At 39.3% G+C, this 138275-nt stretch overlaps 1 protein-coding gene across 1 annotated transcript; it reads right to left on the bottom strand.

The window, feature by feature from the left end:
* Nucleotides 1-35956: 35956 nt before the first annotated feature.
* LOC128640456 (chymotrypsin-like protease CTRL-1) lies at nucleotides 35957-81604 on the bottom strand. The gene is made up of 7 exons (XM_053692935.1): nucleotides 81501-81604; nucleotides 69367-69470; nucleotides 52503-52582; nucleotides 51533-51614; nucleotides 49101-49281; nucleotides 46472-46605; nucleotides 35957-36207 (listed from the first exon to the last, which is right to left on the bottom strand). Exons 1-7 carry the CDS (start codon nucleotides 81550-81552, stop codon nucleotides 36046-36048), a joined length of 795 nt encoding a protein of 264 aa, XP_053548910.1. The 5' UTR covers nucleotides 81553-81604; the 3' UTR covers nucleotides 35957-36045.
* Between the last annotated feature and the right edge of the window lie 56671 nt (nucleotides 81605-138275).

The raw sequence follows: 138275 nt of genomic DNA, 5'->3' as shown, positions 1-138275 counted from the left end.
GGTATTTGAAATATTATTAAATAATATATAGAAGTATATTTGTCTTTATTTAATAAGTCTGTGGATGTGCACATTGTTTGTAGAACAAAGGATTGTTTCTAAGAGATCTCCCACACTCAATATGCTAAATTATGCAATTGTATAACAACAAGGAACAGCTGTGTGGCTACTAACACTGGAATATACAAGATGTTAAACATACGTCTGGGGTTAGGATAACATAGAGAAAACAAATGGCTCACAATAAAATTTTAAAACAGCTATGTTATAGGCAAGTAAAATACATTTCAGCATTATAAGAAAATATATATATATTTTTAATGGATATGTGACAGTCTTTTATATGATAATAAATATAAACGCATTGTATTAGATAATTGCTGCATGGGATATGTATATAGGAAATAAATTCAGAATTAGTATAGATTAAATGACCATTCTAATAATCCCATATTTGAAGTGCATATATATAACATACATTTTCTATTTTTCAGATGGATCGTAGAGAACACAATGCAGACAGAACTATTGGAAATATAAAAATAGGCTGTTATTTCTATAGAAATGCCAGGATACTGATAAAATTATAATGCATTTTAAGCTAATAATTAGCAGTAATAAATTGCCTTAAAATAATAAAATGTTAATAATATAAAACATGTTTCATATCAAAAGGATCAGGAAATTGATCTGATGCTGCTTCACCTATAATTAATATTGGGAGAGATTAATACAAGAAATTATGGCGGTTATTACATAGTTTAAAGAAATATTTCACTGTCTAAAAATGTTGGTTAAATGAATTTGTATGTATTGTCATGCTGCATTGTTTTGTGCTGTCTGTTTGTAATGCTGCCACCCAGTGTTATGATGCGAGAATTGCAGCCATGAGATGATTGGTTGTTGCAGGGATGCATCTCCTTGGCAACACATTCCCAAATAAACCAATCCATGTTCAGTTGCAAAGAACCAATCCGAGACTAGGCTCCGTGGGCATTTCCAATACTCACCAATGACTGATAATAATCAAAAAAGGGGAGGGGTGAAATCAGATGATTTAAACCCCAGCATAGAGACTGATAAGGAGGTTGCTGGCTAATCCTGAAAGAATAACTACTGTGGTTATTATTAAAGCACAAAACTACTGTTGGACTCCATATGCAATACCCCCAATTTTGAATTTCTGAGGTGAAATTGGATCTGTTGAGAAACATTGGAAACTGGATTGCTGTTTATTTGGTAATGTATACAAGGTTTTTGGTAAGATAAGTTATATGTATAGTCACTACAGTAAAATTACAATTGGAAGATTGGAAAGAACAAATTGGGCTTTTAAATTGTATTGCATAACCTTGAATAGCTCTTAGCCTGCCTATTTGTATGCAAGCATTTTAAGTAAACATTTACTATTGCTGTATGTAGCAGAGTTAAGGAAATAGTGCATATTTCAAGTTAGCATTTTATAGCCTATGTATTGTTAAACTAATCCCAATCTTAAATTGTTTATCTATGCAAACATATAATAATAATTCAGAAGTGTATATTGTATTTTAAATTGGTAGTCACAGCCTATGTATTGTTGTTTAAATTTGTATCTGATTGGCTAAGTAACTCATCTGTGAAAGTTCTGATGTTTTAAATCAATATTGTAATAGAATTGTATTGCTTGGAAGCAAAAGGTTTTAGTATCATTGTAATATTTTAAATGCAGCTCTGAATGAAAGGTTGGTTTTAAAGATACATTTTTCTGGCTTTGTAAGAAGGATAGCATATCTTAATAGTTGGTTTTAACGCATATAAATTTATTTCATATTCCTTTTATTACAAATATATTTCAAAAATGTTCATGAATATTAACTAAATAAAAGAATTCAGATATTTATATTAATTTTGTTGTCTTAGTAGAAGTATATTGATTGTGGGTTCAGTCTAAAGAAAGATTGTTAAATATATTCCCTGCCATATACTCACACATTGTTTGGAGAATACTGCTAAGATTCTTATAAATATACTGACATAATATATGGAGGCACATTGCATGAGATTTATTAATATTCATCATATTTGATATAATATATTTGTAGTAAATAGAAATTATTATAAAAGAGAGAAAAAGTTTCATATTTCGATATAAATATTTTGAAGATATAATTTTTGAAAGGTTGAAATATTGATTTTGATATTTCGAGATTGATATTAATATCTTGAAATATTATTAAAGATTAATTTTTGAAAAATTAATAAAAATATTAATTTTTCATATTTAAAAATTAATCAAAAATATAAATTTTTCATATTTTCAAAGTTAATCAAAAATATTAATTTTTCATATTTCGAAATATTAATTTTTCATATTTCAAAATTAATACTATTTTTTTTTATATAAAAATTTTTTTCTCACTTTTAATTGGCAAAAATTGTATTAGCGTTTTAATTTAACTAAATACTAAACCAATATAATAATGTCTGTAGCCAGAAGCGACTCATTTAATTCTGTACATAGCGTTGAAAATGGTCCCATAACAATACCCATTACTAAAGGTCAGGTCCTTAAGAAAGATATCTTAAGTTACATTAAAGGGAAGTTTAATATTGCGGGTGAATTAAATGATTTTATGGATATGCTTGAAACTAGAGCTAAAAATATTACCGTTAATAATAATATGTGGAATGAAGAGAATGAATTCTTCCAAGAATTATTAATGATTAATCAATGCAAAACTCCCAAAAAGCGAGAGGAACTAATACTAAAATCTTGGCCCCTTTTAATATACATTATTGACGAAATGTCGTTTTGTGTCATAGACAAACGATTGCAAATACAGGAGCTAGAAAATAGTATTAGTTCCTCACGCAGACGCGAAGAGGATTTAAAAATAGCCAAAAATAAAATGGATGAATTTGCCCAAAACCTAACCGCCTTAGATAAGCATAATATAGACTTACTTGCACAGATACAAGATTTAAATAAACAGCTTGCGCAAAGCCAGAGAGAATTAAGCGATTTAAAAAGGTCATATCGCCATAATGAAAACCCTTATATTAACAGTGAGAATAATGAAGATAATGCTAACTCCTTTAGCGAACGCGTCAGGGACGAGGTACAAAAATATATGGAACAGTATAGACAAATGTATAAATGGGATAGGGAGGCTAGTAAGGCCTAGAAATTGTATCTTTACCTTAAGCTATAAAGCGACGCCCAGGTGAAAAAAACCTTTTATGAAGGAAAAAATATATGATGTGCAGGCCCTTAAAATAATTATATATTTATATTAATAAGGGAGATTCTATAGCAACCGCAATTAGATTGCTATCTACATAGACAGGGATTTCAGCACATCTTTTTAGATAAGCTGCTGAACAAATGTCCAGCTCCGCTTAATAGCGGTAAGTGAATACTGCTTCCATTTGCCACCCACCTGTAAGCCATCTCGAGAGTATAACTAATAAACAAAATAATATAATTAGAACTCATGAACCAATGAAACAGGGAAGCGTTGGTTGAGAAATGTCTAAGCACAGATTAGGCTGTACAAATTTATTATATATAGTCACATGAAACAGCACGATAAATATTCCAACTGTGAGCTAGCTGTACTGACAACACCTCCACTAGTGGGTGGTTACGTACAGAGCGTAAAATCAGCCACCATAGTGAGCCGTGAGGATCTATGTCAGTATGTAGCCTGTATAAACAACTCAAAATCATGAACAAAATCACATAGACAATAAATCTATATGTTTGGGAACATCTCCCAGTATTGTGCACAATACTTTAACCACCAGTAATTGACAGGTTAATTCCAATCGTTATAATATGAAGCAGTTTAGACTGTAAAGGGTAATACAACAACTCCAGTAACAGCGGACACCACCAATATGATTAGAGGTATCAGGCGTCATGTTATAATGAATCTGGATCTATGTGTATATAACCCAAATTACAGGCTGATTGGACTTTGCATAAAATTATGGGTATGTTAACAATGGTTGTATTTTACCAGGCTATCAAAAGCAAGTAAAGGCTATGGGGATAAGGATTAACAACTCCAGTATTCAGCGGGCACCACCAATATAAAAAAGGTAACAGGTGTCATGAATGTTAATTTCCCTGGATCTATGTTAATGCTCCCCCAAAGCCATTCAATATTATCTGTCACAGTAGGATAGCAAATGCACAGAACGGTTTCATGCAAGTAAATAATCAAGCAGTGTATATGTAACACCCATAGGCAGTTTTCAAAATGTCCCACAAAATAAATCCGTGTTTATACACAGTACATCCAGACACCTTCCGGTATATGAAGAGTAGTGGACTTAGGTGTCAAAGGTAAGACATTGAACTTGTAATACAACCGTATGTTCTGCTTTAGATGATTAGATATCCCAGCCTTGTTTCAATGTGAGCTGAATCAGCTTGCTTCATTCTCCGTGATCCAGGATTTTAAACAGCGTGGACGCTACAGCAATCTGTCCAACAGACACGTCCACATCCACTTCCCACGTCACTGCTGACGCGCGTTTCACCCCCAACGTGACTGCCAGTAATCACAGGGGTTTCCTCAGGGCAAAAGTGGATGCCGATTCTAAAGGCAGCGGCGTTTTAAGTTTCTGCCTATGGGTGTTACATATACACTGCTTGATTATTTACTTGCATGAAACCGTTCTGTGCATTTGCTATCCTACTGTGACAGATAATATTGAATGGCTTTGGGGGAGCGTTAACATAGATCCAGGGAAATTAACATTCATGACACCTGTTACCTTTTTTATATTGGTGGTGCCCGCTGAATACTGGAGTTGTTAATCCTTATCCCCATAGCCTTTACTTGCTTTTGATAGCCTGGTAAAATACAACCATTGTTAACATACCCATAATTTTATGCAAAGTCCAATCAGCCTGTAATTTGGGTTATATACACATAGATCCAGATTCATTATAACATGACGCCTGATACCTCTAATCATATTGGTGGTGTCCGCTGTTACTGGAGTTGTTGTATTACCCTTTACAGTCTAAACTGCTTCATATTATAACGATTGGAATTAACCTGTCAATTACTGGTGGTTAAAGTATTGTGCACAATACTGGGAGATGTTCCCAAACATATGGATTTATTGTCTATGTGATTTTGTTCATGATTTTGAGTTGTTTATACAGGCTACATACTGACATAGATCCTCACGGCTCACTATGGTGGCTGATTTTACTCTCTGTACGTAACCACCCACTAGTGGAGGTGTTGTCAGTACAGCTAGCTCACAGTTGGAATATTTATCGTGCTGTTTCATGTGACTATATATAATAAATTTGTACAGCCTAATCTGTGCTTAGACATTTCTCAACCAACGCTTCCCTGTTTCATTGGTTCATGAGTTCTAATTATATTATTTTGTTTATTAGTTATACTCTCGACATGGCTTACAGGTGGGTGGCAAATGGAAGCAGTATTCACTTACCGCTATTAAGCGGAGCTGGACATTTGTTCAGCAGCTTATCTAAAAAGATGTGCTGAAATCCCTGTCTATGTAGATAGCAATCTAATTGTGGTTGCTATAGAATCTCCCTTATTAATATAAATATAGTATAGAAAAATGACCCCTAATGGGTCAGAAATAGATTTCCCAAATAGGCAGTCACCTCATGATATAAATCTAGAGGACTGCTGTAACGCAGCTGGTGCGGGGGAGGGAAACTCTAACAGAGAATCCCAAAGTAAGTTAGATAAAGTATATGATTCCCATAAAATAATCGTACAACGTGCAGTACCTATATTCTCCAATAAGGGAAAAACATCCGTAATTGATCATTTAGAGGCTTTTGAAAATGCGTTAGCTATAATGAATGTTACAAGTGAGAAATTGAAAATTGAATTTCTGCCTTGGGTATTTGACAGTAAACATCACACATTCTTTGCTTCACTAAAGGATATGAATATTCATTCCTGGAATGGGATAAAACGACAATGCAGAAAAGAATTCGGGCAATATCGCACTAAAACTGCCGCGAAAATAGCGGTATATGGTTTAAAGTGTAGTGCGAATCAGAGTCCAATCGAATTCCTTTCTGAATTGAAAAATGTGTACAGTATGGCTGAAGATAATCCCAGATTTGATGGCTCAGAATTTGTAAATTTATTTTTTGAAGCATTGCCTACACCCATCAAAATTAACTTAGCTAGAGATTTTGATGAGGACTGCTCATTGGAATGGCTGATCAAAGAGAGTACAAAATTATACTCTATTCAGCAGTCCAGTGAGCAGGGGGTTAAAAAGGAATCAAAACCCAAAATTGTGGCAGAAACTAGGGTGTCACCTAAACCCCTCAATTTGGAGTCTAAAAAGAAGACCTATGCGGAGGTGGCCAGTCAAAACAGGCCATCTCCACAGAGGTTTAACTCTGCCCCCTCCCCTACACAGGTTGAGGCGCAGGGAGACTATAACCAAAGTGGGGGACATAATCAGGTGAATAATTACTCACAAAGAGAATACTCACCAAATAATTGGTATCCGTGCAAGGGTAGATACAATAGACGGCAAAGATATTCTCAGGGTAACCAGACACCCCAGGTATATAATGCTCCCCAAAGTACTAACACTGAACAAGCTGAACCCCAGGGACAACCACGCCAGAATAGAAATAGCGGCCCTGATTCTGAGGGAACCCAATGGTCCAGGAATCATTATTATGGGGCACCAAGAGATAGGCCCAGGGGTAGAGGTAACTTGTACAATCAGGTAGATATGCTGTTTACCCAGTTTAATCGGTTGAGCGAACAATTCGCTAATATGAGTCAACTTTCTACGGCTCAGCAACCGAACAATACTTTTTTAGGAGTACAGCCAGTGGTCAGCAGTGGACCACAGGCACAGTCATAAATACTGCAGCATCACATGAGGGGGAGGGGAGAGATATACAAAATGTAATAATAAATATCAATGATACTAATCATGTTCTCTCCCCACAGACCGAAAACGGACGATTTAGCCGTGATGACAAGCAACCTCATCCGGGAAAAATTAACAAATCCTTTCCTTTGCAGCACTCTCTTAACCTTATTTCCACAGATGCAGTACACAAGAATCCAACCGACCCTATCATAGAGGAGACCGGTAGGTATGAAACTTCTTCTGCATCAGAAAGCATGGCGAACTCAGGTAACACGTGGAGAAGCCCACAGATGTATGATAACGCCAACTTTATGTGTGAAATGGTAGAAAATGCAGGAAGGTATTATGTATTAGTTGAACTGCAAGATTCAGTCTCCAACCCTATCATGGGATTAATTGACACCAGATCCCAGGCAACTATCTTATCCCACAGGTACTACACACAGCTAAATGAGCTAACACCCCACAAACCTAAAATAAAAGAATTTGACGGTTCTCTAATAGGTGTTTGGGGTGACTCCCTAAAAGTCTACGGTACTGCCTGGTTAAAATTTAAATTGGGGAACAGGGTCATAAGACACCCTGTCATTATAGTGGATCTGCCAACTGATCGTTTAATTATTGGTAGTAATCTCCTGAAGCGATTAAGCACCATAATTAATTGCATAAATAATGTAATTTGGTCACAAGTTAAACGGCCTATCAATTATGAAAAATCTGGTATACCTCGCACCCGACATAACTGTCACGTGGTGGAAGAGAAACCAGATGCTGTGGAGATTCATTTCAGGAATAACTCTGTACCTGAAATCACTATTCTACAAATAGATGATCAGACTCCTTTTAGTGGCTCTGATGGTAATACTTTTAAAATATCGCCTGGAAAGATAGCGAATATTTCCCTAGATGGCGATGTATTAACCATATCACTCCACAAGGGGGATCATAAAATCCCTAAGGGGGGGAGGCCACGCTCAATACCTCACAGGGATTGAGAGAGTTAAAGAGGATCTATTTATCCCTATACAAGTACATGACCTTGGTAAAACCAAGTATGCTAAAATAAACTTAAAACAGGAAGCTAGCTATATAAGCGAAGGTTTATTAGCGCAAGTAGCTGAACCTAAAGTGATTAAATATCTTTCTCCCCAAGACCACTGTGTCAACGGCCTGGATGACAGGTCTGAAAGCTATAACATCACAGCTAAGTGCTTATTATCTATCTCTATTGGTAATAAGTCAGTGAAGCACCTGTTTTTAGTTTTAAATACTCCCCATAATCAAATATACATTGGCAATGATATCTTACATAGATATGCCATACAAATCGATTTGATTAACTCTTGCCTCTGGAGCAGGTTAAAAGGGGACCCTGAAGTATTTCAGGATGAAAATGCAGCCCTGAAGTCAAACCAGCAATTGCCATATGCTGTGAATATGCAGGTATCTAGCGATGTTATAATTCCTGCTGGGGCTGATAAATTTCTTTTACCCTTACAGGTAAAGAGAGGTCAGAAATTAAAAACTTCTGAAACACTGATTTGCCTCTCCCATAGAAAACAAAATCTGGGTGTCACAGTAACCTACACTCCTATGGTGAATATTGGAACTATTCCAATACATATTATTGTACCTAACATGACCCCACAGGATATAACATTATCCAAGGGAACTACCATAGGATATGCACTGGAATCAAGTTATTACACTTTTGGATTCCAGAATAATGTAATTGGGCTAATACCTGAAGGATACTTAACTGAAGAACAATTAATAGAACAATCCTTTGCATCTATGCCAGAGGGTCTATTTAATATTCAGTCAATTTATCCCTTCAGCTCGGAGGAAGGCATCTGTAAAATTGAAGAAGCCTCTCTAGTGTTTGATCAGCCAATCAAACAGCAAGATTACCCCAATACCCAGAGTCATAGGAGCAAAATAAACCATAATCAAGGGGATCTCACTTCTAGGTTGGAAGAAGCCTATGAAATAGGACAGCCTGAAATCTTTCCAGGATTTAAGCAAATAGTCGAAGAGCAAATATCCTTAGCTAATGGCTGTTCCAGCGATGATGAACGCCAAAAGCTGCGAGAACTCCTGATGGAGTACAAGGATATTTTTGCTAAGGATTCTTACGACTGTGGTACTACAGACTTGCACATTGCAAGGATACAAACAGATCCCGATGCACCACCTGTATTTGTCAAACAATACAGACTTCCCGTAGCCTCATATGATTCTCTTGCAGAGATCATAAGGAATTTGGAAGAAAGAGGTATTATCAAACAGGTGCACAGCTCATATAATAATACTATTCTAGGTGTTCTCAAGCCCAATGGACAATGGCGTTTGTGTGCTGATTTAAGACAGCTAAACAAACGAGTGTACATGTCTGGCTGGCCTGTGCCATATATTGACCAATGCCTAGCACAAATGCAGGGATCCAAAATATTCACTGCCATTGATTGTGCACAGGGATATTGGACCATCAAGAGGACCATGAGGAGGACCAGTATAAGCTGGCATTCTCCTTCCAAAAGGTTCAATATGCATTCCAGAGACTTCCATTTGGATACATAAATTCTGGACATGAATTTGCTGTATTCATGCATAAGGCTATGCCTGATGCACTGGAAAGGGGGACCCTATCTTATGTTGATGATGTTTTAATCAAAAGCACAGACTTTGAAAAACACGTCGCAGAGCTTAAACACGTCCTCAGCCAACTTAAAAGGGCAGGTGTCAAATTATCCCTACAAAAAGCTCAATGGTGCCGCACTCGTGTAAACTTCTTGGGACATGAAGTTACTTCTGAAGGATTAAATCCCCAGAAGAAAAAGGTGGAAGCTATAGTGAATTCTAAAAACCCAACTAACTTAAAGGAATTGAGATCATTCCTGGGTATGACAAATTATTCTCGCAAATTCATTGATAATTATGCGGAATTAGCTAAACCACTACTACTTCTTCTAAAGAAAGATGTGAAATGGCACTGGAGTGAGTCTCAAGAGACAGCCATCAGAGAGCTGAAGAGAAAACTCACTCAAGCACCTTGCTTAGCGTACCCTGAAGGTGGTAAACCTTTCTTCTTAGAGACAGGTTACACAGATATAAGAATGAGTGCAGTTTTATACCAAAAGCATGACAATTTGAACAAAGCCATTGCTTATGCGAGCAAAAATCTATCCCCAGTAGAAATAAAGTTTAACGATTGCGAAAAAGCCCTCTTATCTACTGTATGGGCTCTACAAAATTTCTGCAGCTATATACAGGGCGAGAAAATTATTGTAGAAACGGCCCACCAGCCTTTGCTATATTTGCAAAGTGAGAGAATAAGAGATGGGAATTTGTCTAATAGCCGCATAACAGCGTGGACTCTTTCCTTACAAGGCTGGCCCTTAGAAATTCGCTACAAGCAGAATAAAAAGAATCCAGTCGCACAAGGGCTTGCTGAGCTCCACGACTGTACTGCTAGAGATCCTGGGGAAGAATTATCAGAAGATGATTTTCTGGAGGAACAATTGCTTTCCCCATATAAAATATACAATGAGGACCATTGTCAAACATTACCTTGGGTGTATGTTGATGGTTGTTCTTACCATACCACTATCGATAATGAGCGCAGATTATTCGCTGGCATTGGTATAACTGGGGCAAATGGATTCCCAAATATATCTATAGGTTTCAACATTGGACCAAGATCCAGTCAAGTTGCAGAACTAACTGCTGTTTTCAAAACAATTGAAATGGCTATTGAACATGGTATTCATGAATTTGTGATCATAACTGACTCAAATTATGTGCGCGACAGTTTTGTTGAATACCTGCCAACTTGGAAAAGGAATGGCATGCAGAAAAGCAATAACAAACCAGTCAAGCATGGCAAATTGTTCTGCGAGATTGATAATCTGGTGGTATCCAATGATTTAACCATACACTGGAAAAAGACCAAGGGTCATTCCAGGGTTCTAGGTCCAGATAAGGAAGGCAATGACCTTGCGGATTCATTAGCCAAACAAGGAGCCATAACTGGAGAACTCCTTAATATTGACCACTTAATGGGTGCAATTCAGGTACAAGCCATTACCAGAAACCAGGCAAAACAGCAGAGTGAGCCTAACTTGGTACAATGGAGTCAGGATTCTCCTAGTGAGGACCTGATCACTAGTCAAAAAGAAGACCCCATTGTAGACATCTTCTATAAACACATAGAAGATCCTGAAAGCAACCCCATCTCAAAAGATGATTGTATTGGCAAAGAAGATCTTAGAATCTTAATAAAATCTAGATCACAATTCAAGTGTCAGGATGGTTTGTTAATTAGAACCTCCAAAACTGGCATCCAGCAGTGGGTAGTACCCACCAAGTTCAGAGGTCTAATGCTTCAACATGCCCATGATGCTCCCACATCTGGTCATCGTGGTGCCAAACTCACGTATGAAATATTACGTGATTACGCTTTTTGGCCACACATGTTGAAAGATGTTCAAACCTACTTCAAGGGTGTTTAATCTGCCCACAGTTCCAACCCACTGCACCAACGCATAGAGCACCATTGCAGAAAAGGGGGATGGTAATGCCATGGTCAGATATACAAATTGATTTTATTGGTCCGGTAACAAGGTCATCAAGAGGTAACAAGTACATTTAACAGTGACATGCCTGTTCACTAAATGGGTAGAGTGCATTAGTGCACCTACCAACAGTGCTGAAACATGTGCAGCATTGCTCATCAACCACGTGTTTTCCAGATTTGGTTTGCCCCAAAGAATCGAATCAGATCGGGGAACCCACTTCACTAGCGAAGTGATGACCAAAATGGGGAAAATACTAGGAGATAAAAGAAAGCTCCATATTGCTTATAGAGCTGCCTCAAGTGGTGGTGTAGAGCGTTACAACCAGTCCATTGTTAAAATCCTCAAAAAGTTTGTGAGTGAAACGGGTAAAGACTGGGATGTAAAACTACCTCTAGTCTTAATGGCATTAAGAGCAACTCCAAGTAGTGCGACCAAGATGTCACCTTTTGAACTGATGACTGGTAGAAGAATGGTTCTACCTCAGCATCTGATGTACCGTACATCAGACCAAAACTTGATAAACGCTGCCAATACACATCAATATGTGGAGAACCTAAGAAAACACCTGCAATATGCCTTTGCATTTGTTCAAAGGAATTTAGAAAGAGCTGCAACTGCCACTAAAACCTATTATGATCTCAAAACGTCCAAAAAGGAATATGACATAAATGATAAAGTTTATCTTTATAACTTTGGAAGAGATCAGGCTAGGGAGAAGAAATTTCTTCCCTCATGGAAAGGTCCTTTTGTCATTACTGACAAAATATCTCCAGTGGCCTATAAAATAAGGATCCCCAAAAATGAAAGTTTCATAGATAAATGGGTCCATATCAATTAATTGCGGGCATGTCATCCCAGATCCCAACTACAAGTCATAGAGGGAGAATGAAATGTCATATCCCCAAATGCACTAAAGACCTACTGTAGTTTAAAGATTACAAAACAACAAAAGATATTTTGGTGCACATCCAACCACTTAAGTCCACTCTTTCATGGCATATGAGTATATGTTTCTGTCTGCCAAATATACTTACATAGCTTCTAATAAGATTGGGATAAACATCTCACAATAATATGAGCTTATATTTGTGCTGCAAAAACAAATATACTTCTATCTGCTAAATATATTTACATAGTTCAAATAAAATTGAGATTAACATCTTGCAATAGTATTGACTTATATTTATGCTGCAAAAAAATTTTTTTTATTTTTTTTGCTTTTTAAAAAATGCCTTTAAATGAAATGGGATCTTAGTCACACAATATGATCATATTCTGCTAAGCCAGTCTACCACTTACAAGGTGTCCCACATCAGACCGGTCCTATACTAACCAGTTTCCACACTGCAGCAAGTCATGTCTACACAGTGTGAAGCTTTCTAGCTTATTGAGTATATTTATCAGGAACACACCTGGGCTGGGTGGCGTGCAGTAAACAAAGGGGAGGGATTTGGTCAGCTCCCTATTTAAGAAATACAACAGAGGGTTTTTTTTGGTTACGCACACCACAAAAGGACTGTTTAATCTTAACACACATATTGTGGGAGTGCTACCAAAGTGACCAAAATAATTACAAAACAACAAAAGATATTTTGGTGCACATCCAACCACTTAAGTCCACTCTTTCATGGCATATGAGTATATGCTTCTGTCTGCCAAATATACTTACATAGCTTCTAATAAGATTGGGATAAACATCTCACAATAATATGAGCTTATATTTGTGCTGCAAAAACAAATATACTTCTATCTGCTAAATATATTTACATAGTTCAAATAAAATTGAGATTAACATCTTGCAATAGTATTGACTTATATTTATGCTGCAAAATTTTTTTTATTTTTTTTTGCTTTTTAAAAAATGCCTTTAAATGAAATGGGATCTTAGTCACACAATATGATCATATTCTGCTAAGCCAGTCTACCACTTACAAGGTGTCCCACATCAGACCGGTCCTATACTAACCAGTTTCCACACTGCAGCAAGTCATGTCTACACAGTGTGAAGCTTTCTAGCTTATTGAGTATATTTATTAGGAACACACCTGGGCTGGGTGGCGTGCAGTAAACAAAGGGGAGGGATTTGGTCAGCTCCCTATTTAAGAAATACAACAGAGGGGAGTCCTTTTGTGGTGTGCGTAACCAAAAAAAACCCTCTGTTGTATTTCTTAAATAGGGAGCTGACCAAATCCCTCCCCTTTGTTTACTGCACGCCACCCAGCCCAGGTGTGTTCCTGATAAATATACTCAATAAGCTAGAAAGCTTCACACTGTGTAGACATGACTTGCTGCAGTGTGGAAACTGGTTAGTATAGGACCGGTCTGATGTGGGACACCTTGTAAGTGGTAGACTGGCTTAGCAGAATATGATCATATTGTGTGACTAAGATCCCATTTCATTTAAAGGCATTTTTTAAAAAGCAAAAAAAAAAAAAAAATTTTTTTGCAGCATAAATATAAGTCAATACTATTGCAAGATGTTAATCTCAATTTTATTTGAACTATGTAAATATATTTAGCAGATAGAAGTATATTTGTTTTTGCAGCACAAATATAAGCTCATATTATTGTGAGATGTTTATCCCAATCTTATTAGAAGCTATGTAAGTATATTTGGCAGACAGAAGCATATACTCATATGCCATGAAAGAGTGGACTTAAGTGGTTGGATGTGCACCAAAATATCTTTTGTTGTTTTGTAATTATTTTGGTCACTTTGCTAGCACTCCCACAATATGTGTGTTAAGATTAAACAGTCCTTTTGTGGTGTGCGTAACCAAAAAACCCCTCTGTTGTATTTCTTAAATAGGGAGCTGACCAAATCCCTCCCCTTTGTTTACTGCACGCCACCCAGCCCAGGTGTGTTCCTGATAAATATACTCAATAAGCTAGAAAGCTTCACACTGTGTAGACATGACTTGCTGCAGTGTGGAAACTGGTTAGTATAGGACCGGTCTGATGTGGGACACCTTGTAAGTGGTAGACTGGCTTAGCAGAATATGATCATATTGTGTGACTAAGATCCCATTTCATTTAAAGGCATTTTTTAAAAAGCAAAAAAAAAAAAAAAATTTTGCAGCATAAATATAAGTCAATACTATTGCAAGATGTTAATCTCAATTTTATTTGAACTATGTAAATATATTTAGCAGATAGAAGTATATTTGTTTTTGCAGCACAAATATAAGCTCATATTATTGTGAGATGTTTATCCCAATCTTATTAGAAGCTATGTAAGTATATTTGGCAGACAGAAGCATATACTCATATGCCATGAAAGAGTGGACTTAAGTGGTTGGATGTGCACCAAAATATCTTTTGTTGTTTTGTAATTATTTTGGTCACTTTGGTAGCACTCCCACAATATGTGTGTTAAGATTAAACAGTCCTTTTGTGGTGTGCGTAACCAAAAAACCCCTCTGTTGTATGTAGTTTAAAGATGCCTAGCTGATAAACATGAAGGCTCAAAATTAACAGACTATCTACATAGAAGACTGTCTATGATGTGTACGGTCAACATCCTCACCAAATACCACTAACTTTGATCCAATTCAAATACATGTGTCCTACATATTTTTGAATTTGAAAGGGGGATTTATGTCAAGGTATTTGAACTATTATTAAATAATATATAGAAGTATATTTGTCTTTATTTAATAAGTCTGTGGATGTGCACATTGTTTGTAGAACAAAGGATTGTTTCTAAGACATCTCCCACACTCAGGCCTAGATTTGGAGTTCGGCGGTAAAAGGGCTGTTAACGCTCCGCGGGCTTTTTTCTGGCCGCACCATAAAATTAACTCTGGTATCGAGAGTTCAAACAAATGCTGCGTTAGGCTCCAAAAAAGGAGCGTAGAGCATTTTTACCGCAAAAGCAACTCTCGATACCAGAGTTGCTTACGGACGCGGCCGGCCTCAAAAACGTGCTCGTGCACGATTCCCCCATAGGAAACAATGGGGCTGTTTGAGCTGAAAAAAAACCTAACACCTGCAAAAAAGCAGCGTTCAGCTCCTAACGCAGCCCCATTGTTTGCTATGGGGAAACACTTCCTACGTCTGCACCTAACACTCTAACATGTACCCCGAGTCTAAACACCCCTAGCCTTACACTTATTAACCCCTAATCTGCCGCCCCCGCTATCGCTGACCCCTGCATATTTTTTTAAACCCCTAATCTGCCGCTCCGTAAACCGCCGCCACCTACGTTATCCCTATGTACCCCTAATCTGCTACCCCTAACACCGCCGACCCCTATATTATATTTATTAACCCCTAACCTGCCCCCCACAACGTCGCCGACACCTGCCTACACTTATTAACCCCTAATCTGCCGAGCGGACCTGAGCGCTACTATAATAAAGTTATTAACCCCTAATCCGCCTCACTAACCCTATCATAAATAGTATTAACCCCTAATCTGCCCTCCCTAACATCACCGACACCTAACTTCAATTATTAACCCCTAATCTTCCGATTGGAGCTCACCGCTATTCTAATAAATGGATTAACCCCTAAAGCTAAGTCTAACCCTAACACTAACACCCCCCTAAGTTAAATATAATATTTATCTAACGAAATAAATTAACTCTTATTAAATAACTTATTCCTATTTAAAGCTAAATACTTACCTGTAAAATAAATCCTAATATAGCTACAATATAAATTATAATTATATTATAGCTATTTTAGGATTAATATTTATTTTACAGGCAACTTTGTAATTATTTTAACCAGGTACAATAGCTATTAAATAGTTAAGAACTATTTAATAGTTACCTAGTTAAAATAATAACAAATTTACCTGTAAAATAAATCCTAACCTAAGTTATAATTAAACCTAACACTACCCTATCAATAAAATAATTAAATAAACTACCTACAATTACCTACAATTAACCTAACACTACACTATCAATAAATTAATTAAACACAATTCCTACAAATAAATACAATTAAATAAACTAGCTAAAGTACAAAAAATAAAAAAGAACTAAGTTACAGAAAATAAAAAAATATTTACAAACATAAGAAAAATATTACAACAATTTTAAACTAATTACACCTACTCTAAGCCCCCTAATAAAATAACAAAGCCCCCCAAAATAAAAAATTCCCTACCCTATTCTAAATTAAAAAAGTTACAAGCTCTTTTACCTTACCAGCCCTGAACAGGGCCCTTTGCAGGGCATGCCCCAAGGATTTCAGCTCTTTTGCCTGTAAAAAAAAACATACCATACCCCCCCCAACATTACAACCCACCACCCACATACCCCTAATCTAACCCAAACCCCCCTTAAATAAACCTAACACTAAGCCCCTGAAGATCTTCCTACCTTGTCTTCACCATCCAGGTATCACCGATCCGTCCTGGCTCCAAGATCTTCATCCAACCCAAGCGGGGGTTGGCGATCCATAATCCGGTCCAGAAGAGGCTCCAAAGTCTTCCTCCTATCCGGCAAGAAGAGGACATCCGGACCGGCAAACATCTTCTCCAAGCGGCATCTTCGATCTTCTTCCATCCGGAGCGAAGCGGCAGGATCCTGAAGACCTCCAGCGCGGAACATCCATCCGGACCGACGACTGAACGACGAATGACTGTTCCTTTAAGGGACGTCATCCAAGATGGCGTCCCTCGAATTCCGATTGGCTGATAGGATTCTATCAGCCAATCGGAATTAAGGTAGGAATTTTCTGATTGGCTGATGGAATCAGCCAATCAGAATCAAGTTCAATCCGATTGGCTGATCCAATCAGCCAATCAGATTGAGCTCGCATTCTATTGGCTGTTCCGATCAGCCAATAGAATGCGAGCTCAATCTGATTGGCTGATTGGATCGGCCAATCGGATTGAACTAGATTCTGATTGGCTGATTCCATCAGCCAATCAGAAAATTCCTACCTTAATTCCGATTGGCTGATAGAATCCTATCAGCCAATCGGAATTCGAGGGACGCCATCTTGGATGACGTCCCTTAAAGGAACAGTCATTCGTCGTTCAGTCGTCGGTCCGGATGGATGTTCCGCGCTGGAGGTCTTCAGGATCCTGCCGCTTCGCTCCGGATGGAAGAAGATCGAAGATGCCGCTTGGAGAAGATGTTTGCCGGTCCGGATGTCCTCTTCTTGCCGGATAGGAGGAAGACTTTGGAGCCTCTTCTGGACCGGATTATGGATCGCCAACCCCCGCTTGGGTTGGATGAAGATCTTGGAGCCAGGACGGATCGGTGATACCTGGATGGTGAAGACAAGGTAGGAAGATCTTCAGGGGCTTAGTGTTAGGTTTATTTAAGGGGGGTTTGGGTTAGATTAGGGGTATGTGGGTGGTGGGTTGTAATGTTGGGGGGGGGGTATTGTATGTTTTTTTTTACAGGCAAAAGAGCTGAAATTCTTGGGGCATGCCCCGCAAAGGGCCCTGTTCAGGGCTGGTAAGGTAAAAGAGCTTGTAACTTTTTTAATTTAGAATAGGGTAGGGAATTTTTTATTTTGGGGGGCTTTGTTATTTTATTAGGGGGCTTAGAGTAGGTGTAATTAGTTTAAAATTGTTGTAATATTTTTCTTATGTTTGTAAATATTTTTTTATTTTCTGTAACTTAGTTCTTTTTTATTTTTTGTACTTTAGCTAGTTTATTTAATTGTATTTATTTGTAGGAATTGTGTTTAATTAATTTATTGATAGTGTAGTGTTAGGTTAATTGTAGGTAATTGTAGGTAGTTTATTTAATTATTTTATTGATAGGGTAGTGTTAGGTTTAATTATAACTTAGGTTAGGATTTATTTTACAGGTAAATTTGTTATTATTTTAACTAGGTAACTATTAAATAGTTCTTAACTATTTAATAGCTATTGTACCTGGTTAAAATAATTACAAAGTTGCCTGTAAAATAAATATTAATCCTAAAATAGCTATAATATAATTATAATTTATATTGTAGCTATATTAGGATTTATTTTACAGGTAAGTATTTAGCTTTAAATAGGAATAATTTATTTAATAAGAGTTAATTTATTTCGTTAGATAAAAATTATATTTAACTTAGGGGGGTGTTAGTGTTAGGGTTAGACTTAGCTTTAGGGGTTAATACATTTATTAGAATAGCGGTGAGCTCCGGTCGGCAGATTAGGGGTTAATAATTGAAGTTAGGTGTCGGCGATGTTAGGGAGGGCAGATTAGGGGTTAATACTATTTATGATAGGGTTAGTGAGGCGGATTAGGGGTTAATACATTTATTATAGTAGCGCTCAGGTCCGCTCGGCAGATTAGGGGTTAATAAATGTAGGCAGGTGTCGGCGACGTTGAGGGGGGCAGATTAGGGGTTAATAAATATAATATAGGGGTCGGCGATGTTAGGGCAGCAGATTAGGGGTACATAGGGATAACGTAGGTGGCGGTGATTTGCGGTCGGAAGATTAGGGGTTAATTATTTTAAGTAGCTGGCGGCGACGTTGTGGGGGGCAAGTTAGGGGTTAATAAATGTAATACAGGGGTCGGCGGGGTTAGGGGCAGCAGATTAGGGGTACATAAGTATAACGTAGGTGGCGGTCGGCAGATTAGGGGTTAAAAATTTTAATCGAGTGGCGGCGGTGTGGGGGGACCTCGGTTTAGGGGTACATAGGTAGTTTATGGGTGTTAGTGTACTTTAGGGTACAGTAGTTAAGAGCTTTATAAACCGGCGTTAGCCAGAAAGCTCTTAACTCCTGCTATTTTCAGGCGGCTGGAATCTTGTCGTTAGAGCTCTAACGCTCACTTCAGAAACGACTCTAAATACCAGCGTTAGAAAGATCCCATTGAAAATATAGGCTACGCAAATGGCGTAGGGGGATCTGCGGTATGGAAAAGTCGCGGCTGAAAAGTGAGCGTTAGACCCTTTAATCACTGACTCCAAATACCAGTGGGCGGCCAAAACCAGCGTTAGGAGCCTCTAACGCTGGTTTTGACGGCTACCGCCGAACTCCAAATCTAGGCCTCAGTATGCTAAATTATGCAATTGTATAACCACAAGGAACTGAAAATTAACACAGTTTCAGAAACCACCTGTGTGATTGCCTGGGAACCAATGTTAAAAGACAGCATTCTGATACCTAGATCAGGATACATGCCTATATTTGGGCTTCCTCCAATGGAGATGCCGATCCGTCTGAAGAGATGTGAAAGATGCAAACATTCTTCAAAAGGGACTGATAATTCGCAAAGATTTGTTGAGTGGCTCATGCTGTGTGGCTACTAACACTGGAATATACAAGATGTTAAACATACATCTGGGGTTAGGATAATATAGAGAAAGCAAATGGCTCACAATAAAATTTTAAAACAACTATGTTATAGGCAAGTAAAATACGTTTCAGCATTATAAGAAAATATATATATATTTTTAATGGATATGTGACGGTCTTTTATATGATAATAAATATAAACGCATTGTATTAATAGATAATTGCTGCATGGGATATGTATATAGGAAATAAATTCAGAATTAGTATAGATTAAATGACCATTCTAATAATCCCATATTTGAAGTGCATATATCTAACATAAATTTTCTATTTTTCAGATGGATCGTAGAGAACACAATGCAGACAGAACTATTGGAAATATAAAAATAGGCTGTTATTTCTATAGAAATGCCAGGATACTGATAAAATTATAATGCATTTTAAGCTAATAATTAGCAGTATTAAATTGCCTTAAAATAATAAAATGTTAATAATATAAAACATGATGTTTCATATCAAAACAATCAGGAAATTGATCTGATGCTGCTTCACCTATAATTAATATTGGGAGAGATTAATACAAGAAATTATGGCAGTTATTACATAGTTTAAAGAAATATTTCACTGTCTAAAAATGTTGGTTAAATGAATTTGTATGTATTGTCATGCTGCATTGTTTTGTGCTGTCTGTTTGGAATGCTGCCACCCAGTGTTATGATGCGAGAATTGCAGCCATGAGATGATTGGTTGTTGCAGGGATGCATCTCCTTGGCAACACATTCCCAAATAAACCAATCCATGTTCAGTTGCAAAGAACCAATCCGAGACAAGGCTCCGTGGGCATTTCCAATACTCACTAATGACTGATAATAATCAAAAAAGGGCAGGGGTGAAATCAGATGATTTAAACCCCAGCATTGAGACTGATAAGGAGGTTGCTGGCTAATCCTGAAAGAATAACTACTGTGGTTATTATTAAAGCACACAACTACTGTTGGACTCCATATGCAATACCCCCAATTTTGAATTTCTGAGGTGAAATTGGATCTGTTGAGAAACATTGGAAACTGGATTGCTGTTTATTTGGTAATGTATACAAGGTTTTTGGTAAGATAAGTTATATGTATAGTCACTACAGTAAAATTACAATTGGAAGATTGGAAAGAACAAATTGGGCTTTTAAATTGTATTGCATAACCTTGAATAGCTCTTAGCCTGCCTATTTGTATGCAAGCATTTAAAGTAAACATTTACTATTGCTGTATGTAGCAGAGTTAAGGAAATAGTGCATATTTCAAGTTAGCCTTTCATAGCCTATGTATTGTTAAACTAATCCCAATCTTAAATTGTTTATCTATGCAAACATATAATAATAATTCAGAAGTGTATATTGTATTTTAAATTGGTAGTCACAGCCTATGTATTGTTGTTTAAATTTGTATCTGATTGGCTAAGTAACTCATCTGTGAAAGTTCTGATGTTTTAAATCAATATTGTAATAGAATTGTATTGCTTGGAAGCGAAAGGTTTTAGTATCATTGTAATATTTTAAATGCAGCTCTGAATGAAAGGTTGAAAGATACATTTTTCTGGCTTTGTAAGACGGATAGCATATCTTAATAGTTGGTTTTAACGCATATAAATTTATTTCATATTCCTTTTATTACAAATATATTTAAAAAATGTTCATGAATATTAACGAAATAAAAGAATTCAGATATTTATATTAATTTTGTTGTCTTAGTAGAAGTATATTGATTGTGGGTTCAGTCTAAAGAAAGATTGTTAAATATATCCCCTGCCATATACTCACACATTGTTTGGAGAATACTGCTAAGATTCTTATAAATATACTGACATATATACACATATTAATACATACATACAACCGCAATTCCAAAAAAGTTGGGACAGTATGGAAAATGCAAAAAAACAAACACAAAGAGTCATTTGAAAATACAATTTACCCTGTACTATACTGAAAACACATTATTAATACATTATTTGATGTTTTACTTTGTGAATTTAATGTATTTTTGAAAATATTCACTCATTTTAAATCTGATGACTGCAACACGTTCCAAAAAAGTTGGGACAAGGGCAATTTAGGATCAATAGGGCTGTGACAAGTTGAAATAAGAAGTTGATGTGAAACAGGTGAGGCAATTATGTAATTATAGTATATAAGGAGCCTCCAAAAAAGGCCTAGTCCTTTAAGAGCAAGGATGCGTCGAGGCTCGCCAATCTGCCAACAGAAACGTCTGCAAATAATCCAACACTATGAGAACAACATTCCCCAAAGACAAATAAGTAGGATTTTGTCATTTCACCTTCTACAGTGCACAATATAATTAAAAGATTTAAGGAATCCAGTCAAATTCTCGGTGCATAAAGGGTGAGGCTGAAAACCACTGCTGAAAGCCCATGATCTCCGATCCCTCAGACGTAACTGTCTCAAAATGAGTCTGTAATGGATATCCTGACATGGGCTCAGGAATACTTTGGTAAACCTTTGTCAGTCAACACCATTCGCTGCTGCATCCACAGATGCAAGTTAAGACTTTACTATGCAAAGCAGAAGCCATACAGAAACACTGTCCAGAAGTTCTGCCGACTTCTCTGGCTCGGTCTTATCTGAGATGGACAGTAGCACAGTGGAATCGTGTTTTGTAATCCGATGAGTCAGTATTTCAAATCGTTTTTGGAAAAAACAGCTGTCATGTTCTCCGGGCCAAAGAGGAAAAGGGACCATACAAGCTGTTTTCAGCGTCAGGTCCAAAAGCCAGCGTCTGTCATGGTATGGGGGTGTGTCAGTGCCCATGGCATGGGTAACTTGTAAATCTGTGAAGGCATCATTAATGCAGAAAGATATGTATATATTTTGGAGCAAGATATGCTGCCATCCAGATGTCGTATTTTCCACGAACGTCCCTGCATTTTCCAGCAGGACAACGCCAAACCACATTCTGCCCAGATTACAAGTGCATGGTTGCTTAAGCAGAGAGTGTGGGTGCTAGCATAGCCTGCCTGCAGTCCTGACCTGTCTCCGATTGAGAATGTGTGGCGCATTATGAATAAGTCAATGAAGGCCCCGTACAGTTGCGCACCTGAAGACACGCATAATGGATGAATGGAGGAATTTTGCTTGTTAAACTTGACCAACTGGTGTCTTCAGTGCCCAAACACTTTAATAAATGTTATTTAAAGAAAAGGTGATGTTACACAGTGGTAAACAGTCGACTGTCCCAACTTTTCTTGAGTGTGTTGCAGTCATCACATTTTAAATGAGTGTATATTTTCGAAAATACATTAAATTCACAAAGTAAAACATCAAATAATGTGTTAATAATGTGTTTTAAATATAGTACAGGGTGAATTGAATTTTTAGATGACTATTTTTGTTTTGTTTTTTGCATTTTCCATACTGTAACAACTTTTTCAGAATTGGGGTTGTATATAGACATATTATTTCCATACATATACATACAGTATTTAGAAATGTATATGTATGTATATCTTTAGATATATATATATATATATATATATATATATATATATATATATATATATATATATATATAATTATATATATCCTCTTTGTGTATCTGTACACCCAATTCCGGTGTGTCTTCAACCAGGGTGCAAAGTCAAATTATCAATAGTAATGTCAAGCAGGGACTGCACTCACTGTATTTAGATAAATTAGCTATTATTTATTAAGTGGTAACGTTTCGGGGTTCGCAGACCCCTTCCTCAGACCAGACAGTATGCAAGTGGTATCAGTGTAACTTAAATATGCAAAGCCCCACCCATCAGATAAAAAAAATGCGCCAACATTGTGTTGCCACGGCAACCCCACAGTTGCCCGGTTACTAGCATGAACAAACATAAAATTAACAGTGAATTCCCAAAACATAAATGTGCTCAGTGCAAGTATATACAGTATATAAATGCCATTCAACTTATCACAATTTATAATAAGCATCAATAAAAGTTTCTATAAGATAGTCCATATTGTATATTGTATTTCTGTAGTTATAATGTGAGGCAGACATATAATAAATTGTTCATGGTAAGAACAGAAACATAAATCCTAAAGCAAAAGATTCTCATAAATGGTCAATCCATTTGCATAAATTATATAGCAAATGTGTTATATAGGTTTCCACTATAGCAACAAATTTACAACAGGGCAAAATACATTATCATATGTTTGTTAGATTGGTTTTGGTTAAAATGGCTATATCAAAAATCGTTCAGAAAAAAACTGCTTCAGAGTAAATGCAATCAAATTGCTTGGTGTTACTTATGATAACCTTGCTTGAAAGTATTATTCTTACTTGTATTTAGGGATCATTCTGTGTTTGTGTATTCACAGTTCAATAAGCAGGTACGTCAAAACTATCCACTGCTAGGCAACAACAAAAAAACTATTCACAACAGTATAACCCGTATCTGGTTTGAGCGCAATTCTAAGTATGACGATGCGCCTGTTGTGGCCCGCCCCTTGCACATGGCTAATTTGCATATTTAGTGACATATCATGCCTATTGCGATCAGGTTCAAACAGTCTATGATGAGCGCTATTCATAAATAAAGTATCTTGTCACTGCGGATCACTTAGTTAAACATGTGTCAAAGTTACTCATAGATGCTTTCATCAATTTAATCAATACTGAGACAAAAAATATATAACACTGCAATCCTGTTATATCCAAAGAGGCTTAAGTTATATACCATACATGTCCACATATACTCAATCATGTATGCTGCGCAAAGTAAAAAAGTTTGCATAGCATTAATAGTTAAGATCCAATGCTATTATCGGTCTGGTGTAGGAACCATAGGAGCCAAGCTTGATGTATGCAAAGGATTAATAACTATATATAGTACCTTATTACATATTATCAGTCATTTGGCTAGGCAATGTATTTACTACGCATTATCCCATGGGTGCATAGAATTATTAGCTGAGATCTAGTACATTTTTAATCTAGTGTAGGAGCCATAGTGGTATAGTTTATATCATATATATATATATATATATATATATATATATACACACATCTCCAAAACAGAACTGGAATAATTATCAAAGGAGAATATGATTCAATCATTTTCACAAGAGAGTATTATTCAATCTATAAGGTGAAAGTGGACAACAATAGTGACAATATCTGTTTGCCAAGCCCTCCTTAGGGGGTAGAATCAGACCTCATATATCATAATCATTGGGCCGATCAATAACAAGTGGCAATCAGAGATTTATAAAACAAACGGATATATTATATACCTTGTGTCAGATCCTGTTGGGATCTACAAAAAGACCTCATATGCCAAAATCATTGGTCAATTGTCTCACAAGTGACAATCATGGTTAAGTGTTTAATATGGCCAATGTCCATAGTTATCATATTCGTTTGTTCCAAGATAATGTATAGTTCAATTTATATCCCAATAGCAGTATTAACCATACAAATCCCATTGGCAGTATTTAGCAGTGTCATTACAAATTTCATCCTCATATATGGTAGGCTCTTTAATCAACCCTTGGTTATTATGATATTAATACATTTCAATGTCTTGTCCATTATTATACCAGCCACTTTAGTACTATGGAAAAGATTATAACCAAACCCCTGGTAGACCCCACTATAACAGGGAGTCCGCCTGGGTATGGTACCTCAACAGAAGGATTTGTAGCATTAAAGTCATTTGGTGGTACTCACCTAAAGATATTGGGTTTCTCATAGAAAGCAGTGCCAGTCATTAGGAGTTTTGTCTCTATCTCCCCCATGTTTCAGAGTGGGGACATGGTCAATTAAAATAAATTGTAAGTCAGTTACCTTGTGATTTGCCAGTAAAAAATGTCTAGCCACTGGTTGATCCGAGGTGCCCTTATCAAGTGCAGTGCGGATTGCAGATCTGTGATTTGCCATCCGTAGGCAGGCATTATGGTGTATTTCTGGGTAGTGTGCGGGTGTCTAAAGAACTTGAAGGGGATCATTCCATTGCAGATTGTGCATCCAGTGCACCTACAACAACCTGTTTTTATTATCTTTAACCATTGCTTTTTTTTGGTAGCAGTGATTAGGATCAGTAAGCATCAGTAGATCTCTAAGGCTTCTGGCACGTTTAAATCCCATGATTGGTGGATCCATATGTCTGAATAGTAGCGTAGTATCTGATTCAAGAATCTCCCATCTTTTGCGGATGGTATCAGCCAGTTCCTTCTTCTCCTTGTTGAATGTAGTGGTAAAGATCATCCTATTTTTGGTATTATCTTTGGTCCTAGGTTCCACATCATCCTTCTTGGCAGTTATCTCCTGTATCACTTCATTGATTAGATTTTCTTGGTAGCCACGTTGTAGGAACTTGTTTGCCATCCTCTCCAGTTGCTGTTCACGGTTGTGGCCTCAGTATTGTTCCTCATTACCCATACCATTTGCGATTTGATAATCACCTTGCGGGTGTGTGGTGGATGGTTGCTAGTGGCCTCAAGTAGGGAATTTCTGTCTGTCGGTTTTGTATATAGTGTTGTATATAGTTTACACTGTTTCTTATAGATTCGTAGATCAAGGAAGTCAGTATATTCACTATCTTGTTTCATCTCAAACTTAATCGGGGACTCAAAATGATTGAGATGCTCAACCCATAACACCAATGACTCCTCATGTCCTTGCCAAATAAGGAATACATCATTTATGTACCTTCTGTAACTCTTGATGTTCTCATGGTTATACATATATATGTATGAGAATCTTTTGCTTTAGGATTTATGTTTCTGTCCTTACTGTGAACAAGTTATTATATGTCTGACTAACATTATAACTAAGTGGGATATTACCTGCAGACATACAATATAAAATATAGACTATCTTATAGAAACTTTTATTGATGCTGATTATAAATTGTGATAAGTTGAATGGCATTTATATACTGTATATACTTGCACTGAGCACATTTATGTTTTGGGAATTCAATGTTAATTTTATGTTTGTTCATGCTTGTAACCGGGCAACTGTGGGATTGCTGTGGCAACACAATTTTTGTGCAATTTTTTGAACTGATTGATGGGTGGGGCTTAGCATATTTAAGTTACAATGTTACCACTTGCACACTGTCTGGTCTGAGGAAGGGGTCTGCGAACCCTGAAACGTTACCACTTAATAAATAAGAACTGATTTATCTAAATCCAGTGAGTGCAGTCGCTGCTTGACATTGATATATATATATATATATATATATATATATACATATACAGGTGGCCCTCGTTTTACAACGGTTCAATTTACACCGTTTCAGAATAACAACCTTTTATCCAGTCATGTGACTGCTATTGAGAAGCAGTGCATTTATTAAAATAGCCAGTAGGTGTCGCTGTCTGCTTGTGTGGCAGCAAAGCCAAGCAAGCTGAAATTAATTAGTTTAACCAGACGTGAGCTATCGAGCAGATTTCAAAGGAACAAGATATTCCTGTCTATAAATCAGTCCAGATTGGAATGCATAGAACGAACTGTTTGCATAAAAATGCAAGTGAAGTCTGTGTTGTGATTATTTTATTAGGTTTATAATGCTGTTTAGCATTTAAAGTCTTCATTTCAAAGCTTTAAAAATAATGTATTAGGTGTTACTTATGACAATTTTGAGAGGGGCCTGGAACCTATCTCCCTCACTTCCCATTGACTTACATTATAAACTGGGTTTCAATTTACAACGGTTTCGATTTACAACCATTCCTCTGGAACCTAACCCCGGCGTAAACTGAGGGCTACCTGTACATATATGTCTATGTATGAATACATATGTAAATGTGCACAAACAGTTATTTCTCTGTGGGTTGAATTCAGCCCCCCCCCCTTTTTTTCCTGTCATGTTTTTGTCTGCTTATGTTTTTGTATATATAATTTTTATATATTTTTTTTTATATATAATTTTTTATATATTTTTTTATGTATATGTTTTTATCATGTTTTGCTACACTAACACTGTCTTAGTTTGGTCACATAAGATTTTGGGTTCCAATTCTTTTGAGCTCCATTACTTAGCTTTACCTATGTATTTTTATTTGGTGTGTCTGTTTTGATTTGTCCTGTTACTTCGATGCATATTCCTTAGGTTACACCATTGGGAGTATAGGTGATAGAAGCTTTACCACTGGGTTCAATTTAAACTATATTATTAAACTATAACATTCACTTGTATTAATTATAACATTTACTTATAGCAATTAAAGTTTGGGTCTTGGGACGATATGTTGTAATTTGTTTCTATTTTTATTATGCAATAGTTCTTATTGGTCCCAGCTCTGTAACAAGTAGTCTTATGCTACATGTTGTATTTTTTCTTGTATTATTTTTTTCTTGTATTTTTTTCTTGTATGAATATTCTTGTAATACAACAATGGTGTTTTATTTCTAATGAAGCTGTGGCTTTAAAATAACTGTGCGTCAAATTCTAGTTATGCGATAGGCTCACGCCCCTTTTTTTGGCTCTTAGGAACTTGCCCAATTGCGGAGAAGCCGGACGACGTTATGTTTACTTGAGACACGAGGGAAGTATCCTAAGTACTGATTGGTTGATATTTGTGTTGACAATTTATTCCCCTGACAATGGCTTGTTGTTTGATTTAACGCTAGCGATTTTGAATTGAGGATCGCGATGGTGATCATTTGTGTTCTGTGAGTACGTGAGATCCAGGCACTGAGGTACTTACATCAATTAGTTTATTTTCAGTTGGGACACTGTTATTGTGAGATCTAGCTCTACACACTTGGTGGTTGTTTGAATAACATATCCCTTACAGAGCACCAGCAGGTGGGGAGGGGGGTGTTTATCCTCCAATGGGAACACATTGTTTTCGGCAGTAGCGAAGGTGAGGGTGTTGGGTCTTTTACAGTTTATTCTTTAGTTTGGTTGTTTCATTGATTTACATGAGCTCAAAAGATGGGATCCTTTGTCTAGTACCACATTTTTTATGTTGATATATAAGATTATTTATGACTTTGTTTAGTCTCATTAACACATGTTTTTTGCACATGCTGTCTTTTCATTGGCAGATTGGTTGGGGAGGGCCTCACGGGCCCATTTAAGTTTTGTTTGTATCATATTGGATTGTCAGAGGAAGGAGTTTGTTTACTTCACACACTTGAAATAAAATTCTACTATTTAAGTTATTGCTGACTAAAGACCAGTAAGTGCTTCTCTGTTGTGCTTGGACTGTGTTCTATTAATATAGCACCATTGGCAGTTGTGGAACATTTGGTGGGAGTGCATATACAACGCTATTTTTTATATATTTATATGCGTATATATGTATTTACAGACATATATATACACGTATACTTACATAAATACATATGTATACATATATGGACATTTATATATATATATATATATATATATATATATATATAAATATATACATATACATGTTTAGACATATATGTCTTTATATGTATACATATGTATTTATATGTCTATATATGTATTTACAGACATATATACACATATCTAGAAAATCTAGAAAATAAATACATACCAGAGAGCTTCTATTAAAACCACATGTTTATTTATATCTTTTAAAAACATTTGCGGCAACAATGTATCCAGGCAACGTCATAGGAGTCAGCTGACGCGTTTCGGCAAATCTCCGTAGTCAAAGCTGTATGACCCATACTGCACACCCCTGGAAATTTAAAATGCACTTTACAATCCTATTGGTTGTACAAATATGACACTGCCATTACAATTTACAAAACAGCATTATTTTCCATTTTACAAATTGCTTTACATTTATGCCTAAGTTATATATCATACATTTCATTTTGAGATCAAGGTTACATATATTCCACAATAACACATTTTCTTCTCTAACTCTGTAAATCGACTTGACTTCCTAGTTTAGAACTTTTAGCATCACTCTATTTCTAACTTCTTTCCTACTTTTTTCCCCACGTAACGGGTTAAAGATACCCTCTTTTGCGTTCTCTCTCTTTTATATAGTTTTATTCACTTGCTCCAATTTGTGTTCTTATTGCTGACTATTATAATTCAAAGATCTTACTCGCTTAATTCCAGATCTATCATTTAAAGATACTGATATTCTCTCATTCACCACTGACAATACTTTTTCAGTTTTCCTTTTACTCTTCTTATGATATCCTATTCTTACTTGTGTTTTCCCACACATTCATGGTATAGACTCATTCTATCACTGCCAAAAATGTATTACATTGAATTCTGAATTCAATCCTTTTGGTATTCTGGTTTGCAATTTAAACATCCAAAAGACCTCCTGTTTTGCCGGATATAATTAATGTCTCCCCCTCTTTTGGGGGATCGTACTTTTTGAATAATTGTCCACCTAAGGGAATTGTGCTTTTTTGATTGTTTTTTGGTAAAATGTTCTATAGGTGGTGTAGTCATGATTCCTGCTTTTATATTTGTGACATGTTCTCTTATTCTACTTCTTACCTCTCAGGTCGTTAACCCTACATATTGAATATTGCATTCCTGACATGTCAATAAATATATACAATTCGTAGCTCTACAGTTTAAACACTCCCTGTGATCAAAGGATTTTCCCGTGGCCTCACATTTAAATTGATTTCCAGGGGTTAAATATTCACATGCTTTACACATATGGTTACTGCATGGAAACACACCCACGCATGTTAGCCACAAGCTAATCCTTCTTTCACTCTGTTGTAGCTTGGTTGGGGCAACTTTGTTACCTAAAATCTTTGCCTTCCTATATGAGAATCTACACCCTTCACTAGAAGGTCATCAGTAAAGAAAGGTTACTTCTTATAATGTTGCATACTGCATGATATTGATCACAGTAATCTGTAACAAAGCTCACACATTTAAAGTGTTTGTTGTCTGTTCTTGTTTTTGGCTTGTTTGACAACAGAACCTCCCTCTCTACACTTCGTATTTGTATGTTCATATTCTGTACCATAGATGCACAGTATCCTCTCTCATTGAGTCTTTCTTCAAGATCCCTGGCTTGTTTATTATATTCTTCTTTTTTAGTACAGTTACGTCTCAGCCTGACAAATTGCCCTTTGGCTATTGCTTTAAATATTCCTCTAGGATGACAGCTCTTTGTATGTAGGACTGTATTTCCTGATATGGGTTTCCTATAGATGGTACTTTTGTACTTCCTCACTCTCTGTTCCTGATATTTAAATGTCAAGGAATTCTATGCTCCTTCTTTCAAAATGGTATGTAAAGCTATGTAAACCTATGTTGTTGATCTTTAATTTTTCTACAAATTTTTCTGCAGACCTTTTATCTCCATCCCATTTTATTAACAGGTCATCTATAAACCTTCTGAAAAATTGTATTTGTTTAATTTGGCCCCTACTATCTCCAAAAATGTGGAACAGCTCCCACCAACCCATGAATAGGTTGGTGTAAGAGGGGGCAAATTTGGCCCCCATAGCTGTTCCACACTTCTGGAGATAGTAACTGCCTTAAAATAAAAAATAATTATGTGTTAGCAAGAATTTGTAACCCTCAACACAAATTTGATACATGTAGCACTGAAATCACCAGTTCTCTTAATGAAAAACTCTATTGCTTTTACACCCATTTCGTGTTGAATAGATGTATATAGGGCTTTAACATCTATAGTTAGCCATCCATAGCCCTCCTTCTATTGAAAATCTGTCAATAGGTTTAGGAGATCTTTAGTATCCTTTAAGTGACTGTGTAAAGTACTATAGGCTGTAAGATTGCATCCAGCCATTGTGTCAATCTTTCTGTTATGGAGCCTATACCACATAGGGCTCAATTTATCAAAGCTGAGGCGGACAGGGGAGCATATACACGCCCCTGTTGGCCTCAGCTCGTCTCTAGCGGGGCGTATTTCCCTGGAGGAAATTACCATTGCACACGAGCGCCATTGCCACCTGCCCACACACAGCCAATCACGCGCGGCTGTGCGCGGGCAGGAGCTGTCAATCTCCTTGGTCTGACTAGACCGCAGAGATTGAATTTTGCCACCTTAGAGGTGGCGAAGAGTTTAGGAAAGCAGCGGTCATCATTGTTAAATATGGCAAGCAGGTTCTTGTGAGAACTTGCAGCCGTAAGGGATTTGTGCACCTTTGGTAGATGGTTAAATATGGGAACTATTGGATGTTCCACTATTAAATATTCTGCTGTTTCTTGATTGAACAAGCCCATCTCTCTACCATCATCTACCAAATGTCTCAAATCCCTCTTGAATATATTTGTGGGATAGCTGTAAAGTTTAGTGTATTGTGAATCGTCTTCCAATTGTCTTAAAGCCTCATTTACAAACCATGCCCTGTACATGACTACAATTGATCCTCCCTTATCTGCATTTCTGATATTTTTATTGGAGCTTAGGCTCTGTAGTGCCAATCTTTCTTTGTAAGTTAGATTTTTATTTCCTTTATTTGTGTTATACAGCTCTGTTAATTCTTTCTCTATTCTTCTTTTGAAAGTGACTAGGATGGAGCCTCTTTCATGTATGGGGTAAAACTTTGATTGTTTTTTTAACCTTGGTACGGCTCTTCCTTTTTCAATATCACCCTGTCTATTGTATGCACTTTCCGAAAGTAAGTCCTCCATTGACACAATGTCACATGTTTCCATAACGGATAATGTGTCTATGGTTGGTTCTTGTGTTCTCTGGGTACCTGTTTCGTAAGTTGCATTCTCCCTATTTTCTGAGAAATGTTTTTTTAAAATATAAGATTCCTGATCAAACCATTTACATCTATTAGTGTTTAGAATAATTTAAATGAAGAGGATGGTGACAGAACTCTATGTTCCTCTATTGTAAGTGGATGTTTAGAGAGGTTAATAACACTTTTTACTTGTATTTTGTTTGTACAAATGCTCTCCCTCTTCATAGCTGGTATCTCGCTTGTGGAGGGTCATAATTGGGTCTGTTCCACCCTTGTGTGATTTTTTTCTCTCTCTATTTCTGCGTGTCCCCCTCTGCCCCAACCTCCCCCCCCCCCCCCCCCCCTGGAGGCATGGGAAAAACCTGTTCAACATCTCTTTCATCTAATGCCCTATCTGATAGATTTGGGGTAGAGTCAGTATATTTGCTTGTTTTATCTTCACCCGTTTTTTTTCATAATGGACACAGTGGGGGGTGCATTTGCTTTCGGTCTTACCACATCATAATTAGAGCTACGTCCCTCTGTTGGAACCAACCTATTCTCTTCTTCCCCTGATGCTGAATCTTCACCCCAGGACTCCCCCTCACTCTCTGAAAATGTTACTCTTTTATCACAGATAAAAGTGCTATTGTGGAATATATGTAACCTTGATCTCGAAATGAAATGTACGATATATAACTTAGGCATAAATTTAAAGCAATTTGTAAAATGGAAAATAATGCTGTTTTGTACATTGTAATGGCAGCGTCATATTTGTACAGCCAATAGGATTGCAAAGTACATTTTAAATTTCATGGGGTGTGCAGTATGGGTCATACAGCTTTGACTATGGTGATTTGCAGAAATGCGTCAGCTGACCCCTATGACGCTGCCATAGGCACCGGTGTGTGTGCTGATTGTGATGTTGAGGATACATTGTTGCCAAAAACGTTTTTAAAGGATACAAATAAACATGTGGTTTTAATAGAAGCTCCCCGGGTATGTATTTATTTTCTGGATGTGATTGTGCCTGACACCCGGGTAGAGCTGCTACCAAGGAGGCGATACGAACGGATCCCGTGAGAAACTGAGCGCATAGAGCCGTAAGGACAGGAGGAAGCAAGGTATAGTGCTACCAAGGAGGGAAGGAGCGGCGGTAAGAACTTTTGAAAATGTATGTCTCACTAAGATGATTGAAGTATTTCTGCATTGCAAACCGTAAAGGGCCCTCCCTGTGGACCGGAGCCGTTTTGATATATATATTTAACCGTAACTTACCTGTTTTCTTGCCTGTACGTCTGGGATCCTCTACACTGTGTAACATGCTTTATGCAATATAAAAAGGAAAAACGATGTACCAAAATAGCATAACAGCCTGAAGTTAAGGGTTATAGCTTGTTGTAAAATATATACACATATAAATACATAAGTATACGTACTTGAAAACAAGAGAAATCTCAATGTATCCTTCCTGGTAAAATATTTTATAAATAAATAAATAAATACATATACATATTTTGACATGTATATGTATGTATCTTATCTTTATGCTAAAGTCCTTTTTTTCTAACACCTGAGATCACATATCTTTGTATCTGAGTGTCATGTATTTTTTATGTGTTTTGTGACTTTGTTTTTTAGCGAAAGTTAACCACAGCTTTGAGGACGCGCTAACCTGACGTGTGTTAACTTAAATTGCACTCAAGCGATTGTGTTTACTTTCAACTTGTAATATGAGCACAATTTTTAACTTGCGCACTAACTAAAGGGAAAACCCGATATCCCTTGCACGCAAATGATAGCACTCCACTCGTAATCTGGCCGTAAGGGGTCGATTTATGAAGCAGCGGATGCTGCTTCCAACCCTCATTGCTTCAGGTCCGCCTGAAGCGGAAGTTAAGAAGCAGCAGTCATAAGACCACTGCTCCTTAACTAGTCCGCCACCTCTGAGGCTGCGGACAGCAATCAACCCGCTCAGATACGATCGGGTTGATTGACACCCCCTGCTAGCAGAAGATTGGCTGCAAATGTGCAGGGGGCGGTATTGCACAAGCATTTCACAAGAAATGCTTGTGCAATGATAAATTCCGACAGCGTATCATGTCCGTCGGCACATTAGTAAATCGCCCCTTAGTGTTTAATGTTCCTGTAAAGTCTATGGAGGTTTTTGTAGATAAATAATTTGATAAGTTTTTCTAAACAAATGTTTTCAACCCTTTTGTGTATCACTCCTGCAAAAGGATTAAACATATAGTTAAACTTCACCCCAGAACAGCATTGCATTACTGGGACCAAAAGGTTGACTGGGGGGGGGGGTAGGGGGGCAATTGCCTCCCAGACACCTGTTGGTGGTAGAATAAGGGCTGGTGCAGTTGCAGTTCCAGCAGTTTATTTTTCATAGGTGTGGCAATGGACAGCACATTAAGTTACCATATAAGGGCATTACAGCACATTTAAATTGCGCACAATCCAATCATCTTTTAACTTTCTGTACTTACACCGCCTCACTTATTGTCAAAGTTGTGCCTGCTCAGCCCAGTGCCCAATTTATTTTGCACCTTGGCAGTTTCTTGCTGCCTATATCCTCCAAAAGCCCTGTTAGCTGCCCAGCATGGGTGCTGCAGAAAGGGCCATATGATAACCAAGGAGCTGCCCTGCTACCAATGCACAGTAGCAGAAAGTAATCTGGAATCCCATAAAAGTAAACAGCCAAACTTTATTATTTCTTATGTGTTTTGCTTCAGCTGTTTTTTTCCTATAAAATATATTCCACTATACCTGAGCCACTGGGTTGCACATGCCCCCTAGGCCAAAAATGCCAGTCCTCCACTGAGGGCATAGCTCTAAACATCTGATGAGCCAATGACAAGAAGTATATGTGTGTAGCCACCAATTCACAGTGAGCTCCCAGTAGGGTGTTGTTGCTCCTGAGCCTATCAAGGTTTGCTTTTCAACAAATAATGTTAAGATAGTGAAGTAAAATTACTAAAAGTAAAGTAAATTGAAATGTCTCCTAAATTTGCATGTTCCTTCTGAATCATGAAAGTTTAAAGTTGACTGTCATGTCCCTATAATGTTATGACAGAAACAGAGAGGAATCAGTTTAATAGACTGGTAAAAATTCACAAAAAGATCTCCACTTTTTTCTGTTCTCCCACCCATCCTGACTTCACCGGTGCTTATTTAATTCTATGCACATAATTCATTAAAACTCACATCTCTCTCCATTCTCTTTGACCGCTCCAGTGTCAGGTGTAACTGGAGAGGCCAGTGAAACTACAGAGGTAGGAGAGAGCTTTTACTGACTTTTGTCCACTAAGTTAAAGGCTGAAATGGAGTCTTTTAGAGAAATCAAGTGAATGTAGAAATATTATCCAGTGAAGAAGATAGTAACCGAAGAGATTGGGTAGATTTGGTACCCCTGATGTTTTGGAACTACATTTCCCATGGTGCTACATCTTGGGTGCCAAAGTTAGCCATCACTGGGATAGACTATTTGTCAGATTATAAATGCTATTTAGTCAGGTGATTTGTGAATGTAAACATTGCTACCAAGTAACTTTGCTTCCGGAAGAAAATACAACTTCTCACTCTCCCACAATCTCCCAATTATCTTTTAAATAAAACAATGCACATTTCATATGTAATCAGTTTATTTACTGAACTGAGAACTGAATAAAACCAGGGTTGTTTTATGAGGGAAATGTTATCATTGGTTAATTCTTTAATTCCGGGCCACAGTTTGGTCAATCCAGCTTCTGAGGTGCGTGACACGGGCATACATTGCTGGAGCGTACACATTGCAGTTACTAGTTCCCCAGGAGACAATGCCAATGAGAGTCCATGCAGATCCCTTTTGACAAACCAATGGTCCTCCAGAATCACCCTGCAGATAAATATAAATGCTGTAAATCCCCCTGCAGATAAAAATATATGCTGTAAATTCCCCTGCAGATAAATATAAATGCTGTAAATCCCCCTGCAGATAATATAAATGCTGTGAATCACCCTGCAGATAAATATAAATGCTGTGAATCACCCTGCAGATAAATATAAATGCTGTAAATCCCCCTACAGATACATATAAATGCTGTAAATCCGCCTGCAGGTACATATAATTGCTGTAAATCACCCTGCAGACAAATATAAATGCTGTAAATCCCCCTGCAGATAAAATAAATGCTGTGAATCACCCTGCAGATAAATTAAATGCTGTGAATCACCCTGCAGATAAATATAAATGTTGTAAATCCCCCCCTACAGGTAAATATAAATGCGGTAAATCACCCTGTAAATGAATTTAAATGTTAAAAATAATTCTGCAGATAAATATAAATGCTGTGAATCACCCTGCAGATAAATATAAATGCTGTGAATCACTGTACAGATAAATATAAATGCTGTAAATCACCCTGCAGATAAATATAAATGATGTAAATCGCCGTGCAGATAAATATAAATGCTGTAAATAACCCTGCAGATAATATAAATGCTGTAAATCACCATAGATAATATAAATGCTGTAAATCCCCATGCAGATAATTATAAATGATGTGAATCACCCTGCAGATGAATATACTGTAAATGCTGTGAATCACTCTGCACATGAATATAAATGCTGTGAATCACTCTGCAGATGAATATAAATGCAGTGAATCCCCCTGCAGTTAAATATAAATGCTGTGAATCACCCTTAAGATAAATATAAATGCTGTAAATCCCCCTGCAGATAAATATAAATGCTGTAAATCACCCTGTCGATAAATATAAATGCTGTGAATTACCCTGCCGTGAAATATAAATACTGTGAATCACTGTGCATATAAATATAAATGCTGTAAATCACCCTGCAGATAAATATATATGATGTAAATCACCCTGCAGATAATATAAATGCTGTAAATCACCCTGTAGATAATATAAATGCTGTAAATCCCCCTGCAGATAAATATAAATGCTGTAAATCACCCTGCCGATAATATAAATGCTGTAAATTCCCCCTGCAGATAAATATAAATGCTGTAAATCACCCTGTAAATAATATAAATGCTGTAAACCCCCCTGCAGATAAATATAAATGCTGTGAATCAAACTGCCGTGAAATATAAATACTGTGAATCACTGTGCAGATAAATATAAATGCTGTAAATCACCCTGCAGATGAATATAAATGATGCAAATCACCCTGCAGATAATATAAATGCTGTAAATCACCCTGTAGATAATATAAATGCTGTAAATCCCCCTGCAGATAAATATAAATGCTGTAAATCACCCTGCCGATAATATAAATGCTGTAAACCCCCCTGCAGATAAATATAAATGCTGTAAATCACCCTGTAGATAATATAAATGCTGTAAACCCCCTGCAGATAAATATAAATGCTGTAAATCACCCTGTAGATAATATCAATGCTGTAAATCCCCCTGTAGATAATATCAATGCTGTGAATTACCCTGCAGATAAATATAAATGCTGTAAATCACCCTGCAGATAAATATAAATGTTGTAAATCACCTTGCAGATAATATAAATGCTGTAACTCCCCTCCCTGCAGATAAATATAAATGCTGTAAATCACCCTGCAGATAATATAAATGCTGTGAATCACATGCAGATAAATATAAATGCTGTAAATCCCACTGCAGATGAATATAAATGCTATGAATCCCCCTGCAGATAAATATAAATGCTGTAAATCACCCTGTAGATAATATAAATGCTGTGAATCACCCTGCAGATAAATTTAAATGCTGTAAATCACCCTGCCGATTATATAAATGCTATAAATCCCCCTGCAGATAAATATAAATGCTGTGAATCACCCTGCAGATGAATATAAATGCTGTGAATCACCTGCAGATAAATCTAAATGCTGTGAATCCCCCTGCAGATAATATAAATGCTATGAATCCCCCTGCAGATAAATATAAATGCTGTAAATCCCACTGCAGATAATTATAAATGCTGCGAATCACCCTGCAGATGAATATAAATGCTGTGAATCACTCTGCAGATGAATATAAATGCTGTGAATCACTCTGCAGATGAATATAAATGCTGTGAATCACTCTGCAGATAAATATAAATGCTTTAAATCCCCTGCATATAAATATAAATGCTGTAACTCACCGTGTAAATGAATTTAAATGTTGTAAATAACCCTGCAGATAAATATAAATGCTGTGAATCCCTCTGCAGATAATATAAATGTTGTAAATCCCACTGCAGATAATTATAAATGCTGTGAATCACCCTGCAGATGAATATACTGTAAATGCTGTGAATCACTCTGCAGATGAATATAAATGCTGTGAATCACTCTGCAGATGAATATAAATGCTGTGAATCCCCCTGCAGATAAATATAAATGCTGTGAATCACCCTGCAGATGAATATAAATGCTGTGAATCCCCCTGCAGATAAATATAAATGCTGTAAATCACCCTGTAGATAATATAAATGCTGTGAATCACCCTGCAGATAAATATAAATGCTGTAAATCCCCCTGCCGATAATATAAATGCTATAAATCCCCCTGCAGATAAATATAAATGCTGTGAATCACCCTGCAGATGAATATAAATGCTGTGAATCACCTGCAGATAAATCTAAATGCTGTGAATCCCCCTGCAGATAATGTAAATGCTGTGAATCCCCCTGCAGATAAATATAAATGCTGTAAATCCCCCTGCAGATAATGTAAATGCTGTGAATCACCCTGCAGATAAATATAAATGCTATAAATCCCCCTGCAGATAATTATAAATGCTGCGAATCACCCTGCAGATGAATATAAATGCTGTGAATCACTCTGCAGATGAATATAAATGCTGTGAATCACTCTGCAGATAAATATAAATGCTGTAAATCCCCTGCATATAAATATAAATGCTGTAACTCACCGTGTAAATGAATTTAAATGTTGTAAATAACCCTGCAGATAAATATAAATGCTGTGAATCCCTCTGCAGATAATATAAATGTTGTAAATCCCACTGCAGATAATTATAAATGATGTGAATCACCCTGCAGATGAATATACTGTAAATGCTGTGAATCACTCTGCAGATGAATATAAATGCTGTGAATCACTCTGCAGATGAATATAAATGCTGTGAATCCCCCTGCAGATAAATATAAATGCTGTGAATCACCCTGCAGATGAATATAAATGCTGTGAATCACATGCAGATAAATATAAATGCTGTAAATCCCACTGCAGATGAATATAAATGCTGTGAATCACCCTGCAGATGAATATAAATGCTGTTAATCCCCCTGCAGATAAATATAAATGCTGTAAATCACCCTGTAGATAATATAAATGCTGTGAATCACCCTGCAGATAAATATAAATGCTATAAATCCCCCTGCAGATAAATATAAATGCTGTGAATCACCCTGCAGATGAATATAAATGCTGTGAATCACCTGCAGATAAATCTAAATGCTGTGAATCCCCCTGCAGATAATGTAAATGCTGTGAATCACCCTGCAGATGAATATACTGTAAATGCTGTGAATCACTCTGCAGATGAATATAAATGCTGTAAATCCCCCTGCAGACAAATATAAATGCTGTAAATCCCCCTGCAGATAAAATAAATGCTGTGAATCACCCTGCAGATAAATTAAATGCTGTGAATCACCCTGCAGATAAATATAAATGTTGTAAATCCCCCCCTACAGGTAAATATAAATGCGGTAAATCACCCTGTAAATGAATTTAAATGTTAAAAATAATTCTGCAGATAAATATAAATGCTGTGAATCACCCTGCAGATAAATATAAATGCTGTGAATCACTGTACAGATAAATATAAATGCTGTAAATCACCCTGCAGATAAATATAAATGATGTAAATCGCCGTGCAGATAAATATAAATGCTGTAAATAACCCTGCAGATAATATAAATGCTGTAAATCACCATAGATAATATAAATGCTGTAAATCCCCATGCAGATAATTATAAATGATGTGAATCACCCTGCAGATGAATATACTGTAAATGCTGTGAATCACTCTGCACATGAATATAAATGCTGTGAATCACTCTGCAGATGAATATAAATGCAGTGAATCCCCCTGCAGTTAAATATAAATGCTGTGAATCACCCTTAAGATAAATATAAATGCTGTAAATCCCCCTGCAGATAAATATAAATGCTGTAAATCACCCTGTCGATAAATATAAATGCTGTGAATTACCCTGCCGTGAAATATAAATACTGTGAATCACTGTGCATATAAATATAAATGCTGTAAATCACCCTGCAGATAAATATATATGATGTAAATCACCCTGCAGATAATATAAATGCTGTAAATCACCCTGTAGATAATATAAATGCTGTAAATCCCCCTGCAGATAAATATAAATGCTGTAAATCACCCTGCCGATAATATAAATGCTGTAAATTCCCCCTGCAGATAAATATAAATGCTGTAAATCACCCTGTAAATAATATAAATGCTGTAAACCCCCCTGCAGATAAATATAAATGCTGTGAATCAAACTGCCGTGAAATATAAATACTGTGAATCACTGTGCAGATAAATATAAATGCTGTAAATCACCCTGCAGATGAATATAAATGATGCAAATCACCCTGCAGATAATATAAATGCTGTAAATCACCCTGTAGATAATATAAATGCTGTAAATCCCCCTGCAGATAAATATAAATGCTGTAAATCACCCTGCCGATAATATAAATGCTGTAAACCCCCCTGCAGATAAATATAAATGCTGTAAATCACCCTGTAGATAATATAAATGCTGTAAACCCCCTGCAGATAAATATAAATGCTGTAAATCACCCTGTAGATAATATCAATGCTGTAAATCCCCCTGTAGATAATATCAATGCTGTGAATTACCCTGCAGATAAATATAAATGCTGTAAATCACCCTGCAGATAAATATAAATGTTGTAAATCACCTTGCAGATAATATAAATGCTGTAACTCCCCTCCCTGCAGATAAATATAAATGCTGTAAATCACCCTGCAGATAATATAAATGCTGTGAATCACATGCAGATAAATATAAATGCTGTAAATCCCACTGCAGATGAATATAAATGCTATGAATCCCCCTGCAGATAAATATAAATGCTGTAAATCACCCTGTAGATAATATAAATGCTGTGAATCACCCTGCAGATAAATTTAAATGCTGTAAATCACCCTGCCGATTATATAAATGCTATAAATCCCCCTGCAGATAAATATAAATGCTGTGAATCACCCTGCAGATGAATATAAATGCTGTGAATCACCTGCAGATAAATCTAAATGCTGTGAATCCCCCTGCAGATAATATAAATGCTATGAATCCCCCTGCAGATAAATATAAATGCTGTAAATCCCACTGCAGATAATTATAAATGCTGCGAATCACCCTGCAGATGAATATAAATGCTGTGAATCACTCTGCAGATGAATATAAATGCTGTGAATCACTCTGCAGATGAATATAAATGCTGTGAATCACTCTGCAGATAAATATAAATGCTTTAAATCCCCTGCATATAAATATAAATGCTGTAACTCACCGTGTAAATGAATTTAAATGTTGTAAATAACCCTGCAGATAAATATAAATGCTGTGAATCCCTCTGCAGATAATATAAATGTTGTAAATCCCACTGCAGATAATTATAAATGCTGTGAATCACCCTGCAGATGAATATACTGTAAATGCTGTGAATCACTCTGCAGATGAATATAAATGCTGTGAATCACTCTGCAGATGAATATAAATGCTGTGAATCCCCCTGCAGATAAATATAAATGCTGTGAATCACCCTGCAGATGAATATAAATGCTGTGAATCCCCCTGCAGATAAATATAAATGCTGTAAATCACCCTGTAGATAATATAAATGCTGTGAATCACCCTGCAGATAAATATAAATGCTGTAAATCCCCCTGCCGATAATATAAATGCTATAAATCCCCCTGCAGATAAATATAAATGCTGTGAATCACCCTGCAGATGAATATAAATGCTGTGAATCACCTGCAGATAAATCTAAATGCTGTGAATCCCCCTGCAGATAATATAAATGCTGTGAATCCCCCTGCAGATAAATATAAATGCTGTAAATCCCCCTGCAGATAATGTAAATGCTGTGAATCACCCTGCAGATAAATATAAATGCTATAAATCCCCCTGCAGATAATTATAAATGCTGCGAATCACCCTGCAGATGAATATAAATGCTGTGAATCACTCTGCAGATGAATATAAATGCTGTGAATCACTCTGCAGATAAATATAAATGCTGTAAATCCCCTGCATATAAATATAAATGCTGTAACTCACCGTGTAAATGAATTTAAATGTTGTAAATAACCCTGCAGATAAATATAAATGCTGTGAATCCCTCTGCAGATAATATAAATGTTGTAAATCCCACTGCAGATAATTATAAATGATGTGAATCACCCTGCAGATGAATATACTGTAAATGCTGTGAATCACTCTGCAGATGAATATAAATGCTGTGAATCACTCTGCAGATGAATATAAATGCTGTGAATCCCCCTGCAGATAAATATAAATGCTGTGAATCACCCTGCAGATGAATATAAATGCTGTGAATCACATGCAGATAAATATAAATGCTGTAAATCCCACTGCAGATGAATATAAATGCTGTGAATCACCCTGCAGATGAATATAAATGCTGTTAATCCCCCTGCAGATAAATATAAATGCTGTAAATCACCCTGTAGATAATATAAATGCTGTGAATCACCCTGCAGATAAATATAAATGCTATAAATCCCCCTGCAGATAAATATAAATGCTGTGAATCACCCTGCAGATGAATATAAATGCTGTGAATCACCTGCAGATAAATCTAAATGCTGTGAATCCCCCTGCAGATAATGTAAATGCTGTGAATCACCCTGCAGATGAATATACTGTAAATGCTGTGAATCACTCTGCAGATGAATATAAATGCTGTAAATCCCCCTGCAGATAAATATAAATGCTGTAAATCCCCCTGCAGATAAATATAAATGCTATAAATCCCCCTGCAGATGAATATAAATGCTGTAAATCCCCGTACGGATAAATATTTACCTTTTTTAAAAGCATGAAAACAAATGCATGATATTGCATGGCTACCCATACAAACAAACAAATAGGGATGTATGTGAGGTTAGATATTAACCTACCCTATACCATATCAATGTCTGACTGTGACTGTACATTGTTTTTAAATGAATATTGTGTCTAGAACATTTGCAATGAAATCATTTGGACAGTTTAGTTAACAATAAAGATAAACATAAACACTTTTTTGTAAGATTGTTCTCTCTCTACCTGACTAGGCCTGTTTGTCTCTCTTTCTTTAACTGTAAAATGCTTTGGACCCCTTTTTTTAACTATCTGCTATTTAATGCTGCAACAAAAACATAAAGGGGCATGAACCCAAAAAATTTCTTTCAGGATTCAGATAAAGCAAATAATTAACAAAAAAAAGAATGTTACATTTTTTTTTACTTTTCTTATCAAATTTGCTTCACTCTCATTTATTATTGCACAAGCATTTCTAGTGAAATGCTTGTGCAATGCTGCCCCCTGCACATTCGCGGCCGCTAGCAGGGGTTGTCAATCATCCAGATCGGGACGATTGCTTACGACCGCTACTTCTTAACTCCTGATTCCAGCAAGCCTGAAGAAGAAGCAGCCTTGACTGCCTGATAAATTAGCCCCTCTGCCTGAACCATTAAGGAAAAAAGTTGTGTTTTGCAAAATGAGTCCGTTTTAGTCTGGCAAGATTAGTCATTGAACAGTTGGTTGAATGTGTGTTATACATATAGGGCTAGATTGCAAGTGGAGCACTAATCTGGTTATTGCTACCGCAAGCTCGCTGTAGCAATTAGCACTTATAAAATGAACCAGAGATCAGATCTTTTATAAATGTGCCCCGAACGCCCCCAAAATACAGTGGTGTGTATTTTATTAAAAAAAATACCAATTGTAGCATTTTTATGGGGGTGTTAGTTAAAAAGAAAACTGCACAGAAAAGTTTCTTTACATTGCGGTCTATGGGAACTCTGTGTTCCCAGTAAATATATATGTACAGTATATGCTTTTATATATATATATATATATATATATATATATATATATATATATATATATTTATATTTATGTGTTAATATGTCTATATACACATATTAACCCATAAATATATATGTATATATTTGCGTTCACATTGCACCTAACTCGTAATACAAGGTCGCGTTCACATTGCACCTAACTTGTAATACCAGCGCACATTAACGTGCGCTTTTATTACTCAGCTGAGCACAAATATCGCTTTAGCGTAAGGAAAATATTTTGCACTCAACTCGTAATGTGGTCCCAAGTTCCTTATGTAGTTCAAAATATAATGAATGGTTATAACTGACCTATGGCAACCCTATGGGTTTTTTTGTTTGTTCATGTGCATGTAAAAAAAAACAACAGTTTTTATATAAGTAAATGTGCCTGTATGCATCAAGAATTTGGATTGTGAACAGGAAAACAGCATTGGCACATATGTCCTGATTTTTTAGGGGTCTGTCCCACTGTCCAGGGTTGCTAGTCATCTGTCCCGCATTGCCCCATGCATTAAACATTTTTTTTTCTTATTCTATTGGGCCCATACTCAGAAGCACCTGGCTTTTCTCTCCCAGAGTTATATACCTATTAGATTGCCTGTGGAAAAGGAATGGTGTGTGGGTTAAGCAGGAGTAAGAAGGCTGTATACACTCTGACCTCAGGTAATGGTGACCTCTAACCTCTGGTAGTGATGACATCTAACCCCTGATGATAATACTAGCATGCCTTCAGTTTTATACGATGAGCAGTGCTAACACCAGGGTAACAAACAGTGGCAGCCTCAGACTGCCAGCTAATCTGCTTGCCAACCCCAGGACCCCATACAATGAATTACAGATACCCATATATGATGTAGTGTGTGTGTGTGTGAATCTGTATGTATTAGTGTGTATCTGCATGTATAAGTGTATGCTATGTAGTGTGTGGATGTGTGTGTGTGTATCTGTATGCATAAGTGTATACTATGTACTGTGCGTGTACCTGCATGTGTAAGTATATACTATGCAGTATGTGTGTGTGTATCTACATGTATAAGTGTAAGCTAGCTATGTAGTGTGTGTGTGTGTATCTGCATGTATAAGTGTATGCTATGTAGTGTGTGTGTGTGTATCTACATGTGTAAGTGTATACTATGTAGTGTGTGTGTATCTGCATGTGTAAGTGTATGCTATGTAGTGTGTGTGTATCTGCTTGTGTAAGTGTATACTATGTAGTGTGTGTGTGTATCTACACGTGTAAGTGTATGCTATGTAGTGTGTGTGGATCTGCATGTGTAAGTGTATACTATGTAGTGTGTGTGTGTATCTGCATGTGTAAGTGTATACTATGTAGTGTGTGTGTGTGGATCTGCATGTGTAAGTGTATACTATGTAGTGTGTGTGTGTATCTGCATGTGTAAGTGTATACTATGTAGTGTGTGTGTGTGTGTGTGTATCTACATGTGTAAGTGTATACTATGTAGTGTGTGTGTGTGTATCTACATGTGTAAGTGTATACTATGTAGTGTGTGTGTGTGTGTGTGTGTGTGTGTGTATCTACATGTGTAAGTGTATGCTATGTAGTGTGTGTGTATCTGCATGTGTAAGTGTATGCTATGTAGTGTATTATGTGCATTTTTGCTGACTTTAAAGGCCAGAATCTAGAATATTAATGGGGAATGCAGAGATCAGTTTTAAAGAATTTATTATTAAATGTCCAATTAAGATAAAAAATATTTAGCACTGTCTTTGCAAGGGCTAAATAAATACAGAGCTCACATAGCTATACCAGTAGTTTGAGCTTGTGTTTGATTTGCTGCCTAAGAGTATTTAAAGATATGACTTTATTTAGAATTTTATTTAGATTACTTTGTTTTTTTAAGCCCCGTCCCTGCTCCTGCCCACCACATTTCAATTTGGAAATGTTGGGAGGTATGTAATTATCAATATTTATCAAATAGATTGTGATCACCTGCTATGTGTTTTACCCCTGCAAAGTAGTAAATGCTCTAATAGCACTTTCCAATCCTGCAAGTTACCTGGCAAGAAGAGACTCCAGAAGCTCCTGCACAGATCATAGTTTCTGTGATCTGACTTCCCCAGTACTGCTTGCACTGGTTTACGGTTACCAATGGAAGCGCGACTTGCTGCAGCCTTGCAGGTGTTGTATTACCTGAATTGGGGGAAAATACACAGTATGATATAGTTAGCTTAGTCTTTCTGAAATCACTGTGTTAAGCATTTAACTATAAAACCAGAGAGAACCTGAACTTAATCATATTCTTTAATGTCATAAGACACCAGAAGCTTATTTATCGTATCATATTATTATATATAGTTGATTATATCTAATAATCATGGAATTAAAGGAACATGAAACCCACAATTCTTCTTTCATGGTTCAGTTCATGCAATTTCAAACTACTATTTAATTTACTTCTATTATCAAATTTTCTTTGTTATATTGGTATATTTTGTTGAAAAGCAGAGATAGCTCAGGAGAGTGCACATGTTTGGAGCACTATATAGCAGCAGTTTTGCAAGAAGCTTATCCATTTGCATGAGCACTATATGGCAGCACTATTTCCTGCCATATAGTGCTCCAGATGCCTACCTAGGTAGCTCTTCAACAAAGAATACCATGGGAACGAAGTAAATTTAAAAATAGTAAAGTAAATTGGAAACTTTTTAAATGGTTTGCTGTCTGAATCACAAAATAACATTTTGTGGGTTTCATATCCCTTTAAGAGGATTTGTGTTAACTTGTTTTAAATTGTATTACTAATATTATTTCTGCAATAAAATATAAATACTCTTTTACACTGGAAAGCAGTATATAATGGTTGCACTACACCAATATATTGTTATTATATACCTATTTTGTGAGAGATGCGTTTGCTAACCTTAATTGTGTCTGTGGACAAATGTAAAAGCAAGATTTGCTTTAATAAATCTTTTTCTTAACTTTTAGAGAAACAGCATTTATAGCTAATCTTACAAATCTTACATTTTTTTTTGCATTTTCTTATCTTCTTTGCAGTATGGAAACGTTCATAAAAAAGGACTCTAGTTCAATTTGTAAGAATTAATCAAATGTTTTTTCACAAGGTTTTCAAATCCGAGGCCATTCCAGTTCATAAGAAGACCTATTTTTTCCACTGTTTTATATTGATTTCTTTCAAGTTCATATTGAGAATACTCGCTAGAGATACTTTGCTTTGAGTATTCCAATCTATCAGAAAACACTTTTGTATAGTGTTCCATGATTTTTGGATCTATATAATTAAAAAGCGTACATTTACATTTTGTTTCATTTTTTGCAAAGCTTTTTGTAATGTTTAAAGTGACAGAAACACTTTGAAATTGAAATATAAAATGCTTGAATATGCAGTTTTACTATAATGTCATTAATTATTATGGAACATTATTTGTAAATTGGAACTTTCATTATAGATTCAAAGAGCAAATTTTAACTATTTCAAATACAAGAGTAAACCAAAATGACCAAGCTCTAATACATTTTATGCCATGTACATGGAATAACAAGTCATTGAGAACACAATAAGGGGAAAATACAGTATAGTGACCCTTTAAGGCACCCATCATCATGTCAAGAAAGCACCAGACAGTCCAGAAGAAAGGAACAAACAGCAAGCCTCAGAATGATTGGAGGAAAATTAAAACCAGAACTCCCGGGCTTTATTTTTCTCTTCATAACCTTATTTTACCAGCATCATCACCTGGGAGGTGTCCTGGATCTCTGAGTCCATTAGTACTGAAGTTGTCTCTCAGGACTTCTTCATTATGTTGTCTAGGACCTCCATTTGGGCAAATGCTCTTTATTTAAATCCACATTTTATTTTGCAACAAACTCATTTTTACCATAGTTCTTAAATGTTGGCCAATTATTTTTTAAGTGATGACAAAAATAGGTAGTTATTCTGCTCCTGCTTCATCAACTCTACTTTTAGGCCCAGTAAAAACCTAGGAACCATAGTGACAACCCTATATAAATATCTTGCAGAAAAACAAAATCTGAACAAATGGAAATGACCATTCATTATTTTAGCTCCCCTAAATCTCAAAAGTGCCTGAATGGGCAAGGTAGTGACATTTTTTATCTGTCCAGGAGTTCTACTATCAAGGAGAAAGGTAAAGAAAAGAGAGCTAAATAAAAAGTTCCTCACCAGTACAATGTGCCCTTTATAATTAGCTTTATGCCCACATTTTTGCATCTCTACAATATATGGTCTAGAGCAGTGTTTCCCAAACCCAGTACTCGGGACCCTTACTCAGGCCAGATATTCATTATATCTTAACTAGAGCACAGGTGAAATATTAAGCTGATGGTTGTGCTGATTGTTTCACCTGTGCTCTAGTTAAGATATAATGAATATCTGGCCTGAGTAAGGGTCCTGAGGACTGGGTTTGGGAAACACCCCTGGCGTATAGGCTAATGCTATATTTAAATGAATACCTTTCCAGCAAATTGCAAAATGTAAGTTTTCCATTTACTTCTAATACCAACTGGCACCACCTGAGAGCAACAATTATAGCCGCGTCACTTAGTAAGTACTCTGTGTGTGTAGTTCCTTTTCAGTCGTATCAGCTTTACCAAGCAAAGAAAGTGTGAGATCTAGTGTCCTCCACTTATAATCAGGTACATACTTGCTCCACTTGTGCGTCCCCACCCAGTAGTAACACAAACTATTCCACTTGGCAGAACATCGCTTGAAGCAGCCAGGCACACAGGAGATACAATGGAGTTCAGGGTTGCAAGAGTGGAGAGCTTTAGTAATGTTATATCGTTGTTGAATGTGTTACGATTCCAGTTCGGATGAGTTATGGCCTGGAAGACATCAACCACATTAGGAATTTATGACAACAGCTCAAGTGAGTGAAAATTTACAGGGAAATTCTTGTGTTTAAAAATTATTGTTAATAAATTCTGTTCTTTTAATATGTATTTAACTCTTTCAAAAGAGTAAATATGTAGTCAAAGTTGAACTGCTACATTCCCATTTTGCTTCAGATGATAATACAGCCAGTGAGCACAAATTTGTAAAAGTATTTGTAGAATAAAATAAAAAATTTTTTTTTAAAAAAGAACAAAACCCCCCACTTTATTTTTAAACTGGTGTGGCCTCTTGAATAAAGCAATTATTTTATTTATATGGTTTTCATTTGTTTATACGAATGATAGGCTAACTGTGATTGCAATGTTCACAGTCATGTTCTTAGTAAATGTACCTAGTTAGACTAAGAAATGGTTTTTGAATAACCATTATACACCATGTTTCTTTGAAACTAAATATGTGCATAAAATACAAATAGTTTAAACATTTTAAAAGCGTAAATTTTGGTCCCCATTCCAGTATATTCTAACTTGACATTTGAAAACATCTGCAGCTAGTGTAATTTTCGTCTTTTATTCCAAATCATTAGACAAAAAAACATCAAATTTGTAAAATGTTAGGTGACATACGCAATATTGGGTATCTTTATGGAAATGCACAAATATATATTCTCATATGGTGTTATTGTGGGATTTTAGTTGAAGTTTATGGTGCTTTCACTGACCTAGGGCTCCATGTACTAAGCAGTCAGCGAGCTACCCGCAACAAATCTCGCGTCAAAACTCGCAAACTGATATGTACAAAGTCGTCAACTATGTTCAAACTCGCATCTTTAAAATTGCGAGAGTACTTATCCGCCAAACCTCGCTACCTCTCCATTTTTCACTGTAATTAGACACATTTGACCACCAACTCGCCAAAAACGAATGTACTAAAAAATCTATTTGTCCGCTCGCTACAATTTCCGCTCCCACCTCGTTATTTTTGCCTCGCCACCTTTTAGGTGGCGGGCAAGGTACAAAACAATAGGAAAGTCAATCTAGACGCCAGTCTAGACATATATAAAAGGCAGTAATATCAGCATTGTACAGCATAACTGGCGTCTAATTTGTCTCTCATTTCCATGTACATAAATTGCGCCAAATTTGTCGACTGTAATTAAAGAGTAATCTATATTTTAAATTTGTATTGTATAGTTGTCAATCTTTATAATTATTTTTATATTAATATTTATATATTATCAGATCCAGATGAAGCCATATCCAAATTGTAAATAAATATTACAAAAATAACGCTCTGTTATCACTCTTCAAAAAATTTTGAACAATAATAAAGTTGTTTAGATAAGTTGAACTTTTATAGGAGCAAAATTCTATTCCCGCGACTACTATGATGTTCGTGACACCTTGCATGTCACGTGTTAATAATTGGCCAGACAATTCAACTGAAAGTTAAGTACATCAGCTTAGTCGCGGCGAGCGAGGCGTCAAATTTATCAATAATCCGCCACTGCTCGCGGCGGGCTAGACTTGTCTATTTATTGGGGGATTATTAGTACATAGTGACAGCGGACACCATTTCGCCCGCGGCGAGTAACGGCGAGTTTATCCGCGTCTAAAATGACGGATGAATTGACGGCTTAGTACATGGAACCCCTAACTAGAAATTAGTTATAACTAGCCACATCATCTACAAAATGATATGCTGTTGTATTTTATATATTTGCTGTAGTTTATCCCAGACATGTCACAGCACGTCTAGCAGAGGTGTGAAAAAAAATGTAAGCACCTATTTTTTTACTGCAACAATATGCGCATGGGGTCCCTTTAAATAAATCAGCTGCAGGATTATGAAGCGGCAGAGACATCTTGGTGATTATGTAGTGTGCCATAAAATCTCTAGTATTTGCCGATAAAATGAAGGGGATTGGTACTGCTCAGGTTGTACAATTGTTTCAAAATATCTTTTAAAGGGACATAAACACTGAGATGTTAGTATAAAATGTTTAATTGTGTGACAAATAACTGTGTAATATACTGTCATACTTGATTAGCTTATTACAAAGCTACATGAAACTCTTGCAGTTACATGATGTGTATGTCCCTTTAAGTAATATTAGTAACTAAAATCATTTTAGAACAATAAAATGAGTTGGTGTTCAAGGTTGAGATTAGTTGTTTCTGGGCTCTAAGCCAGTCATTTGCCCTGTTTCTTCTGTAGTTGCACCTGTGATTGCCAACTTACCTTAGCAATATATTTAACTTGGATAGGTTCTGAATTAGAGTTACGGTCATATTCTCCCAAAACGACCAAATGACGACTGGGACTGCATTGTATCAACAACAGCAAAAAGCAAATTAGCATCTGAACACCTAAAAAATATTTACTGCTACATAATGTGACAGACAAATGATCAAGCTAAACAAAAGATTAAGACATATATTGCCCAATATTTATATTTATGGATATAAATTTATATATATATATTAAAAAAAACTAGTCACCCACAACTTATGAAACAACTACCACTATGATCTCTTCAGTAAATTAAAATCTTAACCAACATAATTAAGTTTTATTTAAATAAACCTTTTAATTTCCATGAGACACCTATTATTCTGTTTCACCCGTATGTGCTAATTCTCCCCTACAGAAAATGCCTTTCTCTAAATAGTATTCCATCGTACCCAAGAGATGCTCCCATGAGCCCACCCAGCACAACCCATGCAAGACCCTCACCCCAACCATGGCACAGCCAGTGCCACCCAACCTTATATATATATATAAGTCTGATGTGATGAGATTACATAATGTGATTCTCTGGAGACGTAGGGTTCCAGGACACGTTGAAAACCATATAACTGATATCTCTAATGAGAATGGGAATTCCATACAGGTGGCGCAATTTGGGACCTGCCCTCGAAGCAGCGGTTAGAAAAGGATATGACAGAGAGTACAGGAATTAGATTATAGGTGAAGCAGAAGTGTTTGGAGAGCATATGGAGATGAGTTGTGACGTAGACTATTTTATTTTATGGACACACATGACTGAGGAGCTCAAATCACCTTGTGACTAATAGTTTATTATTAACTGCTACTGTTACTAAAGTTATTTTTTTATTACTATTATTACTTGTTATTTACACTGGATAATACGATATTACACAATTTTGTAAACAAGTAATGATTTAGGCAATTAATATATTAGCCTTACCTGACATTGCAGTGTGCCGCCGTGACTACCCAATATTGATTAATGAGTGAACCACCGCAAAAGTGAAACCCAGATCCATCCTGAGAAGCAATAGAAAAAAAATGTTTTATTTTTTGCAACACAGGACTAAAATGGGTACTAAATTAGTAATAAGCTTGCAAGCTCATCTTAAATCATTGTACATGCATAGGATAGGTTCAAGTAACTGATGCAAGCTCTAATGGTATTATCACAGCTAATAATTGTGTATTAATAGATTACGGTGATAAAGTCTGTATTCCATGTAGGGGGGCAACTAACGATTATTTTCATAATCTATTAATTGGACGATTATGTTTTCAATTAATCTGATACATTATTTTTTTTATATATATATATAAAATAAAATCCACAAATTGAGTGTTACAAATAAAATCTTCAGACTAGGGGGCCTATTTATCAAGTGTCGGGTGTTCATGTCCGCCCGACATCGATAAATGCCGACAGCATTATCATTGCACAGGCATTTTGATATCATTGCACCGCCCCCTGCACATTTGCGGCCAATCGACCGCTAGCAGGGGGTGTCAATCATTCCGATTGTATCTGATCAGGATGATTGCTGTCCGCCACCTCAGAGGGCCAGAAGGCTCGCACAGAATAAGCAGCATCGACTGATTCATAAATCGGGCCCTAAAACTTTACATTAACACAACACAATTTTTATGCAGCTGAACACATTTTAGGGCCGATTATCAAAAATTCTCCATCTGATAGACAAATTATACTACATACTTCACAGGGGCTGAACTCTGAATTCCCAAGAGAAAATGGCCGTAACCTGGAAGTCCCAGAGAGATGAAAGATATCTTCCATAAAGCTCTCTAATCAGATGAGACGATCTAAAAGGACACTCCAGCGCTTCAAGATCTCTCGCAAGATTCTAGAAAGGCATTCGCTGCATTTCTGTATATGAAGGAGAAACAAGCCCAGTGCAATATAGCACTGCATGACATGACAATTCAATTAGATTTACATACTAGTTTAGACTTGTGCCCTTTAAAGGGACACTGAACCCAATTTTTTTCTTTTGTGATTCAGATAGAGCATGAAATTTTAAGAAAGGTTCTAATTTACTCCTATTATCAAATTTTCTTCATTCTCTTGGTATCTTTATTTGAAATGCAAGAATGTAAGTTTAGATGCCGGCCCATTTTTGGTGAACAATCTGGGTTGTTCTTGCTGATTGGTGGATAAATTCATCCACCAATAAAAAAGTGCTGTCCAGAGTACTGAACCAAAAAAACAGCTTAGCTGCCTTCTTTTTCAAATAAAGATAGCAAGAGAACGAAGAAAAATTGATAATAGGAGTAAATTAGAAAGTTGATTAAAATTGCATTCTCTATCTGAATCACGAAAGACAAAATTTGGGTTCAGTGTCCCTTTAAGTTTTATCATAAATTGTATGTGTTACTAATTGCATTGCGCTTAGTTAACATTAAACATTGTCAAAGGACACAAAAACATCAAAATAACACCAATAAACTTTTTAAAGGGACATGAAATCCATTTGTTTCTTTCATGATTCAGATACAGCATACAATTTTAAACAACTTTTTTTTAAATTAATTCTATTATTACATTTTCTTCATTCTGCTTGTTTCCTTTGTTGAAGGAAAAGCAATGCACTACTGGGAGCTAGCTGAACACATCAAGCGAGGTAATGACAAGAGGCATATGTGCAGCCCCCAATCAGCAGCTAGCTCCCAACAGTGCATTGCTGCTCCTGAGCCTACCTATGTATGCTTTTTTTTCAATTATAAATGTTTCTATTTAATGTCCCTTTAATTATGTGTAGTGAAAATCCTTTGTAATGTGCATTCATTATTTATTACTAAACTGTATTTTCTTTACTGCATCCAGAGATTCAGAAATTGCAACATTCTATACAGGGATCACTTGATCAGTGCAGACGCTCCTTTATATCTATATTAAGCTGGCAACAACAAAGACAAGATAAATATACTCAAAAGGCTTTTCTAGGAGTGTGTATCTGGACTGCAAACAGTGCAACTTGTGCTATCAAAATAACCGTTTTAACCCCTTAACAGATGATCTACCCTATTTGTTGGCTGTCGTTTTCACCCTAAGGAGTTAAATATCTTGTCTCTCCCCGACAGTAGCAAGACCCAGCTATTGCCGAATGCCTCATGCAGTGAGCCGTAGTAAAAAGATGTCTCACTGCTTTCGGGGATACCCACGCTATCACAGGCCTGAAAACCCCTTAAAAGGATAGGAAAGTCAAAATTAAAATTTCATGATTCAAATAGAGCATGCAATTTTAAGACAATTTTAAATTAACTACTATTTTCAAATGTGCTTTGTTGGTATCCCTTGTTGAAAAAGAATACACTAGTGGGAGCTAGCTGCTGATTGGTGCCCACACACATTTGTGTCTCTTGTGTTTGGCTAACTAGTTCTTTCAGCAAAAGGATAACAAGAGAATGAAGCAAATTTGATAATAGAAGTAAAATGGAAAGTTGTTAAAAATGTTATGTTCTATCCAAATCATGAAAGAAACTATTATGGTTTCCTGTCCCTTTAAAGTGAATGTCAATGTTGATGCTAAAGGGCCCGGTTTTTAAAAATTCAATTAAAAACAGGGGCACTTTAATTCATCAAAATTTACATTTCACTCGCTGTGAAAAAAAACGTACCTTTTAATCTTCACAGCAGCTCCAGCTTCCTCCGGTCGTCTGGCGTCAGAAATGATGGATAGGTCATCCTCCAATCACGGCTTCACCCGAGGGAATCAGTGTCTGATTCAATGCCTTGATTGGAGGAAGACGGATTCCTCATTTTAGACCCAGGAAGAGGCTTTGCAATGGGTGGAGGAGGTTGGAGCTGCTGTGAAGATTAAAAGGTAAGTTTTTTTTTTTCTCAACAGGAGTGAAATGTAAATTTTGATTAATTAAAGTGCCCCTGTTTTAATCAAATTTTTAAAAACCGGGCACTTTAGCATCAAAATTTACATTCACTTTAAGGACACTGGTACACAGTATGTCTGTGTTGTTAGGTGCTAAATGCTTTTAAAATGTGGAGTTTGATAAAAATCTTGCAAAGGGTTTTCTATAGATACACTTTGTATGTTTTTTTTAGTTTGCTTTCCAGTAATCACAATCCTAAAACGCTTCTGCTTTTAATACCCCTAAGTTAATAATTATCTGCATCACTGATCTCCCGATTTTGTATTCCAGAAACCAAATGTGCACAATTAACGACAAACATAATGTTGTGGGTTTACATCACAGGACACCTGTTAGTAGTGTGTAGTGAACAGGTGACGTGCAATTAACCTGCTGTGCTCCATAGGGACACGTGTGTAAATAGGGTTGCCACCTCGGCCATGTCTTCCTTATGAGTTACACATGCTGCAGGGTGTGCAGGGAGGAACATGTATTGTGTTGTTTATCAGCACTATTCATGTGATGTCCAGAGGCACAATACATGTTCCGCCCTGCTTACCCTGCAGAATGTGTAACTCATAAGCATCCAGGAAAACATGGCTGAGGTGGCAAACCTATGTGTAAGTCTCTCTAACGGATATGAACAGAGGCATTATCAGTATAGTGGGTGTGTGTATTTGTAGGGTTTGGAAAATCTTAATCTTTTTATTGGAGGCACCGCACAAACAAGGCTCCCCCATCCCTAATTAATTTAAGTAAAACAAGCATTTCATAAAATCCACACAAAATAGACCATTATTGGCCCATTAACAAACAAATTAAATTGACATTTTAATCCATTACAATACCCTTAAAGGGACAATATGCACACATTTTCATATAACTGCACATAATAGACACTACTATAAGAAGAATATGCACAGATACTGATATAAAAATCCAGTATAAAACCATTCAATAACGTACTCAGGGCGGAGCTAGCTTCCAAAGCGGATGGTCGTGTCTTTACAGAGCTCCCGGCTCTAGATTTATTTATAGGGGCTTATCTGCCTTATTTTGCAATTTAAGGTTACCTAGTGACGGACCCCAATCATATGAACTTTTCAAGAACGAGTTCGGGAGTGTACAAACGCTCTATATCATTGGTTTTGATCCAGCTCTAAGGCAAAATACATAGCGCTTTGGACATCTGAGTAATCTAAGATGGCGCCGGCTTCGTGGGATAAAGAAATCATGGCCTTGTTGGATGCCCACTTTTCAAGTCTAATGCAAGTACTTGTAAGAGCGATTAAACAGGAATTGCCTGCTGACACTCACCTGGGCCACCAAGAGACTTTGCAGAGCTCTTATGAGGATAATGTCCACTTTTGCATTGCACCTGGTTTACAAGAGGCTGGTCACGCCAGAACAGCTGTCATACCGGAAGAAAGGGGCTTACCGATGCAGAGCACTCAGTTACCGGACGTTGCGGCTGCCATTGCAGGTGTTACTGCAACCCAACATGCTCTGCAGTACACCCAACCACTAACGCCTGCTGGGCATTTACATTGTGGAGATCCCCTCCTCTTACCTACCTTCCCCTTGGTCCGGGAGGCGTGCGGCATTGCAATGTCACTGAGTTGTGAGGTTTCTCTCTCGTCTCTGTACCGAGGTCCCAGCCAGCAGCTGATGGGGAGGGAGGCGTACTCTGTCTGACTTCGGTTGCGGATCATCTTTATCAGCTGGCCCCTATACATGGCTGGAGCCGATCTGGAATCGGCTAAATATGGGACATACACTCTGTTCCACTGATAGATTCATCTTTTCACATATGGAATTCCCATGAGCGACTCAGGTCACATACCACTTCAAATGTAGGCACCACGCTGGATTATTTTAATTTTTTTAAACTTCTTTTTATTGAGAAAAAGGTAGTACATACAGAATGAGAGCTCATGTACAACATACGGATATTGTCAATATACTCAAGAGAGAGAGTTACAAGGCACAATTTCAAAATGGCAGCATTGTATTGACATGTGTTACAAAAATCTTGGGAAACTGAGACTAACGTAAGAAATATATAGCTTTGTAGCTCTCATTCTAGTTAAAATTGAGAGGTAGGCCGAGTAAGTTCTACAGCATATGTCGTGAAACATTACCAGATCCCTATTAAAGATGTAGGTTAAATACCCCCTCTCACAGTTTTAGACTGGCTTTCTCATTTTTTTTTTTGTTTTCAAAATAAAGCTTTATTGGCGAAATGTGAAAAATACAAGGAATTAATTTGCTTACATTGCAAAGTCAGTTGTACAAAATTTCAAACACCTGTACAGTTAAGGTTTGATCATGCCATTTCGCAGATGAGAATTAGATCAATTCAAACAGCCTTCGAAAAAACTTCGTCAGAAACAACAGAAACGTATACTGACCATATAACAATAACGTCTATCATAAGCTGTTTAGTGATACAAATTAGAAATACATAGAGGATATCAGAAAGAAGGAAGATTATAGTTTCTCGAGTACAGATCACATGGTATTTATCGATTTTCAGCAGTTTACTTATAACACACTGCTGCCTATAATACAGTACTCCTAAAGAAGAAGGTAGATATCTAGAGAGGTGGAATAAGTGGGTAAGGGTTGCAGGGTGCAGAGATGAGGGAGGAAGAGAAAGAGAAAGAAAAAAAAAAAAAAAAAAAAAAAAAAAGAAAGAAAAAAACAACTGTGTACCAGCTCAGACCATTGCAACACCTCTTTAGTTTATAATCCTCTTCCCTCCCAGATCATAAGCATCATCTCATGTGTATCTAGTTTTCCTATTTTAAGGTAGTGGTATCTTTCAAGTCTCAGCAGGTCTGCCACTTTGGTCCTCCACTCTTGAACACTGGGGGTGGTTTGTTTTTTCCAATACGTAGGGATCAAGCTTTTTGCTCCATTGAGCATCACCAGAAGGAGCCTATACTTATCTTCCCTCGTGATCTTAGGTAGCTGATGATATAGTAAATAACTTGGATTAGGTGGGATGATCACCTCGAGGACCCTGCTCATTTCGGCCATTATGTCATTCCAATAAGGTGTTAGTAAGGGACAGGTCCACCAAATATGTAGTAAGGTGCCATTTTCTCCGCATCCTCTCCAGCATCCCCCATTTGTGTGGGGGTATATGTGTTTTAGCCTCTGTGGGGTCAGATACCACCTGCTCATCAGTTTGTATTGTGTTTCTTGAACCCTAGCTGAAATTGAAGCTTTCTTTGTTTTGTCAAATATTTTGTTCCATTCCTTAGGTCCTATATCTAAGCCTAGTTCATTTTGCCAAGTCTGTGTGAAGCCGGGAAGATAGTCTTCTCCGCCTTGCTGTAGTAATCTGTAAATCTGAGAGATCAAATGAGAAGGGGGCGTGGTCATTGTGCACAGAGTTTCAAAGTAAGTTCTTCGTCTAGTCAGATCTGACTTAGCTTTATGGGAGGTGAAGTAATGCAGAATCTGTGTCACTGTGAACCATGAGGTAAATGCCTCTCTGTTCCACTCAATTAGTTCTTCTTGTGACTTCAATTTGTCCCGAGTGAGTATGTTATATATTGCTGCTTCACTTAGACTATACGTCTTGTTCGGGAGATTGAGTCTGGGCAGAAATTCCATCTCAGGATTTTCATTGAGGGATGTAATCGGTGAGGGTAGCGTCGAGACGTGATTGGCTTTTTTAAGTAGTTTATCCCATATCGAGAATACCTCCTCGATCATTGGATATAAACTGATCACTGGGGGTCTGTCATTAGTAGGGGTCCACGCGAGAGCTCCCACGTTGCCCCTCTTTAGAATTACACCATCTATCTGTACCCATGCCTTTTGGGCCGAGTTGTGACACCACTCTACTAATCGCTGGAGGGATATAGCTGTGTGGTACATTCTTAAATCTGGGATACCTAGTCCGCCTCTATTCCGTGGTAGGAAAGTAGTTTTCCTGTTGATTCTCGGTTTCAGATCTCTCCAAATATAGGACTCCAGAGCAGACTGTATCTGATGAATAATGTGTGAGGCCATCGATAAGGGGATGGTTTGCATGACATATAGCACCCGTGGTAACACATTCATCTTGACCACCCCTATGCGCCCCAGCCAAGAGATGGTTTTATTTCTCCAGGACGAAAGGTCCTTAAGGATTTCGTCTCTGATATTTTTGTAGTTCATGTCCACTATCTCTTTTATGTTTGAAGTTAAATGGATGCCAAGATATTTCAGTTTGCCCTGCGCAATTTTTATCGGGCATGAGCCTTCCAACTCCTGAAAATCAGGGTGTGGGATCGTAACATTCATAATCTCTGATTTGGTGGGGTTCAAAAGGAAGTTTGATACGGTGCCAAAGAGTGTGAACTCTTCTAGGGCCGCCGTTAGGGATCTCTTCACATCCGATATCATAAGTAAGACATCATCCGCATACATGGCGAGCTTATGTTCTTCGCCTCCCACTGGAATACCGTGTACCTCTGGGTTTGCCCTGATCCTACTCGCTAATATCTCAATTGTCAACGCGAATAAGAGGGGGGACAGGGGACAACCCTGTCTAGTCCCGTTGCGAATTGTAAAGGCGCCAGAAAGCACTCCATTCACCCTAACTCTAGCGTTCGGAGAAGAGTATAAGGACATGATTCTGTTTATAAATTTGGAGCCCAGGCCGAATTTCTCTAAAGTGTGTCGCATAAACACCCAGCTGACCCGGTCAAACGCTTTTTCTGCGTCTGTAGAGACCAGGGCCAGCGGGGTTGAGGTGATGTGAGCATGTGTAATAATCTGAAGGACCTTAAGGGTATTATCCCTTGCCTCACGTTTTGGGATAAAGCCCACTTGGTCAGTAGAGATCAACTGCGGGAGGTATTTATTGAGACGATTGGCTATAACTTTCGCGAGAATCTTGATATCTGAATTTAGCAATGAGATAGGGCGGAAGTTCTCTGGTTTATTGTCAGGTTTGTTGGGTTTAGGGATGACTGTAATATGTGCTTCGAGCATGGAATGGGGCAAAACCGGGGAATCAGACAATTGATTAAAAAGACTCTGCAGTTCTGATGCCAATATATCACCAAATGTTTTATAATATTTGGTTCCAAATCCATCCGGGCCTGGGCTCTTCCCGGTTGCCAGATCTTTAATGGCTTGTTTGATTTCTGACAGCGTGAACGGAGACTCCAACGCTTCAGAATCTTGTTCAGAAAGCTGAGGGATCTTTACTCCCTCTAGGTATTCCAGAATCTGTTGTGATTCTCGAGAGCGGAGGAGGGGCTCGTCTCCCACATTAGGCATTCTCTGTATGTTATACAGGCTATCATAGTAGGATCCAAAGATCTCAGCGATTGACTTGCCATCCTCTCTCGATTCCCCGTCTGGGTGTATCATACTATATACATAGTGTTTGGTTTTTTTCCTCGCTATTGCTCTGGCCAGTAAGCGTCCAGCTTTATCTCCCTGTTCGTAAAACTGTTGCCTTAAAATTAAGGCCGCTTTTTGATAGTCTACTTGAAGGAACTTCATAAGTTCCGACCTCTCCTGAGCCAGAGTCTTGGTCAATGCGATATCAGTTGGCTTTCTTTTATGTGCTTGTTCCGCTATTTCCACTGCATCAAGCAATCTGCGGTATTTCTCCCTCCTTCCCCTGACTAGTCTAGCCTTTTGTTTGAGAAAGAGGCCTCTGATTGTACATTTATGAGCTTCCCAGATCACAGTGGTCTGGGAATCCGAATCTCTATGTATGTGGAAGTATTCTTTTAGGGCCCCTTCAACTTCTAGTTTAAATACTGGATCTTCTAGGAGAAGGTCGTCCATCTTCCAAATATAAGGTGTGGCCGGTACATTAGACCATAATACGGTACAAGTAACCGGGGCATGATCTGACCATGTAATGGGAAGTATGTTACTATTGGTGGAGAGTGTGAGTCCGATAGTGTCTGTTAACCAGTAATCTATTCTGGAGTATTTTCTGTGTGGATGGGAGTAGAATGAGTAGTTATTGGTTGTGGGGTGGTGTATTCGCCAAATGTCGTGTAGTGCTGCGTCCTTAATAGTAGTCAGTAATCGTTTAAGCGATTTATGGGGGCGCTGGAGAGTCCATCGGAGGTGTCGAGGGTTGGATCTAGGGAGATGTTTAAGTCCCCACCCAAGAATAGGATCCCAGATTGGATCTCAAGTATTTTGTGGATTACTTTCTGAAAGAAGACCTGCTGAGATTGATTTGGGCAGTAAACATTAGCTAAAGTTAGAGGCCTGTTGTATAGTGAACCTGTGAGAATCAAGTATCTACCTTCTGGGTCTCTGTATATTTGTGCAAGTTTGAAAGGTATATCTGCACTAAAAAGGACACCTACCCCATTTTTTTTCTGGGGGCCTGAGGCAAAAAAGGCAAGTGGATATTGTCGGCTAAACCAGCGGGGTTCATGACCTATTGCAAAATGTGTCTCTTGGAGGTAGATGATGTTACCTCCCTGTCTATGTAAGTCTCTCATTACCATAGAGCGTTTAGCTGGGCTGTTCAGGCCTTTTGCATTTATAGAAATTAATTCTATGGGACGAGATACTATTCCTAAGCGCTGGTTCGCCATTTTTCCTTATTCTTTTCAAAAGGGAGAAAAAAAAAAAAAAAAAAAAAAAAAAAGAGGGGGGGGTAGAGGAATAGGATAAGGGGGGAGGTATAGAGAACAGAGAGGGTAGAGGGAGAGCAAGAGAGAATAATAGATGAAAGTTAGAAGGGTGAACACGTAAAATCTAATCTGATAATGTAAAGAAACCAATCTGTTAAAAAAGAACAGATAACAACAATAAACAGTAAAAGCAGGGGTAGTGTTCCCCGCCTACTTACACAACATATATATTACTTAGAAAAGATAAACAACAGTAATAAGTGCATTTAGTGATAGCATTTTCACGACCTACCCACTATATCTCTATGTGTGCGCTCCTGTGTTGAATCTCACATCGGATGTCAGGGGGGGACCTAACATGAAATCAGTAGTCTATGTGTTGAAGAGGTCCTTGTCTATTCTATACCTTGGTAGTTTAGGTGATTGTTTTTAGATGTTCTCTAATCTAGTGGTCAACCATGTTGTTCTTGTTTAACTGTGCGTTTATTATGTGCTTTCTACTTCGAGTAGGCAAAGGAGTCTCTTAGGATTGGTCGAGAGGTATCTAAGTAAAGGGAGGCCCAATTTTTGTAGCACCTCTGCTCTCATCTGATTTGATGTAGGAGCACTATAGGATTATTATACTATGATGTCATCTCCCTCTGCCCTAGTTTGTTAATTTAGGGAGTTAAGATGCATTATCCCCTTTTCCAACAACTCCTAATAATTATTTAGTTAAGCACAATTGTTACTCCACATACCTAGAAAGAGACTTAGTTTAGGGACTTCCTGTGATTGCTCTAGAAGGGTCTTACTGTATGACCTATACTTTGTAACTCAATGTGTTTTCATTGACAGATTAATTTATATAAGCCTCATGCTAGCTGGTGTGTTCCAAATAGGTTTTGAGTACTGATCTGTCTGAGTCAAGTGTTCCGTGTTCCACTCAAACCTTGCTAGTATACGGGGGTGATGTGATTGTAGTTCTAGATTTTAGCTTTGAGGCGTGAGGCAGTGACAGGTAATAATTCAAACATGTGTAGATGTTACAAGACATTGTTAGCACAAGAACCACATACATTTATCTAGTACAAGTAACAGTATAATTCTTTGAGTTGACCACACGGGTTGTGGTCAGTCTACTCCTGGGACAGACCCTAGTACCTCTGTTCCTCACTGGTTTGTCTTATGGACTTGATATAATTATTATTATAAATATAATCCACTCTTATCTCTAGAACCGTGAGCAACAGAATACAATTATCCATACATGTGCAGTTATAACATAACATCCTAAGTATAGGGAATACATGCATTCATCTATCATTATTACTATTATAGTTCTAAGTATTGACCACATTGGTTATAATCAGTCAAGTCTTGATGTAACTGAAGACACCATAAAATCTTAACTTATCTGAGACGATTCTCATTGTCCAGGATGTTGCAGCCCAAGTTCAGGACTGGTGCTAAAATGGGTAGGTCACAGCATGAAGGTGTTAAATAAAAAGAATGTTCCTTATAATCCTACTGCGGATTGCTACAAGCCACTGGGTTCTCCATCTGCTGGGCCCTCTGGGGCCATTGGAGCCTTCACAGGAAGTCTTATGTTAAGATCCAGTGCCTGGTTGAAGGAAGGGAGGTCAGCTGGGCTCTTGAGGACATGTGTGACATTATTTTTTGTGACCATGAGGCTGGTGGGAAATCCCCATCTGTATGGGATTCTATTAGCTTTCAGGACTGAGGTAACAAATCTGAGATCTCTCCTCTTTTGAAGAGTAGTTGGGCTTAGATCTGAATACACTTGTAGCTCCACTCCTCTAAATTCTATATGTTGCTTATTTCTAGCCAGTTTAAGCACCTCTTCTTTTTCTTTAAAGGAGAGCAATTTTAAAATGATATCTCTAGGTGGGGCCCGACCAGGGGGTTTAGGGCGCAGCGCCCTATGAGCTCTTTCAATCTGGATCTCAGGGCCTACAATATCGTTTCTAAGATATTTGACGAAGTCTTGGATATATTCTTGAATAGCAGGGGGATCAATTGATTCTGGAACTCCTCGCAGTCTGAGGTTATTCCTCCTACTGCGATTCTCAAGATCTTCAATTCTATCTAATAGCGTGTGTACAGTGCTCTCTTGTGCTTGTAAAAAGCTGGCTTGATGTTGTAGGTCAGAGTTAAGTGCCTCATGTTTTTCCTCTACTTGAGTTACTCTACGGTCAACAGCTGAAATGTCTTGTTTAAGTTCATGAAACATAGATTTGAATTCCCTCATGGCCTCTTTTATGTCTGCTTTGGAAGATAGAAGCTTTATATCCTCTTTAGTCACACAGTTTTGATGGGTAGACAGTGTTTCAGAGTTATGAATCTGTGCTGTTACTCCTTTCTGGTGTGTCTCAGGCCTCCCTAAGGGGGTCACAGGATCATTTGCTATTAAAAAGTTATCCATCACTGTAGTTTGGGAATTCTTAGGCAGTCTGGTTTGTCTTCTATTAGACATTACATAGGCACCCTCAAGCTGAGCTTTATGCGTCTAGATTAAAGTGACAGACCCAGCAGTAGGTGATTACAAACAGGGATATCGCTGTGAATTAGCAGTGTTGGATTATATGCTGCCTGTATGTTGCTATAAGTGGTTGTGTTTCTTTCTTCAGATCTAAGGCACTAGAGTTGTTGGAGAGATTTGTTGGATAGGCCCTGTTTTGTGCTGTATCTGATTTATCTGATATTCTAAGTGCGTAGTGCGCTTATCAATTCTGCGGCCTACTCGGGGATGGCTACGACAGTTCCACTGTTCCCCTGTGATTAGCCTCCATAACAGGGACCATGCAGATAATTCCGTTAAGGGTATTAGAGTTCAGTACCTTATTGGTAGAAGACAGTGGTCCTTTCTACTGCGTGGCCCCTCACAACGGTCTGGCAAAGCGATCTTGCTTGGGCCCGTTCTGCTCTCAGACTATGGCTCCGTCACGGTTGTTGCTCGGGGTCACTGTGGAGGAGGCTGGTGTCCGGTGAGTGTAACTTCTCGATCGTGGTTTGTATTTAGGCTCGTTTAACTCTGCCGTTAGATCACACGCTGCATGTGTACAGCGCCTAGGCTCACCTCCGCCGAGGACCGCTCCGGGGCTGCGACAGCACCGTTCTGTTCCGGTGCTATATTGCTCCGTTCTTGGACCGTTACTAATTCGGTAGGCCCAGAGCTGCACAGGGGTGTCTGAGTGTATCCACTTCCTCCGTAAATGTTCAGGCCCAGCAATGGCGGTGCCGCGATCAAATGCGGCTAAGCAGTGTATGGAGTAGCCACAAAGTTGTTAAAGGTATCTCCATGTAGAGAAACAGCATTAGGATGAAAGAAAATGCTAATTTCTGGTTAAAGTTATAAAGTTTATGCACTTATTTTAGTGTAAGCTCGGCAGGGACATCAGAGCTTTTTTAGAAAGCAGCCATGTTCAGCTATGGCCAGGCTCCGCCCCCCACGCTGGATTATTTTAACTGTTTCTAATATAGCAGTCTTTATTATCACACCCTGATGGGAAAGCAGGGCACAAATTAAGCCGCTGATTTCACTTCATCTTCAGAGACACTATCTTATCTGAGGGCTATTAGCCGGACACAAAAGGTCTTCTACATTACATGATATAACATTTATCTAAGTTTGCTATTCCGTGTTTCTAGCTGCAAGTCATTTCTCTTCTAGTGTATGCCCTGCTGAGTTATGTCTCCTGGGAAAGAAGATGCTTAAGGTTTTTTGATTATGTGGCTGTGCCGCCGGCGGCCGAGGTGGCGCAGTCGTGAGTCTAGATCTCCCGGGTGACTGTAGTTTAATATACTATATTATGATTGTTATTGAAACTGTATGCCTGAGACATTTTGTAATGCCCTTTTTCCCATTCGGCATAAGTGTAATCCTCTCAAAACTAATGGTGTGTGTCTATATTTATGTAAAACAACAAGGATAGCCCTTGACTGCTTATATTTGGTATGTTATTAGTCATGTTGCATAGTTTAGGTGTGTGCGATCTACCCTCATCCCCTTTTCATACATTCTCATAAACTTAAGCCCGGTTTGTCCCGTCAAGTTCTCACTGTAAACTTTTATTATAATTGGTTTCCTCCATCCTATCATAAGGTACACACTCATACTATAGACCACTTTAGCTGGCTTACATAATTATTATCACCTATTATTTCATCTACATTATCTACCATGCCTAAATGACCCCCCCCCATTTCCATATAATGTGCCTCCCTGTTTGGAAGGGCTACTTAAGCGGTCTATCTTACTTGTACCGCAACCTTAAATTGACTTCCCTTTATTTCATTTATGCTGTAACATAAGTTATATATGTCAATTCTATTGCAAAGCTGGTTATGCATGGCTACAGAATGTTTCCCCTAAGTTTTACAAGTATTGATGTAGTTTTTCTTGGATTCATTTATCCTGTATTACAAGTTGTAGATATTTATAGAATGTTTCAAGATGGCAGGGGACTCCTTACCTCTCTCTGTTATAAAAGTAGTCATGCATATCTGTAGAATGTTTTAAAGCAAAACTAAATCTGAAAATGTGAGGTGTTTATCCTGTATGGATTTTTTCTGTGATACAACGGCTATGGCTATATCCCTAAATGTATATCAGATATGATTTTGCTTTTTGTTCTTTTCTGTATTGGTATACCTCTTGTAACATAGCATGTATGTTGTAGTCTGTTCTCAACCTCAATAAAATATTTATAAAAAAAAAAAAAAAAAAACTTACTTAGAAGCTTCCAGTTTAGCACAGTCTATGGGGTTAGGCTGGAACACCCACTAAAAGTGGCAGGAACAGGCAGACACTCCACCCCCCCCCCTCACAACTCCCCTGCCTATGAAAAGACCCATTACAAAACCAGGAGTCTATAGACATCAGTATACATCTAAAATGTTGGGGCTTGGTTAGGAGCTATTATATTTAAAAGAAGCAAAACTATTAATTTTTACAAATACACTCTCAGATGGGCTATATAAATGGATCATCTACAAAACATTTATACAAAGAAAAATCTTGTGTACAATCAATGTTCCTTTAATCAGGCTAGGATTAAATGGAAAAACCCCAACCATACAGAACAGTGTTTTTGAACTCCATAGCTCAGGGCCTTGTTTCTCAACCGCAGTTCTCAAGTACCTCTAACAGTCCAGGTTTTTATTATAGCTGAACTAGTGCACAGGTGAAATAATCAGCTTATGGTTGAGTGCGAGTTAGTGTTACTGACCAGCCTATTACTTCACCTGTGCACTGGTTAAGCTATAATGAAAACCCGGCCTGTTGGGGGTACTTGAGGATCGAGGTTGAGAAACACTGCCTCAGGGCACACTACTAGGCCAGATTTTCATGATATCTGAACTAGATCACAGGTGAAATAATCAGCTGATCAGTAACTACAGTCTCGAACCTGTTCCCACCCATCAACTCATTATTTCACCTGTGCTCTATTTTAGATTTAATAAAAATCCAGCCCATTAAAGTGCCCTGAGGACAAGAATTGAAAATCACCTTGGAATGCCCATGGCCAGCTCCTTGTTTGCGTCAGTGAGGCTTCTGAGGCAGTTCTCAATTCTATTCTATCCAGACTACATCCTACAAACGGTTAGGTATGTTTGTCAGATGCTGTCATGCACAGTAGAGACTGCACAAGGACAAACATACCTAGCCGTTTGTATCCTGACAGCAGAGAGGGAGGCGAAAGCGGCGTGTCAGGTGCGTAGCCGGGTGTGATGAGGGGTGTGCGTTCGGGCGTGTCCGGGTGGGGTGCCGCAATGGGCGTGGCAGGGAAGGGTGCCGTAATGGGGGCGTGGTTGGGCAGGGTCATGAGATAGAGCGCTAAAGGGTTTTCGAGAGAGAGAGCCAGAGAGGGGAAGAGAGAGAGCCAAAATGGGGAGAGAGAGAGCAAAAGAGAGGGAGAGAGAGCCAAAGAGGTGGGAGAGAGAGCAAAAGAGGGCGAAGAGAGAGCAAAAGAGAGTGGAGAGAAAGAGCAAAAGAAAGGGGGGAGAAAGCCAAAGAGGGGGGTAGAGAGAACAAAAGAGAGGGGGGAGAGAGCGCAAAAGAAAGGGGGAGAGAGCGCAAAAGAAAGGGGGAGAGAGCCAAAGAGGGGGGAGAGAGCCCAAAAGAAAAGGGAAGAGAGCCCAAAAGAGGTGGGAGAGAGAGCAAAAGAGGTGGGAGAGAGAGCAAAAGAGGTGGGAGAGAGAGCAAAAGAGGTGGGAGAGAGAGCAAAAGAGGTGGGAGAGAGAGCAAAAGAGGTGGGAGAGAGAGCAAAAGAGGTGGGAGAGAGAGCAAAAGAGGTGGGAGAGAGAGCAAAAGAGGTGGAAGAGAGCCAAAGAGAGGGGGGAAGAGAGCCAAAGAGGGGGGGGAGGGAGAGCAAAAGAAAGGGGGGAGAGAGCAAAAGAGAGGGGGGAGAGAGAACAAAAGAGAGGGGGGAGAGAGAACAAAAGAGAGGGGGGAGAGAGAACAAAAGAGAGGGGGGAGAGAGAACAAAAGAGAGGGGGGAGAGAGAACAAAAGAGAGGGGGGGAGAGAGAACAAAAGAGAGGGGGGAGAGAGCCAAAGAGGGTGGAGAGAGAGCCAAAGAGAGGGGGAAGAGAGCAAAAGAGAGGGGGGAGAGAGCAAAAGAGAGGGGGGAGAGAGCAAAAGAGAGGGGGAGAGAGAGCAAAAGAGGGGGAGAGAGAGATAGCAAAAGAGGGGGGGGGGAGAGAGCAAAAAAGAGGGGGGAGAGATAGCAAAAGAGAGGGGAGAGAGAGAGCACAAAAGAGAGGGGGAGAGAGAGCCAAAGAGGGGGGAGAGAGAGAGCAAAAGAAAGGGGGAGAGAGAGTAAAAGAAAGGGGGGGGGGGAGAGAGAGAGCAAAAGAAAGGGGGGAGAGAGCCAAATAGGGGGGATAGAGAACAAAAGAGAGGGGGGAGAGAGTGCAAAAGAAAGGGGGGAGAGAACAAAAGAGGGGGGAGAGAGAGCAAAAGAGAGGGGGGAGAGAGCAAAAGAGAAGGGAGAGAGAGCAAAAGAGAGGGGGAGAGAAAGAAAAATAGAGGGGGGGAGAGAGAGAGCGCAAAAGAGAGGGGGGAGAGAGAGCGCAAAAGAGAGGGGGGAGAGAGAGAGTGCAAAAGAGGGGGAGAGAGAGCAAGGGATCGGACCGCTGTACTGCAAAAAATGGCCCGTGTACACGGGCTTTAGGAATAGTTACATAATAAAACAGAAATGCAAATATGCTACAAACATTTCCATAACTTGTTTAGCAAGCGGCTGCGTGTTTTCATTCTAAGGTTTGCGGTTGTAAATTCACTTAGATGTTGGTACTTTACCTGCAGGGAGACTTGCCAAGGCCAGGATCCAGGCACAGCATTCTCTCCGTTAACAATTCTGTTATAATTACTGATAGAGGGTTTAATAGATGGAATCCCACATCCTAGAGATTAGATCAGATATGTGATAATTTAATTACGCATTAAAATGTAGGGAAAGGATAGATAGATAGATAGATAGATAGATAGATTTTTTATACCACTAGTTTGAATATTGTGCATAGTTCTGGAGACCATATCCCCAGAAAGAATATAAAGTAGAAACTGCTCAAAGGGTGGCTTCTAAAATGGTACATGTTCCAAAAAAGAAAACATACTCATGTCCTTAATATTTATGGTTTAGATGAGAAAAGAGAGAGAGGTTATTTGACAGAAACTTTTAAGAATATGAAAGGGACACTAAACCCATTTTTTTTTTCTTTCATGATTCAGATAGAGCATGCAATTTTAAGCAACTTTTTAATTTACTCCTATTAAAAAAATGTCTTCGTTCTTTTGCTATCTTTATTTAAAAAGCAGCAATGTAAATCTTAAGAGCCGGCCCATTCTTGGTTAGAACCTGGGTTATGCTTGATTATTGGTTTGCTAATTATAGCCACCAATAAGCAAGCGCTATCTAGGGTGCTGAACCTAAAACGGGCTGGCTCCTAAGCTTTAAATTCCTTCTTTTTAAATAAAGATAGTGAACAAAGAAAAATTGATAGTAGGAGTAAATTAGAAAGTTGCTTAAAACTGAATGCTCTATCTGAATCATGAAAAAAAATGGGTTTAGTGTCACTTTAACCCCTTCATGACCAGAGCACTTTTCCATTTGTTGACCGTCTGGGACCAAGGCTATTTTTGCATTTCTGCTGTGTTTGTGTTTAGCTGTAATTTTCCTCTTACTCATTTACTGTACCCACACATATTATATACTGTTTTTCTCACCATTAAATGGACTTTCTAAAGATAACATAATTTGTATCATATCTTATAATTTACTATTAAAAAAATTATAAAATATGATGAAAAAATGGGAAAAAAACACACTTTTTCTAACTTTGACCCCCAAAATCTGTTACACATCTACAACCACCAAAAAAACTCCTATGCTAAATAGTTTCTAAATTTTGTCCTGAGTTTAGAAATACCCAATGTTTACATGTTCTTTGCTTTTTTTGTAAGTTATAGGGCAATAAATACAAGTAGCACTTTGCTATTTCCAAACCATTTGTTTCCCAAAATTAGCGATAGTTACATTGGAACACTGATATTTGTCAGGAATCCCTGAATATCCCTTGACATGTATATATTTTTTAGTAGACAACCCAAGTATTGATCTAGGCCCATTTTGGTATATTTCATGCCACCATTTCACCGCCAAATGTGATCAAATAAAAAAAAAAAATTAACTTTTTCACAAACTTTAGGTTTCTTACTGAAATTATTTACAAACAGCTTGTGCAATTATGGCACAAATGGTTGTAAATGCTTCTCTGGGATCTCCTTTGTTCAGAAAAAGCAGACATATATGGCTTTGGCATTTTTTTTTGTAATTAGAAGGCCGCAAAATGCCGCTGCGCACCACTCTTGTATTATGCCCAGCAGTGAAGGGGTTAATTAGGTAACTTGTAGGGAGCTTGTAGGGTTAATTTTAGTGTAGAGATTAGCCTGCCACCTGACACATTCCGCCCTCTGATCCCTCCCAAACAGCTATCTTCCCTCCCCCACACCACAATTGTCCCCGCCATCTTAAAGGGACATTATACACTCATTTTTTCTTTGCATAAATGTTTTGTAGATAATCTATTTATATAGCCCATAAAGTTTTTTTTTTTTAATTAATGTATAGTTTTGCTTATTTTTAAATAACATTGCTCTGATTTTCAGACTCCTAACCAAGCCCCAAAGTTTTTTGTGAATACGCTCGACTACCTACTCCAGCTTGCTCCTGTTTGTGTAAAGGGTCTTTTCATATGCAAAAGAAGGGGGAGGGGGGGAGTGTCTTATTTCCCACTTGCAGTGGGCTTTCCAGCTACCTTTTCAACAGAGCCAAAGTGACAGCTTCTAAGTAAGTTTTTAAACAGTTTTATACTGGATTTTTATATCAGTATCTGTGCATATTATTCTTTATAGTAGTGTCTATTACATCCAGTTATATGAAAATGAGTGTATACTGTCCCTTTAAGTACTGGCAGAAAGTCTGCCAGTGCTAAAATAAAAGGCTTTTTCTTCTTCTTTTTAAATATTTATTTAGCTGTGATGGACCTCCCCCAACCTCCCTGATCTCCCTCGAACAGCTCTCTAACCCTCCCCCCGCTACCTATTTGCCACCATCTTGGGTACTGCCAGTACCCAGTTTGCCCCCCCCCCCAAAAAAAAAGTATTTTTCTTTTTTTTTTATAAAATAATATTTTTTTCTGTAGTATAGCTGCCCCCCCCCCCTCAATACCTCCCGCCCTCTGCCCCTCCCAGATCCTTCTATCTCCCTCCTTTCCATTCAGATACATTGCACATACAGGAACCGGATGCCGGGTAGCGTTGGGCCGCCCACCCGCCTCCCTGCTAATGCTCCCACCCACCAACGATCTGCACCATCGCTACCGGTGCAGAGAGGGTCACAGAGTGGCTCTCTCTGCATTGGTGTGTAAAAAAATTGTACTGCAGGATGCCTCAATATCGAGGCATCACTGCAATACCATAAAAGCGGCTGGAAGTGATTAGGATCGATTCCACCACTTGAAACCCCAGAGGATGTACAAGGAACGTCCTTGGTCATGAAGGGTATTTTTTTGTAGGACGTTTCTGGCATGTCCTCGGTCGTGAAGGGGTTAAGGCAGCAATTTAATAAAACAGGATGATGAAGGTATATTTAGAGCCATAGCAAGGAGGTATCACAAGATGAAGTAAGATTCAGGATAATTTGCAGAAGCACTTCTTTACAGAATGAGTGGTAGATACATGGGCCTCTATTTAACAAGTTCCATATGGAGCTTGATGGCCCCTGTTTCTGGCGAGTCTTCAGACTTGCCAGAAACAGCAGTTATGAAGCAGCGGTCACAAAGACCGCTGCTCCATAACCTATCCGCCTGCTCTGAGCAGGCGGACAGACATCGCATAAGGCTATTGTGAGAATTAGTTAAACTAATATTTGGGGCTTCTGGTTCTTATCTGCTGTCAGAATCTGTGTCTATGCTTTCTAAATAATTCATTCATATTAGATATTAATAATCTATTCATAATTAAGTAGATTATTGTTGAAGCAAAAGGACTGCAGCTATATACTTTCTGTTGGTTTCTTGTTTGACATTTGACCCCTTGCCATGAGGTTATACAGAGAGGTATGCTCTCTAGAGTGTGTATACATGTCTTGAGAAGCCACCTGTAGAGCGACCTTAAAGGCTGTTAGACACTGCAAGCGGAGCGGTGCGCAGTGTGTAGATGCCGCTGTGCGCGCTCAGTGTGTCCTGCCTTTTCATCTCTGAGCACTCTGCTGCGTCAGGCAGCGTAGATGAGCGCTCAGAGATGAAATATTTGAACTTCAGAAGCAATGCGACGCGGTGCGAAGCAGCTGCTTCGCCTCGCGCCGCATCGCTTGCAGTGTGTCACAGCCTTTAGAGTGCAGTAACTTCAGCCACTCAGTGGTAAAACTCTATGGTAAACTATGCTAGGGAGTTGAAACATTTGAACTTCAGAAGCGATGTGACGTGGCGCAAATCAGCTGCTTTGCCAAACTCCGCATCGCTTGCAGTGTGTCACAGCCTTTACAGCTAGAAGCACTGTTTAATAAAGAAGACTATCTAAACAGAAATTGCATTTATCTTTGCATGAGAAACATGGAGTAAAAAGGGCTCCTGCTAGAATTTAAGATTGTATGCGCGAGCAGGAGCTGTCAATCTCCCTGTTCGGATGAGACCGAGGAGATTGAAATGATCCACCTAAGAGGTGGAGAAGAGTCTAGGAGCAGCGGTCTGTCACCATGTCTAGGCCCTGCTAAAGTTAAAAACAAATGTATGCACTGATTTTTATATAGCTTATGTTTTCCCTTAAATATCACTGTTATATACAAATAAAATAACTTTATTCCCCTTACCATGAAATTCCAGCTGTCTATCAGATTTAAAGGGATAGTAAAGTCCAAATTAAACTTTCATGGTTCAGATAGGGCATGTAATAGTAAACAACTTTCTATTTTAAAAAGATTTAAAAGTAACAAGGGGTGGAGGCGGCGCCAAAAGAGGCGATCTAGCACTTTGAAATAAATTTCTAAAAACCTGGGTAGGTATCGAATCTAAATAGTCTAATAATAACTATATATGTTATACATATCCCCAATAGATCAGAATGAATACAATTGGACCTTATGATTAAAATAATTCAATATGTATTTCTCTAGACTAACCCAAACCACTTTTTATCAGATTTTGAACTTCTTAGGAAATTCTTAAAAAATGCAAGGTGCTGCAGGTTTCAATATCAAATAACAAATTTTTATTACACAAAATCCAGATAATTCTAGAAGAATTCAGAGTATTCAAATAAGTATAAAATCACTTAAATACTGTAACACCGGTGTCCATTAATCTAAAAAATAAAAAATAAATGAGAATTAAAATTACTAATGTCCTTAAAAGACTTTCGAGCAAACTTTAAACAAATAATTGTAACGCTCTAATCAGAAAAAGGTTCTAGAACAGTTTCCAACCACTATGTATAGCTGTTAGCAAAAAAACAGTATTTGGAACTCTGTGCATTAATATTCAATGTTGACTGTGAATAAAAAAGCCTTAAATAAAGCTATTGCGTTGTTATAAAAACAACCAGACTGATTAACAATTGCAGTAACTTCTTATGGCAGTAACACAGTTCTTTATATATAAAAGCGCTATTGGGAGTCTGTTTGCAGCAATGTTAGTGTGATCATATAAGTGCTGTTTTATAACATTCTTCCGTGAGGGCTTTAGAATCTCTTAGGTAGTAATGGCTGTAATAGCTTCCACAGGTGTAAATTAGTGCTTCAGTGTTTCAACGGTAATCAGTGAGTCTTTTGAAAACACATTCAGAGTACCTTTAATAAGTGCTGGTAATCTTCTCTTGGTATCCTTAGTGTGCACACTAGTAGAAGAAACGGTTGATCTGTACTCCTACCGTATAGCCAGGTCCTCCAAGTCTTACTGGCGTGACGGTTCTGGGAGTGAATGTGTCTCTGTAGTCTTTTTCCTTTCTGCAGGGCTGGATAATAGACAAGTCTACGCGTTTCAGCTCACCAGGGAGCCTTTGTCAAGATGCCTACAGCCAGCTGATTCCGTTTATTTAAAGGGAGTTCTGTTAACCCTTTCTTGGTTCTCAAATAATTGTTTGTTCAAAATGTCCTTAATACTAACTTTCTACTTGTCACTGTATCGTTCTCAAGACTCAGTGAAAAATTTTACTCATAATTTACTTCTAGTATATTAAAAAATATATAATAACCACTAGCAGATGATTAAATATTCTCAAAATCTCATCAAACTAGCTTAAATTGTATTAACCCCAAGCACCTTACATTCTTTAATTTAGATGTCAGGCTCTATAGTTTAAAATTTAAATACTAAAACATATAACAGGAATAACAATTTAAAAGAACAGGTCACCTTGATATTCAATAATAGTTGACCAAAAAACGAATTTTTTTTTTTTTTATATATTAGGTTAATATAAATATTCTCAAACCATCCTAGGTTTGAACTCTCAACCTTTGTGGTGGGAAATCTACACCATATCCATTATGCTACTATTGAGGATATGCTTACTCCATTCATATTCTAGTACTTAACTTATTTCCTCTTCTTATTATACTTTAAAAGATTTTAACAATTCTCCATATTTCTCATTTGTATTCGAACTCCCAAACTCTTTATCCATTATGCTACCATTGTAACTTTACTTCCTATGTTCATATTATAGTATTTGACTTATTTCCTCTTTTTATTACTTTTGAAAATTAAAGATTTATCACATATTCTTACTAGTATTCGAACCCTGGTACCTTATACTTATAAGATTGTAGCCTTACTCATTGAGCTAATCAACTAGTCTCCCTTCCTTAATTATTTTTTATAACTTTACTTTTTTTTTTTTTTTAAATGTGTCATAGTTAAATTCTATCTTTGGATGTGTGCTTTGTACATTTTATATAAAGGAATTCAGATCCATTTCACTGTTAAGTCCCTTAGGGTGGAGTGTTCCAAAATTAAAAATAAATTCTGCTTCATGTTTTAACAATTTCAACCCTATATTACCTCTTCTCCCATCTGATATTACTTTTTTAACTCCCCAAAATTTTAAGGCATCAGTGTTACCACTATGGACCTCTTTAAAATGTTTGTACAAAATGGTATCTTCCCTCAGATGTTCTATTGCTAGAATGTGTTCCCGTATACGGTCTTTTAACTTTCGTCCCGTTTGTCCAAAATACCTTAAATTATAACTACATTGTAACATATAAATAATATTCATATCCGTGCATCTAATAATATCCGTTATTTTAGTTAGTCTTCCATCTTTAGCTGATTTTATCTGTTTTAATTTTGTGCTATGTTTGCAGGATTTGCACTGGTGACACAGAAAAAAACCTTCAATTTTTTCTCCTTTAAGGGTTTTGTATCCTTTATTGCACAGTTGTTTTCCATGTTTAAATTCGCTGGGTGCTAATATCGATTTAAGGTTCTTCGCCTTTTTATAGATGAATCTTGGGTTCATTCCTATGCTAGGCCCTATTAATGGGTCTTTCAATAACAAATGCCAGTGTTTTTTAATTATTCCTTGGAATTGTTTGTGATTAGCCGAATACGTTGTTATTAATGGTATATCTAGTTTTCCTTTCTCCTCTTCCTTTCTTGTCTTATCTTTTTTCTTTAGCAATTCTTCTCTATCTATACTCAAATCCTGCAAACATAGCACAAAATTAAAACAGATAAAATCAGCTAAAGATAGAAGACTAACTAAATTAACGGATATTATTAGATGCACGGATATGAATATTATTTATATGTTACAATGTAGTTGTAATTTAAGGTATTTTGGACAAACGGGACGAAAGTTAAAAGACCGTATACGGGAACACATTCTAGCAATAGAACATCTGAGGGAAGATACCATTTTGTACAAACATTTTAAAGAGGTCCATAGTGGTAACACTGATGCCTTAAAATTTTGGGGAGTTAAAAAAGTAATATCAGATGGGAGAAGAGGTAATATAGTGTTGAAATTGTTAAAACATGGATATGGAGTAGATTTCCCACCACAAAGGTTGAGAGTTCGAACCTAGGATGGTTTGAGAATATTTATATTAACCTAATATATAAAAAATTTTTTTTCGTTTTTTGGTCAACTATTATTGAATATCAAGGTGACCTGTTCTTTTAAATTGTTATTCCTTATATGTTTTAGTATTTAAATTTTAAACTATAGAGCCTGACATCTAAATTAAAGAATGTAAGGTGCTTGGGGTTAATACGATTTAAGCTAGTTTGATGAGATTTTGAGAATATTTAATCATCTGCTAGTGGTTATTATATATTTTTTAATATATTAGAAGTAAATTATGAGTAACATTTTTCACTGAGTCTTGAGAACGATACAGTGACAAGTAGAAAGTTAGTATTAAGGACATTTTGAACAAACAATTATTTGAGAACCAAGAAAGGGTTAACAGAACTCCCTTTAAATAAACGGAATCAGCTGGCTGTAGGCATCTTGACAAAGGCTCCCTGGTGAGCTGAAACGCGTAGACTTGTCTATTATCCAGCCCTGCAGAAAGGAAAAAGACTACAGAGACACATTCACTCCCAGAACCGTCACGCCAGTAAGACTTGGAGGACCTGGCTATACGGTAGGAGTACAGATCAACCGTTTCTTCTACTAGTGTGCACACTAAGGATACCAAGAGAAGATTACCAGCACTTATTAAAGGTACTCTGAATGTGTTTTCAAAAGACTCACTGATTACCGTTGAAACACTGAAGCACTAATTTACACCTGTGGAAGCTATTACAGCCATTACTACCTAAGAGATTCTAAAGCCCTCACGGAAGAATGTTATAAAACAGCACTTATATGATCACACTAACATTGCTGCAAACAGACTCCCAATAGCGCTTTTATATATAAAGAACTGTGTTACTGCCATAAGAAGTTACTGCAATTGTTAACCAGTCTGGTTGTTTTTATAACAACACAATAGCTTTATTTAAGGCTTTTTTATTCACAGTCAACATTGAATATTAATGCACAGAGTTCCAAATACTGTTTTTTTGCTAACAGCTATACATAGTGGTTGGAAACTGTTCTAGAACCTTTTTCTGATTAGAGCGTTACAATTATTTGTTTAAAGTTTGCTCGAAAGTCTTTTAAGGACATTAGTAATTTTAATTCTCATTTATTTTTTATTTTTTAGATTAATGGACACCGGTGTCACAGTATTTAAGTGATTTTATACTTATTTGAATACTCTGAATTCTTCTAGAATTATCTGGATTTTGTGTAATAAAAATTTGTTATTTGATATTGAAACCTGCAGCACCTTGCATTTTTTAAGAATTTCCTAAGAAGTTCAAAATCTGATAAAAAGTGGTTTGGGTTAGTCTAGAGAAATACATATTGAATTATTTTAATCATAAGGTCCAATTGTATTCATTCTGATCTATTGGGGATATGTATAACATATATAGTTATTATTAGACTATTTAGATTCGATACCTACCCAGGTTTTTAGAAATTTATTTCAAAGTGCTAGATCGCCTCTTTTGGCGCCGCCTCCACCCCTTGTTACTTTTAAATCTTTTTAAATCAATTGCACAATTTTGAGAGGTGCAATTAGGAGGTAGGCAAGTCTGGTTATTCTACCATTGGTCTACACTAACCTTGAAAGTAGCTTGAACTTTCTATTTTACTTATATCATCAAATTTGCTTTGTTCTCTTGTTATTTTTAGTTGAAAGCTAAACCTAGGTAGGGCCATATTCTAATTTTTTAGCCCTTGAAGGCCGCCTCTTATCTGAATGCATATGACAGTTTTTCACAGCTAGAGGGCGTTAGTTCATGTGTTTCATATAGATAACATTGCCAGCTTTAATTGCCTGAAATGCAAGTCTGTCAAAAGAGCTGAGATAAGGAGGCAGTCTGCAGATGCTTAGATACAAGGCAATTACAAAGGTAAAATGTATATTTAGATAACAGTTGGTTATGCAAAGCTGGGGAATAGTAAATAAAGGGATTATCTATCTTTTCAAACAATAACATTTTTGATGTTTACTATCCCTTTAACAAAATAAAATTCCTTATTTAGCATCAAAAGGGATATAACACAATTATCCATTCATAATTTTTATAAAGTAAATTTGTTTAAATAAGTATTGGTCATTAAAATATAAAATCAGTGTTGTTAGAAAAACACTATTGTACTTGTCTCGTATGATGACATTTGACCAGTTAGAATTCAGACATTTGTATATAAATGTATCATTCTCTATAAATCTACTTGCTGTAAAGAACAAAGGGAAATCAGTTTGGTAAATGTTGTTTTAGGTCTGAAAAGTGTTTCTCATAAAGCCAATGTTTAATATTTTGCATTGTTTGCATTAAAACAGAATGACTTGATATGTAATTTAAAGTTAAAGGGACAGTAAACTTAAAAATAATGTCATATAGTTCTGCACATAGTGCAGCATTATATAACATTATCTTAGCGGAAGCTTTCAAAATCAAAAGCTTTGAGAGATTTTTGCTATCAAACTTGTACTTACCTGGTCTCCTATCCAGGCTCTTCTGATTGGGTTTTGGTTTTCAAAAGCGCTTCGCAGGCGCATGGTCTAATCACAGCGCGCTCGATTGTGCCATTGTACTGAATGTAGCTCGCTCCCGCTCTGGTAGCGAGCTATATTCAGTTCAATGGCGCGATCGGGCGCGCTGTGAATAGACAGTGCGCCCGCGAAGCTCTTTTGAAAACCAAGACCCAATCAGAAGAGCCTGGAGAGGAGACCAGGTAAGTACAAGTTTGATAGCAAAAATCTCTCAAAGCTTTTGATTTTGAAAGCTTCCGCTAAGATAATGTTATATAATGCTGCACTATGTGCAGAACTATATGACATTATTTTTAAGTTTACTGTCCCTTTAAATCGTACATTTTGAAAGAATTGACCATTGTTTAAAGGGGAATTGTAATATCTACAAAAATATAAATTAAAAATAGCTGCATTGAAATTACAATCCTTTTTTTATATCCTCATGGACTGCACCAATAAAGTTTTGGGAGTTGTCTTTATCATCCAGTTAACAATACATCTTACGGTGCTCACAAACATGTACTTTTCAAAATCAACTGTTTTAGCTTTTTAATAGTTGTTTTTGTTTTTTTGTTGTTGTTTTTTTATTTTAATGTTCCTTAAAGTCCAGGGACTTTTTAAGTTTAATTTTACAAAGCCTTGACCTCTTATTGTTCAGTTAATACTGAATTGCTTTATATTTAAATCACATCAGATGTATTTAAAATAAATAAAAAAGGTGTTAAAATGATGTGGCATTTTATTCACAGGTCAATTAGTGTTATATAATGTTACTTGTATTATTCAGCATTTAAGTATTGTTATGCATAATATGTAAAAAAAAAAATTCTATTTTGTTCTCATTTTCAAGTGTTTGCCCCTTCATATCACACAAATATCTAGTTGTGCTGCTACTGCTTCACTGAGGAATTTCAGAAAAGATCTCTAATGTGGAGTGTATAACTAGACCCAGGTATGTTTTAGATGAAAAGACAAGGGGCTAGATAATGAGTGGAGCGCTATTTAGTGCTCCCGCTTGCGCATTAACTGCCCTAGAAGTAAGCTTTTTGCGCGCATCGGGTAGCACACGTAAAACAAGTTGAAAGAAATAAGTTATCGTTTGCGTGCTAACCTGATGTACGCAAACATGCGTGATAAACCCGATATCACTTGTGTGCAACTGTTAATGCACCACTTGTAATCTAGCCCTAGGTATTTTATCATAATGTTCTTCAATGTACTCAAACATTTACACTTTGTTGCCATCTGGTCATTTTCTAATAAGGGGTAATTGAATTATATATTCTTAGTAAATGATTTACCTATAGACACAAAATATTGTTTGAAGAATCCATCACATGATTTGCAAGATGAAATGGATATAAGTAGAACAGAGTTTAAATTTAGAATATTTTTCTAGCAATAGTGTTATAAGATTTTTGCATTTAAATCTTAAAGGGACACTAAACCCCAAAATATTATTTCATGATTCAGGTAGAGAATAGAATTTTAAATAACTTTCCAAATTACTTCTATTATCTCATTTGCTTCATTCTTTAGATATCCTTTGTTGAAGAAATAGCAATGCACATGGGTGAGCCAATCACACGAGGCCTCTATGTGCATCTACCAATCAGCAGCTACTGAGCATATCTAGATATGCTTTTCAGCAAAGCATATCAAGAGAATGAAGCAAATTAGATAATAGAAGTAAATTCTAAAGTTGTTTAAAATGCCATGCTCTTTCTAAATCATGAAAGAAAAAAATGTGGGTTTCATGTCCCTTTAATGGGTTACATGGGTATATAAACAGCATTATAAAATTGTAATATTTAGAATTAAATTTCTTAGTAAATAAATCATGTTAGATTACAAAAGTGTTTTCTGATGTTGATTTTGCAAGCCACACATATACACACACACACTAGGGAAATTGTACAAATTAACTGTAACGTTTGTACAAAATGCTGCATCCTTGCATAGGTTATCATCACAATTTAATCTTCCATTGTGTCTAAAAAAAGATATTTTGATCACCTATACATATACTAAATAAAGGAAAGAGAAAAATAGAGGAAGAAAAACAAACTTGTAGATTCTATCCCTTGTGACTTGCAATAGAATAATACTGTATGTCAGACATTCAATTTGTCAAAAAAAAAAGAATTTTGAATAAAAACAAAGTCAGACATTCAATTTGTCAAAAAAAAAATGAATTTTGTAGAATAAATTAAAAACATCTAATTATTTTTCTCCTTTACAAAACAAATGTAATTAGAGTGGAAATAAATAAATTATTGTACTATAAAATTAAATAAAGAATGATTATTTTGTATAATGCAGTATATCTTACCGTATCCACTATGAATTAGGGCTAAGCCTATGAAAAGCCACAGAAAACCCATGTTGATTTTTTTAGCTGGCAGAATGCCGTTGTCTTGCAGACCCTAATTCCATTTCTTTTATAGTTCCCAACAGGTTCCTAAGCTGTTACAGTGACCTTCACTGTGATATAATTATACACATTTATTCACAAACTCTTCCCCACACCACGTGCTCCTAGACCTTGAGCTGATAAAGTCCTTGTTACATGTTTTTGTCATTATTGAGCTTTATTTATTAAAGGGACATTAAACACTAAATAAATGCTACAATGAATGATGCATTCAAAGAAAAGATTAGTCTGAGAATAGCATGTAGATGTATTTTTAAAAGGTTAATTAACTGTTTATTGACAAAATAAGTGGAACATTTTAGTGTCTATAAAACAATGGGAGCTGCCATGTTGTAACTTAATTTACCTTCTCTGCTGTGGCCAATTAGGGACAGTTATAAATAGGTCACTAGAGTGGGCAGCCAATGGTTGTGTGGAATATAACAGTGTTCTACATTTTCTAACAGGAACTGAAAAGCTCACAATTTCAGAATGGAATTACAGGAAAAGGGTACAAAAGAAATAATGAAAGTATATTGCAGAGGTTTTTTTCTATATATATTATTTATCATTTTATATTACTATCTCAAAGTGTTTAATGTCCCTTTAATAACAAGTAATATACCATTAAACCAAATAATCTAGGCAAAACTTCCACATCAATTTATATTGTTATCACCTGGTTTATATAGGATATGTAATGTATTATTATTATTTAGAAACACCGACAAATCTGATTACTCGACTTTTCTAAAACTATTAGTGATATTATGGGTTAACATTGCTTGAATACAATCAATATCATTTCTCTTTTTGCTCAAATTCAGGTTTTTTTTCAATTAAGCGATAGTCTTGGGCACTCTAAAATCTGCATATTAGATAGCGCAGGTGCACTTAGTCCCTCACATAATAGACTTCTGTTTTGATGCATGTTTTTTACCCTCTGAATTTACTGCCTCTCCTTGGCCCATTTAAAAAAATTTAAATCATGGTTTGTTACGTGTTTTTCACCGGTTGATTTCACTGTCTTTTTACCTGCTCAAATCCTGTTCACAGGTTTACTGCTGGTTTACTTGTATCTATACCTCTGATCTTCGTCTAAATTTTACTGTGCTCACCTGGGCCTCGCTTATCTCTTAGTCTGCAATCAACTAATTAATAAACTCAACTAGCTGCAGAGGCCTATAATTTTAAAGAGACAGCCTACTTGATTTTTTTATTACTTAAAAAGATAACACCTTTACTACCCATTCCCCATCTTTGCATTAACAACATTGTTATATTAATACACTTATAATCTCTAAGACTGCCTTTTTCTAAGCCCCTGCAGACTGTCCCTTATCTCAGTGCTTTTCTTTAGCTCTTTACAATCTTGCAATAAAGTCAGACAGTGCTAGTTCCTGCCTGCCATATAGATGACATTGTGCTCACTCTCGTGGTGAATCATAATGGCTTCCCAAGAACCAGCACTAATTGGCTAAAATGCAGATTGTAAAAAGCTAAAAAAAATATCACTGAAATAAGGGGCAGTCTGCAGAGGCTTATATACAGGTGATCATAAAGGTAAAAAGTGTATTAATATAACTATGTTGGCTGTGCAAAACTGGGGAAAAGGTAATAAAGGGATTAGTTATCGTTTTAAACAATAACAATTTTCAGGTAGACTGTGCCTTTAAGATCAGCTAGGGGACAGCACTTGCAGGGAACTCCATCTCTCTAATCAAACATCTTTTAAGTGATAGCACTAAGATTTATACAAGAACTGAAGAAGATTTGAATTACCCCTTGATATCACCGTTTTCTGGATTTACGGTTCTGATATGTTTTCTGGCCTGCTTTTGCTTGTTATAACCTCATTTCTACTTTAAAGACAGGCTCACTCATTCTTACTTTTCCCTTCTCCACACAAATTTATTATAGACCCTTCTCTCCTTTCTTGTCCCTACCTCAGCTCTCATGCGCTACTTTTTGTTTTAAAATGTTTACCACTAAACTGCACCATCTCACATAAATACTCGAACTGCTACAAATCTCCTTCTCACCTACTCTTTCTCTTAAACTTGCTGCTTTTAGCATTGGGGACATCTCTCCTAATCCTGGACCCTCCTTCATTCTCACCCTTACCCAGTTATGCACACCTTACAGAAACTATAATAAAATAAATAGATTTAACCTCACTTCTATCCCATGCCTCCCAAAAGTACATACTCCATTCACTTGTGCACTATGGAACTCTCGCTCTATATGCAACAAACTTACCTCTGCCCATGACCGAGCTCATCTCCCACTCCCTTAATCTCTTGGCCCTCACTGAAACCTGGTTCTCAGACACAGCCTCCCCTGCCACCCTGCACTTCAGCCATACACTCAGGCCTGGCAACAAGCAAGGAGGCTGTGTTGGCATCCTTCTCCCTCTGTACTTTTTAATACCTACCCTCATTTCTTCCCTCACGTTTTCTTCCTTTGAAGCCCATACATTTTGTTTATTTTCACCCCTATCTGTTTGAGTTGGTGTCATTTTTCGCCACCATGGGTCACCCAATCTTTTCTTTGACCACTTCACCTCATGGCTACCTTACTTCCTCTACTGTGACTTACCTGCCCTCATTCTTTGTGATTTCAAAACTCCTTGAGTTCACTTCATCATTTTCCCTCTCCCAGTAAACTAATTCTCCCACCCAAAAAAATGGCCATTTAATTAACCTAATCTTCAGCTACCATTGTTCTTTTTTTTGGTTTACTTACTACCTATTCCCACTCTCTGACCACCACATGCAGCATCACTACATCGACTGCACACCCATCACCTAACCCTTCAAATGGACCCCATAGAATTGTACACATCATAACACAGAACTACTCTCTCACACTCTAAACCCCCTTCTACCTGCAATATCCTCCCTTTCTTGCTTACTACTCTCTCACGCTCTGAACCCCCTTATTCCTGCAATATCCTCCCTTTCTTGCCCTGAGGAATATATGTCTCTGTATAATTCCATTCCAACCTCTTCCCTTGCCTATACATCCATAGCGTGCACCCCCAGCCATGTCACACACATCTGGCACTCTACATGCAAAAAATGCACCCACACTGCAGAACAGCACTGGAGGAAATCTCACTACTTGCATTACAAATTTATGCTTCACTCCTATTTCTCTGCCCTCAACCTTTCCAAGCAAAAATACTTTGCAACTATCATTCATCTATGTCCTACACTCTTAAGTGCCTTTTCTCCTCTTTGAATACCCTCCTGTGCCCTCCCTCTTCTCCCACTGATACTTCTTTCACAGCACAAGACTTTTCAGTACATTTCAAAACTAAAATGAACTCCTCCAACATGAATTAACCTCCTACCAAACTTTCAAACTCAGTCCACCCAAAAACTCAGCTTATTCACTCCTGTTACAAAGGAGGTGGTTTCTACTCTACTTTCATCTTCCCATCTTAGTACCTGTCCCCTTGATCCTATGCCCTCACAACTGCTATCGTCTCTTTCCCTTACTCTTACACCCATTCTCACACACACACATTCAACCTCTCCCTTAAATCTTGTAAATTTCCATCATCCCTTAAACATGCTCTAATTACACCTATTCTTAAAAAAGTCACTTGATCCAGCATCCCCTTGCAACTATCTCTCAATCTCTCTTCTTCCCCTCTCCTCTAAACTTCTTGAGCGTATTGTTTATAAACGATTATCACACTTTCTCTCATCTAACCATCTTCTTGACCATTTGCAATCTGGCTTCTGCCCCCAACACTCTACCGAAACTGCCATCACCACAGGGACAAATGACCTGCTTACTGCCAAGCCTAAAAAAGTCACTACTGCATGGCAATCCTATTAGACCTCTCTGCAGTCTTTGACACTGTTGAACATCCACTGCTGTGGCAAACTCTTCAATCCTTGGGTTTTGTGACACAACTTTAATGTGGCTCTCTTCCTACCATTCTAGCCGTACTTTCAGTGCATCCTTCTCTAGCTCTTCCTCCTCCCCTCTACCCCTCTCTGTTGGGGTTCCTCAAGGCTCAGTTCTATGACATATCCCACAGAAATATACAATCATACAATAAGCATTGTAAATAAACATTATAAAATCCACAATAAAATTAATACGTCACTACTATAAAAGAAAAACGCTAAATAAAAATTGACTAGAAACTACTAAAACCGAATGGAAACTACTACTATAAATGACTTTGTGCTGCAAGTATTCCAATTGATGGGTCCAAAAAGTCTCATGTTGTCTTAACTAATCTGTTTGGTTTGCTTGATTGTACCCAATCTATTAGCCTTATTTTGAGTTGTCAGGGGAAACAGTATGTGCCGTTCTAAAGTGTGCTCCTAATCTGGTGCGTATACTTCTCTTTGTACAGCCCATATAGATACAACTGTAGGCACATGTCAGTATGTATACAACATGAATGGTGCCGCAGTTAAATCTATACTTAATATTATACTCTTTACGTACTATTATAATTGAAAAAGGTGTTGCCCAATTCCAAGCCTAAGGAGTGCTATGCTGACTTTACTTTTTAGCTCTGTTTTAATAAAGGACACTTGAATCAATTACCCAGCAGCACCACATCAATTATTCTAAATGTATTTGTTTGAATTTTGATCTTTTATTTGAGACCGATTGTTTATTCAGAATTGGATTGAGGAGCTAAGCTCTGTTGTATTTTTGTGTTTAGTTCTTAGAAGCCATACCTACAGTATCGGAGAGCTAGGCAAACTAGACGTAACCTCCACAGTATATGATTTTTAGTTTTTTATTTGTTTGTGACAATAAACTTCAAGTTTTTTTAATTGGAGAAGTGCCGGCTACCTTTGTTTTGTAGAGGCAAACTAGCCTAGATTGCCTAAATAGTACCAAGTAAGGTCAGCTAAATTTATGATTGAATTGGTTTTTTTCTATACCCACTATTATAAGTCTTGGTTTTGCATAACCAAGGAAATTTTCTCTCTGTATTTTTAAGAAGATGTTTTACTGTGACAAGTCATATTAAAATGTAGCTGTTTCAGTGTGAACCAGTATATATCTGAGAGTTCATATTATCATATTATTCTGGACTGTTACTCTTTGTGACTATATTTATATGTGATTTTTTTCACTGTATACATTCTTTATTGCATTACTTTCTTTGATCTTGTATTTGGCACCTGTAGAATTATTTTAATAGTTTTCAGCTGGACAAACATGCTGTAGCGCATAAGAGTTACCTTCCAACCAAATACCATGAAGACTGGTTAAGTTATTTTGGCTGTACCCTTGTCTAAACATTCTCTGTGATATTTTAAGTTTTAAGCAGGGGCGGAACTATCAGTGGTGCAGAGATCGCAGTTGCGACCGGGCCCGGCAGGTCCAACCCTGGGGGGGGGGGGGCCCTCAGCACAACAAAACTTTTTTTCAAACTTTTTACTTTTCAGTATTTTTTTTTCAGTGACTGCGTGCCTGCATAATTGTAACAGTTTTAAATCAGAGCGTTGCCGCATGTTACCATGGCAATGCTCTGAAACATTTGCTGGCTGCTGACTGAGCGGGAAAGAAGGAGGCTGCGACTCTGCGAGGCAGGAGATGTCAGAATGCAGCCAGTAACCCAGAGTACAGGTCAGCTGCTTGTTCTGTTGTGGCCTGTGTTAAAAGTAATTTTTCTCCTTAGCTGTGGTAGCTGTAGATTCTCCTCTCAAACTGGCTAACTCCCCTGTCAAACGGAGCCGTTAAGACAGCAGTGGGGGTTGGGCTGATCATGCCTGATAGCATAGAGATTAGAGAAGACAACGAAGAAAGGTTTGTAACCCTGTTTATTTGCAACTTGCAGTGTTTTTAGGCTGCTGGTTTTATGGCTGTCACACACACTTGACTTGATATTACCATGACGTTCAAGGAATGAATACAAAGGAATGTTATGTTAACATTTTATGACTAGCACAACCAGAGGTGTAACTAGAAACCACAGGGCCCAGGTGCAAGAATCTAAGAAGGGCCCCCCCACCCCCCCTACCCCACCCAAAAAAAAAAATAAGAATTTGATACATTTTTTTTTATTTTTTAACCCAGAAAAAAATGTGATTCAGATTACATGTCTGCAAAATGAGGTACCCTGTGCCCACAGTCTGTGAGATGGTCTGACCCCCTATTACTGTATATATTGACACTGTTTTACCCACCAGTACTGTATAAAAGTGAGTCAGTGACACAGTCTGTAATCTGCCGGTGAGGTGGCTGGCCTGACCCTACCCGCCCCAATACTTTATAAAGTGACCACAGTAGTCTGTGACATGGTCCAGCCCCCCCCGTACTGTATATAGTGATACTGTATAGTGACACTGTTTACCCCTGCCCCCCCTCATGCTGTAGTAACAAGGTCTGTAATTTGGTGGTTCCACAAAATATACACACACATACATGCATGCATAAATACACACAGTCACATACATACATACACACACATAAACACCAATGGGTAAAACAGAAAGACTAACCCCTGTTATGCACATGTAGCTATTACAGGATTCTTGCACAGTCACATGATGTCACAGGCCATCATGTAAAATACACTGGTCCATTAAACACTCAGTGCTGCATGCCAATCAATAACAGAACAGAAAAAGGTGCTAAGGCAGACAAGGCCCCTGGGAGTGTCAGGTTAAATGCACCACCTGTGATCCTCAAATGGTGCATAAAAAAAATGGTCCTGCTGGCAAAGAAGCTCTGAAATCCTAATCAGTACTGGAAAAGCAACACATGGCATGCACAGACAGAGCCACACTTTCTTATTCAGTAACAATAGGAGTTGTTTTTGCAGCTTGTTGGCAACCAGAAGTGACCAGATGTTTTTTTTCTATAATTCCTGGCTAATTACCAACTCAAGACTGCCAATTATCTTATGATCACAGAGTTTAATCAAGGTGCATAAATAGTACATGCCATGAAAAACCTTTTAACTCTGTATTGTGTGGTCTATTTGGAGTGTCCAACCATACTATGGGCTAGATTATGAGTGGAGCGCAAATATGCTCTCCCGTGAGTGCTTTATCTGCGTTCAACTTTTTTTACCATCCCACGCCCAGTTGCACACTTATTACAGGTCGCAAGTAAAACATATGTGCTCTCATGGTCGCATCCTCATGCAGAAAAAAAACAGCCGCCAGCTCACGCAAACATTAGAGCAGAATTGCAATGAGATATATACAGTATATATATATATATATATATATATATATATATATATATATATATATATATATATATATATATATATTTATATCTGTATTTATATGTGTATATATGTCTGTAAATACATATGTTTAGAAATACATGCATGTATATTTATATATATATATATACATATACAGTATTTATACATACGTTCATATGGATCCCTATGTAAAAGCACCATTTTTTTTCTAACACCTGATATCTCATATTACTCTTTGTGCAGCTGTTTTTTTATAATGGGCTGGCGCCTCCATTTGAATTCATAAAGGCCCCCATAATATGATTATTAATATCACCTTAAGGGGTAAATGTTGTATTTATTTCCAGGCTAGATAACACAACCTTATTCACCAATTTACACACCAATAAAGACACAACACTCAATATTGGGAGAAAAAACCTTATCTCCCAATGGGGAAGGGGGTGCTCTATTAATCTAAATAAATAAATAACGTTTAACTCTTAAACTACTACTAGCTGGCAAGATTTTCCTGTCCTAACAAACCAACCTATAAGGGGTGCGGCCGCCCTGTGGGAATGAGGACACTGACCCTACCTGTCAGCTCAAGGAAGATCGTGCAGAGGGCTGACCTATCCCTAGGGTCCTATACACCCACTTGTACCTCCTTTCTATAATTGCTTGTGTAAAACGTCAAATTGTTGCCGCACCCCTTTCCGTCCACCCAGGAGATGCATGATGCCATGCATCCCACCTACTGCCTGGGTTGAGAGTTCTCCAGCACTGATAAGTCAATGGTTCCTCAGCCAAAAGACTGTTAGTCCCAAAGGAAGACCTCATGCTACCAATTAAGGCCCCTGGGCTTACAAAGGTCTGAATGATTATTCAGCTCCCTGCCAAAGGAAAGGGACTATGTCCACGCACCAACACTCTATCCTCTAGTCATGTAACTCCTGCATAGGAAAGAAAACCACAACAAAATGGGGAAGGCTGGGGGGAAGACAAAAAACAGGTTAGTGGCTTATTTCCTGTCTGTAGTTCTTAAAACTACCTCTTTTGCCCCTCCTCCTCACACACATGCTGCCTTGCCAGCACCATATTCTTAACCCTCTCCTATCTACTTTCTCCCAAAATAAATTACCTCTTATCTCAAAATAAATTACCTTGTTGCGTCCCTAAAACGGTCCTTAATTTTCCTAAGTGGTTACATGTTTTATTTATTTCCAGGTTAGATAACACTTAACCTTATCCACCAATTTACCCACCAATAAAAACACAACACTCAAGATTGGGGAAAAAAAAACATCCCCAATGGGGGGAGTGGTTGCTTTATTAATATAAATAAATAATTTTTAACTCTTAAACTAATTCTAGCTGGCAAGATGTTCCTGTTCTAACAAGCCAACTTATAAGGGGTGCAGCCATCTTGTGGGAATGAGGATACCCTACCTGTCAGCTCAAGGAAGATTGTGCAGAGGGCCGACCTATCCCTAGCCCCTCTGCGACTAGGGTCCTATACGCCTTCTTGTACCTCACTTCTATAATTGCTTGTTTAAAACGTCATATTATTGCTGCACCCCTTTCCGCCAATCTAAAGAGTACTACTTTTGCTGCCATTAAACACAAAATGACACTAACATTTCCTAAAAACAAATCCATTCCCTTGTCAGAAAGATGTACTTGGTATCTCCTAAATAAGCCTGCATAGTCAATTCTGATGTTATCATGCAAAACCACATTTCCTCCTGAAGCCATTCTTCTCATATCCCTGTTGAGTTTCCTTTTTACACGGAAACCTGCTTTCTGGTGGTCATATGTCTCCAGATATTCCTCAATATAATATTGGACGAAATAATGTTAGCTCCTTGAAACTGTGTCATGAGCCATCTGACATCAGATATCATAACACTCGCCAAATCTCCCATCAGCATCATCCCCACATCATTACCCCCTAGAGGAAAGAGAATGATGTGTGGCCTCCCGCATCTTCTCCTGGCTTCAGCCACCTGCTCTGGTATATTAGCCCACAGCTTTCCCCTCTTGCCTATCCATCATGTTGACCTTCTTTGAAGGCAGTCCCAGCTGCAGGCCTCCTGGCTGCGATCCATCCTGAATGGCCACCCAATGAATATATGAGTGGCCCAAAATCGAGACTCTTTTGCTCCCTGCTGCCTGACCTGCAAATAACAGTAACAAACCATAAGGTCCTGGCTTCCAACCAAGAACATAACAATAACCACTAAAGAAACACACAAAACAAACTAACAGATACCACCTAAGAAAAAAAACTCTAAAATTCCTAACATTGCTTTAATTTGTTCCTCCGAACACACAGACATGGCCACGTCTGTGGCCATCCCAATGTTGAAAGAGTAGGGGGGGCACCAATGCTGGATCCCAGCCTAGACTATCCACCACCTTTCTAAGTATTGTCCTGAACTGGAACTGGGATAAAAATGACCCGTCCCCATGTGCCAATAAAAAAACAACAACTTTGGGCTGTATCCTTATGAATTTTCTGCACAGCGCTACTGGACAGATAGATGGCTCCACCTGTGAAAGCAAATTGAGCCATCTATCCCTCCCTACCTGATCTAGCTACATAAACAAACACTACCTGGCATTCAAACCTCACATGACTCCTTTATAAACCTAAACCTGGGGTTACCTTAGATATTACTACCAATTCGCTGATTCGTACTTCATAACCTGAGTCACAAATTTCTTCAAGTTGTCCCACTAGCTGCAATAACCTATTCCTGGTGTTTGGCTCTCTCACATCTTTCTGTCTCTACCCTAACCTTCGAACTACCTTCAAGGCCGCCCTAGCTAAAAAGCTCCTAGTCACGTCCCCATTCATTTGAGGAAAAACTGTATGCGTGCCAAGTCCTAGGTACCAGCGAACCTCTAAGCAGCCTTAGTGTAGCTCCCCAGAACCCACCACCTATCAGACATATGTTGGACAAATGTTACCCCTTTTTTGTGCACCTGGCGCCAACTCCTAGAACTTTATCCACTGAAATCTTGAGAGAGCATCGGCTACCACGTTGTGAACCCTTGGGACGTGTCTAGTGCTTAACTCGATGTTATGACGCAGGCACCTAAGCACTAGTTGTCTATGGACATTCACAATGGGTGGAGAACTCATGGAAAGCCTATTAATGGCATTAAACAACCCTCTGATTATCACACCAAAACACTACTGTCCTGTTCTGTAACCGACCCCACTACAATTCAATATCTGCTAGGTTAGGAAATAGCTCAAAAAGTGTGAGATTATTGACCACATCTATGCTCCGCCACTCAGAAGGCCAAGCAACTGCGCACCAAGAACCATTAAAGTATGCTCCAAAGCCAGGGCTACCGGCGGCATCCATGAATAGATGCATTGCCTGATTGGAAACTGGGGAAGCCCTCCATATGCTAACTCTGTTAAAATCCCTCAAGAAAAGTAGCCATACTAGCTTGATAAGTTTACATTTTTGGGCAGACATTTTGGGCCCATGGTTCATATCTACCATCAAAATCAGTGATACTATGTTTCTATCTAGCAGCAGCCTTTACAGTGCACATCATCAATGTGGCTTCATACATCTGCAACATCCATTAAACATGCTGCACTAATGTCAGGGTGCCAGGAATCAGACTGAGACGAGAAGTGCAAAAATAATCACACCTTTATTCATAGCAAAAAATAAAAAAAAGTCCACAAGTCAAATAACAAGCCAGGAGTCAAAAACAGAGCTGGTAGTAAGACGAGCCGAGTCAGGAGCCAAAGCGAATAGTCAGACGAGCCAGAATCAGGAACAAGGAAAACAGCAGAGACAGGAACAAGCCAGGGAACAGGAACCAGGAAGGACGTCAGGCAGCCAGGTAATACACAGGAACTCTCACAAACAGGTCTGAGACAACGCAAAGGCAAAGCATACTGAACAGAGGCCCTTTAAATAATAAGTGATGACATCACAATTCTGAGACTGCATCCTGTCTCACATGAATGATGCACACTAGTCTGGCCATAAAAGGAAGTGTAGGAAATGAGCAGCATCCCCCACAATGCACCATAGTCAGGAAGAGAGATGAGTAAAATGGCTGCCAGCAGCACATGGCAAACAACAGGGAAAAAACCCTGACAGTACCCTCCCCTCAATGACCCCTCCTCCGTGGGAGGACAAAAGGCTTATTGGGGAAACGGGCATGGAAGGCATGGAGGAGGGCGGGAGCATGAACATCAGAGGAGGGAACCCAAGAACGCTCCTCCGGACCATAGCCCCTCCAGTGAACCAAATACTGTACACGGCCCCTGGACATACGAGAGTCAATAATGCTGCTGACCTGATACTCCTCATGGTTGTCAACAAAGATAGGACGGGGATGAGGCAACACAGTGGTAAACCGATTACAAACCAATGGTTTCAAGAGGGAGACATGAAAAACATTGGAGATGCGCATAGCAGGAGGAAGGTCAAGAGCGCAGGCCACAGGATTAACCCATCGGAGTATTCGAAAAGGAGCAACATAACAGGGAGCCAATTTATTGGAAGGCACACGAAGGTTCAAGTTGCGGGAGGACAGCCAAACTCTCTCACCAACCTGGTAGGAAGGTGAGGGCAGACGCCTACGATCAGCCTGGAACTTTTGGCACTGCATAGAACGATGAAGGCAATCCTGAATCTGCACCCACGTGGAAGGGAGTTGCCGGAGATGCTCCTCCAAAGCCGGAATACCCTGAGACATGAATGAATCGGGCAACAAGGATGGTTGAACTTCAAACCCATAATTCGCCATGAACGGGGATAACTTGGAGGAAGCATTAATAGCACTATTACGAGCAAACTCTGCCCAAGGTAACAGTTCAGACCAATTATTGTGGTGATCTGAGACATAGCAATGGAGGAACTTTTCCAGAGCTTGATTAGACCGTTCCGCAGCCCCATTGGATTGAGGGTTATATGCCGAGGAGAAGGAAAGCTGGATCCCCATTTGAACACAAAAGGAACGCCAAAATCTGGAGACAAACTGGCTACCCCAGTCCGACACTATCTCCTTGGGTAACCCATGTAAACAGAAGACCTCCCGGGCAAAAATCGAAGCAAGCTCCTGAGTGGTAGGCATCTTCATCAAGGGAATGCAATGTGACATTTTAGAAAAACGGTCAACCACCATAAGGATAACAGTATTGCCATTGGAAACAGGGAGCTCGACAATGAAGTCCATGGAAAGATGTGTCCAAGGACGCTCACCATTAGCAATAGGTTGAAGATGACGTCGAGGAGTCTTATTCTGTGCACAAACTGAGCAGGAGGCAACATACGCAGCAATATCAGAACGAAGACCTGGCCACCAGAATTGTCGAGTGACAGACCAAATCATTTGGTTCTTGCTTGGGTGACCTGCGGCTTTAGGATAGTGGTAAGTGTGCAAAAGTTTAATTTGAAGATTCTCAGGAACAAGACACTTACCACTAGGTTTCTCAGGAGGTGCATTGGTTTGTGCAGCAAGGATGTCCTCCCCCAAGGGAGAAGTCAAATTAGTACGTATGGTAGCCAAAATATGGTCAGGAGGTATAACAGGAGTAGGTACAGACTCCTACTTGGACAGAGGTGAAAATTGTCGAGAGAGGGCATCAGTCTTAACATTCTTACTACCAGGCAGGTAGGAGACCACATAATTAAACTGAGACAAAGATAGCGCCCATCTGGCCTGTCGGGGCGACAAACATTTTGCTTCAGATAGATAAGTTAAATTATTGTGGTCAGTAAGAATGAGCACTGGCACGCTAGTACCCTCGAGAAGATGCCTCAATTCCTTGAGTGCCAAAAAATTATGGCCAGTAATTCCCTGTCGCCAATTTCATAATTTCACTCCGCTGAAGACAATTTCTTAGAGAAGAAACCACACGGATGCAAGGAACCGTCAGGCGTAGGACGTTGAGACAAGAGGGCACCTACTCCAGTCTCAGAGGCATCGACCTCAAGAACGAAAGGCAGGACAGGGTTAGGGTGAGCCAGAACTGGAGCGGCAGCAAAGGCAGTCTTAAGACTATCAAAGGCCTTAATGGCAGTAGGTGACCAATGGAGTGGATCATTCTCTTTATGGGTCATGTCTGTGATAGGTTTGACCAAGGAAGTAAAGTTTTTAATAAACTTTCTATAGTAATTGGCGAACCCCAAAAAACGTTGAATAGACCGCAGACCAACTGGGCGAGGCCACTGCAGAACTGCAGATAATTTGTCAGGATCCATGGAGAACCCTGCAACGGAGATAACGTAACCTAGGAAGCTTACTTGAGTCTGATGGAACTCACATTTCTCGAGTTTACCAAACAGGCCGTTCTCACATAGTCTCTGAAAAACCTGTGTAACATCAAAACGATGAGCCTCAAGTGTGGTAGCGTGTATGAGGATGTTGTCTAAGTACACCACAAGACACTGTTGCAACATATCTCATAGGACATCATTAATAAATTCCTGAAAAACAGTAGGAGCATTACATAGTCCAAAGGCCATTACAAGATACTCATAATGCCCACTCCTGGTGTTAAATGCTGTTTTCCATTCGTGACCCTCCTTAATCCTAACGAGATTGTACGCTCCTCACAAATCAAGTTTAGTAAAGACCGCAGCTCCCTTGAGGCGGTCAAAGAGTTCCTTAATGAGCTGGATAGGGTAAGCATTCTTAATGGTAAGACGATTAAGACCCCTATAATCGGTACATGGTCTTAACTCGCCACCCTTTTTCTTCACAAAGAAGAAGCCAGCCCCTGCAGGAGAGCAGGATTTGCGGATGATTCCCCACGACAGAGCATCGGCAACATACTCCTCCATAGCACAATTCTCTGCAACAGACAGAGGGTACACCTGGCCCTGAGGAGGAATGGCTCCGGGATGCAGGTCTATGGCACAATCGTAAGATCGGTGAGGAGGCAACGTACTGGTACGCACCTTGTCAAATACGTCTAAGAACTCTCGGTACTCCTCTGGCAATTGAGATACCGAAGAAGTGCACAAGACTTTAACTGGTTTCCGAAGACAAGTGGAAATACATTGCGGGGACCACGACAAATTTCGGACCTGCGCCAGTCGAGACTGGGATTGTGCTTTTGGAGCCAGGGATAACCCAGAACAACCGGAAAATGCAGAGAGTTTATCACCTGGAACTGGAGGGTTTCAAAATGGAGAGCCCCAACAGCCATGGACAACGGAGCAGTTTCGTGAGTAACGAGTGCGGGCTGAAGGGGCCTTCCATCAACGGCCTCAATAGCAAGTGGAACGGACCGCGGCAAAACAGGAATGGAGTGCTTTGATACAAAAGCACTGTAAATGAAATAGCCCGCAGCACCGGAGTCAACAAGAGCCTGACTGACTATGGAGGAGTCCACCCAGGAAAGGACAACCGTGACAAAAGGTTTCTCCTTAAGCGGTTCCGGGGATGAGGATAAACCACCCAAGGTCTGCCCCCGACAGGACCTTAGGTCTGAGTGTTTCCCGGCCGTGTAGGACAAGACTTCAAAAGGTGGCCCTGTAACCCACAATAGAGGCAGAACCCCTCCCTCCTCCTAAAAGCCCTCTCCGCCGCGGAGAGACGCGTGAATCCCAACTGCATTGGCTCAGCAGTACCTGGTGACTCGGGACCAGGAGGCATGGGAGGAGAGGGAGGCATGGGTGGGAACGAACACGTAGGAGACAACGGAACAGGAGGCTTCCGCAAGCGCTCCTTGAAAGAGGGCCTCTCTCTGAGTCTAATGTCAATTAGGATAAAAAAAGACACCAATGCCTCGAGATCCTCTGGTAAATCTCTGGCAGCAACTTCGTCTTTAATCGCATCAGAGAGCCCATAAAAGAAGCGGCAACAAGGACTTCATTGTTCCAACCTACCTCTGCGGCAAGCGTACGGAACTCAATAGCATACTGAGCAACAGATCTTGTACCTTACTGAATGGACATGAGTCATTTAGCAGCAGAGGAGGAGCGAGCCGGAACATCAAATACCCTTCGAAAGGAGGCCACAAATTCAGGGTAATTTGAAATCACAGGTTTATTAGTCTCCCACAAGGGATTAGCCCAGGCAAAAGCTAATAAAAAGTCCACAAGTCAAATAACAAGCCAGGAGTCAAAACCAGAGCTGGTAGTCAGACGAGCCGAGTCAGGAGCCAAAGCGAATAGTCAGACGAGCCGGAATCAGGAACAAGGAAAACAGCAGAGACAGGAACAAGCCAGGGAACAGGAACCAGGACGTCAGGCAGCCAGGTAATACACAGGAACTCTCACATACAGGTCTGAGACAACGCAAAGGCAAAGCATACTGAACAGAGGCCCTTTAAATAATAAGTGATGACATCACATTTCTGAGACTGGATCCTGTCTCACATGGATGATGCACACCAGTCTGGCCATAAAAGGAAGTGTAGGAAATGAGCAGCATCCCCCACAATGCACCATAGTCAGGATGAGAGGTGAGTAAAATGGCTGCCAGCAGCACATGGTAAACGACAGGGAAATAACCCTGACAACTAATCATTCCACTTGTTCCTTTGTTTAATTAACATCAGATCAAACTCCCCGCTATCAGAAACCTTACCCACCACAAGCATTCAAACAAAATGCTCCACCACCCATGTGATCCCTTCATCAGGAATCCCCCATCACAAAGCCAGCTTTAAGGCTCCCTTTAAGAGCACAACCTAAGTGATCCCTCACTGAAAATGATTCCCACTAATTGCACCCTAAATCTATAACTATTTAATGAGGAGTGTGAAACCAATGGTATCACTTGCACTAAAAGACCCCTCACTGTGACCTTCCCACCACAAGCATACTCACAGCTTGACATTCATTTAAGACTTAACCCCTTAATGACCACAGCACTTTTCCATTTTCTGTCCGTTTGGGACCAAGGATATTTTTACATTTTTGCGGTGTTTGTGTTTAGCTGTAATTTTCCTCTTACTCATTTACTGTACCCACACATATTCTCACCATTAAATGGACTTTCAAAAGATACCATTATTTTCATCATATCTTATAATTTGCTATAAAAAAAATACAAAATATGATGAAAACATGGGGGGAAAAAAACACACTTTTTCTAACTTGACCCCCCAAAATCTGTTACACATCTACAACCACCAAAAAAACGTCCATGCTAAATAGTTTCTAAATTTTGTCCTGAGTTTAGAAATACCCAATGATTACATGTTCTTTGCTTTTTTGCAAGTTATAGGGCAATAAATACAAGTCGCACTTTGCTATTTCCAAACCACTTTTTTTCAAAATTAGCGCTAGTTACATTGGAACACTGATATCTCAGGAATCCCTGAATATCCCTTGACATGTATATATATATTTTTTAGAAGACATCCAAAAGTATTGATCTAGGCCCATTTTGGTATATTTCATGCCACCATTTCACCACCAAATGCGATCAAATAAAAAAAATTGTTCACTTTTTCACAAATTTTTTCACAAACTTTAGGTTTCTCACTGAAATTATTTACAAACAACTTATGCAATTATGGCATAAATGGTTGCAAATGCTTCTCTGGGATCCCATTTGTTCACAAATAGCAGACATATATGGCTTTGGCTTTGCTTTTTGGCAATTAGAAGGCTGCTAAATGCCACTGCTCACCACACGTGTATTATGCCCAGCAGTGAAGGGGTTAATTAGGGAGAATGTAGGGAGCTTCTTGGGTTAATTTTAGCTTTAGTGTATTGTAGTGTAGTAGACAACCCCAAGTATTGATCTAGGCCCATTTTGGTATATTTCATGCCACCATTTCACCGCCAAATGCGATCAAATTAAAAAAAAACATTACATTTTTCACAATTTTAGGTTTCTCACTCAAATTATTTACAAACAGCTTGTGCAATTATGGCACAAATGGTTGTAAATGCTTCTCTGGGATCCCCTTTGTTCAGAAATAGCAGACATATATGACTTTGGCATTGCTTTTTGGTAATTAGAAGGCTGTTAAATGCTGCTGTGCACCACACGTGTATTATGCCCAGCAGTGAAGGGGTTCATTAGGGAGTTTGTAGGGTTAATTTTAGCTTTAGTGTAGTGTATAAGACAACCCAAAGTATTTATCTAGGCCCATTTTGGTATATTTCATGCCACCATTTCACCACCAAAAGCGATCAAATATAAAAAAAAGTTCACTTTTTCACAAACTTTTTCACAAACTTTAGGTTTCTCACTGAAATTATTTACAAACAGCTTGTGCAATTATGGCACAAATCATTGTAAATGATTCTCTGGGATCCCCTTTGTTCAGAAATAGCAGACATATATGAATTTGGCGTTGCTTTTTGGTAATTAGAAGGCCGCTAAATGCTGCTGTGCATCACACATGTATTATGGCTAGCAGTGAAGGGGTTAATTAGGTAGTTTGTAGGGAGTTTGCAGGGTTAATTTTAGCTTTAGTGTAGAGATCAGCCCCCCACCTGACACATCACACCCCCTTATCCCTCCCAAACAGCTCCCTTCCCTTGCCCACCCCATAATTGTCCCCGCCATCTTAAGTACTGGCAGAAAGTTTGCCAGTACTAAAATAAAAGGTATCTGAATTTTTTAATTTTTTTTAGCATATTTACATATGCTGCTGTGTAGGATCCCCCCTTAGCCCCCAACCTCCCTAATCCCCCCAAAACAGCTCTCTAACCCTCCCCCTCTGCCATATTGGGGGCCATTGGGTACTGGCAGCTGTCTGCCAGTACCCAGTTTGCAAAAAAAATGTGTTTTATTTATTTATTTTTCTTCTGTAGTGTAGCTAACCCCCCCCCACAGACCAACCCCCACTCCCTGACTGATCTTTTTTTTTACAATCTATGCCCCCCTTTTTCCAACTTTTAACACAAATTTTTCTTTAGTGTAGCGGTTCCCACCCGCTCCCTCCCCGTGCTCGCGCCCGCCCCCCGCCTTTCCATGCCCGCCCCCGGCCATGACCGCCCACGATCCCGCCCCCCTCCACATCAACAAGGCCCATCGATGGCCGCCACCCGCCTCCCACAACGGCTCCCACCAACGATACCGGCCATAGATGTCCGGTGCAGAGAGGGCCACAGAGTGGCTCTCTCTGCATCGGATGGCTAAAAAGGGTTATTAAAGGATTGTCAGGGTGCCAGGAATCAGACTGAGACAAGAAGTGCACAAATAATACCAACTTTATTAATAACAAAAAATAATAAAAAAAGTCCACAAGTCAAATAGCAAGCCAGGAGTGAAAACCAGAGCTGGTAGTCAGACGAGCCAAGTCAGGAGCTAAAGTGAATAGTCAGACGAGCCGAATCAGGAGCCAAAGCAAGTAGTCAGATGAGCCATAATCAGGAACAAGAAAAACAGCAGAGTCAGAAAAAAGCCAGGGATCAGGAACCAGGAAGAACGTCAGACAGCCAGGTAGTACACAGGAACTCTCACAAACAGGTCTGAGACAACGCAAAGGCAAAGCATACTGAACAGAGGCCCTTTAAATAATAAGTGATGACATCACAATTCTGAGACTGCATCCTGATGATGCACACCAGTCTGGCCATAAAAGGAAGTACAGGAAATGAGCAGCATCCCCCCACAATGCACCATAGTCAGCAAGAGAGGTGAGTAAAATGGCTGCCAGCAGCACATGTCAAACAAAACAGGGAAAAAACCCTGACAGTACCCTCCCATCAATGACCCCTCCCCCACGGAAGGAAAAAAGGCTTATTGGGGAAACGGGCATGGAAGGCACGGAGGAGGGCGGGAGCATGAACATCAGAGGAGGGAACCCAAGAACGATCCTCTGGACCGTAGCCCCTCCAGTGAACCAAATATTGTACACAGCCCCTGGACATACGAGAGTCAATAATGCTGCTGACCTCATACTCCTCATGGTTGTCAACAAAGATAGGATGGGGACGAGGCAACACAGTGGCAAACCGATTACAAACCAATGGTTTCAAGAGGGAGACATGAAAAACATTGGAGATGCGCATTGCAGGAGGAAGGTCAAGAGCGTAGTCCACAGGATTGACCCGTTGGAGTATTCAAAAAGGACCAACATAACGGGGAGCCAGTTTATTGGAAGGCACATGAACGTTCAAGTTGCGGGAGGACAGCCAGACTCTCTCACCAACCTGGTAGGAAGGCGCGCGGGCAGACACCTACAGTCAGCCTGGAACTTTTGGCGCTTCATAGAACGATGAATGCAATCCTGAATCTGCACCCACGTGGAACGGAGTTGCCGGAGATGCTCCTCCAAAGCCGGAATACCCTGAGACATGAATGAATCGGGCAACAAGGATGGTTGAAACCCATAATTCGCCATGAACGGGGATAATTTGGAGGAAGCATTAATAGCACTATTACGAGCAAACTCTGCCCAAGGTAACAGTTCAGACCAATTATTGTGGTGATCTGAGACATAGAAACGGAGGAACTGTTCCAGAGCTTGATTAGACCGTTCCGCAGCCCCATTAGATTGAGGGTGATATGCCGAGGAGAAGGAAAGCTGGATCCCCATTTGAGCACAAAAGGAACGCCAAAATCTGGAGACAAACTGGCTACCCCAGCCCGACACTATCTCCTTGGGCAACCCATGTAAATGGAAGACCTTCCGGGCAAAAATTGAAGCAAGCTCTTGAGCGATAGGCAACTTCTTCAAGAGAATGCAATGTGACATTTTAGAAAAACGGTCAACCACCATAAGAATAACAGTATTGCCATTGGAAACAGGGAGCTCGACAATGATGTCCATGGAAAGATGTGTCCAAGGACGCTCACCATTAGCAATAGGTTGAAGAAGACCCACAGGAAGATGTTGAGGAGTCTTATTCTGTGCACAAACTGAGCAGGAGGCAACATACGCAGCAACATCAGAATTGTCGAGTGACAGACCAAATCATTTGGTTCTTGCCTGGGTGACCTGCATTTGGTTCTTGCCTGGGAGAAGTCAAATTAGTACGTATGGTAGCTAAAATATGGTCAGGAGGTATAACAGGAGTAGGTACAGACTCCTCCTTGGACAGAGACGAAACTTGTCGAGAGAGGGCATCAGCCCTAACATTCTTACTACCAGGCAGGTAGGAGACCACATAATTAAATTGAGACAAAAATAGCGCCCATCTGGCCTGTCTGGGCGACAAACGTTTTGCTTCAGATAGATAAGTTAAATTCTTGTGGTCAGTAAGAATGAGCACTGGCACGCTAGTACCCTCGAGAAGATGCCTCCATTCCATGAGTGCCAAAATTATGGCCAGTAATTCCCTGTCGCTATTTCATTTCATAATTGCACTCCGCTGGAGACAATTTCTTAGAGAAGAAACCACACGGATGCAAGGAACCGTCAGGCATAGGACGTTGAGACAAGAGGGCACCTACTCCAGTCTCAGATGCATCGACCTTAAGAATTAAAGGCAGGACAGGGTTAGGATGAGCCAGAACTGGAGCGGCAGCAAAGGCAGTCTTAAGACTATCAAAAGCCTTAATGGCAGTAGGTGACCAATGGAGTGGATCATTCTCTTTACGGGTCATGTCTGTGATAGGTTTGACCAAGGAATAAAAGTTTTTAATAAACTTTCTATAGTAATTGGCGAACACCAAAAAATGTTGAATAGACCGAAGACCAACTGGGCGAGGCCACTGCAGAACTGCAGATAACTTGTCAGGATCCATGGAGAACCCTGCAACGGAGATAACATAACCTAGGAAGCTTACTTGAGTCTGATGGAACTCACATTTCTCGAGTTTACAAAACAGGCCGTTCTCACGTAGTCTCTGAAGAACCAATGTAACATCAGAACGATGAGCCTCAAGTGTGGGTGACTGTATGAGGATGTCGTCTAAGTACACCACAACACACTGTTGCAACATATCTCATAGGACATCATTAATAAATTCCTGGAAAACAGCAGGAGCATTACATAGGCCAAAGGGCATTACAAGATTCTCATAATGCCCACTCCTGGTGTTAAACGCTGTTTTCCATTCCTGGCCCTCCTTGATCCTAACGAGATTGTACGCTCCGCTCAAATCAAGTTTAGTAAAGACCGTAGCTCCCTTGAGGCGGTCAAAGAGTTCCGTAATTAGCGGAATAGGTTAAGCATTCTTAACCTATTCCGGAATAGGTTAAGACCCCTATAATCGATGCATGGTCTTAACCCTTTTTCTTCACAAAGAAGAAGCCAGCCCCTGCAGGAGAGCAGCATTTGTGGATGATTCCCCACGAGCATCGGCAACATACTCCTCCATAGCACAATTCTCTGCAACAGACAGAGGGTAAACCCGGCCCAAAGGAGGAATGGCTCCGGGTTGCAGGTCTATGGCACAATCGTAAGACCTGTAAGGAGGCAACGTACTCTCGGTATTCCTCTGGCAATTGAGATACTGAAGAAGTGCACAAGACTTTAAATGGTTTCTGAAGACAAGTGGAAATACACTGCAGGGACCACGACAAAATTTCGGACCTGCAGTGTATTCAGTGCTTTTGGAGTCAGGGATAACCCAGAACAACCAGAAAATGTGGAGAGTTTATCACCTGGAACTGGAGGGTTTCAAAATGGAGAGCCCCAACAGCCATGGACAACGGAGCAGTTTCGTGAGTAACGAGTGTGGGCTGAAAGGGCCTGCCATCAATGACCTCAATAGCAAGCGGAATGGACCGAGGCAAAACAGGAATGGAGTGCTTTGATACAAAAGCACTGTCAATGAAATAGCCCGCAGCACCGGAGTCAACAAGAGCCTGACTGACTATGGAGGAGTCCACCCAGGTAAGGACAACCTTGACCAAAGGTTTCTCCTTAAGTGGTTCCGGGGACGAGGATAAACCACCCAAGGACTGCCCCGACAGGACCTTAGGTGTGAGCGTTTCCCGGCCGTGTAGGACAAGACTTCAAAAGGTGGCCCTGTGACCCACAATAGAGGCAGAGCCCCTCCCTCCTCCAAAAGGCCCTCTCCGCCGTGGAGAGACGCATGAATCCCAACTGCATCAGCTCAGCGGTACCTGGTGACTTGGGACCAGGAGGCATGAGAGGAGAGGGAGGCATGGGTGGGAACGAACACGTAGGAGACAACGGAACAGGAGGCTTCCGCAAGCGCTCCTTGAAAGAGGGCCTCTCTCTGAGTCTGATGTCAATTAGGATCAAAAAAGACATCAATGCCTCGAGATCCTCTGGTAAATCTCTGGCAGCAACTTCGTCTTTAATCGCATCAGAGAGCCCATGAAAGAAGGCGGCAACAAGGGCTTCATTGTTCCAACCAACCTCTGCGGCAAGCGTACGGAATAGCATACTGAGCAACAGATCTTGTACCTTACTGAATGGACATGAGTCGTTTAGCAGCAGAGGAGGAGTGAGCCAGAACATCAAATACCCTTCAAAAGGAGGCCACAAATTCAGGGTAATTTGAAATCAAGGTTTATTAGTCTCCCACAAGGGATTAGCCGAGGCAAGAGCTGCGTCAGAGAGTAACGAGATGAGAAATCCCACCTTAGCTCTGTCAGAGGGAAACGCCTGAGGTAACATCTCAAAGTAAATGCCCACCTGGTTCAAAAACCCTCTGCACTGAATAGGATCGCCTCCATATCACTGAGGTAGAGGTGCAGAACCGGACATGCTCCTGGTAGGACTAGGTGCAGCAGCGAAAACAGGAGCAGCCATAACTTGTAGGACTCTTTGGTCCAAATGTGCACTGCGAGTCAGCAGGATTTGCAGGGCTAGTGTAAATTGATCCAAGCGGTGATCCTGTTCATCCATCCTGGAAATGATGGCAGGTAAAGGTGGATTATTAGCACCATCAGGATTCATGGCCTTTGCGTAATGTCAGGGTGCCAGGAATCAGACTGAGACGAGAAGTACAAAAATAATCACACCTTTATTAATAACAAAAAATAATAAAAAGTCCACAAGTCAAATAACAAGCCATGAGTCAAAACCAGAGCTGGTAGTCAGACGAGCCGAGTCAGGAGCCAAAGCGAATAGTCAGATGAGCCGAATCAGGAGCCAAAGCGAGTAGTCAGACGAGCCGTAATCAGGAACAAGGAAAACAGCAGAGTCAGGAACAAGCCAGGGATCAGGAACCAGGAAGGACGTCAGACAGCCAGGTAATACAAAGGAACTCTCACAAACAGGTCTGAGACAACACAAAGGCAAAGCATACTGAACAGAGGCCCTTTAAATAATAAGTGATGACATCCCAATTCTGAGACTGCATCCTGTCTCACACAGATGATGCACACCAGTCTGGCCATAAAAGGAAGTGTAGGAAATGAGCAGCATCCCCCACAATGCACCATAGTCAGCAAGAGAGGTGAGTAAAATGGCTGCCAGCAAGACATGGCAAATTAAAACAGGGAAAAAACCCTGACAAGGATGCCTCGATATCGAGGCATCACTGCAATAACCGGAAAACAGCTGGAAGTGAGCAGGATCGCTTCCAGATGCTTTCCAGACCGAAGACGTACAGGGTACGTCCTTGGTCGTTAACTGTATTTATTTTTGAGGACATACCCTGCACGTCCTCGGTCATTAAGGGGTTCAAGGGACGCTGAACCCAAATTTGTTTCTTTTGTGATTCAGATAGTGCATGACATTTTAAAAAACTTTCTAATTTACTCCTATTATCAATTTTTCTTCGTTCTCTTGCTTTCTTTATTTGAAAAAGAAGGCATCTAAGCTATTTTTTTGGTTCAGAACCATGGAAAGCACTTGTTTATTGGTAGGTGAATTTACCCACCAATCAGCAAGAACAAAACAGTGTGTTCACCAAAAATGGACCGGCATTGAAACTTACATTCTTGCATTTCAAATAAAGATACCAAGAGAATGAAAAGAATTTGATAATAGGAGAAAATTAGAAAGTTGCTTAAAATCGCATGCTCTATCTGAATCACGATAGAATTTTTTTTTTTGGGTTCAGTGTCCCTTTAATTAATGTCTACTCTACTTCATCACCAAAACAGGGTTCTTCTGTCTTTTGTCCTGATTGTAGCTTTGGAGACTTAAAGGAACATACAAGGTAAGTACGTTAGGTAAATTCTATGATCTCTAACATATTTGTCATGTATACCTTTTACACATTCATATACCATTTGTTTAAACAGGTAAAAACCCCAGCAATTCTTGTCAATCCCTAAGAAGAATGCAGATTCAGATAATGTTTGGCTTGCTTGCGATTACAAATGTGCACACTGTAGGTTATAAGTGCAAGCATTTTAAGGCAATGGAAAGTGCTTTTCACATTGATCATGGTTTTAAATGACTACTGGCCTAGATGCTATGTCTGTCCCTACTGATAGCATTATTCCTGACACTATCAGGTTCAGATTAACTGTGATCAGACTCTCACTAACAATTAGTCAACAGACCATCTCATCCACTGCAATACCCCTGATAACAACCAGGACCCCCTACATGACTCTATTCTTGGAAGTAAGCCCTCAGAATCCAAGGGACTTATTTATGTGACCCCCCCCCCCCACATACGCCCACATATCACTGCCTCAACTCGTAAAGGCCCCCTAAAAATACTAAAGGCTTTTCTAAAGTATAAAAAATAATAATAAAACACAAATGTCTAAATTCATTAAAAGGGACACTAAGATCAAAAATAATATTTCATAATTCAGATAGAGCATTCAATTATAAACAAGTTTTCAATCCCCTTCCATTATCTAAATGTGCACAATCTTTTTATATAAGTATATGCATTTTGTGATTGGCTGATGGATGTCACAGGATGCAGAGGGAGACGAAATAGGGCTACTTTTGACATTTGTAAGAAAGAAATCTACTGCTCATTTGAAATTAAAACTAAATGTTATGCATTGTATTTTTATTATGCATTTACTGATTATGTTATTCTACTTTGTTTATTGGTGCTTTAAGTTTAAATGCATCCTCTATCTAGGGTTGCCAGCTGTCCTCCACAAAAATACTGGACAATATGTTGGTGACAATGGTAATTGGGATCTCACAATACCCCCCCCCCCCCAAAAAAAAAAGCTACTTTACCACCATGTATATTTTCACAACTGAACAGTCATTTTACTCCTTAGCTGCCAGTTGCATATAAATCAATAATTGCCAGTAATATACATAAGCAGAAGTGATTTGAGCCCATTGATTGCCCCTCTTTTCTTTCTGCTCCATATTTGTAATGTGCTGAGGCATATTAAGCCTTTTACAATTTGCTAACACACAGGGGCATATGTATCAAGCTCCGAATGGAGCTTGATGTCCCGTGTTTCTGGCGAGCCTGCAGGCTCGCCAGAAACAGCAGTTATGAAGCAGCGGTCACAAAGACCGCTGCTCCATAACCTGTCCGGCTGCTCTGAGCAGGCGGACAAACATCGCCGGAAATCAACCCAATCGAGTACGATCGGGTTGATTGACACCCCCCTGCTGGCGGCCTATTGGCCGTGAGTCTGCAGGGGGCGGCGTTGCACCGCCGTATTCAGCAAAGTCTGGCGGACCTGATCCGCACTGTCGGATCAGGTCCGCCAGACTTTAATAAATATGCCCCACAGAGTCCAGTATATTTGTGAAGATTTTACTGGACAGCCTGTTAAAATACTGGACTGCTGAATTTGAATACAGGACACCTGGCAACCTCTATCTTCAATATCTTCCAGTCAGCAGCAACAAGCATTCCTCTTCATCCACAAGCTCACCCTTTCTGATTGGATACTTTTTTTTAAAGCTATTTAAGAGGTTTAATCAACAAAGGAAAAATGCCTTCCACAGAATGCCAAAAAATGATAATATATTTTTTAGATGTAACAGAGAAAAAAAAAAATCATACAATATCCCTTTACTTAAATGGCAAAGGAAGCTTAAAAAGGTTTGTATCATAAATACTTGTGGATATGATCTATCTATAAAATATTCTTAATGTTTACACCTCTTAAAGGGACACTAAAGTCATAATTAAACTTTTATGATTCATATCGAGGCACTGGTTTTCAAAGCTGTCTTCAGGCCTCCCCAACAGGCCAGGTTTTCTCGATAACCTTGGATGAGAGAAGGTAAAATAACCAGGTTTACTAATCAGCTGATTATTACACCTGTGCTCTAGTTCAGATATCTTTAAAATGTGGCCTGTTAGGGAGGTCTAAGGACAGGTTTGAAAACCATAGAGATAGAACATATAGTTTTAAGAGACTTTCTAATTTACTCATATTATTATTATATTATTACATTTTGCACAGTCTTTTTTATATACACACTTTATAAGGCACCAGCTCCTACTAAGCATGTGCACAAATTCACAGGGTATATGTATACTAGTCTGTGATTGGTTGATGGCTGTCACATGAGACAAGGAGCCGGCAAATGGAGGGGAAAAAAATCAGAGTGTTATTGTCTTTTAATTAGGCACTTGTTAGTTATGCAATTCTGCTGTATTTAGTCAGGTCCTTCAAGAGGATTTCCCATAGTAATCGTTACATGATTCACACATATATGTAATGGGAGAGTCTTTTCTTTTACTAATTAATTAAATAACCAGTCAAATTAAAGGGAAGGACACAATATTCTGATTGGATCCTACGCAATATGTAGCCCCCACCACTTTATACTAATGGCAGAAGAGCTTCTGCAGCAGGAAGTTAATTATTAAAGGGACATGAAGGACAAAAATTGGGCTTTCATGGTTCAGATAGATAATGTGATTTTAAAAGGCTGTTCAATTTACTTTTATTATCAAATCAACCTTGTTTTCTTGGTATCCTTTGTAAAAAAACAAACAAAACATAACTAGGTAAGCTGAGGAGCAGCAGTACACTACTGGTAGCGATCTGCTGCTTGGTGGCTACACACATATACCTCTTCTCATTGGCTCATTAGATAAATTCCACCAACTCCCAGTAAGTTGTTACTTATCTGGAGCTTACTTTAACCATGTGCTTAACCCCTTTGCAGGCATTTTATATATTATGCGTTTTCTTTTTTTGTACTTGTATGTCCCTTTAATTATCAGTTTTTATGACTTATGCAGTAGATGCAGATATGCCACTTTGTCTGTACAAAATGTGCATGAACTAATATGTGATTTTTTCAGTCATTAATATGTTTATTGGTATTGAATTTTAAAAGCATTAGAATCTAGGCCATAGTAAGACAACATAAAGGATCTCTATATACTTTCACTAAATCTACATATTTTGACCACCCAACGTTTATTTATAATTTAGGTGTAATTTATAGTTTATAACTAAAGCTTACCATATCCAAGTTTGATTATGTTCATGCTTTTTTTTATTTTGTGTTCTTTGTCGCCACCTTCTGATGTTTTATGATATAGCACATTACATTTCTGTGATTTTTATTTTATGCTTGTTTTTTATTACAGGTGGAAAACCCTTTATCCAAACTGCTTTGGACCGGTGAAGGTTTGAATTTTGGAATATTAGACAATTGGTAGAGGAACCAAAGTGTAAACAACAATATCTTATGTCATTTAGGCAATGTCTGAGGGCTAAATAACAAGTCAAGTGCTTATTTATTGCTCGCATGTAAACGTTAAAATTCGCCAATTTACGGGCACGCAATAAATAATCAGCCATTATAAAACATATAAGCATTTATTTTTAATTAAAATAAAATAAATATCCCTTAGCTGCTCTAGTCAGACCTGGCATGGCATGAGAACGAGGCTCCCATTGGAAGTGCACTCGTGGCGTGCAAATATTTTCTCTCTCTCCCTCCCTTCCAATCTTAGAGGCCTGGAACAGTTGGCGAAAGAAGAGTGGTCCAAAATTCCAATAGAGAGGTGGAAGAAACTCATTGATGGTTATAGGAAGTGATTGTTGTATAACAATAGTCGACATTTGGACTCTTGGGAATCCTTCACTGCTGCCATGCATACTTTATATGATGACGCCTTGAGACCGTCTGCTGCCAGAGCCATCTTAAATTCCCTACACTAAAATAGGCATCCTGTTGAAGACTACATAACGGACTTCCATGAACAAGCTCCTGACACTGGTCTCAATGAAACAGGCCTTATAGAACAGTTTTGTTTAGGACTCTCAGACCTCCTAAAGGATGAGTTGGCAAGAGTGGGCATGACCACCTCCCTGGAGGAGTTAATCCTATCAGTAACCCAGCTAGATAGGCATTTCCTTGAACGGAAAATGGAACAAACACAAGCCCTACCTCCTTTTTGCTTCACAAATCCTTCTGTTACTTCTACACCCACAGTCATGTCTGAGGAGCCAATGCAAATTGGCATGGTCCATCATCCTCTATCTGAGGAGGAACGTAAAAGGCATCTCTCCTTAGGTCTCTGTATTGCGGAAAACCTGATCATCAGCTTCGGACTTGCTCAGTCCGCCCAACTTCCTCACTGGGTAAGGGAACTATTGCACATTTCTCCTAGAATACAGCAGCCCCTGCTATAGTGGCAAAATAAAGAACATGCCATAACAGCCATCATTGCCTCTGGGGCTAGTGGCTGTTTTATGGATTTAACTACCGCACAATCCTTAAACTTACCCATTCGGAAGAAATCTTGTACATTGTTATTATATGTTGAAGGTGGAAATCCTATCAAGACCGGCCCTGGCCATCACAAGACAGAACCTATCAGTCTACACATTGGAGAACGTGATGTTGAAATACTCTGTTTGGATCTTGTACCCTTTCCCATGTTTACCCTTATTCTTGGACTACCTTGGCTTCGCACCCATAACCCATTAATAGATTGGGAAAAAGGCATCCTCACATTTTCCTCAATCCACTGCAATACAACTTGTCTGCTATCTGGTCCCACCTCTATGATGTCCCTCATATCTCCACCTCCTACCATTCTTCTAGAGAAATATATATTCAGATGTATTCAACAAGAAAAATGCAGATGTTTTACAACCTAGACGTCCATATGATTGCCTCATTAACTTACTCCCTGGGGCTCCCATTCCATACGGAATATCTTCCCACTTGCAGAAGCTGAATTGAAGCATCTAATGGAATATATCTCAGATAATCTTGCCAAAGGGTTTATAAGACCCTCAACCTCACCTGCTGGGGCTGGGATCTTTTTTGTTGGTAAAAAAGATGGAGGCCTTCGTCTCTGCATTGATTTCCGTGCCCTGAATAACATAAAAATCAAGAACAGATACCCCTTACTGCTGATACCAGAGCTACTGGATCGGTTACAGAAGCCTCTATATTCACCAAAATAGATCTATATGGGGCATATAATCTGGCGCGTATGCTCGAAAAAGACAAGTGGAAGACGGCCTTAATTTTGAGTACCTGGTTATGCCCTTTGGCCTCTGCAACACCCCTGCTACTTTCAAGCACTTCCTTAATGACGTCTTCAGGGATATTATTAATTCCTTTCTTGTCATTTATCTAGATGACATCCTGGTATTTTCTGATACTCCGACCCAACACACTGAACATGTAAAGAGGGCAGTCCAATGTCTTTGAGGCCATGGGTTATATGCAATTGGAAAAATGTGTCTTTGACACAGACAATGTGAAATTCTTAGGATAAATCATCACTCCTGGCTGTATCCAAATGGACCCATGTAAAGTCAAGACCATCCTAGAATGGCTGAGTCCCAATGATAAAAAAATCAGTACAGAGATTTATGGGATTTGCAAACTTTTATCGACGCTTCATACGTGGATTCTCACAATTATGTGCCCCTATTTCTATCCTCACCAAGAAACAAGACAAGTTCATCTGGACACCCCAAGCTCAAGAAACTTTTAACACTCTAAAGAAAGTCTTTACCCATGCTCCTATTCTGGTACAACCAGATACTTCCAAAGCATTTTTTCTTGAAGTAGATGCTTCCGACATAGCAGTAGGAGGTATTCTATCCCAACAAGGAGAAAAAGGTGATGACCTTCATACTGTGGCCTTCTTTTCCAGAAAACTGACACTCCCTGAAAAGAATTATGATGTAAGACAGAGAAAATTACTCGCCATCAAATGTACTTTAGAAGAGTGGCAACACCTGTTAGAGGGATCCTTCCTTCCTATTATGGTTTACACCGACCATTGCAACCTAGAGTATCTCTGTTTGGCCAAATGCCTTAGACCACAACAAGCTAGATTGGCTCTTTATTTTTCTTGATTTCCTCTACAAATTACTTATCGACCAGGTTTAAAAAACCTAAAGGCAGATGTCCTATCTCAAATGCATGACATCACAGAACCAGACCCAGCAATCCCAGACAACATTCTGTCACCAAAGGTAACTCTTCTAAATAGCATTTGTAACCTAAATGGTGATCCACCAACGTTAAACCCATTACTTACCTTGAAACATGGCTTATGGTATCATAGGTCCTGAATATATGTGCCTCCATCTCTTAAACCTGACATTCTCAACCTGTTCCTTGATTCTCTAACTGTAGGTCATGGAGGTATCACTAGAACTTTAGACAGTCTCAATTGCTATTTCTGGTGGCTTAATGTTAAGCAAGACACTAAATACTATGGGGCCCATTTATCAAAGGGCTTGCGGACCTGATCCGACACTGCGGATCAGGTCCGCAAGACCTCGCTAAATGCGGAGAGCAATACGCTCTCCACATTTAACATTGCACCAGCAGCTCACAAGAGCTGCTGGTGCAACGCCGCCCCCTGCTGACTCGCGGCCAATCGGCCGCCAGCAGGGAGCTGTCAATCAACCCGATCGTATTCGATCGGGTTGATTTCCGGCGGTTCCTGTCCGCCTGCTCAGAGCAGGCGGACAGGGTTATGAAGCAGCGGTCTTTAGACCGCTGCTTCATAACTTGTGTTTCTGGCGAGTCTGAAGACTCGCCAGAAACACGGCCCTTCAAGCTCCATACGGAGCTTGATAAATGGGCCTGTACGTCCTTTATTTTGATGTATGTGCTTATACAAAAACTCATAATACTAAACCTACTGGACTCTTACACCCTGTCCCGTTATCTTCTGGTCCATGGACAGACATTTTTATGGACTTCATTGTGGATTTACCACCTTCCCATAAATGTGATACCATCCTAGTGATTGTGGACAGGTTCACGAAGATGGCTTATTTTATCCCCACAATTGGTCTACCCACAACAGCCAGAACTGCAACCCTTGTCCTACAGGAAGTATATCACCTTTATGGCATACCCCACTCTATCATCACAGATCGTGGTACACAATTTACATCACAGTTCTGGTCTCATTTTTGTAGATATCTACGGATAGATCAAAGTATGTCTTTGGCCTATCATCCCCAGTCCAACGGCCAAACTGAATGAACCAATCAAACCCTGGAACAATATCTCCGCTGTTACACTTCCTATTTACAAGATGATTGGCTATCCCTGCTTCCAACTGTTGAGTTCTCCTACAATAATCACATTCACCATTCTACAAAAAAATACACCTTTTTATGCCAACTTTGGACACCAGCCCCTTGGCTTACCAGATCTTCCTTGTCCCACAACTGTCCCTGATGTTGCCCAATGAATGAACACTTTAAGACAACACAGACAGTTACTTCAATGAGCCTTACTCACGGCTTAACAACACTATAAGACACATGTTGACAACCAAAGGTGTCTGGAGCCTCCCTATGCACCAGGTGATAAGGTCTGGCTGTCCACACATAATTTGCATTTGTCCATCCAAAAAACTAGGACCACGCTACATTGGGCCATTCAAAATAACCAAAGGTGATTAATCCGGTAGCCATATGCCTGTATCTTCCCCCAATATATCAATTGCACCCTGTTTTCCATGTCTCCCTCCTCAAACCATGGAAACCAAATAGGTTTCCTCAGCGTAATAACACCCCACTTGCTCCAATCATGGTCAATGGTTCTGAAGAATATGAGATTCAAGAAATCCTAGATCCTAGAAGACACCATGACCATCTAGAGTATTACATACACTGGAAAGGTTATGGTCCAGAGGAATTGATGATCTTTTGTTTATTGTTACTGTACCTTTAGAAAAAGAAGATCTTAAAAAAAGATTTAAATAACAATTCATTCAGACTACAGTTGTTTGGAACTTATGACAGGAATCTAGTACATTATTTAGATTTGACTTTGGAAGGTAAAGCTAAAGATATTACATCTAAAACTAATAGAAAACCAATAGCAGTAAAAACTATACTACATGGGGTCAATTTATTATTGTGCGGACGGACATGATACAATGTAGCGTATCATGTCCGCCGCACATTGATAAATGCCAATAGCATACACTGTCGGTATTTATCATTGCACCAGCAGTTCTTGTGAACTGCTGGTGCAATACTGCCCCCACTGCCAATCGGTCACTAGCAGGGGGTGTCAATCAACCCGATCGTATACGATCGGGTTAATGACTGTCCGCCACCTCAGAGGTGGCGGACGAGTTAAGGAGCAGCAGTCTTAGGAAAATTAATATTACTTAACAGAATGTAAGAAAAGAACTTTGGTAAACATTTTGTTGGCAAGGACAGTAATTTATCTCCCATTTAAATTGTATTACACTGCTTTTTTTATGAATGTTCGTATGCTGAATAAACCTACTTCAAATGATCCGATTTCAGAAAATATAGTAATCTCGTAAATAGAAATTGAACAGTTTATGAAATCTACCTTTGCAATGTTTTTTATTTCGTTAACATTTAGTGCTCTTAATGTGACATAACCAAAATACATTTGAGAAATATAAAGTTGTTACAGGTTTTTAAGCAAAAGTAATCTGCAGAAAGGCACCTGCATCTTTTTTTTTTTTCCGTTGTAGTCTAAGTTTATTGAGATTTTACTGTGCAACGCAGAACAGGAACAGCACATGCAAATGTTCTCATGTTAAAGTTACAATGCTATATATAACTTAGTAGTTGATGCACAAATTTTAAGAAACTCTAATTCCACTGTATTTACCTCACATTTTCTAAAGTTGTAGCGAAAGTTGTTCCCCTATAGAGAGCTGACCTGTTTCCCCCGCCGCTCCGCTAAATCTATTACACTATAAAATACAGCAACTACTCTGTAATCTGTAATGCGGTAAATGCTATGGGACTCGAATGCCAGTTCATAATTATAAAGGAAACAGAGGGGACCTTCCTACCGGCATGCACCTGTCAGATCTGTGTTGATTGGTTACTACAGCTGGAGGAGGTGGTAAGTGCAAGGTGCCAAAGTGTATGCCAAAGGGTCTGCGGTGGCCCCCCAGACAGAGGCAAAACAGATATTAAAATAAAAGAGTCACCGGAAGTTATGTCAGATTGGAGTTTTTGACGAATTGGAGTTCTCGACAGAACACCGGAGCAACTACAGAAAGTCTTCAGTGTTGCTGTTAACTGGGTGCTTATGTATAAACAGCTTTACAATTACAAATGGCAGAGAAGTAACAGTGGTGGCACGGGTGGCGCCGCAAAAAAAAGCTGCAAAAAAAAAAACGGCTTTTGCATTGCCAGTATTTTACTAATGCCGGCACCGGCTCCTAATTGCCGAAAATACCGGCTAGGTGGCAACCCTATGTGTGAGTTTATAAAAATTGTAAAGCGTAGTTTTACAAATACTTACCTTTCTCTTGAGTAAAGCCGGATCGACGATCCCCCGCCTGCTTCTCCTGCTGTACTTACACAGCAATGACAAAACCGGCTTCCTCCAATCACGGCGTGGCCTCACTAGATGGACGCTTTGGGGGGGGGGGTAGAGCCATGATTGGAGGAAGACGGTTTCGTTGACAATGATGTAAGTACAGAGGAACTGCGGGCGGGAGATCGGCGATCCGGCATTGCTCAAGAGAAAGTATTTTTAAAACCACGCTGCAATGTAAACTTTCATAAATCAATGTGCCCCTGTTATTAATAGTATTTTTAAAAACTGGGCACTAATTCATGAAAGTTTACATTCACTTTAACTGAAAATAGCTATTTAGAGTACCAAGTATATATTAAGTAAATTGCAGAAGGTTTCACACCCATATAAGGAACCTTTATATTTTATTGTCATACTGCTAAGCATATATTCTGCTTGAGTGCTATTAATGTTTATCGGAAGTTTTTATTTGAATTGTTTATAAAAACTAACTGAAGTGGAAGGGAGAATTGTGAGGGGAAAAGCAGAATATTCTTTTTTTTTCTTCTTCATCTGTTGTTGAACACTTTTTTGTTATTATCACTTAGAGAGAAAAACTGGTATGTATTTTGCATATGAAATGAGACCCTTTTTTTAGACTAATTATTTGCTTGTTCTGTCTTGCTTTTTTTCCAACAATAGAGATAATATATTTGTTGTTTAATCACTAACGGCTAGATTACGAGTCTTGCGTTAGCCTTAAAAAAGCAGCGTTGAGAGGTCCCAACGCTGCTTTTTAACGCCCGCTGGTATTACAAGTCATGCAGGTACAGGTGTACCGCTCACTTTTCTTCCGCGACTCGAGCTTACCGCAAATCCCCTTACTTAAATTGCGTATCCTATCTTTTTTTTTTTTATAATTTTTATTGTACAAAGATTAGATATACATGTAATATGTCTGTTCAATAACACTTTTTCACAGTTAAGAAAATGAGATAGGGTACATGAATATTGTGCAAAATTATACAATTAACTGTTTTGTTTTTTTCCCCCTGAAGGATTACAGAACAGATATATTATAGCAATAAACAGTCAAAACTGAAACCTCTTTTTGAATAATACAATATAATAAAATATAATAAAATATAATAGGAGTCTTTCTCAGGTTACTTGTAAGTAAAAAGAATAGGACAGGTTGCGGTATAGGCAAGATAAACCGCCTAAGCAGTCCTCCTAGTTTAGGAGGCTCATTATTTGGTGGGGGGGAGGTGGTTACTCAAGCGTGGAAGATATTATGAACTAACATAAGTTACATTACTCAATGTTCAATGTGCGTAGGAAAATAGGAGCTCCAAACTATTTTAACCAAGAATCATCACTGTTGCATGCAGTACCTAGTGAGGGTACGAACTGTATGAGCTAAGTGTGTACAGTCTGTCATGTACGGAACATTAGTCAAACAGAGAAGAGACAAAAAAACAGAGAATACAATAGCCTCTCACCGCTATAAGGAGGCCTTTCAATTTTGGTTTACAGCCTTTAGGGCAAAACATTTAAAGTAATAAAATGAGGGCAACATTCTCTGCTATGGACATATAGGAATAAGGAACATCCGAGAAAACGGCTTTGAGCATTCTAACTAACTCTCTCTAAAGTACTCAAGTTCATCTAATTGCTAAGATTATACAGGATTTAGGAGATCAGACAAGGAAGTCACTGCTACATACAATGTTGAGTAGGTGAGAGCAGTGATTAACATATAGTAATCTGCTGTATGTGAACTCTTATGTTGGACTCTAAGAATGGTAAACTTTAACCGTATAGGGCATTTTCTTTGGAAGTGAGAACAAGACAGATTCAATATGCAGTAGGTTACTACAAGCCCCTTATAGCAAATATATTGGGAGAGACAGCTGTAGAGATATTGTAGATAAGGTGCAAATGAATTGTGTTGAATATGTCCTACTCTACTAAATAGGAGCCTTAGCAACCTTTAAGAGCGTGCACGTAATGAATACATAGAGGGGGCTAATGTGAATATTTCACCAGCATGTTCAAGGCTGTATAGCGACAGACTAAAGTTAATCCCATTGCTCGCAGAAATATAGCAGAGATAACCTAGGTATATGTTGTGGTATTTCAGTTTCCTCCCTCTGAATACGGTCACTGACCTTTGTTAGCGTAAGGCAAGATACAGAGGTAAATATCCTATGGTAGAAAATTATATTTCTCCTTTTCACTTAATCAAATCCCGTCTGCTGAGTATGGGCCCTATACCCAACGCAGGTGATCAATTTAAGCTAGAAGATATTTATGGCTAAAGGAGATGAAAACATGATGCATTTCAAGAAGCTTAGGCGGGAGTAAATGTACTAGGTAGTGTGATCTAGGTAATACCTAGCTATTCAAGAGGTGTAGGTAAGAATATATATTCTCAGTTATACCACGTTGAAGTCAGATAAGGTCAGAAATCAGACCTCATCTCAAGCTCATTTGTGTCTTCTAGGACTAGGGTGTCGTAAACAGGGCAGTACCCCTTTCAAAAGAAAACACTGCAATTATGCAAATATGTAAAATAACAGGTAAACAGCTGTATACTATTTGTAAGCACATTCAGGAGTAAACAATTCGAAGTCTAGAGTTAGTAATAACCTGGAGTGGGTAAACTGTAATTCGACCCATCCCAAAGTATGCTTGACTGGTATGCATGAGGAACATCAAGAAAACAAGTGAAAGAATGTAGAAAAAACATGGGAAACCTAAGTGTGTTCATGTGCCTTAACGAGATATGGAATAGCCAAATTATTGTAGCTAAAAGGGGAGGTAACCTAGTAATTTCCATGGTATAACATACTTAGTTGAGGGAAATGCCGCTTCTGAAAGAGCGCAAGGGAACTGAGCTCATTTGCATATACACAATCAGTTGACAGAAAAGTTTTAGCGGCAGAGAAACCATTTTTAAAATTGAACTAGGATGCTACAATCATAAGGTTAAACAGGCATTAACCTTTGAGTAACAAATGTATCATAAAAGACTGTCATATAAACCTGTTGTGCTAGACATAACCGTTCAGTACTAAAGTAAATAGTGTGTCCATATCCTGGGGTGGGTTTCTATAGGAATCAAAACTTAGTAGGTGATTAAAAAGAAAAAGAAAACGTCCTCAGTAAAGTTGTCAGGTTCAACCCATTCCAGATCTCAAAAGTCCAATAATAGCAGGATTAAAGTAAACAGAGCCGTTTCAATATAATGAGAACTCAGCTACCCAAAGGATATGTTCACTCCTGTTATCTCTAAGTCTCTTAACAGCACGGGTATCCCTATTATTGTTTTCAAGGATATGTCGGCTTATGTCCAATTTTACAATGTCCCGAGATCCAGGGCTTACCTCCTGTGTGGCGTAGTCGACAGCTGCTTTGTGGGCCAAATTGACAGCACCAGGCGACTGTATTAACAAAGAACTTGATGAGGTTGCACTTAGCCTCATCCCCCTATACAAAGATTGACGGTCCTCTGCAACGCTCACTTCATGGTGCTGATGTAATGGTAGTAAACTACGGCATTGCCCAGAGAGTTTATAGCTTATGGGCTGTCCAACATCTGTCAAGTTAGCTGCAGCCGAAAGGATTACCCCAGTCTCACACTGGGTTCCAGGCGGCTTCCAGTTGTCTCTCAAGCCTCAAGAAGTGCTCATTCAAAAGATTGTGTATCTGCTCCAGTAGATGATCTGTAGAAGGCTCCATTCCCTTGCATATAGTTATGCCAGCGTCAATAGTAATATACAGAAGGCTGTGTGTGTTAACCTTTTTTTCCGTGTTATTGGCTAGTCATAAGATGTTAAGATGTGGGTATTGTGGTGCCGCTCTGGATATATCTTGCAGAGCGGTTATGGCCAATCACTCCTGTTGTCAATTGCAGTTTCTGTTGCGTGGTTGGCACCGCTGCCTTCTGTGCGTAGCTGGTCTATTCAACCGCGCTGATGACTGCACTTTTGTTGTCTCAGCCCAGACTATAGAGTGGTGTTGAGGGTAAAACTGTAGCGGACCCGTGTAAGTATTGTCAAAGAGACCCAGGCCTCCAGCTCCTATAATGGCGGCTCTTGCTACATAGTTGAATCAAGCGGCATAAGCCTGTGGCGTGTCTACCAGGGGATCCCCTTATCCATTTTGGATCTCTAGGGTTGGTTTGAGGTCTTATGTGCTTGGGTTGGCAAATAAAGTTTATATTCAATCGATTACCCCAGGCCCAAGAGTTATAAGCCAAGAGCTCCTCAAGAACACGTCTAATCTCTTCGGTAGTTGGCACCGCCCCCCATATCCTATCTTTTTAATGGGATTTGCCTAACGCCGGTATTACGAGTCTTGGAAGAAGTGAGCGGTACACCCTCTCCTGTCAAGACTCCTACCGCATTTAAAAGTCAGTAGTTAAGAGTTTTATGGGCTAACGCCATAACATAAAACTCTTAACTAAAGTGCTACAAAGTACACTAACACCCATAAACTACCTATTAACCCATAAACTGAGGCCCCCCCCCCCCCACATTGGAAACACTTAAATAAAGTTTTTAACCCCTAATCTGCCGACCGGACATCGCCTCCACTGTAATAAATATATTAACCCTAAACCACCGCACTCCCACCTCGCAAACACTAGGTACATTTTTTTTTTTTATCAATAATTTTTATTGGGTTTCAGATCACAGATAATTACAACATATTATTCAACACCAGTTCAGAATTGTTTACAAAATAACATTATCTTGGTAGTAGAATATTTCAGATGATCCCAAATTTTTTAATAAATAACTGATAACTAGTTCCCTTAAGCATCGTCTAGTGGTTCTGTTGGAGGCTGTAGACAAACAGGAAAGGAGAGAGAAATAGTAAAGAGAAAGAAAGAAAGATATAGAGGAGAGGAAAAGGGGGAGGAGAAAGTTAGGGATATATGAGATAAATTGCTAGATCCCAGATTTATATTTAGATCAACTTAGTCTAACTGAGTAAGACCTTGCTCCCAAATAAAGAGTATGTCTGTAATAAACTCATGTTTACCCATGTAGTGGTAGTGTTGTCTTTCGAGTGTTAAGATATGGTGGACTTCAGCTATCCATTGTGAGTGCGTGGGGGTCTTTTGTGTTTTCCACTGCCTTGGTATTAATCTTTTTGCACATGTAAGCATCAACTGGAGTAATTTTTTACGGTAGGCACAATATATTGGTGGTAGGATATTAAGCAAGATAGCCCTAGATCCAAGAACTACTCTCAAGCCTATAATCTTATGTATGCTACATTCTACCTGTGTCCAAAAGGCAGCTAGCAGGGGACAATCCCACCATATGTGTAATATAGTGCCCGTCCCACCGCATCGTCTCCAGCAAGCAGAGGAAGCAGAGGGGTATATGCTCTTAAGTCTCTGGGGAGTTAAGTACCATCGGGCAAGAATTTTATAGTTTAGTTCGGACAGGACCAGCGAAGAAGAAGCGGAGTGCGTCATCTTGAAGCTAAGCTTCCAGTCATCGTCATTAGTCATCTCTGGTATCTCTGAATTCCACTTCTCTACGAAAGTAGGTCGTTGGTCTGGAAAAGAGCCCCTGATTAATTTGTAGGATAGTGAAAGGTGCGCTCTTTTGATCTCTGGGGTCACACACAGATGCTCAAAGGCCGTTAATGGTCTAGAGATACTGCCTCTGTGCGTGCTATTGTCAAGCGCATGTCTTATTTGAAGGTACGCGTACCATCTCTGAAAGGGGGGTCCTAATTCCTCACTCAACACTATTCTGTCCTTGATCTTACCTGATTCTAATAGTATATAAATGGGCAGGTTGCTTAACTGTTCTTTGTCATTAATGAAGTCGAAAGTCATATTTTGGAAGAAAATCTGATTGCCCAATAAAGGGGTCAGGGGCGAGACTGGGGTGGAAATTCCTGAGAAATGTGTGATCACATGGTCCCACACATCCAGTGTGGCCTTAATATAACTATTTTGGTATGCCAGAGGCGGTCTATGGTTTTTGGGTAACCATGCAAGATCTCTCATACAATTAAGTTTTAATAGCGAACTTTCAATTTGTATCCATAGAGCTGACTGAGACGCATGGGACCAGGAGATCACTCTAGCCATATGTACAGCTCTGTAATAATTCATAAGGTTTGGAACATTTAGTCCCCCATCCTCCCTATGTAAATAAAGGGTGTGCTGAGAAACTCTAGGCCTCTTATATGACCATATGAATGAGTTAATCATTCTTTGTTGGGCTCTTAAGTAGGTATTAGGTACTGCCATTGGCAACGTCTGAAAAAGGAACAGATATTTCGGCACCAGCATCATCTTTACCGTATTTATCCTTCCCCTCCAAGACAAATGACCCTGTTTATGCCAGCCGTCCAGGAGGGTTTTTACTGAGCCCTGGAGACTGATGTAATTAGCTTGGAATATGTCCGGGTAATTGCAAGGAATCGTCAGCCCTAAGTACTTAAGTTTATCCGTGAGTCGAAACACTGTGCGTGATTTAAGAAAGTCAATATCCTGTTGAGGTATGTTTATCAGTAATAGTCCCGACTTCTCCATATTGATGGAGAAGTCCGATATTAGTCCATAGGCGTCTAAGGTCTGTATTAATGCAGGGATAGAAGAGGAAGGTGATTGCAGCGTGAAGATTATGTCGTCCGCAAATAGCAAGCATTTTTCGATGATATGATCGTATTGTATACCTAATATGTCCATGTTATCCCTAATTTTTATGGCAAGAATCTCAATAGTAATAGCGAACAGAAGTGGTGACAACGGGCAGCCCTGGCGGGTACCATTAGTAATGGGAAATGGCTGTGATATGGTTCCATTAACCCGAACCCTGGCCTGCGGACTCGAATACAATGCCTGGATCCTAGATATAAATGCAGCAGGAAGACCAAATTTCGACAGGGCCCCCCACATGAAATGCCAGTTGACCCTGTCGAAAGCCTTTTCGGCGTCCGTTGATAAAAGCGTGAGAGGTGTCTTGTTATCATGAGCTGCTTGTAGGGTATGTAGGACTCTGATCGTGTTGTCCTTTGCTTCTCTACCTTTAACGAACCCTACTTGATCTGGATGTATAATCTTAGGTAGAAGGGTATTTAAACGGTTTGATAGTATTTTAGCATATATTTTCATATCAATGTTTAGAAGCAAAATAGGTCTATAACTACCCGCCAGAGTGCCCGGTTTATCAGCCTTTGGTATTACTGTGATAGTGGCCTCTAATAGAGAACTAGAGAATCCCCCCCCCCCCTTCGTCAATCGAGGTAAATAGTGTATGTAGTGGTGTACTCAATTGGGATTGAAGTAACTGATAGAATTTGGCCGTTAGACCATCCGGTCCAGGAGATTTACCATTAGGAAGTTCCTTAATGGTATGCAGAATTTCTTGTGTAGTTATTGGGGAGTCTAATGTGTGTCTATCTTCCTCTGAAATCCTCGGAGTTGTAACCGTATCCAGGTATTGCAAAATATTAGTGAGTTTCTCCTGCAGTACACTGGGGTTGAGATTATAAAGCTTAGAATAGTAGGATACAAAGGTGTCCGCAATGTCTTCATGCTTACTGACTAGCCTACCAGATGGGTGCATAATGGATTTGATAAAGGAAGTCTATTTTTGTTTTTTAAGCATTCTAGCTAAGAGCTTCCCTGCTTTGTTACTCTCCGCAAAAAATTTGGCCTTGGTAGTTAAGGCTCTCATATGTGCTTTCTGAGTCAGGTAATTATTAAGTCGTTCCCTCGCTAAGGTAAGGTCCGCAAGCGCCTGTTCAGAAGTCGGGTTCGCTTTATGTCTCCTATCTGCAATATTTAGACTCTCAGTTAGCGATAGAAATTCTGCCGTTCCCACCTTTCGGAGTGTAGCTGTATGCTTTATTAAGTGACCCCTGATAAAGCATTTATATGCTTCCCAATTATTTGCCGCTGATGTATCTTCCGGTTTATTAACTGAGAAAAACTCATTAGATGCTTTGGTCAGCTCTTCTAATATTGCCTGGTTGGTCAATATGGACTCATCTAGTCTCCAATTCAACGAATTTTTAGGTCTAGTGGGCCAGTTGAAAACTGATAATACCATGCTGTGGTCTGACCATGGAGTATGTGTTATTTTGGACTGTTTCAGTTGGGTCAAGAGCCCCTGGCTGCACATAATATAGTCCAGTCGGGAGTATGAATGTTGGGGGTGGGAAAAAAAGGTAAAATCTTTCTGTGTAGGGTGTACTATTCTCCAAGTATCGAATAAAGATAAAGAGGAGAAGGCTGCGCCATTAGCTTTTAACGTTTTATTGCTAATATATGATTTCCCGGTTGAATTATCCAGCACGGGATACATAGTAAAATTGAAGTCCCCCCCCCCATTATAATAGGGCCCTTAGAAATATCCAATACCGCATTGATAGCTGATTTGAAAAAGAAATGCGTCAGTCTGTTTGGGGCGTAGACATTGGCCAGAGTGACCGGAGAGCCGTAGTATAACCCAACTATGATCAAGAGTCTGCCCTCCTTGTCTGTGTATTTCTGAAGAAGCTCAAAAGGGACATTTCGTCTTATTGAGATACAGACGCCATTTTTCCTAGTTGTGCCTGAGCTATAAAAATGTTTATCAAAGTATCGTGTGGCTATCTGAGGTTCATGTTGTTTCTTAAAATGGGTCTCTTGTATCATAACTATATCTATTTTCTTTTTAAAAAAGTCACAATACGCAATTGAGCGCTTTTTGGCAGACAAGAACCCTTTCACATTCTGAGTGGCCAATGTCATAGAACTCATTACTGGTGTTGGTGTCAGACAACAATGGTCGGGAAATGTGTATATCTCTGTAAGGGTACTCAGGTGTTAGTAAGTACGGGACTGTCACTAGAAAGTTATAGTATTAGAGGGGGAGTGGGGAGGAAAGAAGAAGAGTAAAAGGCAAGATTAGAGAATGTACCACTAGACAATTTATACTGTTTCTGAAAGAACTTATCTACCAAATCCGGTAGAAGGGAACAGTACAATAAAGCAAATATATTCAAAACAGAAAATTTACTACAAGTGAGGCAGGTTAACAGACCGGGTATTAACTTTACATCACATATATATCATTCAACCATAACACATAAAATAAACTATTATTCTAAACTTAACTGAGGTTTAACATCTCGTATAGAACGTGATCAATTTGCAGTTGGTGGCTGCAATCCCGAGCCAAGCAATCGTCATTTGACGAAAAGCTAACACGGTCTAGACAGCATCAGTACCCCCCAGCACCAGCATACCTATCTATTGGTAACTAACATCTAGGACAATGAGCTAGTGTGATCTTACATATTTGTCGCACTATATTCAAACCTCATGACTCACTAAGTTAGTATGGCAATTACATTAGGTAAGGCTGGGCTGCACTATGCGGAGGTATAAAAAGTTACAGATTTGGTGGCCTGGACCTATAAACGTTCCCTGTCTTGGCAGCGACTGTTAACTGATACTAATCCTAATTATTTAGAGAACTTATGCAAGTTATGTAAGACAGATAAAAGATTTCAAATTTACCTTAACCTAAAGGAGACTCTGAACTCTGTGTCCCCCCGCACCCACCACCCAGCCCCAGAACCCAGCAAAAGGAGCCTGCAGTCCGGAGCTAGTAAATGGAGGGCTGTGGGTCCCGGGGGCCCAGACGTCCAAAATAGGAAACATCAATTAAAGGAGTACATTGCAATAATGAATAAAATAACACCCTAGTATCACAATATAACTGACTATGAATGAGTCACATATAATATATAAGGAGACAGCATATAACAGTTAAACATGAACCTAACTGTGAACCACCATTCTCAATAACTCAACAACAGTAGATATACTTGCCACGTGTCCTTCTAGTTCTTACGGTAAACTGGTAAACTGTAATGCAGTAACACTTTACACTAGGTAAATTTTATTAACCCCTAATCTGCCGTCCCTAACATCGCCGACACCTATCTACATTTATTAACCCCTAATCTGCCTCCCCCAATGTCGCCGCTACTATATTAAATTTATCAACCCTTAAACCTAAGTCTAACCCTAAGTCTAACCCCCCTAACTTAAATATAATTTAAATAAAATGAAATAAAATTACTACAATTAAATAAATTATTCCTATTTAAAACGAAATACTTACCTGTAAAATAAACCTTAAGATAGCTACAATATAACTAATAGTTCCATTGTATCTATCTTATGGTTTATATTTATTTTACAGGCAACTTTGTATTTATTTTAACTAGGTACAATAGTTATTAAGTTATTAACTATTTAATAACTACCTAGTTAAAATATGTACAAATGTACCTGTAAAATAAATCCTAACCTAAGTTACAATTACACCTAACACTACACTATCATTAAATTAATTTACTAAATTACCTACAATTAAATACAATTAAATTAAATAAACTAAAGTACAAAAAAACCCACACTAAATTACAGAAAATAAAAAAATAATTACAAGAATTTTAAACTAATTACACCTACTCTAATAAAAAAGCCCCCCAAAATAATAAAATTCCCTACCCTATACAAAACTAAAAATAGCCCTTAAAAGGGCCTTTTGTGGGGCATTGCCCCAAAGTAATTAGCTCTTTTACCTTTAAAAAAAATACAATACCCCCTAACATTAACACCCACCACCCACACACCCAACCATACTCTAAAACCCACCCAATCCCCCCTTAAAAAAAACTAACACTACCCCCTTGAAGATCACCCTACCTTGAAACGTCTTCACCCAGCCGGGCACAAGTGGACCTCCAGAGGGGCAGAAGTCTTCATCAGGTCCGGGCAGAAGAGGTCCTCCAAGCGGCAGAAGTCTTCATACAGACGGCATCTTCTATCTTCATCCATCCGGAGCAGAGCGAGTCCATCTTCAATCCAGCCGACGTGGAGCATCCTCTTAAAACGAAGTCCAAGCGAAGAATAAAGGTTCCTTTAAATGACGTCATCCAAGATGGCGTCCCTTGAATTCCGATTGGCTGATAGGATTCTATCAGCCAATCGGAATTAAAGTAGAAAAAATCCTATTGGCTGATCCAACCAGCCAATAGGATTGAGGTTGCATTCTATTGGCTGATTGGAACAGCCAATAGAATGCAAGCTCAATACTATTGGCTGATTGGATCAGCCAATAGGATTGAACTTCAATCCTATTGGCTGATTGGATCAGCCAATAGGATTTTTCCTACCTTAATTCTGATTGGCTGATAGAATCCTATCAGCCAATCGGAATTCAAGGGACGCCATCTTGGATGACGTCATTTAAAGGAACCTTCATTCTTCGCTTGGACTTCGTTTGAAGAGGATGCTCCGCGTCGGCTGGATTGAAGATGGACCTGCTCCGCTCCGGATGGATGAAGATAGAAGATTCCGCCTGGATGAAGCCTTCTGCCCTTCTGGAGGTCCTCTTCTGCCCGGATTGGATAAAGACTTCTGCCCCTCTGGAGGACCACTTGTGCCCGGCTGGTTGAAGACGGCTCAAGGTAGGGTGATCTTCAAGGGGGTAGTGTTCGGTTTTTTTAAGGGGGATTGGGTGGGTTTTAGAGTAAAGTTGGGTGTGTGGGTGGTGGGTTATTGTATTTTTTTTTTACAGGTAAAATAGCTGATTACTTTGGGGCAATGCCCCGCAAAAAGCCCTTTTAAGGGCTATTTGTAATTTAGTATAGGGTAGGAAATTTTATTATTTTGGGAGGCTTTTTTATTTTATTAGGGGGATTAGATTAGGTGTAATTAGTTTTAAAAAAATGTAATTATTTTTTTAATTTTTTGTAATTTAGTGTTTGTTGTTTTTTGTACTTTAGTTTATTTAATTTAATTGTAGTTAATTGTAGTTAGTTTATGTAATTAATTTAATGATAGTGTAGTGTTAGGTGTAATTGTAATTTAGGTTAGGATTTATTTTGCAGGTAAATTTGTACTTATTTTACTAGGTAGCTATTAAATAGTTAATAACTATTTAATAACTATTGTATCTAGTTAAAATAAATACAAAGTTGCCTGTAAAATAAATATAAATCCTAAGATAGATACAATGTAACTCAGAAGATCACAGAGAGCGGGTCTGTAAAACAGCAGTTTTTTTAAAAAATTCAAAGGGGAAATTATGTTTTATAATGTTTGCGCTAATATAATGTTATATAATTCTGCACTAAGTGCAGAATTATATAACATTATTTTTGAGGTTTACTGTCCCTTTAAGAAGCAGTGGTTGTAAGACTGCTGCTCCTTAACGTCTCCGCCAGCTCTGAGGTGGCGGACTGCAATTATCCCGATCAGATACGGCCGATTGGCCGCAAATGTGTAGGGGGCTGCATTGCACAAGCATTTCACCAGAAATGCTTCTGCAATGTTAAATGCCGACAGATGTCGGGCGGACATGATCCTGCTCAAACTATTTAACCCATTGCCTGACAGAGAGCTCAGCACTGGGCTAAAATATTCACTGGCACTCACAGGGTTAAAAGCAAGCATATAAATAGCCACAAACAATCATTGTGCTAAAGGAAACAGGACAAGATATTAATAAAGGAACATAAAAGTTTTTTCAACTTCAATATTTTCACATGAGGTACTGTAAGTGACTGAGATCACCGTGCCTGCACGGTAAAGAAGGGCAGTTAATAGTATGGACATCACATAAAATTAAAGGGATACTAAACCCAAATTGTTTTTTTCATGATTCAAATAGAGCATGCATTTTTAAGCAACTTTCTAATTTACTCCTAGCATCAATTTTTCTTCGTTCTCGTGCTATCTTTATTTGAAAGCTGCACACAGTTTATACACGTCATAAGAAACAACAATATTTACATGCATGCATGTTGCAGGGCTGGTTCAGCCCTTTGTGCTATGCTGCCTGCTTTCTCTAGTTACACTGTAGCTCACACAGCTGATCAGCTCCTGTTTTAGCTTCAACTAAGATCTGTGTCTTACTGCACTGACAGTGGAAGGCCCTCTAGTGGGCCTGTAACAAAAATAAAGGGCCATAATACCCAAATGTTTAAACACTTGAAAGTGATGCAGTATAGCTGTTAAAAGCCGACTAGAAAATATCTCCTGAATATCTCTATGTAACAAATAAAGATATTTTACCTTAAAAGTTCTTCAGTAGCCACCTCCCATTGTAAAGGATTTCTAAGCAGCATTTTAGTGTGTTTAGCTTAGGGGATGAGCCTCGTGCACTCTCATATTATTTCCCTATTCAGCTTACTATGAAATATCATGAGAGTTAAGTCAAATCTCATGAGATCACAGTAAAAGAGTTCATGACATCAGCACTGCTGATTCTGATTGGCTGCTGTTCATTTCTTCATTTTTTTTTTACCTGCAGCTGGGAACAGCTGAGTATAACTTTTTACACAGAACTTACTCTGCTGAGCTGAGGAAATTGTGAGGTAAAATATCTTCCTTTTTTACATAGAGATGCTCAGGTGATATTTTCCTGTCAGCTTTTTACAGTTATACTGCATCAGTTTCAAGTGATTTAGCATATGAGTATTATGTCCCTTTAAGGGATAACTGACTTGAACTCTGGAGTTTGCCATGTGTGTGTTTGTTACTTTGTTGCAACTGGAGGGGAGCGGAGAGTGTGCTTACCTTAATAGGGTCCTGTTGCTGTGGTTCCAGCCTCTTTCCTTGTTCCAGACTTCAAGATGATTTTTCTGTAAAGAGGATCCATGCTGGGAATCTTGAGTGCAGCATGGATAGAGCAAGGAGAACTTCTGTGCCTCATAGACGGTATAGAGATCGCTCAGAAGGATCCACGAGTAGGAGAGGTTCTGGAAGGGAAAGAGTGTCAGAAAGCCGTGAGGTTGTACCACCCACCCCCGCTCCCCTAGAGGCCACATATCTAGGGCTATAAAAAAATAATTCTGCTAGGGCCTCTGCTAGCTCTAGTATACCACCCAGTATAGCTGCCCCCTCATGGAAGTTGGGGTGGTTGAGGTGGGGAGTCCGGAAGGGGTAATCCACCTTCACAGTTAGAATCAGGAATAGCTGTAGCCTGAAACTGACTGGAGCCTAATTCCCTACAGGCGACCCTTATGATATTGAGTCACTCTTCTGGTGACTTTTCTCCAAATCTACCGGCTGCTCTTGCAGGCCCGGCACACATGCTGCCTGAACTTCCTCCGGCCGCCCTGGCCACTGTTCTCGCTTTAGCCCAGTCCCTGGCAACAGTCATGGTGCCAGTTGGAACTGCAGTGGGGCAGGATGGCTCAGGGTCGGCGGTGGTGATGGGCGGTCGTGCTGGGCCTGAGGCAATGCCTGAAGTTAGGCTGGGATTAGGCCACGCCCCCACAGGTGACGCGTGCCGTGCGTCCTTCACGTCTGATTCTGACAAAGACAGTGGGGAGAATGGCCACGATCACAATAGGCGGCATGGAAGGAGCAGAGATGATTCCCCTCACAGAGTTCTAAGTAAGTTGGGGAAACTCCGGGAGGGGGATAGAGCTCCAGGGGGAGGGGCGTCTTGGGCGGGCGCATGGATAAATCCAAAGGCCCAGCTAGAAAGCGGCCGACTGTTGTGCTTACTGGGGGTGAGAATCAGGGTGTGGTGCCTGTTAGCATGAATGCGGTGAGTCAGGCAGGAGGGCTTGTAATAAACACCGGTGGATGGCAATTACCAGCATCTCATAGGATTGATCAAGGTGTGGCGAGAGTGTCAGAGTTGCAAGGGAGAGGAGCTACAGGGAACACAGGAAGGCTTAATTCAAGGGAAACTGGCATGAATGTTATTAACTCGGCAGCAGCGGGTGCTAGTTGCATGGATGTGAGTGGAGCGTCACAAGGACATATGCAGATGGGTGCATGGGGTCTACTTGGGCACAATGTGAGCAACAGCAGCTTCAATTGCCGGCGGCCATTGAGTACCCTTCACATGCTGATAGGAGCTCTTCTTCTAGTGGGTCAGATTCAGAGAGTGACAAGGATCTGGGTTTGGTAGGCAAAGGGCAGCAGTGTATGTTTAGAATGATTAAGAAAATATTTGCTGCCCAGACACAGAACAAAAGTGGTAGTATTACGCAGTAGTCCCACTGAGTTAAGGGAATAGCAAGGGAATAGCATACCTGTGCTAGGGATAGCAGTTTTAAGGAAGGTGGCAGCACAGGGGGATACGTATCCATGTTTGGTACATTCCCTAAATGGCCATTTGAAATCTAAGGTTGTGAAAAAAAGGGCGCTATGTCAATGTGTTTGAGCTGTCAGTAGAGGCTATTAGGAACAAGGAGAATGCCGAGGACGGCATAGGCCCCAAGAAGGTTAGGAGACCGGAGACTTATGAGGAGTGGCAGAGGTGCTTTAGGGTATTGGCAACATGCTACGTGGACAAATGGCCATCCCAAGGGCATAACTTGTTCAAGTATGAGGACACAATTGATAGCATTCATAAGAGGTTCAAGGAAGGGGCATGGCGTGATTACGACATGGTCTTCTGTAGAAAAATGGTGGGGAACACGCTTTTCCACTTTGGCACGCAGGATATGCACCTGTGGTCAAAGTTGGGGTCCGATTGCTCCCCTTCGCCCCCGCAGGGACACGTCCTGGGACTTCACGCTCCTTTCCATGCCCAAAGAGGTGGAGTAGGGAGTGTTAGTTTCAAGATAAGCAATGTGACAGAGCTGCGAGTTGCTCCTTTCGACACATTTGCAAATACTGCAGTGGCCCACATCCAGGAGTTGAATACAGAAAGAGAGAACTCACAGTGGAGAGAGCAGGCACTAAAGGTGGGACTGGTAACAAAGCCCCCAATGCCTCTTAGGCCAGAAGCTATGGTACGGTGGTTGGCAGGCTATCCCAGCAGGGTAGCGGCTGGGGTGTTAAGGGCTGGGTTGTTTGAAGGTTTTAAAATTAAATTCCAATACAGCAGACAGTAGTGGGTTCCACAGTTCATCACAACCTTAAGTCTGCGTATGAATTCCCCCAGGTGGTACGAGAAAAAATGAGAAAGGAGGTTGAACTAGGGAGGGTTCTGGGCCCCTTTCAGGTACAGCCTTTCCCTGACTTGGTGGTGTCTCCTTTTGGGGTTGTACCCAAGAAAGAGGAAGGCAAATTCAGGTTAATTCACCACCTTTCCTACCCCAAGGGAGCATCAGTTAACGATGCTATAGACCCGGAAATTAGCTCTGTTCATTATGAATCTTTTGATGATGCAGTAAACTTAGTAAGGGCAGTGGGTAGAAGCCCTTTGATGGCCAAACTAGATATAGAATTGGCCTTCAGACAGCTCCCCCTACACCCATCATCTTTCAAATTGATGGCATTGAAGTTTGATGGATACTACTATGTAGACAGGTGCTTGCCTATGGACTACTCTTTGTCTTGAGCTCTTTTTGAGTGCTTCAGTTCTTTTCTACACTGGGTAGTGCAGGAGTTGGCAGGTGTTGGTGCAGTGGCCCATTATCTAGATGACTTCCTGTTAGTGGGGAGGGCTGAGACAGAAGAATGTGAGCTTCTGAAGTCGGTCATGAGGGCCATGATGTTAGAGTTCAGGGTTCCGCTAGCGGAAGATAAAACGCAAGGTCCCTGCACATGTCTTACATTCTTAGGGATAGAGATAGACTCAGTGGCAGAGGAATGCCATATCCCTCTAGAGAAAGTGGATAAATTACTGATGATGGTCAGAGCAGTGGCCGGAGCGGCATCCATTTCGCTCAAAGAATTGCAGTCCCTCCAGTACCTATTAAACTTTGCAGGCAGGGCCATACCCATGGGTCGGGTATTTAATAGGAGACTAGAGGAATAGTTGAAAGGGCAGAGAGAAGGGAAAAAATGGGTCAGGGTGACTGTGGAGATGAAGGAAGACCTGTATGTGTGGGAAAGATTCCTGACTCATTTCAATGGTGTCTGTCTGTGGAGGGCTGATCCAATATCTAACCAGTCATTGCATCTGTTCACAGACGCCGCAGGTGACTTTGGTTACGGGGCCTATTTAGAAGGTGAATGGAGCGCAGCTCCATGTGCCAACCGAGTGGGTAGCCGGTGTTCTTACGAAGAATTTGACATTACTTGAGCTGTTCCCTATTGTAGTAGCCATCAAATTGTGGGGGACAAAATTGGCCAATAGGTTGGTGGTGTTCTGGACGAATAAGAAGGGTGTGGTGTACGCCATGAATCGGTTATCCGCTTCATCACCGGTGGTGGTCAGATACCTGAGGCACTTAGTCCTATGCTGTTTACATCTTAATATCTGGTTTTCAGCGTGTCATGTCCCTGGGGTAATGTAGTGGCAGACGCACTGTCTAGATTTAGGTAGGAACTGTTTAAGTGGGTTTTGAAGGGGTGGGGAAGGTCTGAAGTGAGGTGAAAGGATAAGAGGGAGCCCATTACGCCTCTCCAACTACGGGAGCTAGTAAGAGCCTTGGACGGGGTGTACTTCTAATTATGAGGTGCTATTATTTAGAGCTGCTTTTTCTTTAGCAATGGCAGGTGCATTGCGAGTGAGTGAATTGGTTGTTTCCGCTAGAGTCGGGGGTAGCGGGGGCATTCAGTACGAATACCTACACACATTGCAAGAAGGATTTCTTCTCTTTGTACTAAGGTCTAAGACCGACCAAGAAGGAAAGAGTGCTTGGTTGCCGATAGACAGACATGAGATGCTGCCCGATGCATAGTATAGAGGCCTACCTGATGGTTAGACCTTTGGGGCCGAGAGAGTTCTTCATTCATGAAGACTTCAGCATTATCGCTATTTCAAATACAAAGGTGCTTTCACTATCGGCTGAATCTAGTGGATTAGATCCATCTCGGGTAGCTTCTCATTAGTTTATAATCGGTGCAGCAACTAGTGCCGCGGCACAAGGGTCCCCAATTGAGGAAATCAAGCACTTAGGGCGTTGGCGGTCAGGGTGATACAAATCATACATTAGGCCATTAAAAAAGGACAGCTAGGTTCTTCCGAGGGGGCTTAGGCTATTCACATTCGTCCTTGTGTTATGTATCTATTGTTGTTGACAGATTCATGTCTGAGAATACTTGTGTGATGTTGTTCTAGGCAAGGGCTCTTCACCGGTTCGTGTTTGCTGCCCGATGCTCTACTATCCAATCAGGGCTCTGAAAACTCCAGGCGGGCAGTAATTCGGCTTTCCTTCCTCAAAGGCTGTTGTTCGATGGCTGGATCACAGGGGTCTAACATGGAACAAATTGCCTTCCCTTCTACAAGATGCTCATAGGACGTGGGGACAACCAAACATGATTGTACTGCATTTAGGGGGGTAACGATTTGGGCTCCTGCCTTCCTGCTCTGGATTTTATCAAGAGAATGGTGTTGGATGTAAAGTGGCTGTGTGCTTGGCTGACAAATGTAAAAGTGGGTTGGTCCAATGTGGTCGCAAGACTGCATTGGAGGTACATGGTGTCACAGAGAGTGGCATATAATGTGAAGAAAGTGAACAGGAAATTGGGGAGAGCGGTCACGGCCTTAGGTGGCTTTGTGATTATGCATGATCGCATAACGGCTGACAACAAAGCCTTATATCGCCCTGATAGGGTTTATTTGACCAACACAGGGTTGTATATTGTTAAAAAAAATAACAATAATTTTATATATATACATATATATATATACACACACACATATATATATATATATATATATATACAAACAAAGTAGAAGACCCCTATGGCTAGCAAAGGAGTCAGCTTCTGTATAGGAGGGCGCAAAAACCAGTAAAATATAGGACAATAGATGTATAGTAATAATAATAACAATGATAATATGTGAATCTCAATAAAAAATTACTAGACCACTAAATCATACAAATATGTACATAACTACATCAATCATGCATATGAGTAATAAGGTAGATTAAGATTAGAAGATGAAGTACTTCTATGGTTCACATACTGATATGAAGCACCTGTGAATGTTCCCTGCAGCTGAAAACACTAACCCCCAAAGGCGAGACTAACTTTTCCAATCAGCCTCTAACAGAGGAAATAATATAGCAGAGAAACAATGGGGTGTGTTAAGCGCTGGGAGAATTCATAGGGGCGACAAAATAAGACTATAGATTATGTAATCAATAGTATATATAAAACAGTCATACAAAAGAAAATACAGTTAAAGAGACAAGAAATATAAATAGAAAAATGGAAAAACATAAAACAAACGGAGCAAATGGGTCATTAGATAGTAATGTTATGTAAAAAATGTATAATGCAACAGCGGTGCTAACATCAATGACAATTCAATGAACTCCTAATAAAACAAACGGAGCAAATAGGTCACTAAATGACAATATTATATAAAAGATATATAATGCAACAGCTGTCCTAACATCAACGTCAGTTCATGGAGCTCCCAATTGGTTAGAGTATATGTCCATAAGCACTGACATAAGATTATAGGGCTGAAACACACGGCTACTCCACCAGGAGACCCCTTCTGTGAAAATACTTACAAGCTGAGCCCTCAATAATATGAGGTAATAAGACGCTGTTGGGTACTGCCTTGGCTGAATCTGCAAATCGAAGGGTAAACGAACGCACCCCCTCTTGGTTATTCTCCCTGCTTTCCGATCACAACGCTTTGCTTGCTGTCACTATCTCTGTGGGCGATTTCAGTCAAACTTTTCCTCCCTCAAGCTCCGGGTAATGCTCCAGATCTTCCAGCCTCTTTCAGCTCAATACCTCACGTTGTCCCAACGGCCGCCACCGCAGCCGTATGTGACTCAGGGTTGCTTCACCAGCCGGAATGTTACCTCCTTAGCCTCTCTGGGGATTGCTGTACTGTGCCACCTCCTTAGCCTCTCGGGGGATTGCTGTACTGTGCCACCTCCTTAGCCTCTCGGGGGATTGCTGTACTGTGCCACCTCCTTAGCCTCTCGGGGGATTGCTGTACTGTGCCACCTCCTTAGCCTCTCGGGGGATTGCTGTACTGTGCCACCTCCTTAGCCTCTCGGGGGATTGCTGTACTGTGCCACCTCCTTAGCCTCTCGGGGGATTGCTGTACTGTGCCACCTCCTTAGCCTCTCTGGGGATTGCTGTACTGTGCCACCTCCTTAGCCTCTCGGGGGATTGCTGTACTGTGCCACCTCCTTAGCCTCTCGGGGGATTGCTGTACTGTGCCACCTCCTTAGCCTCTCGGGGGATTGCTGTACTGATGCCCCTGTTTCCACACGAGCCTTCAGGCTCGCTGGAAACAGCAGTTATGAAGCAGCAGTCTTAAGACCGCTGCTCCATAACTGGTCTGCCTGCCCTGAGTCTGCGGACATCAATCTGCCCGATCCTATACGGGCTGATTGACACTCCCTGCTAGCGACCGATTGGCTGTGAATCTGCAGGGAGGCGGCATTGCACAAGCAGTTTTCTATATTTATTTTAAACCTGATTGTTTTTAAACCATATGTCAAGGGTTAATTTTCCTACATGTACCTATATAAATAAATCTGTAACAAAGGAAGATTAAGCACAAAAGGAAGCAGCATCAAACTATTGTAGTGTGAAAAATCAGGTTAGAGAGAGATTCAATTTAAAAAATAATTTATTATGTCAAAAAAGATAAAAAATACATAAAGGGCACAGCACACATGTGTCACAGCTAAGGAACATCCTCGTAGGACACGGTGGTGAGTGGCTTGTTTATGTGACCAAAGTTGCGGTAAGCCGTTCACTCTCTTTCTTATGACTATTGCTGGGATACATTGGTGTTGTTTCACTGAAATAATACAACAAGGTGGACTGGTTACTTATAAACACATGTGATCGAGATATCAACATAGTAACTTGAGTTTTTTTTTTTATTACAAGCTTTGTTACTATTTGTCTATGTACCTACAAAGGAAGATTAAAGGAATAGTCTAGTCAAACTTAAACTTTTTCTGATTTAGATAGAGCATGCAATTTTAAGCAACTTTCTAATTTACTCCTATTATCATTTTTTTATTCGTTCTCTTGCTATCTTTATTTGAATGTAAGCTTAGACGCCGGCCCATTTTTGGTTCAGCACCTGGGTAGAGCTTGCTGATTGGTGACTACATTTAGACACCAATCAGAACGTGCTACCTAGGTGCTGAACCAAAAATGGGCCGACACCTATGCTTACATTCTTGCTTTTTCAAATAAAGAGAACAAGAGAACAACGAAAAATTGATAATAGGAGTAAATTAGAAAGTTGCTTAAAAAAAAAAAAAAAAAATTGCATGCTCTATCTGAATCATGAAAGTTTAATTTTGACTTTTGACTAGACTATCCCTTTAAGTCTATGATTAAGTGCCACTAGGGGGCACGGAACGCATCAGACCAACCCGCCTGGGAAAGCCATTGCATGTCTGCGTGTATAGCTGCTTTTAATATGCAGGAATAAAGTGACTTTTTTACTTTTATCACACCCTGCAGTGCTGTTGGGCTTTCTCCTGGCAACCCTTCCATACAAACCATACTTGTTTAATCTTTTTTTAATTGTATTGTCATGAACTTTAACATGCTAACTGAGGCCTGTAGAGTCTGAGATGTAACTCTTCTGTTTTTTTGCAATTTCTCTGAGCAGTGCATGGTCTGACATTGGGGTGAATTATCTGGTAAGTCCACTCCTGGGAAGATTGGCAACTGATTTCCACAGCACAGCAACAATTGCTTCTCTAAGATCATTGCTGATGTGTTGACCCCATGAGTCGTCAATTAACATCCCCTTTTGAACCTTAATTACCTTAAAGCATTCCACACTTAAAGAATACACAGACACCTGTTTAGTAAAAATACTGGCCACAGCCTGTTTATTAAATAACAAATTTAAAACTCAAAATAAATAACTCTTTGAATCATATAAACTCAATTAACTATGAAGGTGCTAGCTCACTAGGACCCCCAGAGACGGTAACTGTTTAGCGGAATCCACCACCAGCGGCAACACACAATCCCATCTGAGGCCCCATACTCCAAACCATTTCATTAGTGCTTTCTGCACAGCAAACCCCGGGTGAAGGCCCTCCTCCTTAACCGCAGCAGCACGCCTGGACCAATAAATGAAAGAGTGGCCCACCACCCACACGTGTACCGGACCTACAACAATATTAACAAAACAACCATAAACAAATTAAACACTCAATTGTGGACGCACATAGGAAAGAAAAACTAGAAGAACTCCGCTTATCCACACCTTTAATAACCTCTTCCCCCAAACCCAATACAACAGCTTCAGTGGCTGCCCCAATCCTTAAAGGAGTCCAAACCAAAGTCCACAGGGATCAAACTACATAGGGCCACACCAGGACACACATCAACCCTGGTAGGGAACAATGTCACAGACCGCCCTTTTCCACGAGTTAAAAGGACACTTGCCAGTCCGTGGCAACCACATCCCCATAACCCCAGCTCACCTGGGACCATTTATTACGGCTGAACAACTCAGATATACAAAATGCCCCAAAGTGCTAAAGCAAAAGCAGCCTTGAACAGGGCAACCTCATACCCAGACACACACCCCGCCGGCAAAACTATAAGCAACTTAACCAGCAAGCAAAAGGAAACCGGGCGCGTCCATCCCTAGTACGCCCAACCCCTTTCTTAATACCCTTGATAATTTGACCACCGAATAACTTTGTCAAATCAGCGACATTCAATATCTTAAAACAAAAGACCATGGCCGACACAAGCTTGTCCACCAAGGACGGTGACAACCCGCAGGTGCCCCATCTCCACAACCATTGAAACAAAACTTCAACACATGCCTTGTCACCATCTGTGATACCTCTAACTGAAAGCAATCCTTCCCATTCTGCCCAACTTTTGCATAGGCAGACCATGTTCTCTGCGCTAAGGAAGACCTCACTATCAGCTAGATTACGAGTTTTGCATTATGAGTGAAAAAGCAGCGTTATGGCCCATAACTCTTCATTTTCCCTAACTCTGTTATTACGAGTCTTGTCGGTATAGGAGTACCGCACACCTTTTAGCCTGTTATGCAATATCAGTACCGCACTTTTAAAAAAAGTCCTTTAGTGCCAGTATTACGAGTTTTCCTGGGAGGCCAAAAAGTAAGCAGTATAACCACAAGATCCGTACCACCATTTAAAGTCAGT

Source organism: Bombina bombina, chromosome 1, assembly GCF_027579735.1.
Source record: "Bombina bombina isolate aBomBom1 chromosome 1, aBomBom1.pri, whole genome shotgun sequence".
Taxonomy (NCBI): domain Eukaryota; kingdom Metazoa; phylum Chordata; class Amphibia; order Anura; family Bombinatoridae; genus Bombina; species Bombina bombina.
This window is presented reverse-complemented; position numbering and strand designations above follow the sequence as displayed.

What these genes read in the sequence shown, in the direction of transcription:
- LOC128640456 (XM_053692935.1), bottom strand. Translation starts at nt 81,552, where the DNA reads ATGGGTTTTCTGTGGCTTTTCATAGGCTTAGCCCTAATTCATAGTGGA. An exon ending in CTTGGCAAGTCTCCCTGCAG is followed by an intron (nt 52,583 to 69,366) that starts GTAAAGTACCAA and finishes ATTGCTTCTCAG; the next exon opens with GATGGATCTGGGTTTCACTT. An exon ending in GCGGCACACTGCAATGTCAG is followed by an intron (nt 51,615 to 52,502) that starts GTAAGGCTAATA and finishes GATACAATGCAG; the next exon opens with TCCCAGTCGTCATTTGGTCG.